Source organism: Nyctereutes procyonoides, unplaced genomic scaffold, assembly GCF_905146905.1.
Source record: "Nyctereutes procyonoides isolate TBG_1078 unplaced genomic scaffold, NYPRO_anot_genome, whole genome shotgun sequence".
In the NCBI taxonomy this organism is placed as follows: domain Eukaryota; kingdom Metazoa; phylum Chordata; class Mammalia; order Carnivora; family Canidae; genus Nyctereutes; species Nyctereutes procyonoides.
Window position 1 is genome coordinate 40,210,679 of NW_026575140.1, and position 144,179 is coordinate 40,354,857.

Below are 144,179 nucleotides of genomic sequence, written 5' to 3' on the forward strand. Positions count from 1 at the left end.
ATCCACAACTCAGCCTAATCTGAGGAGTTCATCCTACTGCTTACTATAAAACACTGCCTTAGTCAATCACAAGTGCAATTAACTACATAACTAAAAATCATGGTTTTAGAAGTGTCCAAATCTGATGTCTGTTCAAGCCTGTGTCAGAAACAGCAAAACCCCCTGCAGAGATCTCTCTGGTTTTCAAGAACCTGAGCTCTGGTTTTCCAGAACCTGAACTCTGGTTTTCCAGAACCAACAAACCTGCTCTGGTTTGTTGATGGATTTTCACTAGGCTCGGTAGGCAGACCTTCTCTCTGTTATGCTTTGTAAGAAAGAAATAACAGAGGCACAAAAAACTAACAAGCCGTGTGGGAAGTGTTACTTCTACCTCCTGACTGGCAAGATGTTTGGAAAAAACAATTCCAAAAAGAAGAGGAACAACCAGGAGAAAAAGAAGTCAATGTTTGCAAATGCAGAGGAAGAATTTTTCTATGAGAAGGCAATCCTAAAGTTCAGCACTTCATGCAGGAAAAGAGCGACACTTGTCTGGGAGGCAGGTGGTCCTTTTATGATGCCCCCACAAAGCCCCTGCGAAGCATAATGTTGATTCCAGGTGACAGGATGAACAAAATCATGGATGAACTGAAAGAGCATTTCTCTGTGCTACCCATTTCTTACGGACAGTAGTCAGTGGTTTTGTGTTTGTAAAATTACCAATAAACAGCTCAGATTTACTGAAACATTCACAACTTTATTCAGAATAAGGATAGAAATGGAAGGAATACTTCCAAACTCATTCTATGAGGCCAGCATTCCCTTGATCCCAAAACCAGACAAAGATCCCACCAAAAGGAAGAATTACAGACCAATATTCCTGATGAATATGTATGCAAAAACTCTTACCAAGATACTAGCCAATAGGATCCAACAGTGCATTAAGAGGATTATTCACCACTACCAAGTGGGGTTTACCCCTGGGATGCAAGGCTGGTTCACATTTGCAAAACAATCAATGTGATAGATCACATCAACAAAAGAAAAGATAAAAACCCTACAATCCTCTCAATAGATGCAGAGAAAGCATTTGACAAAATACAGCATCCATTCCTGATTAAAACTCCTCAAAGTGTAGGGATAGAGGGAACATTTCTCAATATCATAAAAGCTATCTATGAAAAGTCCACAGTGAATATCATTCTCAATGGGGAAAAACCAATGGGGAGAGCCTTTCCCCTAAGATCAGGAACACGACAAGGATGCCCACTCTCATCACTTTTGTTCAACATAGTACTGGAAGTCCTAGCCTCAGCAATCAGACAACAAAAATAATTAAAAGGCATTCAAATTGGCAAAGAAGTCAAACTCTCCTTTTTCGCACATGACATGATACTGTATATAGAAATCCCAAAAGACTCCACCCCAAAATTGATAAAATTTATATAGCAATTCAACAATGTGGCAGGATACAAAAAAAAAATCAATGCACAGAAATCAGTTGCATTTCTACAAACCAACAATGAGACTGAAGAAAGAGAAATTAAGGAATCAATCCCATTACAATTGCACCCCAAACCATAAGATACATAGAAATAAACCTAAAAGGTAAAGGATCTATACTCAGAAAACTACAGAACACTTATGAAAGAAATCAAGGAAGACACAAAGAGATGGAAAAACATTCCATATTCACGGATTGGAAGAATAAATATTGTGAAAATGTCTATGCTACCCAGGGCAATTTACATATTCAATGCAATCCCTATCAAAATACCATGGGCTTTCTTCACAGAGTTGAAATAAATAATCTTAAGATTTCTATAGAATTAGAAAAGAATCTGAATAGCCAGAGGAACGTTGAAAAAGAAAACCAAAGCTGGTGGCACCTCGATGCCTGACTTCAAGCTGTATTACAAAGCTGTGATCATCAAGACAGTGTGGTCCTGGCACAAAAACAGACACAAAGATCAATGGAACAGAATCAAGAACCCAGAAATGGGCCCTCAACTCTGTGGTCAACTTCTCTTTGACAAAGCAGGAAAGAATATCCACTGGAAGAAAGACAGTCTCTTTAATAAATAGCTTTGGGAAAATTAGACGGCCACATGCAGAAGAATGAAACTGGACAATTCTCTTAGACCATACATAAAGATAAACTCAAAACGATTGAAGGATCTAAATGTGAGACAAGAATCCATCAAAATCCTAGAGGAAACACAGGCAAGAACTTTTCTGAACTTGGCCACAACAACTTCTTGCTAGACACATCTATGAAGGCAAAGGAAACAAAAGCAAAAAATGAACAATTGAGACTTCATCAAGATAAAAAGCATCTGCACGGCAAAAGAAACAGTCAAGAAAACTAAAAGGAAATCTACAGAATGGGAAAAGATATTTGCAAATGTCATATATAAAGGCCTCGCCTAGTATACACGATCTACAAAAAAAAACTTATACTCAACAAACGAGAAACAAACAATCCAATCATAAAATGGGCAGAAGACATGAACAGACATTTCTCCAAAGAAGACCTACACTTGGCCAACAAGCATATGAAAAAATGCTCCACATCACTTGTCATCAGGGAAATACAAATCAAAACCACAATGAGATATCAGATATCACTTTATACTGGTGAGAATGGCTAAACTTAACAAGACAGAAAATGAAAAATGTTGGCAAGGATATGGAGAAAGGGGAACACTTTTGCACTGTTGGTGGGAATGCAAGCTGGTGCAGCCACTCTAGAAAAGAATATGGAATTTCTTCAGGAAGTTAAAAACAGAGCTACACTACAACCCAGCAGTTTCACTACTGGGTATTTACTCCAAAGATAGATATAGTGAAATGACAGAACACCTGCACCCCAATGTTCATAGCAGCAATGTCCATAATAGCCAAACTGTGGAAGGAGCCAAGATGTCCTTTGACAGATAAATGGATAAAGAAGATGTGGCATAGATAGATACACATATATATTGGAATATTACTCAGCCTAAAGAAAAGATGAATACCCACCATTTACAACAATGTGGATGGAACTGGAGGGTATTATGCTGAGTGAAATAAGTCAATGAGAGAAAGACAATTATATGGTGTTGCTGATATGTGGAATATAAGAAATAGTGAAAGGGACTATGGGAGAAACAGAGTAGGGAAAAATCAGAGAAGAGGACAAATCATGAGAGACTCCTAACTCTGGGAAACAAAGTATTGCAGAAGGGGAGGAATGTAGGGGGATGGGTAAATGGGTGACAGGCACTACAGAGGGCACTTGATGAGATGAACACTGGGTATTATACTATATGTTGGCAAACTGAATTTAAATAAAACGTTTTTTAAAATTCTATGCCAAGCAAAATATCCCCCAAAACAAAGGCAAAATAAACATAAATTCAGACCATCAAAAACAGGAAGAATTCATCAGCAGCATACCTGCAACACAAAATATAGTAAAGTAGTTTCTTCAAGCTACAGGAAAAGAATAGAAAATGGAAATTTGAATCTCTAAAAAGAAATGAACATACCGGGGATCCCTGGGTGGCTCAGCGGTTTAGCACCTGCCTTTGGCCCGGGGCGCGATCCTGGAGTCCTGGGATCGAGTCCCACGTCAGGCTCCCGGCATGGAGCCTGCTTCTCCCTCCTCCTGTGTCTCTGCCTCTCTCTCTCTATGTCTATAATAAATAAATAAATAAATAAATAAATAAATAAATAAATAAATCTTTAAAAAAAAAAGAAATGAACATACCTAGAAGGGGTAAATAGGAGAACACTTTTGTGTTTTCCTATTGTGTTTAAAAAAATATATCATTTCATTATAATATTAAAACCTAGAGTAAGATAAAGATTCATATTGCAAACTTTAGAAAAAGTATTAAGAGATATACTAAAGATTTTGAAGGCTATAGTGAAGATGACAGAGTAGGAGGATTCTAAGCCTACCTTGTTCCATGAGCATACTGAGAAAACAGCTACATGTATGCAACTATATCTGAAAAGCACCCGAAGACTGGCAGAACAGATGGTTAATCATCAAAGAAGAGGCCACATTGAAAAGGGAAGGAGGAGTAGAGGCACAGTTGAGAACCAAACCCGGGGCAAGACTAACCACAAACAGGAGGGACACTACAAACGAGAAGAGGATCAGGCTCTATACCAGGTACCTCTGGTAATGGGGACACATACAGGGAAGATGAATCCCTACAACATATGGTTTTGAAAAAGAGCAGGGCTTAACTTCAGGAGATCCAGGGTATAATAGGAAATGGAGTCCTCACCCTTAAAGAACAAGCATAATAAATAACTTGGCTCAAGACACAGCACAGAAGCAGCAGTTTGATAAGTGCCTGAGGTATACATGAAAGAGATTTATTGACTAATCTAGGACATGTGCTTGATAGGCAAGGATTTCCAGGTGATCTCTCCAGGAAGAAAAATGCTGGCAGATGCCATTTCCCTTCCACTTCCCCAGCCTAGACATTCAAACACTTGTGGGAGTCAGGTCTAACACTTTTTATCTACCTTGCTGGTACCACTACCCCATCTTCTTGTTATCCTGTAGACCCACTCCATTTAACCTGACTGCCTTGGTAGGCATCCCTCCCAAGCAGCATCTGCAGGGACATGTGGCAGGAACTAGTACTACTCCAAAAGGATTGTTGACCTGGGGTGAAGAGGAGATAACCCTATATACCAGAATACCCACAGTGTCAGCAGGCCAGCCTTCTAGTCGGCTGTGCAGGGAGCAAGTCCTGCCCACCAAAAGGCCATGGCAGCCTCATTGTCTCTCAACAGTACAGGGACAAACCCTACTGAGGCACCCACAGCAGGTAAAGCAGGTCACCACAGTTAGTTGGGCTGAAGGCAATCATGGCTTAGACACACCATTAGGGCACAAATAGCCCACACTACTTATGTGAGACACTTTTAGAACACTTTATTTTTGTGATCAGGGGGAACTGAAATACAAGGCACCACAAGACCTCTTCTATACAAGATCACTGCTTTCAAGATCAAGAGATGCAGCTGACCTACCTAATGCATTGAAACAAACATAGTGAGTTTGACAAAATGAGGAGACAGAGAACTATGCTCCAAATGAAAGAACAAGACAAAAATCACAGTAAAAGAGCAAAATAAAATGGAGATAAGCAATATACCTGATAAAAAATTCAAATTAATGGTCATAAAGATACTCAATGGATTCAAGAAAAGAATTAATGATCTCCATGATAATTTCAACAGAGATAGAAAATATAAAGAACCACCAGTCAAAGCTGAGGAATACAATAACTAAAATGAAAAATATACTAGGAGGAATCAACAGCGCATTAGAGGCTGCAGAAGTATGGATCAGCAACCTGAAAGACAGGGTAATAGAAAGCAACCAAGCTAAACAGTAAAAAGAAAAAAGAAAAAAATGAAAGTAAGTTAAGGGAACTCTGAGACATTATTAAGCCTAACAACCTTAACATTACAGATATCCCAGAAGGATGAATGAAAGAGAAGGGAACAGAAAATGTGAGGTAGTAACAGCTGAAAACTTCCTTAATCTGAGCAGGGAAATGGACATCCAGATCCAGAAACCGAGGTTTCTAAAAGGATGAACCCAAGGAGGTCCATGTCAAGACACATAATAATTAAAATGGCAAAGGTTATGATGAAAAATTTTAAAACCAGCAAAAGAAACATTACATACAAAAGAAGCCCCATAAATTTATCAGCTGACTATTTAGAAAACACTTTGACTATATTAAGTCACTCTTTTCTGGCTTGCAAAGTCCTATAAGGGAAACAAGACTACAACGAACATACTCTGCCTAATATTATCACTCAGAATAGATGGAGAGATCAAGAGTTCCACAGACAAAAAAAGTTAAGAGTTCATCACCACTAAACCACCCTTATAAGAAATGTTAAAGGGAATTCTTTAACTGGAAACAAAAGGCCATGACTAGGAGAAAATTAGGAAATAAGAAGTTTCACAGGTGAAAGCAAACATAATATAGGTAGTAATCTCTTCTAAAGCCAGTATGGAGGTTAAAATGAAAAAGTAAAATCAACTACATCTACAAAAATATTTTTTAGAAGGGATATACAAAGTAAGACCTAAAATATAAGTAAAACGACATACAAGTAAAACATAGAGGGGTAGTAAAAATTTAGTGCTTTTAGAATGTGTTCAAACTTAAATGACCATCATTTTAATAAATACTGCCATATATATAAGATGTTACATATAAACCGAATGGTGACTACAAATCAAAAATATATCAAAGGTACACAAAAAATAAGGAGAAAGAAAGCCAAGCATAACACTAAGAAAAGCCATCAAACCACTAGGGAAGAGAGCAAGAGAAGAAGGAACACAGAAGAATTACAAAAACAACCAGAAAACATTAACAAAATGTCAATAAGTACACACCCATTAATAATTACTTTAAATGTCAATGGACTAAATGCTCCAATCAAAAGAAATAGGGTGATAGAATGGAGAAAGAAAAAAAGCCCCATTTGCCACCTACAAGAAATTCACTTCAGACCTACAGACACAAATGGACTGAAAGTGAAGGGATGGAAATATATATTCCATGCAAATGGAAGCAACAACAGAAAGCTAGGACAGCAATACTTACAACAGACAAAATAGACTTTAAAACAAAAACTGTAGCAAGAGACAAAGAAAGGCATTACATAATGAGAAAGGGATCAATACAATGAGGATATAACAATTTTCAGTATCATTGCACCTAATGTAGGAGTACCTAAATATACAAAACAAATATTAATAGATATAAAACATGAAACTGAAAGGAATACAATAATAGGGATTTTATCACCCTACTTACATCAATGGACAGATCCATCCAGACAGATTTTCAACAAGCAAACAGTGGCTTTGAGTGACAGACCAGATGGCCCTAACAGATATGTACAGAACATTCCATCCCAAAATGGCAGAGTACACATTCTTTTCAAGTGTACATAGAACAGTCTCCAGGATAGATCATATGTTACACCACAAGTCTCAGTAAATTTAAGAAAACTGAAATCCTATCAAGCGTCTTAGCATCTTCTCCGACCACAACAGTATGAAACTAGAAATCAACTGCAAGAAAGAAACTGGAAAAAACACAGACACATGGAAGCTAAACAACATGATTCTAACAACCAATGGGTCAACCAAGATATCAAATAAGAAATAAAAAAATACATGAAGAGATATTAAAATTAAACAGTTCCAATCTTTCAGACACAGCAAAAGCAGTTCTAGGAGGGAAATTTTTAGCAATACAGGCTTATTTCAAGAGGCAAGAAAAATCACAATCAATCTAACATTATGCCTAAAGGAGCTAGAAAAAAAAACAAAGCTGAAAGGTAGTAGGGGAAAGGAAATAATAAAGATTAAGGCAGAAAAATGAAATAGAGACAAAAAAATAGAAAACATTAATTAAACCAAGAGTTGGTTCTTTGAAAAGATAGACAAAATTGATACACCTTTAGCCAAAGTCAAGAAAAATAGGATAACTCAAATACATAAAATAAGAATTAAAGGAGGAGACATAAATGATACCACAAAATATGAAGGATTGTAAGAAACTATTATGAACAATTAAATGCCAACACATTGGACAACCTAGAAGAAATGGATAAATTTCTAGAAACATACAGTCTTCCAAAGCTGAATCAAGAAGAAATGGAAAATTTGAACAGATCAATTACTAGTAAATAATATTAAATCAATAATTAATTAAAATAATTAATTCTCAAAGGTTCACGACATTGCTTTACAGCTGACTTCTACCAAACATTTATTTTTTTTTTTAAGATTTTTATTTATTTATCCAGGAGAGACACACAGAGAGAGAGAGAGAGGCAGAGGGAGAAGCAGGCTCCGTGCAGGATCTCCATGCAGGATCTCCTGATCTCCAGGATCAGGCCCTGGGCTGAAGGTGGCGCTAAACCGCTGAGCCACCCGGACTGCCCTCTACCAAACATTTAAAGAAAAGTTACTATCTATTCTTCTCAAAGTATTAAAAAATAAGGGACAAATTTGGAAGCCTTCCTTATTCTATGAGGCCAGCATTACCTGGATGATAAAACCAGACAAAGACACTATGAAAAGAGAAAATTACAGGCCAATACTTCTGATGAACATAGATGTAAAAAATCCTTAACAAAATATTAGCAAACCAAATTCAATAATCATTTTTAAAAATTATTCACCACAACCAAGTGGGATTTATTCCAGGGATGAAAGTATAGATCAATATTTGCAAACAATGTGATAAGTCACATTAACAAGATAAAAACCATATGATCATTTCAATAGATGCAGAAAAAGCACTTAGCAAAACGCAACATCCATTCATGATAAAAACTCTTAACAAAGTGGTTGCCTCATAATTAAGGCCATGTATGAAAAACTCATAGCTAACATCATACTCAATGGCAAAAAAAAAAAAGAAAGAAAGAAGAAAGAAAGAAAGAAAGAAAGAAAGAAAGAAAGAAAGAAAGAAAGAAAGAAAGTTGTCCTGTAAGATCAGGAATAAGGCAAGAATACCTACTCTCCCCACTTTTATTCAACACAGTATTGGAAGTACTAACTGCAGCAATTAGATGAGAAAAAGAAATAAAAGGCATCCTAATTGCTAAGGAAGAAGTAAAATTGTCACTACTTACAGATGGCATAATATATACAAGAAATCCTTCTTTTTTAAGATTTTATTTATTTATCCATGAGAGACTCAGAAAGAGAGAGGCAGAGACACAGACAGAGAGAGAAGCAGACTCTATGCAGGGAGCCCAATTCTGGACTCCATCCTGGGTCTCCAGGATCATGCCCTGGGCTGAAGGTGGCGCTAAACCGCTGAGCCACCTGGGCTGCCCAATATATATAAGAAATCCTATAGACTCCACCAAACGTACTATAAAATAAGTCACAGATGAGAAGCACAGGAGAGCACATACCACTAATAATATTGCTATAATGTTGTATGGTGATAATGACTACCTATCATGATGAGCACATTAAGTAATGTGTAGAATTGTTGAGTCAATATGTTGTTTACTCGTAACTAATATAAAACTACATGTTAATGAAACTTAAAAAAATACATCAAAGATGTAGAGCTAATTAAAACTCTCATACACACACAGGCAAAGCTAATTAATGTTCAAAATCAGGATAGTTTTGTTTTCTAACAAATAGAAAGGGCATAAGGGAAACTTTATGGTAATATTTCAATATAGTTCTGTTTCTTGTCTGCAAGTTTATTACATTGGTATGTTCACTTTGTGGTAACTGAGTAAGTTATGTGCTTAAAATATGTATAGTTTTCCATATTTATATATGTATGTAAATAAAGAAAATATAGAAAAAATGTATCTATATATATACATATGCACATATATATGTAGATGTGTATGTATATACATATGCAAAACACAACGAGGAGCCAAATAAGAGATTTTCTTAGAAGCTATCATAACTGTTGCACTGCCCAACTCTCATGAAAAAATTCACGTGTGGTCGTTCTTTCTGAATGGTGCCCCTTGGATTTGGACTAAACAAACTGATCTTATGTGAATGCTGTGAAAACTATCTTTTCTATAAGAATTGCATTTCAAAAACATTTAGTGGCCCTTTATACTTCAAAGAGCATCAAGCCCAAAGAATGTTAATCCCAACTACATTGAATTTGCAAGAAAAGTCAGCTTTCATTTAAAACAAATGCTTCAGGGATCCCTGGGTGGCCCAGCAGTTTGGCGCCTGCCTTTGGCCCAGGGCGCGAGCCTGGAGACCCGGGATCGAATCCCACATCGGGCTCCCGGTGCATGGAGCCTGCTTCTCTCTCTGCCTATGTCTCTGCCTCTCTCTCTCTGTGTGACTATCATAAATAAAATAAATAATAATAAATAAATAAATAAATAAATAAATAAATAAATAAATAAAATGCTTCAAAAGAACATTTATGAAATAATTTTATACTGAGTAAAAGGATTTCAGGGATAGAATTTTTTAATTAAAATATAGTTGACACACGTTACATTAGTTTCAGTTATACAACATAGTGGTTCGACAAGTCTGTATGTTATACTCAGAAGTATAGCTACCATCTGTGACCATACAATGCTATTTCAGTATCATTGACTATATTCCCTTTGCTATGCCTTTTGTCCTCATGACATACATGACATATGTCCTGCACCTCCCACTCCTCTTTTCCCATTTCACCTGCCCCCACCCCCACCTTTTCTCTGGCAACTTCCAGCTTTTTCAGTGTTTATGGGTCTGTTTCTATTTGGTTTATCAGATTCCATATATAAGTGAAATCATATGGTATTTGTCTTTCTGTGTCTGATTCATTTCACTTTGCATATTACCCTCTAGGTCCATCCATGTTGTTGCAAGTGGCAAGATCTCATTCTTCTTTATGGCTAATATTCCATTGTATATGTATATGCCACATCTTCATCTATTCATCTATCAATTGATACTTCAGTTACTTCCATATCTTAGTTATTACAGATAATGCAGCAATAAACCAAGGAGCATGTAGTTTTTGAATTAATGTTTTCATTTTCTTTGGGTACTTGTGATTTGCACATTATTCTCTTTTTTTTGATTTGCACATTAGTCTTATGAAGACTCATAATTGCATAGATTGCTACAATTGTTCAGATACTAATTAGGTCACAAGACTTTGTATAAGAAATAATGTATGTCTATCATAGGGACGCTTGGGTGGCTCAACGGTTGAGCATCTGCCTTTGGCTGAGGGTGTGATCCCAGGTCCTAGGATTAAGTCCTGCATCAGGGTCCCCATGGGGAGCCTGCTTCTCCCTCTGCCTGTATCTGCCTCTCCCTCTCTCTGTGTCTCTCATGAATAAATAAATAGAAAAAAAATCTTTTAAAAAAAGAAATAAGAAATAGTGTGTCTATCACAACCTTGTTTAAATACCACCTCCTCTGAGAAGCCTTGCTGGATTCCCTTGAGGCAGATATAATTATTTCTTAAAACATTCCTAGCATATTATGCATTCTTCCATTACAGCATATGTCCTAGTGAATAAATTTATCTCCTTTGCTAGACTACTTTTAGCCGTCTTTGTATGCTCAGTGCCTAGTACACAGTTTAACACATGGCAAGTGCTCAAAAAATACTTGAGGGTGAGAGGAGAGGATGAGGGGGTGGAGGGGACAAAAGAGAAAGTAAGGGAAAAAAGGTTTTCTTAATATTAGCAAATTAGGGAGAAAGTATTCTTGGGTCAGATGAAACAGTTGTTTGTCCAGCAAGCTTTAATTTGCATCCATTGTCATAAAGTAAATTAGAATCCTTCAAGGTCATTTCACAGTAATGACTGTAAATACTTTGAAAGTATTAACCCAGTGTTAGGCTGGTGCTTCATGTCCTGCTATGCCATATGAATCATTTTCTTTATGATCTGAGGACAGTAAAATATTTTATAAATATTATCTTACCAAATGAGTATGTGTAAAAATTGTCCTCGGGGCTTACAGTGACAAAAGAGTATGCACACCAACAAAATAAACATGCTTCCCCAACCCTCAGGCAACATTTTTCACTCCCTTCTCTGCCTCCAGAACACATTATTCACTCTAATATAGCAATCATGACATGATGGAATCTGTTTTATCTCCCCTGCCTAATTATATTGGAAGCTTCTTGAGGACAAAGACTGTGTCTTCATCTTTTTATCCCCAGTTCCCAACACCAGAACTGGTACATGGTAGGTATTCCATATTTATCTCTTCAATGATTAAATGAGAGAACATCCTATAATCCTTATATTTGAATAAATTTTAAATGTCCCATCATCCAAGCTATCCGATATCCAAACGTAGAGGCACTTCCAAAATAAGAAGTCAACAAAAGAGTTAACTCCAGACCGTGTGGTGGCAACAGCATAACCAGAAAGGCAGCGTAAGTATTTCTCAGTATTCTAGGAACACTCAACTCACCCAGTGGGAGGAAGGTGACTGCACGATCTCTAACAATATCTAGCAATAGTTTTATTTTCATGGAAACCTGGTAAGTTCAAGATGTTTAGAGACCTTTGACCTGAGAAGTACAAAAACCAAAGAGAAACAAAACAAAACAAAACAAAACAAAACAACAACAACAACAACCAGGATAAAGAAAAAAAAAATGCTTCCTAATTAAGCACAAACATAGGCTAGGTACCATGTTAGGTGTTCAGGATTCAATGTTGAAATAAGATATGCTCCATGGCTTGGCTCGCATATTATTTGGATCTGTGAATCTTAAGAATCTTCTGCTACAATCTCAAAATGTTCTCAGAGCAAGAAAAAAAAAACTTTAAAATTAACCACTGAGACTATAGCAATTTAATGTTCAATGTTGGCATTCATTTAACTTTAAAATCCCATAAAATGTACTCTTGATTTACCAATAGTTAAATAAAGGTCATATCATATTTTCACTTCCAAAAGGGTTTTTGGAAGAAGAATAAGAAACAAAGGGACAAAGCTGTTTCACCTTACACATACAATCACAAAACACAGAACAGAGCTTTGGCAGTTGGCAACACAAGTCTTGGACTAGGGTTTTGACAAAGGGATTAGATTGCAATCAAAGTAGTTATGTGGACAATTTCAGGGTGATGGAGGAGACATGGAATATTCTCATGAACTCATATGATAAAATCATCAGGAAAGGAGAGTAAAACATGTTCTATGTGGGAGACAGTTTAGGGAGCTCCGAAACAACCATGAAAAAAAATAAAATTTAAGTATGCCAATAAAGAAGGACACTTACACAACATAATTACAATCTGTAGATGAGTTTTGAAATTCTATATATTAGATCTTATTTGAATGTGCTGATTTTCAGTTAATCAAATGAATTTTTCCAGTAGCCCAAATTCTCCAAGATGTTATATTTTTAATTTGCTAGAATTTTTATTGGAACTAAATGAAAAATGAGACCCAAAGTTTTTCCTGTTTAGCAAAACAAACCTATTAACATCTCAGTTAATTAACAATTGGTCTATTTGCTCCTGTAGCAAATATGAATGCACTTGAAATGTTCAATCTTTACTATAGAAAGCACAATCTGGGATACAGATGAGTCTAATAGGGCTTGTCCTTTCAAAAATTTCCAATTATCATAAGGCATTATGTCTATATAAATGGGTAAAATAAGAGATAAAGTATTTCTCTATATTCTAAGAGAGGTCCACAGAAAATGCTATGGGATTTCAGGGGACAGAAACACTACAATCACGTAAAGCAAAAAATGCATCAGAATTATTGGGGGAAAATACAATGTCCTGTGTTGGCTTTTTTTTTTTTTTGTATTCTTTTTATTGGAGTTCGATTTGCCAACATATAGCATAACACCCAGTGCTCATCCCGTCAAGTGCCCCCCTCAGTGCCCATCAGCCAGTCACCCCATCCCCCCACCCACCTCCCTTTCCATCACCCCTTGTTCATTTCTCAGAGTTAGGAGTCTCTCATGTTCTGTCTCCCTCTCTGATATTTCCCACATTTTCTCTCCTTTCCCCTATATCCCTTTCACTATTTCTTATAGTCCCTGTATGAGTGAAACCATATAATGTTTGTCCTTCTCAGATTGACTTACTTCACTCAGTATAATACCCTCCAGTTCCATTCACGTTGAAGCAAATGGTGGGTATTCATCATTTCTAATGGCTGAGTAATATTCCATTGTATACATAGACCACATATTCTTTATCCATTCATCTGTCGATGGACACCGAGGCTCCTTCCACAGTTTGGCTATTGTGGACATTGCTGCTGTAAACATTGGATTGCAAGTGTCTCAGCGTTTCACTGTATGTGTATCTTTGGGGTAAATCCCCAGCAGTGCAATTGCTGGGTCATAGGGTAGCTCTATTTTTAACTCTTTGAGGAACCTCCACACAGTTTTCCAGAGAGGCTGTACCAGTTCACATTCCTACTGACAGTGCAAGAGGGTTCCTCTTTCTCCACATCCTCTCCAAAATTTGTTGTTTCCCTCTTGTTAATTTTCCCCATTCTCACTGGTGTGAGGTGGTATCTCACTGTGGTTTTGATTTCTATTTCTCTGATGGCAAGTGATGTGGAGCATTTTCTCATGTGCTTGTTGCCATGTCTATGTCTTTTTTGGTGAAATATCTGTTTGTGTCTTTTGCCCATTTCACGATTGGATTGTTTCTTTGCTGTTGAGTTTAATAAGTTCTTTATAGATCTTGGATATTAGCCCTTTATCTGATATGTCATTTGCAAATATCTTCTCCCATTCTGTATGTTTTTGAGTTTTGTTGACTGTTTTTTTGCTTTGCAGATTTTTATCTTGATTAAGTCCCAATAGTTCACTTTTGCTATTTTTTCCCTTGCCTTCATGGATGTACCTTGCAAGAAGTTGCTGTGGCCAAGTTCAAAAAGGGTGTTGCCTGCGTTCTCATCTAGGATTTTGATGGATTTTTGTCTCACATTTAGATCCTTCATCCATTTTGAGTTTATCTTTGTTTCTGGTGTAAGAGAATGGTCTAGTTTCATTCTTCTGCACGTGGCTGTCCAATTTTCCCAGCTCCATTTATTGAAGAGACTGTCCTTTATCCAGTGGACAGTCTTTCCTGCTTTCTTGAATATTAGTTGACCATAGAGTTGAGGGCCCATTTCTGGGTTCTCTATTCTGTTCCATTGATCTTTGTGTCTGCTTTTGTGCCAGATTCTGTCTTGATGGTTACAGTTTTGTAGTACAGCTTAAAATCTGGCATTGTGATGTCTGGTTTTCTTTTTCAGTGTTCCCCTTGCTATTCAGGGTCTTTTCTGATTCCACACAAATCTTAAGATTATTTATTCCAACTCTGTGAAGAAAGCCCATGGTATTTTGATAGGGATTGCATTGAATGTGTAAATTGCCCTGGGTAGCATAGACATTTTCACAATATTAATTCTTCCAAACCATGAGCATGGAATGTTTTTCTATCTCTTTGTGTCTTCCTTGATTTCTTTCATAAGTGTTCTGTAGTTTTCTGAGTATAGATCCTTACCTTTTAGGTTTATTTCTATGTATCTTATGGATTTGGGTGCAATTATAAATAGGATTGATTCCTTAATTTCTCTTTCTTTAGTCTCATTGTTAGTGCATAGAAATGCCACTGATTTCTGGGAACTGACCTTTTTTTTTTTTTTTATGTATCCTGCCACATTGTTGAATTGCTGTATAAAGTCTATAATTTTGGGGTGGAGTCTTTTGGTATTTGTATCACAGTATCATGTCATCTGCAAAAAAGGAGAGTTTGACTTCTTCTTTGCCAATTTGAATGTCTTTTTATTTCTTTTTGTTGCCTGATTGCTGAGGCAAGGACTTCTAGTACTATGTTGAATAGCAGTGGTGAGAGCAGATATCCCTGTAACGTTCCTGACCTTAGGGGAAAGGCTCTCAGTTTTTCCCCATTGAGAATGATGTTTGTTGTGGGCTTTTCATAGATGGCTTTTAAGATGCTGAGGAATGTTCCCTCTATCCCTACACTCTGATGAGTTTTGATCAGGAATGGATGCTATAATTGTCAAATGGTTTCTCTGCATCTATTGAGAAGATCATATGGTTCTTGTTTTTTCTTTTGTTTATATGATCTATCATGTTGATTGTTGTACAAGTGTTAAACCAGCCTTGCATCCTGGAGATAAATCCCACTTGGTCATGATGAATAATCTTTTTTTTTAATTTTTTTCTAATTTTTATTTATTTATGATAGTCACATAGAATGAGAGAGAGAGAGGCAGAGACACAGGCAGAGGGAGAAGCAGGCTCCATGCACCGGGAGCCCGACGTGGGATTCGATCCCGGGTCTCCAGGATCGCGCCCTGGGCCAAAGGCAGGCGCTAAACCGCTGCGCCACCCAGGGATCTGGGTGAATAATCTTAATGTACTTTTGGATCCTATTGCTAGTATCTTATTGAGAATTTTTGCATTTGTGTTCATCGGGGATATTAGTCTATAACTCTCCTTTTTGGTGGGATCTTTGGTTTTGGAAAAAGGTGATGATGGCCTCATAAAGGGAGTTTGAAAGTGCTCCATCACTTTCTATTTTTTGGAACAGCTTAAGTAGAATAGGTATTGTTTCTTCTTTAAATGTTTGATAGAATTCCCCTGGGAAGCCATCTGGCCCTGGACTTTTGTGTCTTGGGAGGTTTTTGATGACTGCTTCAATTTCTTCCCTGGTTATTGGCCTGTTCCGGTTTTCTATTTCTTCCTGTCCCAGTTTTGGTAGTTTGTGGTTTCCCAGAAATGCATCCATTTCTTCTAGATTGCCTAATTTATTGGTGTATAGCTTCTCATAATAAGTTTTTAAAATCGTTTGTATTTCCTTGGTATTGGTTGTGATCTGTCCTCTTTCATTCATGATTTTATTAATTTGAGTCTTTTCTCTTTTCTTTTTAATAAGGCCAGCTCAGGGCTTATCTAGTTTATTAATTCTTTCAAAGAACGAACTCCTGGCTTCTACAGTTCTTCTGGTCTCTACTTCCTTGAGTTCTGCTCGAATCTTTATTAACTCTCTTCTTCTGCTTAGGTTTTACTTGCTGTACTTTCTCCAGTTCCTTTAGGTGCAAGGTTAGCTTGTGTATTTGAATTTTTTCCAATTTTTGAGGGATGCTTGCATTGCGATGTATTTTTCTCTTGGGACTGCTTTTGCTATATCCCAAAGATTTTGAATGGTTGTATCTTCATTCTCATTAGTTTCCATGGATCTTTTAAATTCTTCTCTAATTTCCTGGTTGATCCATTCATCTTTTGGCAGGAAGCTCTTTAACCTCCACATGTTTGAATTTCTTCCAAATGTCTTCTTGTGATTGAGTTCTAGTTTCAAAGTATTGTGGTCTGAAAATATGCAGGTGACAATCCCAATCTTTTGGTACCAGTTCAGACCTGATTTGTGACCCAGTATGTGGTCTATTCTGGAGAAAGTTCCATGAGCACTTGAGAAAAATGTGTATTCAGTTGCATTCAGATCCAAAGTTCTGTAAAAATCTGTGAAATCCATCTGGTCCAGTGTATCATTTAAAGCTCTTGTTTCTTTGGTGATATTGTGCCTCGAATATCTGTCATTTGCAGAAGGTGCTGTGCTGAAGTCTCCTACTATTAGCATATTATTATCTAAGTATGTCTTTACTTTGGTTATTAATTGATATACTTGGCAGCTCCCACATTAGGGGCATAAATGTTCATGATTATTAGGTACTCTTGTTGGATAGACCCTTTAAATATGATATAGTGTCCCTCTTCATCTCTTACTACAGTCTTTGGGATTAACTTTAATTTATCTGATATGAGGATTGCTACCCCCGCTTTCTTTTAAGAACCATTTGAATGGTAAATGGTTCTCTACTCCTTCATTTTTCAGGCTGGAGGTATCCTTACATCTAAAATATGTCTCTTGTAGACAGCAAATAGATGAGTCTTGCTTTTGTATCCAGTCCAAAACCTTGCGTCTTTTGACGGGATCATTTAGCCTAATCACGTTCAGAGTAACTATTGAGGGATATTAATTTAGTGTCAGTCCCTGTTTTTGTGGATTATTTCTTTGGGCTTCCTCTTTCTTTTATAGTGTCCTCCTTGGGATCCCTGGGTGGCGCAGCGGTTTAGCGCCTGCCTTTGGCCCAGGGCGCGATCCTGGAGACCCAGGATCGAATCCCACGTCGGGCTCCCGGGGCATGGAGCCTGCTTCTCCCTCTGCCTGTGTCTCTGCCTCTCTCTCTCTCTCTCTCTCTCTGTGTGTGACTATCATAAATAAATAAAAAAAATTAAAAAAAAAGAACTGTTTTATAGTGTCCTCCTTAATATTTCTTGCAGAGCTGGTTTGGTGGTCACATACCCTTTCAGTTTCTGCCTACCTTGGAAGCACTTTCTCTCTCCTTATAGTTTGAATGACAGCTTTGCTGGATAGAGTATTCTTGGCTGCATGTTCTTCTCATTTAGGACCCTGAATATATCCTGCCAGCCCTTTCTGGCCTGCTAGGTCTCTGCGGAGAGGTCTGCTGTTAATCTAATATTTCTCCCCATACAAGTAAGGGATCTCTTGTCTCTTGCTGCTTTAAGGATTTTCTCTTTATCTTTGGAATTTGCAAGTTTCACTATTAAATGTTGAGGTGTTGAACAGTTTATTGATTTTGGGGCGGGGATCTCTCTATCTCCTAGATCTGAATGCCTGTTTTCCTCCCCAATGTAGGGAAGTTCTCAGCTATGATTTGCTCAATATGCTTTCTGGCATTCTGTCCCTCTCAGCGCTCTCTGGAACCCCAATTATATGTAGATTTTTCCTTCTGAGGCTATCATTTATTTCCCTTAACCTTTCCTCATGGTCTTTTAACTGTTTTTCTCTTTTTTCCTCAGCCTCCTTCCTTGCCATCAACTTGTCTTCTATGTTGCTCAGTCTTTCTTCTACCTCATTAACCCTCGAATTTAGGACCTCCAGAAGTTTGGATTGCATCACATTTAATTGATTTTTAATTTTGGCCTGATTAGATCTAAATTCTGCAGTCATGAAGTCTCTTGAATCCTTTATGCTTTTTTCCAGAGTCACTAGTACCTTTATAATTGTGCTTTTGAATTGGCTTTCTGACATCGAGTTGTAATCCATATTCTGTAACTCTGTGGCAGAGTACTGTTTCTGATTCTTTCTTTTGTGATGAGCTCTTCCTTCTAATCATTTGCTCAGTGCAGAGTGGCTGTATGAGCGGGATGAGTCAAGAATATCAACTACTACCTAAGTAAATTCACCCTAGACGATTCTGATGAGGTCAGAGACCAGTAAATGAAAACAAAGACTGGAACAAATAAAACAGAAGGAACACTAAAGTGAAAAACAAATTTTAAAACAAAGTAGGAAAAATAAAAGGCCAAGAATCAAAGAAGAAAAAAGAAGAAGAAAAAAAAGCGGACTGGGAGATTGTGGTGGTGTCAAAGTTGTATTGGAGGGTGAATGTAGTTTACCTGATGGGTCCTAGAGGGTGATCCTCTTGGTTCTGAGTATATTGAGTTCTGTATGTTAGAAGATGCTCAGTTTCAAATTTCTATAAACTAGAAATACTTGTAGAGGGCCCCAACATTGACTACCAAAACATAAATGTGATAAAAGAGGAGGGCATAATGGGAATGAAGAATCTCACAAAATGAACCAACACGATATACCACTTGGTTCTGGGTATACGCTGGTCCTGTTTTAGAAGATACTAACTTCCTCAATTGTAGGACAAAATGAGGCAGAGAAAACAAAAACACAAAATAATAAAAACATATCTCATATATCTCCACAAAATGAGTTGAGTATGTTGAAGGGAATCTAGAAGTGGAAAATTATCTAAGACCTATAATTGTAGAAGTATGAAAGTCAAAAAGGAAGAAATTTAAAAATGAAGAGGTGGTAAAACATTGTAGTTAAGGTGGGAAAAGAGAAACAATATTGGAAATTTATAGTCTGATGTAAAAACGAGTTGTACTGGAAAAGGAAAAATAGAAAAGAGGGAATCCTCTGGTTCTGTATACTGTAAATCCCTCAACTTCTCCTGGAGCTTTTCAGTGCTGCATGGTCAAGAGCTTGCTCTTCCCCTGTCCTTCCAGCTGGTCTTCTGTGGAAGGGCTGCTGTGCTTATTCTCACGTGTGTGCACCTGAGGGAGCTGCCCTGCCCCTCACTGGGTGCTGGGCTCAGTAGGAGCTGTTGACCCCGTGAGGCCCCTGTTCCCTGGCGGCCCTGCTCCTCCCAGGCACAGGGTGACACAAGGAGGAACAACCACACTGGTGGTGGCCAGGTCTCCAGCTCTGGAGCCTATCCTGCAGTAACTTACACAGTCTCCCAGTCCACACTGGCCTAGGTGCTCCCAGGACGGTGGGGGCACAGATCTGCAAAGCTTGGGGCATCTGGCAGCAGGAGAGTCCTCGCTGTCTTGTGCCCTCCCCGCCTCTGCCTGTCCCGGGGGGACCACAGGATCCTGGGCTGTGTCCCCCAGCACCCTGGGATCCGGGGCCTGTACTGCTGGAATTGCGCTCCTGGGGTCGCAGCTCCCAAAGGCAGCAGGGCACAGCCCCCTTGGTGCAGAGCTGCCACCTGAGCTGCTCCCGAGGCCCCACCGGACTTGCGCTCCAGCCCTTTACCGAGATCCGCCACAGTGTGCAGTGCACTCTCCCCCAGGGCACACTTCCTCTGTTAGTGACCCTGCTGAATCTGGGGGCTCCACTGCTCTTCCTGTGGTTCTGCCCGAGTTCCCTGCTGAGCTCCATTCTGTCTGGGAAGAATCCAGTGTGGATTTTTAAAGTTCCCACTTCTTGGGCCTGGGCTTTCCTGTCCGGGGGCTCTCCCCGCCCCCCCCCTCCCTTAGCCCGGCCCCTCTCCCACTTGGTTCTTCTTTATTTTTTTCCGCCTTCCTAGAGGAAAGAGAGAAGCGAAAACTCTTCTCTCTATAGTATTTCGGCTGTTCTATTTTTAAATCTCAGGTCGAATTCATAGGTGTTCAGGATGGTTTGAAATTTATCCAAGTAAGTTGGGGGGGCAGGTGAGGTGAGGACCCCTGCTCTTCTGCCATCTTGCCCTGCCCCCCAATGTCCTATTTAATGATTCTCTATAGAACAGGAACAGTAATGCCTACTCTGCAGATGTGCCATACAGATAAGAGCGCACATATGCAAAAAGTCCCAAATATCAAGCATGTAACTGATACCCAATAAATGAAATAAAACATTATCAAACTTTTTGAGGGTTCACTGCCAGTTTTTATTCAGACCCTTACTAAGAATCTTTAGAAATATTATTCTACACTTTATCCTCAGGAAAAAGTTTGCTGATAACTGTTTTATCAATACTAAGCTTAGAGTGCCCCAGTCTCATCCTTCTTACACCATTTCTTACTCTACCATTCCTAAGTGGAGATCAGGAGTTCATTCAAATGCTTCAGCGACCAGGTGGGTCGTGTATTATGTGAAACAATCTGGAATAAAACAAAAAGTAGTGGGGATCTGGGCAAATTGGAGAGCAATTGTCTCTTCTAAAAGCACTCAATTTTAAGTTCCAAAAATTTAAACTGCTATGCCTTAAAGATTCAGAGAAATTCCCCTCAAGATTTCTGGCTGTATTTTACAAAATTAACAAGCTAATCCTAAAATTCATATAGAAATCAAGGGATCTTGTTAGATAGCCATAACAGCTTTCAAAGAGAAGAACAAGGCTAGGGAATTACATTTCTTGATATCAAAACTAACTACAAAGCAACAACAGTATGGTACTGGCATAAGAATATCATACAGAACAATGAAATAGAGCTGAGAGTAAACCCTCCTATTTATGGTCAATTGACTTTTGACAACGGTGTTAAGACAATTTAATGTGGAAAGGTATTGGAGCAATTAAATATCCATATGCTAAAGAATGGATTTGACCCTTACCTCAAGCTATGTACATTAACTCAAAATGTGTCCTAGATCTAAATTCAAGAACTAGAAGTATAGACAAAATCTTAGAAGAAAATGAGTAAATTTTTGTGACCTTGTATAAGTATTATATAGATATGGCATCAAAAGCTCCAAGGATATAAGATAAAAATAATGACTTTGTCAATATTAAAGACTGTTATGCTTCAAAAGATACCACCATGAAAGTGAAAAAGACAAGTTACAGATTGGGAGAAAATATTTGCAAAGCATATATCTGAAAAGGGACTTGAATCCAGAAAAAAGGAAACTCTTTCACCTCCATAAAGAAAACAAACTAATTTTAAAATGTACAAAAAAATTCAGCTCTTCACCTAATATGTGAATGCCTAATAAACCCATGAAAAGATGCCCAATATCATTAGGAATTAAGGAAATACATATTAAACCCACGAGTTATTACTTCATGCCCACTAGAATGGCCATAGTCAGAAATAGACAGAAGCAAGTGTTAATGTGAATGTGGGTAAATTGGCAATTTGAATGTTAAATAATACAACCACTTTGGAAAATAGTTTGCCAATTTAAGGGGTTTAGCATAGGTTTACCATATGATCTAGTAATTCTACTCCTTGACATCTATGCAAGGAAAATGAAACATAAGTCCTCTCAAACTTGCATATAGGTAACAGTTCATAGTAATATTATTCATAATAGAAAAAAAGGGGGAAACAACCCAATATCCATCAACCAGGCAATGGATAAACAAAATGTAGTATATCCATTGGACAGAATACTATTTGGTAATTAAAAGAAACCAAGTACTGACATCTTCTACAACATGAATAAACCTCAAAAACTATATGCCTACAAAAAGGCTACGTATCATATGATTACATTTATAGGAAAGTCCAGAAAGAGTGAAATTATAGAGACAGAAGATTTGTGGTTGCCTGGGGTAGAGTGTGGGGAAAAAGGAGTGACTGCAAACAGACACTAGTATTTTTTGTGATGGATGATATAAATGTTCTCAAGTTAGAGTGCAAAACTGGTGTCAAGACTCTCTAAATAAAGTTCAGTAAATAGTACAGTTAAAATGAGTTAATTTTAGGATATATAAAATATATATCAGTTAAAGTTGTTTAAAAGAAAAAAAAATACCATATTGGCCAAAGGCTTTAGTCTCCATTCTCCCTTCATGTACCCATCTTGGAACTCCTGAGTTACAAAAGGTTGAATGTAAAATATGCTGAATCCTAGATTCTCCCTAGGAATAAATAATAACACATACTGTTGTTATTTCTATTGGTTCAGAAATAGCATCTAAAACAAAGTGTACCAATGGCCAAAGCTGAACAGCTGAACAATTAGGTGCCAGTTTGGTCTGTAAGTGCAAAGAATGCATGACAGACAAGTAAGTGTTAGAAAGCAGTTGATGATGGAGATGAGGTTTATTTTAGGAGGAATTGGAAATCAGATTTCCAGGAAACCATAAACCAGATTTGGAATCTTAATTTCAACTATTTCTAACAAACTATATTGAAGGTCATCCTTATTGCTGCACTGGTGCTTTCTATGACATTATCTGCAGAAGCGCAGGCTCTGGTCACAAACACCATAAAGACACTTCCTACACTCTGCATAGCTATCTCTGTACCTCAAACTCCAAACTGCCCCACTACACAGGAACACACATGATTAAAGACACCCCAAGAGTAGGGGCCATATGTTGTTAATTTCAGTGCATGATGCAGGTTCAAATATCTTTGCCCTTAAAGCTAAGAACAGGAAGCCACGAGAACTTTCTTAACAGAATCGAGTATTTCAGACAGAAACTAGTTTCTTTTGAAGCTTGAACATACACTCTATATGGGAACTTCAGGGGTCATGTTTTTCCTTGGACCCTCAGTTTCCACCTCCCTGTCATGTGGATAATGACACTGTCTCCTAGGGTTTTGGAGAGATCCAAATGGCAAGTCTTAGGTCAATCACTTGGCACTTGGTGCTTAATAACTGATGGCTATTTTTTTCCTGAAATTTAGGACCAAGCCAGGGCCTCTCTGAGTCAGTTACCCTGGAGCTTTATCATTTCAGCATGCCCTATGCTCTAGGGTGTTCCTGCAGACCAAGTAGGCTGGGCAGGGTCTTAAAAGGAATTCCTATAGAATATTCCAGGTATACTAGTCAGCTTGGGCTCCCTAATAACAAAATGCCATAGCCTAGGAAGCTTAAACAATAGAAATTGATTTTCTCACAGGTCTGGAAGCTAGAAATCAGAGATAGAGTGCCAACGTGGCTTGGTTCTGGTGAAGATCTCCTGGCTTACATATGACAGACATCTGTGTCATTACACAATAGAGAGAGATCTGTCTCCCATTCTCTTCTTATAAAGCCATAGTCCCGGCAGAATAGTGTCCCACCCACATGTAACTTTACCTTTTAATGACCATTTCTCCACGTACTGCCACACTGTGGGGTTAGGGTGTCAACATATGAATTTGGAAAGGACACAGTTTAGTCTTATAGCACCAGGGAAGGCTTATTTAACCACAGAGTATGGGCACAGAGGTGCTATACCTGGTATCAAATTAAAGACCCTGCTTATCTTGCTTTTACCCATCACCATTCCTTTACCAGGTTGTTGGGTTTTCTTCCTCCACTGATAAAGCATTTCAGAAAACACAAAATTTGACCACGAAATAATCATATTGGCACCCAATGAGACCTGAGAATTCCCAGAATTCATTCTTAACGTTCAAACTCAACATTCAAATTCATCCTGAATGCTGTTTTTCCTGCATACGGCAGGATTTCTTGCTTTCTCCCTCTATGCTCAGACACTTGTTGGCTCCTTTCATTGGACCCAATGATGGATTCATGTTAAACCAAAAAAGTTTGACTACTGTAACCTGGAATTCTTCCTGCTGCTACTTCCCCATGCATACTCTTTTCTTTTTGAAAGATTGTTTATTTATTCATGAGAGACAGAGAGAGAGACAGAGGCAGAGACACAGGCAGAGGGAGAAGCAGGCTCCATGCAAGGAGCCTGACACAGGACTTGATCCCAGGACTCCAGGAATCACGCCCTGGGTGGAGGGTGCTAAACTGCTGAGCTACCCAGGGATCTACCCCACCCCTTCCACCCCATGCATACTCTTAAGTAGCAGGCAGAGACTACCTTACATAGATAACACTGAAGGCCCTATAAGGGAAGAATGCCAGGGACTTAATGCTTGTGTCCCCCAAAATGCATATGCTAGAACCCTAATCTCCATGTGGTGATGTTGGGAGGTGGCACCTTTGGAAGGTGATTTAGTTTTATTAAGTGGAGCCCTCATGAATGGGATTAGTACCCTTATATAAGAAGAGGCTTGAGAGGTGGCTGTTGATAAGCGGCCAAGTTTATGGTATTTTGTTATAGCAGCCCAAGTTGATGGGATAAGGAGCCTTTGACAAAGAACCAAGATTAAGTGTGAGAGTTGATACTCCTCTGCAGTAGTAGTCAAAATCTTATAGGCATAGGGTAGGGGAAGATGAAGGCACAACCCAGGGTCAGTCATTGTACACTACATATAGGCACTTTATTTAAGTTTATCTTCTTAACCAACTACCATCTGTTCTCTTATTTATCAATACAATACCCTTCTCATCAGTCTTTCAAATTCTAGCTCTTTTTCAACTTAACTCTCATAGCAGTGATTTCACTAAAGTATTTATTTATTCTGAAAACTATCATTTTATAATTGAGTTTTCATGGTAGATTTGTTAAGAGCTCGGGTTTGGCGCTTGATAGACCTGGAATTATACCCCAGATACTCACCAGATATTTCTTGGAAAAATTATTTAACCTCCCAGAAACTTATGTGCACAATAGAGTTAATCACATGTCTCTCATAGGGCAGTGTAAAAATTAAACAAGAAATTATGTTGAGTGCTTATTTCATATCCTGACTCAATACAATGTAACTTTTAATAGTATTAGGATAAGTGACTTGTTAAGGGTCACTGATACCAGAGAGGAGTAGGACCTTCTGTGTCCCATTGTAGCCTTCCACGCTACTCCTCTTTCCTATAACTAACACATCTCTTGCATTCTAGGGTAAGAGATGAAATGGTCTAGCAAAGAACTTTTTGTACTTTTGCACTTGAGTTGTGCTTGAGGTCAGTGGAATGGATAAACATAAGCATAAACACAGAGCTCTAATCTTGTCATCATCATTTGCTTGCTCTGTCCCCCTGTCCTACTCTCAGTATTCGGTTCTTTTCCGAACCGAACCGAAAGATTGACTAAGAGTATGCTAAGTTCCTTTAACATTGCAGGTGCTTCAAAATATTGGTTGCTTATATTTTGCCTCTTTATTTGATAATGCCATAAGAGACACCACAGCTCAAATCACCCTGCTTCATGACTATTTGTCCCTTCCTTGTATAGAGTACTCTCATGTTCCCTCTGCCTGCCACTCTCGAATCTAAACCTACTTTGATAGAATAGTCAATAGTTAAGAGCAATTTAGAGTATGAATAACATTTAGTTGGTTCTTGGCCCATTGATCTCATTCTCATCCTTTCCTAGTGAGCTAGAACGGGGCTTTGAAGTGCTCTCCACCCAATTTCCAGTTGCCATTACCAATAGATCACAGCCAAGAAATAAGCTGAATCTTATTTGGCTAATTCCAAGTTGGTACTTCATCCATCCCAAGTGTATACACTTTTAAGACATTTCACAAGTCATGTGTGAAGGTAGCAGGGGATTACCAGCAGTGGTAGAGAGATGGGGGAAAGTGACCAGGAAGATTTCTGGCACAATGAACTTACTCTGGCAGACAACTGCAAATGGTTCACTGATGGATAGACAGAAGGAATCTGGATTTTCAAAAACAATCAAAACTCTAACAAAAGCAAATCCCACAATATCTCAGAACATCTGCACGGACAAGATCAGTGGAATGGATACTGACAGATCCAAAAGAGAATCATTATTACACTCAATATTCAGAACACTCAATCTACTCTCCGAGGGTCATCACTGTCAAAATTGTGTTGTTAAAACTGAAGCTGCTATTATTTCACCTGCCTCACCTACTGGAGCTGAAAGGAACTTTAGATAAGTTATCACTTAACTACAAGAAAGAGGTCATAAATATGTCAATTAATTTCTCGGATTTGAAATGGATCTTAGAAGCCAAACTGAAATCTAACCATCTCCCCAATCTTGCACTTACTGCATACATCATTTCTATAGCTGAGAAAATATTCCATTTCTTCTGCAGACTTTAATAGGGAGCTCAGTTCTCTAATAAGAAGGAAGCACAACTCAAGTGCAAAATATAGCTATTATTTGGGTCATCCAAAATCTGCAGGAAGACAAAAAGCACTGAATTAAAAGGTTGACCTTGGGCAAGTTACTAGAATTTCCCAAGCCTTAGTTTTCATTCTAAATTTAAGATGTTTGAGTACTCACCTCCTGGGCCTGTGAAGTTTAGATATGATCATATGTATGTCATAATATAATGTTTGACATTATAATTTCTCATAATGTTAGCAATTATCTTCACTATTACTAAAGTTTACTTTCCATGTATATATATATATATATATGTATATGTATAAACACACAAGTCTCATATATATACATATATATACATATATATGTGAGACTTGAAAAGAATAAAATGAAGGTTTACAATGTACTTTAAAAATTTCCCAACTAAAAGCAACAGTGATTTATTCATAAATATTTTTACAATATTTTCTCCCCTTGACAGGTTATAAAACTTAGATCCAAATGGTCAGCCCCTCTGTTGTGTATGTGTATGTATTTTAATTGCTATAAAAATTAAAATAGCTGCTGCTTATTGATCCCCTACTTTGTACTGGGATTTGTCACACGTTACCTAATCCAATGCTCACAATAACTCCACGAAGTGCACAATTCAGAAGAGGAGTCTGAGGTTTAGGAAGTTAAGTAACTTACATAAGGTCAACCAGCCAGGTCTCTGGCCCTCACGCTCCCTATCTGCACTAATGTCTTTTGTATTTATTCCTAAAAAGTGCTCTTGGTTTAAGAAACAAGAGCCAGGCTCTCAGAGACTAGAAATGAAATTGTACTGGCGTTTCAATGCCTGCAGCCTGTAGTGATTCTGAGTAAGATTGCAAACTTCATGGAGAATTGGTAGCCTCAGGAAGAAACTGTCAATCTCAATTAAGACATCACGGTGTCAGATGAGGAAGGTACTTCCACGAAGCCTATTGTTGAATGAGTGTCAGGTGAAGGCAGTACTAATTACTGCACAATCCAAATATGTCTGTTTCCTACTCCTCTCAAAGTAAGGTCACCAAGTTATTATGGCATGGTGGTTTGCACTATTTTGGATTCCGCCAAGTGGCAGGTGGCCTGACAAACATGCAACTCAGCATGTTTTGTTGGGTCCCCACAGCTGTGCTGCCAATCAGTTCGGGAGGGCTGCAAGTTAATGCTAATTAGCTTCTGTTGATCTGCATATTCCAACAGCCTCCCAGGATTCCCATTTTGATATGCAAGATTGCCAGTTGGGTATGTGATTGAATTAAGAAGCAAAAAAGATTTTATCTTTCCACACAGGGATTTGTGGGTTTCAATTCCCAGCAGAGGCTGTTACCCTTCTGGTTCATAGTTGGCAGCTCTGGCCCCCAGCATGGGAGCATGGGCTCCAGGCTACAGGGTGCTGCCGCCCTGCTTATGAAAACAAAAATCCTGCCCTAACCTCCTAGCCCTATTAGTAGTAAACATTCTTTCCATCTGGTCTGTGAACTGGCACTGGCAATTTAGATGGGCAAGGAATCTATAGTTTTCTTTTCCATTTGGTTCAAATCTGTTTAGTGCAAATCACCTACACACAAATACGTTAGTAATGAAGAATTATTTCTTGTGGCATGCAAAGAGCACTAATTCCAAATGGTCACTTCCAAACCTATTGGCTCTCATGGGATAAACTGCTTTACCTTTCTGGACGTCAGTTTCTTCAAATGCAATGTTAGGAGGTTGTGCTAGAGTCCATTAAAGGAAAGAAGGTAAATGACAAAGAGCAAAATGTTTGACACGTGTTAACCCTTGGATATTGTAGTATACTTTTGAAATCAATTTTTTAAAATTAACTATCCAGTAGGCACTCTGTATCAGCACAATGCATATGAATACAGGTTTAAATATAAATAAGATTATTCATTTCCCTCCAGTAGTATATAGTAAAAAGACAATTACAATGGGAAATAAAATCCCTTCCAACAAGTCTCCTACAATTCTATTTTTCCCTTTCTTTCTGCTATGATTACAAGGGAACACCCCAATTTTCTGGCTCTACCACTTAATAGTGTTGTTTTCCTGGGTGTGTTGCTTAACTTCTCTGGGTCCAGGTTTCTCTTTCTGTAAAAATAACGCACACCACATAATATTGAGTCACTTACATGAAATATTGCTTATTAAAGCTACTGACACATAGTAGATATTCTGTAAATAGTATTTTCCTTCTGTTTCTCCTTGCCATGGATATTATCAGAATCACATGAGTTCAATAAATTCTGGAGTGAAGGACAAAGGTAGAAGAAAAAGAGGCGGAAGGATTTTAGCCATGGTAGGAAAGGAACTCAGCAGGAAACTGCACTATAAGGGCTGATGTATTTAGATTTTGCACCTGTATTTCATCAGGGCAATGAAAATATGATCTCACTGGGTAAACATTACAAAAACAATTTTCAAAAGTTTAACTTGGCTGCAGCCTTAGAAAGTTCTGCTTCCCTGAAGTGATTAAACAATATTTCTTGGAAAACATTTGCTAAATATAATTGTGAGAGAATTTTCTTTTCCTTTTTCTTATTGTTGGATTTAGGAGGCCCAGTTGGATTTTTGTAGGAAAAGTTACGAACATGACTGCTATATTTCTATCACATTTTGTATATTTTCATATGTGTGTGTATATATAAATATGTATGTCTCCATTTCTCTATGTATATGCATATAACGCATGTGGGATTGTATCTATATGTAGTATATGCATATAAATGTTCATCCATATACAAATTTTAGAATTGAGTACATGCATACACATATACATGTGTTTTATAATATGGCATCTATATTTATCATTCATTTAGGTATTGTAGTGGTTAAGAGCATAGATTCTGAAATCAGACTTTCAGAATTTGAATCCTAGCTTTATCATTTATTGCTATATGACAGTAGGCAAGTAATTTAATCTGCACATCTCAGATATTACTTAAATAATATCTTAGGATATCTGTGAAATGGAGATAATAATTCTATCTACTGCAAAGAGTAATTGTGAAGATTAAATGACACACACATGAAAGTGCTTAAAAATAAACTTGATATTGCTATTGTTAGGACTATTACTATTATTGTGTTATTTTTCATTCATTCAGATTACTTTGATTTTAAGATTTTTTTGTTTTAAACTTCCAGTGGAAATTTTTTAAAGTAATATCAGAGCTTTTCTATTTTTAAGTGGTAGGTATTTTAATTAAATTTTAAAGCACATCATTCCTTTGTTGTGGGAAGAATCATCTGGATATATGTATTTAGCTATATACCCCACCTCACCACCATCCCCCTTCTTGGAGAAAATAGTGAAATAACCTTGAATGCATATGTTTTAGACTAAAAGGATCAATGTGCTATTTGGCAATGCAAATTGAATGTATGTTATAGCAAAGCTATTTCTTTGCATACTTTGTTGCTTGAGAGAAAAGAAAGATTTCTTTATTAAATAGTTTAGGCTGCAAATTATTGCTTGTTTTGACCAAGATACATATGCCTGTCATTGATCAAAGAGATTAGTAATAGAGATTCCATGATTGTAAGGGGAAAAATGCAGGCCCAGTATTTAATTCAAGCTGGAAGAGAAACTGGATAGAGAGCTATCTGGGCTTGGCACAACTCAGACTGGACTGGATTTGAATCTCAGCTCCATCTCTTCCTAGTGTTGTGACCTTAGGCAAGTGTGAAGTCAGAAGTAAATAACAGCCTTTCAAATGATGTTGGATTGTTGCCCTCCTGTGTCACTGTCTTGTGGCCATAGAGCCAAACAGTACCCTTTCCAGTGAAAGGTGAAGCTTCTCATCAACAATGTGGGCATTTTCACAATCATCCTGGGAAGAACTTAATCCTTGGGCTGAAAAGAGGACAGAAGAAAGAAAAGTACCTATTTTGTGGCTCTCATTTTGTTTCTTTAAGCAATCCATTTAACTATGGAACTAATATTTACTAAACCCCTAGGTCAGATTAGAATGCTAGGAAAGGCTGTATAGGACATGGTGTCTACTCTTAAAATACTCATAATTAAATGAGAGATTTGTGAATAAATAAAAGCCATAAATAAAGTCTGATAGATGCTACGTAGAGTGCAAAAAAATAAAAATAAAAAATCTGTGGACACAGAGGAGGAAGAAATGATTAGTTCTCTCCAGGGATGCAAAGCATCTAAAGTGAGGTGAAGATTGAGCTATCTCTTAAAGAAAGGGTAGGAATAGGACAAATAGAAGAGAGAGAGGTTTCAAGCAAAAGGAACATTCAAAGCCATTGTGCTTTAAAATAATATAGCAAATTCAGGGAATGTTCATAGTTCAGTATTCTTAAATCTTAGGAAGTGAAGAAAAGAGTAATCTGAGACTTTAGGCCTGAAGAGATTATTAGCCCCACTTTGATGGCCTATGTATTATTACATGCTCAACTATGTGATTTATTTTTCCTAAGGGCAATACGAAACCATCAAAAGGTTATAAGCATCTGAGAGACATATTTATATTTTCATTTTGGTGCATTCCTGCAGGTATATGAAGAATAAACATGAAAAGGTAAAGAATAGAAGCAGGAAATTATTCAAGGGGGCATTATAGGAATGGGGACATAGAACAATCAGGGTTAGAATTTACGGAATACAAAGGGACATTTAAAAAGATCTTTAGAGGGACACCTGGGTGGCTCAGTGGTTGAGTGTCTGCTTCTGCTCAGGGTGTGATCCCGGGGTCCTGGGATTGAGTCCCGCACTGGGGTCCCCACAGGGAGCCTGCTTCTCCCTCTGCCTGTGTTTCTGTCTCTCTCTTTGTGTCTCTCATGAATAAATAAATAAATATAATATTTTAAAAATAATAAGTAACAAAAAGATCTTTAGAGATAACCATCTCTAAGAGTTGAACATTGGTTCATGGAAGGAAGGAGTCAAGGTGATTCCAGGTTTTTTGTATGGAGAAGATTAATATTGAAATACACATTGAACACCTCCTCCAGGGTGAGGAGGGAAGAAAATATGTATTTTGTTCTGAAAATTCTAAGAGTGAGATGCTTAGGGGACACTCAGATTGATAGACAAGTTTGGATATACAGATTTAGAGCAAAGGGCCAGGTAGAAATTTAGAAATAATTAGCTTAGAAATGACAGTTATGAGAAAAGACATGATAATCAGAAAATTCCTTTCATGTGAAAGGAGAGTACTAACACAAACATGGAAGTAACCACCAAAGAATGACAACATTTATGACAAAAGATACCTATCATCTCAGTGACATTGATCTTTCAATACACCAAACAAAGCCCTAAACTTGCTAAAAGACTGAATTGGGCTTTTCCAGAAGTTGTTTACTTTCTCTATCAAGATGAAATGAACTAAATCTAAAAGATGTGGCAATTGAACCAACAGCGAAAAAATATTAAGAATTAAAAATTTGCTAACCACTGCTTTGAATGACATCTCACCTTTTCTCTAACGCAGTAAGGGATGATGGGCCACTTCACTTTTCTTTTAAAATAATTAAGCATCCAAAATACTGGATCAATCATACAAGAAAATAGTAGTCCATGTCTAACATTACTACAATAAAAAGATACTTTAAAAAAAAAAAAGGATACGTTAAAAGGCCCCATTTATTTATACAGTAGTAACAAGGAATACAATCAATCTTTTGGTTGCTGTTGGTTGGGGGATTTTTTTTTAAGCTCATGAATGAAAGGTCTCCAAATGATGTGGGTCCTGTGGTTTTTCTCAGACAGTTTAATAAATATGAAAGAACTGAGACTAATTGAAAGAATAGCTTAGTAGGAAATTTGGAGGGAAAAAACTTTAGGAGATTTCTTAAGAATCAAAGACAAGTCTAATGAATTGGGTGGAGTTGATAGAGCCCTGAAGTTTATTCTCCTCTGTATGAAGGAAATGATCTCAGAGTGATAATACAAATGGTATTTGTATGATTCATGAAACTTTTTTTTTAGTTAATTATAAATGGATTTCATAGCCCCTTAGATTCAGAAAGCACAGTACATTTCAGTAATTTATTTATTCTCTGGGAAGGGATTTTATGAATGTTTGAAAAAAGGTTTGGTTTAAGATAAATTAAAAGCAAGGAGTTCTTTTCTTTAAAAAGTCATGACAGGTATGATAAATTTTTTTATTCTCTGGAATTTGAGCTCTGGTCTATGCTGTCACCAGCTGAGTTTCATTTTGGTCACAGCTTTCCACCTCTTTACCTCCAAAAACCCAACATTTCCTAAACCCATCCAGGTAACATGTTGTTGAAGCTACCTGGAATGTCTTCTCTTCTCTCTTGGTAAATTACTAATTATTCAAGACCTACCCACAATTTTATATCCTGTGAAATCATCTCCAATTTATTCCATTTGTCCTTCTTCTGTTCCTCAATACCTTGATCATATTCCTATATGAACATCTATTAGTTTCACTACAATTATCAGCTACGCATACATCTTTATAGCTGAACTAGGCCTTGCTCTGTGCCTAGCACATGGCACACATTCGGTAGATACTTCTTGTTATGATGACATGATTATTACTACTACTTCATCATTACCCATATGTATATGTATATCTGTGTCTAACTACAATTTAGACAATGAACTCAGAGATATGGTCTCTCTTGAATCTCAAGATACACACAAGACTGTAAGGACAACTACTTTTAATCCCATTTTTCAGATGAGAAAGGTTAAGACACACTCCAAACTCTTATCCAGTATTCCATGGGAAATAAGTGGGGAGAAATCAATCTCTTCTGCAGATATTAGTTCTAATATACTATATTCAATTAAGTGGAATTTTCAGAACCATATGCTTATAAGTTTATTCCTTAGAGCTTTTATTTAGACCTCAGGTGAACAAAAATGAATTAACATACCCCTAGGTTTATCACAGTCATCATCAATTCATGGAGTGAACTAATGAACTAATCATACTAATTTATGTGTCTGTTTGTGTTAATATGACTAATAACCATGAATCTACCACTTAGTCCTGCACTAAAATAGTTACTAACTAAATCAACATGCTCCTCCTTCCTGATCTTGCCAACCTCTGATTTATTATCCAACCACAAATTATCGTTAGTTTTAATTTTATGCTTATCACTCCTTTGGCTTGTGTTCACAATTAGTTTAATTTTGGTTTTTTCCTCATTTCTTAACTTTGTATTAAAATTGTAAAAAAAAAATTTTACAAATAAAATTATGTTGTATGTAGTTTTCTGGAGCTTGATTTTAATTTAACATTACTAGCATTTATCCATCCTATTTTGTTTAGTTGTGCTCTTAATTTTCACTGCTGAATATTTTATGAATATACTACAATTTACTTAACTATTGTACTATTCACAGAAATTCGGGTTATTTCTAGGGTCAACATTTTTTTTTTAATATATACCTGGAAGTAGAATTGCTGGGTTGTAAGTTACATAAATATATTTCACTTTATAGGAAAATGCCAAGTTGCTCTTACAAAGGGATTATAATAATTTATAAAACTACCTACAAGGTATGAGAAATATCAATGATCCACATTGATAATTCAGTATTTGTTGCTATTGCAGTAATTGTTAGGCTTTTAATATTTTGTTAAGTAAATGTGAAAAGGTATCTCATTATGGTGTTGATTTACATTTCCCCAATTGCTAATCATATTGAGAGTATCCTCATACATTGGCCGTATTTCTTTTTATCTATAGAACTTCCTCATGTATTTGTGATACAAATCCTTTCTTATATGGATCATAAGTATCTTCATGTGGTTTGTATCTCATCCTTTGGCTTTCCTGGTAGATGCTGCTTTTGTTTTGCTTTTTCTTATTTAAATTCAATTTACTAACATATAGCACATCATTAGTTTCAGATGTAATTTTCAGTAATTCATCAATTGCCTACAACGCCCGGTGCTCATCACATCATGTGTCCTCCTTAATGCCCATCACCCAGTTACTCTGTTCTCCCCACCCACCTCTCTTTCAGCAACCCTCAATTTGTTTCCCAGAGTTAAGATTCTCTCATGGTTTGTTGTCCTCTCTGATTTTTCCCCATTCAGTTTCCCTTCCCTCCCTTATGATCCCTTGCACTATTTCTTATATTCTGCATATGAGTGAAACAATATGACAATAGCCTTTCTCCAACTAACTTATTTTACTTAGTATAATACCCTGCAGTTCCATTCACATCGATGTATATGGTAGGTATTCATACTTTCTGGTAGCTGAGTAATATTCCATTGTATGTATGTATACCACCTCTTCTTTATCCATTCATCTCTCAAAGGACATCTTGGCTCCTTCCAAGTTTGGCTATTGTGGACATTGCTGCTATGAACTTTGGGGTGCAGGTATCCCATCATTTCACTATATCTGTATCTTGGGGTAAATACCCAGTGGTGAAATTGCTGGATCATTAGGGTAGCTCTATTTTTAACTTCTTGAGGAACCTCTGCACTGTTTTTCCAGAGTGGCTGCACCAGTTCACATTCCCACCAACAGTGCAAGAGGGTTCCCCTTTCTCCACAACCTCACCAACACTTGTTGTTTCCTGTCTTGTCAATTTTAGCCATTCTCACTGGTGTGAGGTATCTCATGGTTTTGATTTGTATTTCCCTGATGCCAAATGATGTGTGGTATTTTTTCATGTGTCTGTTGACCATTTGTATGTCTTCTTTGGAGGAATATCTGTTCATGTCTTCTGCCCATTTTTTGACTGTATTATTTATTTACTTTTTTAGGTGTTGAGTTTGATAAGTTCTTTATAGATCTTGTACACTAGACCTTATCTGATATGTCATTTGCAAATATCTTTTCCCATTTCATAGTCGTCCTTTAGTTTTGTTGACATTTCCTTTGCTGTGTGGAAGCTTTTAATCTTGATGAAGTCCCAATAGTTCATTTTTGCTTTTATTTCCCTTGCCTTTGGAAATGTGTCTAGCAAGAAGTTCCTGCAGCTTAGATCAAAGAGGTTGCAGCCTTGGGGATCCCTGGGTGGCTCAGCAGTTTAGCGCCTGCTTTCAGCCCAGGGCGTGATTCTGGAGTCCCGGGATCGAGTCCCGCATCAGGCTCCCTGCATGGAGCCTGCTTCTCCCTCTGCCTGTGTCTCTGCCTTTCTCTTTCCCTCTCTCTCTCTTTCTCATGAATAAATAAATAAAATCTTAAAAAAAAAAGGTTGCAGCTGTGTTTTCTTTCAGGATTTTGATGGATTCCCATCTCACATTTAGGTCTTTCATCCATTCTGAGTTTATCTTTGTGCATGGTGTAAGAAAATGGTCCAGGTTCATTCTTCTATGTGTGGCTGTCCAATTTTCCCAGCACCATTTGTTGAAGAGACTGTCTTTTTTCCCACTGGATATTCCTGCCTGCTTTGTCTAAGGTTGGTTGACCATAGAGTTGTGAGTCCATTTCTGGATTCTCTATTCTGTTCCAGTAATCTATGTGTCTGTTTTTGTGCCAGTACCATGCTGTTCTGATAATCACAGCTTTCTAATATATCTTGAAGTCAGGCATTGTGATGCACCCAGCTTTTTCCCCCCAACATTCCTTCGGCTATTCAGAGCAGAAATCAATGAAGTAGAAACCAGAAGAACAATAGAAAAAGTCAATGAAACTAGGAGGTGGTTCTTTGAAAGAATTAATAAGATTGATAAACCTCTAGTCAGACTTATCAAAAAGAAAAGAGAAAGGACTCAAATTAATAAAATCATGAATAAAAGGGGAGAGATCACGACCAATACCAAGGAAATACAAACGATTTTAAGAACATATTATGAGCAACTATATGCCAACTAATTAGGAAATCTGGGAGAAATGGATGCATTCCTGGAAACATAAACTACCAAAAGGGAAATAGGAAGAAATGGAAAACCTGAACAGATCAATAACCAGTAAGGAAGTTGAAGCAGTCATCAAAACTCTCCCAAGAAACCAGAGTCCAGGGCTTGATGGCTTCCCAGGGTAATTCTTTCAAACATTTATTTATTTATTTATTTAAATATTTTTTTAAATTTTTATTTATTTATGATAGACACACACACACACACACACACACACACACAGAGAGAGAGAGAGACAGAGACAGAGGCACAGGCAGAGAGAGAAGCAGGCTCCATGCACCGGGAGCCCGACATGGGATTCGATCCCGGGTCTCCAGGATCGCGCCCTGGGCCAAAGGCAGGCGCCAAACCGCTGCGCCACCCAGGGATCCCCTTTCAAACATTTAAAGAAAAAATAATACCTATTCCACTGAAGCTGTTTCAAAAAAAAAAATGTAGATACTGTTTCCAATGAATGTTTACTGGTGATAGTTTACTAACTATATCCTTCAAAAAAATGTGATTGGCCAATGGATCTCCCTCACCCAAAGTCAGGGGATCAGCCTGAAGCCAATAACTAATAACAGATACAAGAGGCTCATTCCCTTACTTCAAGGCTTGCTCCACAGTACAATCATGCTCCAGAGTTTCCCATGGTATTAGGGCAAGGCTAGACTAGAACTGAAACCACATATTCACTCAGCCACATCCCCTCCCTATACTGCTTTCCTTATTTCTCTACAGGCACTTTTAGATGCCCTCAATAAAGTACCTGCACAAAATTCTCTATCATAGGATAGGAAAATTATCCTATGCTCCTAGGATATTCAACTTAAGATACTTTGAGATATCTTCTGATGAGCACTTCTTAATTTTAATGTAGTCAAATATGTATCATTCTTTCATGAATTTCTCTTCTTAAAAAGTCTATTACTAAATCTCATATTTCTGCAGTCAGTTATCATTACCTATATTTCCTGTAAATATTTTTAAATTTTGCTTTTCACATTTAAGTTTTCAATGGTTCTGGAATTGATTTTTGTATATAGCATGAAGTGGGGATCAAATGGTTTACAATATGTGAATAACCATTTTGTCCAGGTTAACTTATTAGATTCCTTCCTTTCCTTACCATGTGTCTTTTTAGAAAACTGATGACTTATTCCACATCTATTCAATATATTTTAAAATACTTTTTATATATTAAAGGTCTTATTTAGTTTTGAGGTTACAAACATAAAATTATATAGCATCCCACCCATCCCTGCTATCAAGAAGCATACAATATGGTGGGAAAAGCAGAAAACTCCTCAAGGGTAAACAGATTAAGACCTATCAGTAGGAGTCAGCAAAGACTTTTAGACGCAGTGAAACTGAAAGAAAGATTTTCTAGGTGCAAAAGGTGGATTATTCGTTGTGTTTCCAAACAGAGAAAACATTTTTTATAAAAATACAAATTGCCAACCAGCATAGAATACTTTAGAATGCTTGCAATTCTATTTGGCACAAAAAGTGTGAGAGCAGAAAAAAATTAAGAAGTGGACAGGGGTCTATTTACAAAGGCCTTTTTTGACAATGTACCTTGATTGCTACCTTGTATCTCCCATTATTACATCCCCCTTCTCTTTGCAGATGGCTTTTACTCTTGCCACTGGTTGGAGAGAATAATGTGACTCAGGCTTAGCCATAGTAGTCTAGTCCTAGTAGTTTAGTCCTTTTGACACAGAATTTAGCCGAGGAGTGAGCCTGTTATGCAAACCACTCTAATTGTAATCCTCTGATGGGATTAGTATATAGCTGTTGATAGAAACCCTTTCTGTTAAAGTTGCTAATCTGGGGCTGAGAATAGTCATGTTCCCTAACACATGGAGAACATCTAAATGCAGTAGAAAATAAAGCCTACATTCACCAATAAGAAGAAGAGGAGAGACAGAAGAGGAAATTCACAGAGAAATTTTGGATAGCATTATAATCCCAGTTCCATTACTTGAGGAATGGTCTCCAATAGATCTTTCCTCAATTCTATTAGCTACCCAGATTTCTTAAGAATATAAAATCCATTATCCTGTATTAAAATGGATATTGACATTGGGTCTGATATTATTAAGTGAGAGAGAATTAACTAAAATAGGCAATATTTATTCCTGATAACAACAGAGGGCCATCAAAAGGCTATTTTTAGGGGGAGTATCATGATTTGCCTAAAACAAAGTTTCCTGTGGCCACAAGGTAAAAGGTAGGTTACAGTGGGGAAAAAAAAATCAAGTAGAAACAAAAGCAAAAATGGAAAAGGAAATGAATACAGAAAAGGTCTATATCTACTTGGTTATGCCTAGCACTAGGACTACACGTCTACTCTTTAAGTAGGCAAACTCAAATATTTGTGTCAAGTGGCTTAATACCATTTTTTAAGGATTCTTGTAAAAATGTTGACTTATAATTTTATTATTGAGAAAAAAACTATTAAAAACTTGTATTTCTGTTCTAAATTATTGGAGATTATAAAAGATTCAGAGATTAAAAAAAAAACTTAAGAAAATTAAGATCACCCCGAGCCCCAACAATTAAAGAAAAAATAGTTTATGGTCTTATCCTTCAGGCTCATAAAATGTAGAAGCATTGGTTTACAAAATATCATTTAATTTGTTCCATTTTAACCAAATATTAGGCCCTGAATAATTTCTCATATAAAATATATCTTGAATATTCAATTGCTACATTTAATAGCATGTATAGATGTATTACATTACTTAACCAACAGTATTTTTTTGATACTTTGGTTGCTTCCAATTTTTATAATTTTAAAGAATGCTGCCATAAGCATCCAACATATAGATCTTTTTCTGCATTTTATATTTTGGGTTGGATAAATTCCTAATGGAATTACTGAGACAGAGGTTATATACATTTTTAAGACTCTTTCCACAAGAGAACTTTGCAAATTAGACTATATGTTTTATTTCAGCAGAATATGACAAGTCTGAAGTGACAGATGATCCCAATTCCCAGAATTTCACTGCACTTAGAGGTGCAGGGCAATCAGATTCAGCTGCTCTTCTACATTTGGGGCATAATGTGATGGACTGATTTCTGTTCTCCCTCTACAGTGTCTTTGACTAATATAAATTCTTCAGTTTCTTTCCATAGGAATAAAATATTCCAAGAAGCACAGAACTTGGGATTTGGAAGCTCAGCTGAATTTGTCCGTTTCTTTGAGGGCAAAGTAGAATGTGGAGTAGTTCCCTTCCTTAACAAAGGAAATGGATTTTACAGATTTAAGAACTTCTGTTGAGAATTAACTATGCCAAGAAGCTCACATCTATGATCTCATTTAAGCCCTCCCAACAATATTTGGGAGGTGTATAAGAAAACATGAGTAGTATAGAAAGCATTCAGGTTTTATAATCAGCCTAACTTTAAACTTGGAAGGTGAATCCAGGTTTCATCAACTGCTTGTTATTTGAATTATCTTCTGCATATTATTAATTTCCCTGAGTCAAAGACACTTTATAAAATCATGGGGATATGAATAAATATACCCTACAGGGTGGGTATTCTAATTAAATGAGAAAATGCAGGTAAAGCAATCTGCAGAGTGTCTATCTCTTAGTCTGAAACTCTCTGAAATCAAAGCATGAAGCATGCACATGATTTTTTCTGGAGGTGATCTTCAGGAAGAGTGAAGGTCCAGGAAGGAAATCAGGGAAGAGGGGAAAACTAGTACACGGATGTTATTCAGTTGGTCACCAGCACAGAAGACTGGCACTCGAGCTTCCTTCCCTGGAGTGTTATGAAAGTATCTTAGAACGCTTTACTGAAAGAAAAAAGTGAGCAGTATCTATTCATCAGAAACCATCCTCCACTAGTCAAGGACAGTTCTAGGTCATGCATTTTCAAGTTGTGTATGCTGTTCAGCAAGTTCCTGCAGCCACCAAAGAAATTTTCAGCAAGATAAATAAGGGACAAGGTGCATCTGGTTGCTACTGCACAAAGCTAGTCAGAACCAGTCACTCCAGCAGCAGCTGGGCAAAAGAAGGAGCCCACAAGGTTTTTTAGGGACACACAAGAGGAGTCTGCATGTTTCCTACTGCTATATAACACATAACCACCAACTTAGTGGCTAAAAACAACACAAATTTATTACTTTACAGTGCTGGAGACCAGAATTCAAAAATAACTCTTACCTAGCTAAAAGACAGTGTCTGCAGAACTGCATGCCTACCAGTGCCTCTAAGAATTCCACCTCTTGCTTTTGCCAGCTTCTAGAAGCTCTCCTACAAGGAGGCTTGGGTTTACATTGGCCCCACCTGATAATGCATGGTACCATTCCCATGTAAAGATCATTAATCACATCTGCCAAGTCCCTTTTGCTATTTAAGGTAACATCTTCACAGTTTCATGGATCAAGACATAGACATTTTTGGTATGTCTTTGTTCTGTCTACCCCAGTGTCCGGTATAGGAATCTTAAAAATGTGTATTAGGGTTTTTTTTCTTTTGCTGATCACAAGAATTTCCATCTCCCTCCACTCCACCTGTCACAAATTCTGATGAAATCACATAGGTAGTAAGTGGATAGGCAAAGCCACAAATTCCTATTAGCTGGTTGCAAATTCAGTGATTTGGGAGTCTTGGCAGTCCACTGGGGGATGTGGTAAAGGAAGGTGTTGGGGGTGCTGCTACTAGCACAAGAGCTGATGTGATTCAGGGCTGAGTGAGAATAAGCCAATGATAATGAGGAAAAAGTTCACCAAAAATGCCAGAATGGAAGCATCAACAATTTCAGACTCTATTTCAACTGTGGTTAAGCTAAATTGCTTTCAGTTTGCAGGAAATGGAGACTTACTATATTTAAGTTGCCAAAAACAGATAACTTTGACGAAAATATAAAGTTGTTGAATCTAAAACAGATCATCATTCCTCTGAAATCTTGAATAAATACTAAATGAGAAACACTATTTAGCATGACTTCTTAACAGGACAAAATTTTGCTCAGATTTTCAGTGAGAACATTCAAATAGAAGATACAGGTGAGAAAAGAAGACATAGGTGAAATTACAATTGCTCCAATCTGAATATTTATACCAAATATGTGAATTAAAAAAGTAAATAAAAACAAACATCTACATAACCACCATCTAACTTGAGAAAACAAAACAAAACACAGTGCCATAATGTGGTACACAGTTACACAATGTCTTGAGAATTCCTTTGCTTCTTTCTGATCACATTCCTTTCTCTACTCCCTAATAGTGATCACTATCCCGAACTGTGTGTTTATTATTCCTTTTCCTTCCTTGATAGTTTTTTTTTCAAATTGTCCATATATTCCTAAATGATATATTGTTAATATTTCATATAAATGGGATCATGTAGTATGAGTTCTTTTGTTATTCAATCATAGTGAGACAGATAGCTTTAGCTGATTCAATATTTTACACCTGTGTATTAATTAATTGCATAGCTAAACCACAATTTGTTTATCCACTCTCCTGTCAATGGAGTTGTTTCCTCTGTGGTGATATTTGCTTCTCTTGTTTTGTTTTTGTTTCTCTCGTCTATTACAAAGTAATGAATATGTTTTGTACTTCACTCTTCATGCACATGTCTAAGAAATTCTCTAAAGTATAATTCTAAGAGAGGAATTTCTTTTTTTTAATAAATTAATTTTTATTGGTGTTCAATTTACCAACATACAGAATAACACCCAGTGCTCAAGTGTCCCCCTCAGTGCCCGTCAACCATTCACCCCCACCTCCCGCCCTCCTCCCCCTCCACCACCCTAGTTCGTTTCCCAGAGTTAGGAGTCTTTATGTTCTGTGTCCCTTTCTGATATTTCCCACACATTTCTTCTCCCTTCCCTTATATTCCCCTTCACTATTATTCATATTCCCCAAATGAGTGAGAACATACACTGTTTGTCCTTCTCCGATTGACTTACTTCACTCAGCATAATACCCTCCAGTTCCATCCACGTTGAAGCAAATGGTGGGTATTTGTCGTTTCTAATGGCTGAGTAATATTCCATTGTATACATAAACCACATCTTCTTTATCCATTCATCTTTCTATGGGCACCGAGGCTCCTTCCACAGTTTGGCTATCATGGACATGGCTGCTAGAAACATCGGGGTGCAGGTGTCCCGGCGTTTCATTGCATCTGAATCTTTGGGGTAAATCCCTAACAGTGCAATTGCTGGGTCATAGGGCAGGTCTATTTTTAACTCTTTGAGGAACCTCCACACAGTTTTCCAGAGTGGCTGCACCAGTTCACATTCCCACCAACAGTGTAAGAGTGTTCCCTTTTCTCCGCATAAGAGAGGAATTTCTTGTTTGTAAGGTAGACATATCTTCAAATTAGGAAGGAATTCTAAATTGTTTTCCAAATACATTGCAAAATGTAGAGTTAGCGACAGTCATGTGAGTTGTTTTGTTTTATATTCTTACCAAAACTTGATATTGGCAGACTTTGAAATTTTTGCCATTCTAGCAAATACAAAATAGTATATACAATATAGTTACAGATATAAAACTTACTTTTATCGTAGTCCTCTTGTGGCTTGTTTGTAAAATCTTCCCCTACCCCAAGGTCACATAGATATTCTCCTACAATAATTCTAAAACTTTGATGGTTCTTTTTCAAATTTGAGCCTTTAACTATGATAGTATTTTTTTAGACAGATAGATAGAAATCCAACTTAATTTTTTCCAGTATAAATATTATTTTATCCAGTATCATTAAATAGTCTCTTCTTTACCCGATTATTTGTATGGCATGTTTTGTTACATGTTCCATTTGTAGATGTCTGTGAGTTTGTTTCTATTTCTATTATAATTTTATTGATCTATTTGTCCCCAAACTAATACTACACTTTTAATTATTAGTGCTTTACATAACGATCTTGATGTCTAATAGGTCATGTCCCTCATTTTCTGCTGCTTTTCCCCTGTCAGAGGTATTTTGGCTTTCCTATATATGCCTCCTATACACAAATTTTAGAGTCAATTTAGAATTTTAGAATAAATTTGTTAGGTTGCACAAAAGCCTCAGTAAGATTTAACAGGAGTAGACAAATCTGAGAAAACTTGATAGTTTAAAATTTCTTGCATCCTATAGATGTACAATGTCAGCACAAAGAGACGTTAGAAAAGAGGCACCCTCTGCTACCATGTAATTCCTCTGCTGTTATGTAAACCTTCCTTCTGCAACACTCGTGGACAGAGTGCATAAAGGTATATGCTTAGGTATAAGCATTCCTTATAGAACTAGAACACTGGGAGAGCATTATGGAATAGTTTAATCCAACCTGCAAAAAAAGTTAGTCATCACCTAGTCAGTTCCTTAGACCCTCTATGCCTATCCTAAATGACCTGGTAAATGCCAACAGGGGAACAATTATTACACTTAATCCTCATAACAATCCTTGATACATATTACTGTAGCCTCTTTTTGGTGAGGAAACTGAGACTCAGAAAGGATAATTATTACATTCGAAACTTCACTTCTGAATTGCACTGTCTGATGAATGTCTGATGAAAAGTTATTGTTAGTGAAGTTACACAAGAAATATAAATCTAACAAATAGAATTTCTTGCCTCACAGTAATAAGTAGAGATTTGTGGATGAGGAAAGAGCCCCTCTGTTGAGATGAGACAATGCATAACATCCATGGGAGTTTAATGCTGGAGATTAGAGAGGATGGCCTCTGAACTCAGGTGGGCCGGCATTAGTGTCCCAGACTTAGGGACTTGTTGCAAATTCCTTTTCTTTTTCTTTTGGCTTCTTTTTGACATGATTTAGATTTAAAGAAAATGTATAAGAATGATACAAAGAATTCCCCTATACCTTTTCCCAGAGTCCTTCTTAAGTGTTAACCCATCTCCACATTTGTTTTATCATTCACATACGTACACACACATTGTTTTTCTGAACCATTTGAAAGTAAGTTACGGCCATGATGGCTGTTAATAATTCAGTGTGCATTTTCTAAAAACAAGGACATTTTATTGCATAACTAGAACAATTACAAAATCAGAAAATTAACATTGATCTAATTCTATTATCTAACCTTCAGGTTGCATTCAATACTTTTCCACTTACCCCTATCTTGTCCTTCATATCTAAGAAAATCTCAAATCTCCTGTTGCATTCAGTCTTTGTCTTTCATGACATTGACAATTTTTAAAAGAATAAGACAGACATATTTTAGAATGTTTCTCATTTTTCAGTTTCAGGTTATACATTTTTGACAGGAATATCCCAGAGGTGATGTTATGTCCTTCTCAGCACATGAGGTCAGAAAGAACATATTCTTTGTCCAAATGACTTTGGTAATTTGTTAGGATGAAATCTCTGGGTTCTTCCAGTTTTAAAATACTATTATTTTCATTTTTAATCAATAATTATCTATGGGACAAAACTTTTGGATCTAAGTAAGTATCTTAATCTCATTAATGTTTTAACCATTAGTTTTATCATCTTATGATTCTTCCCTTAGCAATAAATATGATGATCCTTGCCAACTGGTGGTTTTTTTAATTTCATTGTTCTTTATTAAGTATTACATGGCCTTTGACCCAAGAAAGAACTTTTGCTTCTTCCTCATTTGCTTATCTTTATCATCTGTATATCTGTATAGAGTCAATGTGGCAAGTTCCTAACCTTCATGAACCTCAGGTTTTCCTCCATAAGAGAGCAATGATAATATTTACCATCTATATTTGCTATATAGATTGAATAAGTTGATATATATAAAGTTCTCAAAATCATAAGCATCCAATAAATTGGAACTATTTATTTTAGCAATAATAATAACAATTGTCTGACTATTTTAATATCACTGACAAGATTGAGATGCCATTTTTTTTAGTACTTTTTGACTTTGGACAATTCATTTAATCTCTCTTGATCTCATTTTTCTCACTTATAAAACAAAGAAGTTCAGTTAAACAGTCTCTAAAGTCAACTGCAGTTCTAGTGTAAGAAACCAAGATTCTTAAATTCATTTTCTTCCACTACACCATCAAATACTCTGTACTAACTTTGCAATATGAATATTTTCCATAATTCCTAGTGTCCTTCCAAAATTCAAAGAATATATATTTTATCTCTGAATAAACAGTTTGAGTATTCCATTTAATCATACTTTATATTTTACTAATATTAGTTGGTCACAGCTATTTTCCAGCTATGCTGATGATTTTTGACAAAATGTGAAATACTAAGGACAGATGGCTTGCAGCTCCAACTGTTGGGGTTTATTTTCCTCTGCCAACAAGGTCTGTGATCCTTCAATGGACTGTGGCCTCAGACCACATGATGGCTCTGATTTGCATATTAGAGGAGGAGGAATTCAAACTTTTAAAATTTCTTTTGAAAACATATAAGTCACATAAAGAAGTGTACCAGTATATAGCTTAGAATTTTCTTATAGGTAGACTTGTACGAGTCCTTACACATTGTAGAAATGAAGGATATATTAATGGAAACCTAGTAAGTAGATTAATCCCATTCTTAAACATTTCCCATAGGAAAGATTGTCTGGGAGGGTAGGAGGGCCCAGGACTTGAATTCTGAATATAATATTCTGAACTTAAATCTTAGTTCTTACTAGTCCTGTAAACCATGCCAAGTTACTTAAGTTCTCTACATTTAAATTCCTTCTTATGTCAAGCTATAATAACATGACACATTTTCCTAGAGATATTTTGAGACATAAGTCAGTTCCGGTGAAAGCACCTAGTACATGATGGGTGCTTAATAAGTATTTAGTAAGTAAGAAAGAAAATAACTTCTGGAATAAATAAGGTTCAGAATGGCCAGAACCACCACCTTTAGCCTTTTCTACTATTTCAGCAAATGAACTTGGGAAGTTGGGAAGTACTGTCTTCCAGTTTGGGCATCTGAGGACTCTAGGAAATGAGTCCTTAATGACAGACCTAGTACAGGAGCCAGACTGGATGCAGCATAATCATCTGAGGGGTACTCAGTCATGAGTGTTGCCTCATCTTGAAGAATGTAAATCTTATAGAAGGGCCAAGATACTTTAAGTACTTCCCAAATGAATTTGATGTTTTGGAGCCCCTGACCTAAAATTAAGAACAATGAAGAGCATACCAAGTGAGCCATCAAATCATGGAGTAAGAACCAGGACTGGAGGCACCAAATGAGCTACCAGGAGCACAACATTGATGTTGAATACTGGTACTTAATACCTAATACTTACAAGTATTTAGATATTTCACTGTACAGGAGTATAGGCTCTGAAATCAAATTATCTTGGTTCATATCTGGATCCTACCACTTCCCAGCTATGTGACCTTGGCTCAGTACATAACATCCTTGAGTCTACTTCCATATCTCTAAAATGAAAGCTTTTGTAAAGTTTAAATGAGATCATCTGGTGAAGCACCTAATACAGTGCTGGCAGAGAGTAACCACCAAATGAATGTTAATTGTTTAACTATCCTGAGTTCATCATATGCTTTGAACAAGTGTCTTTATACATGCTGTTTCCCATGCTTGAAAAGCCTTTTCCACATTCCTCTGCTTGGTAGATTTCTTCTCATCTAAGATTTAAGATCCCACATCAAAATGCCATTCTCTTTTCTCTGTATGTTCGTCTCTGTCAGTGAAATCCTTCATGTCATGCGAATCTTTTTGTTATCAGAAAAATATCCTGATTATTGCCTACCAAGTCCTAATTAATCTCCCCTTTCCTGTCTTCTTTCACACAGATCAAGCTTACTTGTCTGAATTGACTTTAGAGATATAGTTCTTAGTTATGTTTGTGCCCTTATTTCCCTATTATTTTCTCTCTAAATACTCTCGTTGGGTGAACTCTTGCTTTCTCTTTTCTCCAGCTCTACATGTTGATGATGCCAAAATCTACTTCTCAAATTCATACTATTCGCCTAAGCCTAAAACCCATATAGCAAATATCCTTCCCCAAAATAGCCTCCTGGATGTCTTGAAAACACTCCAAATTCAACATGTACAAAACCAAGTTAACTCTCACCTAAAGTTTTTCAATCATCTCTTTTGTGCCACTCTGGAAAATAGTTTGGGGATCACTAAAAATATCAAACATAGAGTTATCATACAATCTAGCAATTATAATGCTAGGTATATTCCCCCAAAAAGTTAAAACATAGTTCTGCACAAAATTGGTACATTAATATTCATAGATCATTATTTGGAATACCCAAAAAGTAGAAGCAACCCTAGTATCCACCAATTGATGAGTGAGTAAACAAAATGTGGTGTATCTATACAATAGAATATTACTCAGCCATAAAAGTGAATGAAATACTGACACATGGTATAATATAGATGAACTTTGAAAAGGTGATGCTAAATGAAAGAAGCAGACAGAAATTATATGGTCCATTTATATGAAATTTCCAGAATATTCAAATCCATCAAGACAGAAATAGATTAATGGTTGCCAGGGAATGGGATAGAAGGAGACGGGAAATAATCTCTAATGGGTATGAAGTTTCTTTTGGGGTAATGAAAACATTCTAAAGTAGATAGGGTGATGGTTACACAACTCTGTGAATATATCAAAAACCACTGAATTTTGTAGTTTAAAAGGATGAATTTTGTTACATGAATTGTATCTCAATTTCAAAATAAAACATCTTTTCCTATGATCCTTTTTTCAATGTATGACACCATCACTCCATCACAATCACATTCACTAACCTTGAAAATGTAACATCTTTGGCTTCCTGTCATCCCCAACACATAAAAAATGTCAAAATATTTCCAGTTTTCTCTTTAAATAATCTCTCTGAGCCATTATCTCCAAGTAAGGGATCATCTTGAATATATGCATAAGGTAGAAATATTAATTCTCAATTTTTCATGGTGCTTTATAGTTGACAAAGCTCTATTCTTCATCTTATTATCAAATGAACCCTGTAACAATGAAAAAAAAAAACAAATAATTAAGTGATTTACCAAAGTTATATAAGTTGGTTTTAAACCCAAGACGTTTGATCCAGAGTCCAACATTTCTTTTGCAGCATGTATTGTGCACCTTGTATGGACATACATACAATCACTGGAAAATATCTGCAGTAGGGACAATTCATTCTCTCCAATTGTAAAGGAAGGAAGGCAAAGGTTAAAGACATACGGACAACCTCTCATTTATAGCTGCTAAGGGGAGAGAACAATCATCACTTGAAGGTCGCCTCACCTCTCCCTGCTGGAGAAGTGGAATTCAAATGCCAGTCCGTAGACAAACAGAGAGCAGCAAGCCTTGATAATTACCACCTGATAATTGGATTTTCTAAATTATATATTTGTTATGCAGAATGAATTTTAAATAAATTAACCATCAATACTTTAAATTAGAGGTTCTCGATATGAGATTATTTTGCCCCTCCACCCCCAGGGACATTTGACAGTCCTGGAGATTTTTGTCAGAACTAGGTAGAAGTTGGCAGGTGCTATGAGAAGTCAGTCAATAGAAGTCAAGGATACTGCTAAACTTCTTACAATGTACATGACAGCTCCCCAAACAAAGAATTATCCAGTACAAATGTCAATAGTGCTGAAGCAAACAAAACAAAACAAAACAAAATGGGGTGGGGGAGATACCTGGGTGGCTCAGCAGTTAAGCATCTGTCTTTGGTCAGGGTGTGATCCTGGAGTCCCAGTATCGAGTCCCACATCGGGCTCCCTGCATGGAGCACGCTTCTCCCTCTGCCTGTGTCTCTGCCTCTCTCTCTCTCTCTCTCTCTCTCTCTTTGTGTCTCTCATGAGTAAATAAATAAAATCTTTTTTAAAAAAATAGTGCTGAGGCTGAAAGAACCTGCTTTAATTTTTTTTTAAGATTTTTATTTATTTATTCATGAGACACACACACACACACAGAGGCAGAGACATAGGCAGAGGGAGAAGCAGGCTCCACACAGGGAGCCCAATGGGGGACTCCATCCCGGGACTCCAGTATTATACCCTGGGCCAAAGGCAGGCCCTAAACCACTGAGCCACCCAGGGATCCTGAGAACCCACTTTAAATGTATTTTTAGTTACTAAGGATTGCAAGCTATATTCCCAACTGGCAGATCTCTGTTGTTTGGATGTAAAGGACTCACACCAAAACAGTTCATGGCCCAAGATTCTCAGGCTTTGCTTAAAATAAACAGTTCTTGTGGATTCAATTCAGTTGACCTAAAACTTTAATGTTTACCTACTGTATTCAAAGCACTAGGCTATGCACAATTGGGAAATATGGAAATAATTATAACATGCTCCATACCTTTCAGGAACTTCTAATTTATTAAATGTGCCAACTTCCTAAAGAACAAGGACAATGCATTCTCAGTACCTATCAGAATTTTTCAAAATTTTCCCCAAATTGTCTCAAGTTCCATACCCAACTTCACTTCCTCCTTTTGTTCAAAGACTTTGACTTATACCTGGCAGAGAAAATTGAGTCCCTCTGAATGAACCAATTTAGTCTTTGCTTCCTCTCTTCTATATTTGTATCCAATTTTCCCTCCATCTTTCAAGTCTCAGAGAAGGGGCATCCCTCATGTTCTCCAAGTCCAACTCCTCTGTTCCATTTTTCTTTTTAGTCCCCTCACCCAACTGCATCATCTTTTAAGAACATACTTGATTAATAAACGTATATCTAACTTACATAAAATACATGATTCAGTGATCAGAACATAGGAAGTGTCCAATGAAGTAGCTCTTATATTCCCTCTCTAGTTCAAGTCTTTCTGATCTCGAAACATAATATATTCTTAATCTATACCCATCTTTATTTTTTTCCTTCTCCTTGGAACCAACTTGTCTCTGTTCCCACGTTCTTATTTCCCCCTAACTTAACATTTTGAAACCTGATTCTGCCTCTACTACTCACTGAAATTGCTCTTGAAGATGATTACCTCCGTATTGCAAAATTCCAAAGACCACTGGTTCTTGAACTCGTTAAAGGATGTGCCCTTTCCTACAAAAATGACCATATATATACATATACAAAAAGTTTTCATAACATTTTCAAAGAACTGACTGATACATCCATTGACCTCTAGTCAAAGGGCATTGCATTTAACAGAAATTAGTTCTCACTGGAGAACTCTTGCATTTAACACTGTTTTCTCTGGATACCGGGGGCCAGAGAGAAGAAGAGATTTTACCATAACTTTTTGAACACTTATTCCATGCCAGAGCTATGTAAGATAAGCACAGAGAGATAACAGAATAAGATCTATATCCTTAAGAAACTTGAATTAAGTACTGTTTGGGGAAAGAAAAAATAGCTTTGAGATTTCAAACCTGGGTGCCTGGGAATATGGTGTTGGGATTTATTTAAAAAGGAAATCAGGTGGGCAGCCCGGGTGGCTCAGCACCGCCTTCAGCCTGGGGCGTGAGCTTGGGGACCCAGGTCGAGTCTCACGTCAGGCTCCCTGCATGGAGCCTGCTTCTCCCTCTGCCTGTGTCTCTGCCTCTCTGTGTGTGTGTGTCTCTCATGAATAAATGAATAAAATCTTTAAAAAGGGGGGAGGAGGGAAACCAATAGAGGTTATTTATGCTTACCAGTAAACCACCAACGTAAACAAAAAAAAAAGAGCCAAGGAAACAAAGTGATCTGGGAATTCAAGCACTTAAGTTTGGCCTTAGACACATTGTGATTGAGGAGTAAAGAAAGATATCCAGATGGAGAAATGGGGGGTGGCGGGGGATGGAGTTCTAGCCCTCATAATGGAGATTTTGGCCTACTAAGGAGAATCTGAAGCTCAAATTTGACTTGAATCAAGGATCAAACTAAGTAAGGTTTCAAAGGTCTTATTCTTTAGATAACCTTCCATAGAGAGATCTTTAAAAATCAGTATTTGGGTAAGAATTTTAAAATTTAAGCAGTGGATAAAGTCAATGGTCATTGGATTCAGATAGATGTGATGTTTGAGACCTTGAGCAAATATGTAAATTTACTAAGTGCTAATGTCTTCATCTGCAAAATCATCATCATCATAATAATAATAACATAATGTAATAATAATAATAATAACTAACTTACTATGTTGAAGAATATTTAGTGAATTGTACTGTCTTATATACAATAGATGGCCCTTAATTAAATCATGTGATTAAATTATATGACATCATTATTATTTTTACTATTGGAATTTTATTTTAATTAAGTGCTCATTTATAAAGTCTTGAAGACTTTTAAATCAACTTTTTTGTTATTGTTTTATCCCATCCATATTCAAGAAAAAGAGCCAAGAAGGTATATTTCATAAATTATAACTTCCTGGCATCAGTTCCTTGAATGTTCTGTACCTTCATCCATCTATAGGATGATGGTAACTTACTTACATACAGATTTATGAACCTAAGGCTCTTAGAGTTTTTCAGTTACAAAAAAAGTTGGAATGAATGAAGACAATTGAGTCATTAATTTATTAATTCATTTATTCATTGAATGCACATTGAATATATTCTATATGCCAGGCACTGTGATAGGTATTGACAATAAGGAATAGAAAAGGGGCAGCCCGGGTGGCTCAGTGGTTTAGCACCACCCTCAGCCCAGGGTCTGATCCTGGAGACCCAGGATCGAGTCCCATGTCGGGCTCCCTGCATGGAGCCTGCTTCTCCCTCTGGCTGTGTCTCTGCCTCTCTCTCTCTCTCTCTCTCTCTCTGTGTGTGTGTGTGTCTCTCATGAATAAATAAATAAATAATATTTTTAAAAAGACTATATCTATATAAAGATTATAGACTTATAAGGACATTTAAAAAATGATTTCACTAATTTACAATTCTAAACTGTGATAAGTACCAGAGATGAAAAGAAGAGCAAGTTAGGAAATAATGTGGTAGGGAATCTGATCTATTTGGACATCCAAAGAAAGCCTCCTTGGAGAAGTGATATTTGAACTGAAGAGTCAATTGAGTGATTGTCAGGGGATGGGGCACAGTGAAGAGTTTTCTAAGCAGAGGAAACAGCATATGTCAGGACTCTACAGAAGAAGGGTAGAATGTAACTTAGAGAAAGAGAAAGAGGGAAAATCAAGTTCTATTAGCAGATGTGTCAGCAATAGAGGAACACTACTTAGATCTCCATTTAAAGAACTTCCTCTGAGAAGTATGGTTGATTGTCAGCCTCTAGACAACACACTTTGGATCAAAGTGTTCATACTGAGACAAGGTTTTTGCCAAGTTGCTTTCAACCAGTGACTAAGCACAGTGTAGGTGCTAGAGCTTTGTCATTCCCACTTGACACCTCGAATAGGCAATCTTTGCTTAGAGATTTCTCATTAGCCTGGTCAACGATTTCTCAAAATTGCACTGTAGTCTGAAACTCTTTCCACTTATTAACCTTCTTCTTTCCCTTTATCTTGTGGTTACTTCTGTTCCCTTACCCTAACCATTCACACACTTTAGAGCAATCCCAAATGTACCATTTTCATCTTAGAATGGACTACTCCTGTCCCCATTTGACTTAAAATTGGTGGCTCTGACACAATCCAGCCCATAATGGGTAGTTCCCATTGCATGTTCTTTTGGTGACCCATCAGCAAGCCTTCTGTTTCTTCTAGGACCCAGTAACCCACAGGAAACTACTTCTCCAAAGGCATATAATTTTCCCTTGCAGATGACATGGCCATATCCAGAATCTCAGGGACCTATGGTGCGATTCTCCCAATAGGGTTTACCATAAACTCAATACTACATCTTTCCCACCACTGACTCTTGAAATTCTGTAGGAAAAATAAAATAAAATAAAATAAAATAAAATAAAATAAAATAAAATAATAAAATAAAATTCTGTAGGGTCTGCACAAGCAGCAGGGTTGCTTGCACTGCAGTCTGGACCTCAAAAATGACCTCAAGGCCACCAAGAATATACTGAGGAGAAGGGGTATTGACATCACTCAAAACTGCAATAGTGGCCCACTAGGCAGGCCAAAACTGACACTAAGAGAGTGGTCTCAGAACTGGGGTCCTTAATAGCCGTGGACATGATGGAGCCCCTATTTCTTTAGGTGATAACATTTAAACACCAGAAGCCAGGTCCACTGTGACCTGGGCACTCTCCTCCACGAGGATATCTTTCCAGGTCCCACACTGGTAAAGTGATCAGCAATTATGTTGAAACTTTGTGCCAAGAATTATCTATCCCCAAATTCCACTCAGGATGGGGTTTTCCTTGCTAGTTGGTCAGTGCATGAGCCAGTTCCCAAACCTTTTTTCTCAAATCACTTTCGACACCACCTTTTTTACAGTTTAGGTCTTCTGAAAAGCAGAAAACAAAATGGACTTGATGAACAAGGTGTTTATTGGGGGAAATGTGCAGCTGAATTATAGCTATAGTCAGAGGTGGGTGGACTTGAAAATAAGCAGAAGGGGAAAATCTTTACTCAGGTTTAAGCAGTGAACCTGTTTCTCCACATTATGTAGAAGGAAAATTGGCCTAAAGTTAGAAGACATACAGTGTCCTAGACAATAATTAATCATCTAACCAGATCATAGGAACCTTAATGAAAAAACCTGGACGATTAAAGACGGGAACATCTGGGATAGAGCCTTGTGAATGGACATATGTGAGAAACCACAGAGTATGAAAAGTTTTGCATTACACATTAATGCACCCCAGGAAGCATCCATCATGGAAGAGACATTGAAGAACAAAGAGACAAAATGACTCAGCCAGTTGACATAAACCAGCCTTTATAATCATCCATTCCAGAACTGTTATGATGGACATGTGAATGGAGCAGCCACAGAGGCAGAAATAGGTGTAATGCATGAGCCAAACATCTGGATTCCACCTTATTGAAACTGATCTAGCTTCTATTAATTCTGAATGCTTAATCCAACCAGCCATTTCATAGCAAGTTAACTACACTGTGTCCCTTCCATCCTAGATGGACAAGTAGTTCATCTTCAGAGTGATATATCTATTCTCTAGTAGATTTTCTTGCTTACCAAACTTCAGCCAGCACTAAAATTCAAGGATTTATGGAATGTCAATTAGACCTTGTGAATTACACAATCATGAAACATCAATCAGATTAGCATCTGACAAGGGACCCACTTCAAAGTGAAACAGGTGCAGTAGCAAGACCATGACTAGAATTCAGTGGTTGCATAGGGACAGAAAGCAACCATAATACTTTTAAGTGAATTTGTTTATATTAATTACCCATAGCATTTACATAGATTTGAATGGAATCACATATCTATGTGTATAGCAGGCTGCAAATTCAGGTAAGAATTGATGTGTTAGTTTGAAATCCACATAAGAAGACCAGCAAGCTGGAAATTGTCAGGATTTCTGTGTTGCAGTTTTGAAACAAAATTCCTTCTTGAGGGCAGCCCAGGTGGCTCAGCAGCTTAGCACTGCCTTCAGCCCAGGGCCTGATCCTGGAGACCCAGGATCGAGTCCCACGTCGAGCTCCCTGCATGGAGCCTGCTTCTCCCTCTGCCTGTGTCTCTGCCTCTCTCTCTCTCTCTCTCTCTCTCTCTGTCTCTCTCTCTGTGTCTCTCATGAATAAATAAATAAAATCTTAAAAAAAAATTCCTTCTTCAACTTCTGTCTCTGCTTTTGAATTTTACTATAAGCAAGAAGGAGAATCCACCCAGTACCTTAAATACTTTTCTTAGAAGATCCCTAGCTAGATATCCAAATTCATCACTTATAAGTTCTACTTTCCACACAGTAGAACAGAAGTCATCACATCCTCTGCCACTTTATAATAAAAACCACCTTTTCTCCAGTTCCCAATGTTTTTCATTTCTGAGACCTCACTAGAAACAACTTTCACATTCATATTTCTACCAATAATCTCTTCAAGGTAATTGAACCCTTTTCCACCAAGTGCCTCAAAACTCTCCCATCTTTTGCCTATTACCAATTCCAAATCCACATTTTTGGGTATTTGTTACTGCAGCACCCCACTTCCTGTTACCAAAAATTATATTAATTTCTTAGGGCTGCTGTAACAAAGTATCAAAAAATTTGTGGCTTAAAACAATAGAAATTTATTGTCTCACAGTTCTGGAAGCTCCAAATTCAAAATCAAGGTGTCCTACTCTCTCTCATCAAGGGCCATACTCTCTCTGATGGCTTTAGGACAGAATACCTCCCTGCCTCTTCTAGCTTCTGGAATTTGCTGGCAATCCTTGGTGTCCAGAGACTTTTATATGCACCATTCCCACCTGGCTATCTTCTCTCTCTGTGTCTTCACGTTGTTTTCCCTCTGGGAGGGTCTGTTCCTGTGTCTAAATATCTCTTTTTTGTAAGGACATTAGTCACATTGGATCAGGGCCCACCCTAATAATCTCATTTTAACTTGACTACTTGTCTAAAGACCCTATTCCCAAGTAAGATCACATTGCAAGATGATAGTGGTTAGAACTTCAATACACTGTTTTTTGGCGGGAAATAATCTAATCCATAACACTATGTGAAAACAGTTATTCAGGCTAAAAATAATGTTCAAGTTTATTTGGACAGTCAAACCCTTGAGAGGCCACTCATTATTCTAAGTCCTACAAGTTGAAAGAATTACTAACTTTAGCCCAATCTCTTTCATTTTACAAGTAAAAGAAATGAAGTCAGAAATCAAACCCATATCTTTTGATTTAAAATCCAGCCCAATTGTATTATATGATCCTACTCCATCCTTTGCCTAAGCCATTTAAATATAAGAGATTCTAAAAAGGCTTGTTTTTTAAGTAATCAGAATACTTGGGTAACAAAATGTATCATTTCCCAGAGATTTAAAAATCTTTGATTGGATGCAAATACTTTTAATCACCTAAATGGAAAATATAGTGCTTTGGAGTTATATCATTCATGTTTGGCTAAATTGTAGAAGGCCCAAAATCTTACTGGCTTGCAAAAATAAAGATGTATTCTTCCCTCACATTACCTGTTCATCATGGGTCAGGTCTGGCTCTGTTCTGCTTTATCTTCATGCCATTACTCAGAGTGAGGAGCAACCCCTCTTGGGGGCATGCAGAAATGAAAGGGAGGCCCAAGCACAGAGCATCTTCCTAAGACTGAACCTAGACCAGGAAAAAGGGAACCCTCTCTACTCCTCATTCATCATTTTACACACACCAAGTAACAAACAACAATATATATCACTGAGGATGATAAAAAGGCATAAACAAAGAACATTGCCCTGTAACACATGTCACAAGAAGAGCTGAAAAGTAAGGATGGAGTATGTACCTTGAGAAACCACCACTTCACCCCATCCCAGCACCACAGCTTCCATCTTAAGCACATGGCATTTTTAGGAAAAAGGTTGTGATGCTTTAAGGTAACCATAGCAACAACAAAGCCCAAGACTCACTCAACTCTTAGCTAGATTTCTCTCAAATCTTCACATCATTGGCCTGATAAGATGTGTGCCATTTCTAGGAGCAAAGTAGTATTTACTTGTCTCTATTATTTTTCATGAGACGTATTGCATTCATTAAAAAAAATTACAAAGAAAATAACCTATTGACAGGAGAAAAAAAAATTTAACAGTATCACAATCAGAAAGGACCCAGGTATTGGACTTTAAAATGACAAGGGTTAATATGTTTAAAAAATAAGTGAAAAAGTTAGAAAATATATGAGCATTATTGGGAAATTTCAACAGAAAGATGAAAATCATAAAGGGCAAATGGCACCAGGAGAAATAAAAAATGACTGCACTGGAGATGAAGAATTCCTTTGTTGGGCTTATTAAATTTAACACAGCCAAGGAAAAAATCAGTGAATTTGAAGACAGATCAATTAGAATTTATCCAGGTTGAAACACAAAAAGAAAAAAGTGAAAACAAACATATAAAACACATGTCAATGAATATAAAACCAGAACAAGACATTGTATGACATTATCAATCTAGCATATATATAATTAGAGTCCTACAAAGAGAAGGAAGACAGAGATAATAATGCAAGAAAAAAGATAGTTGAGGGAATAAAGGCCAAGAATTTTGAAAAAAAATAATAATAATAACAAACAACCTCAAACCACAGGTCCAAGAAACTCAAAGAACCGTAAACAGGATAAAAATGAAATACCTCATTTTGCTTATCCTCTCAATGACCCTATGAGGTAGTGAAAGTAAATGTCCATATGTTTGTAGATGAGGAAAGATTAAGTGTTTTGTCCCCATTCACATGAATTTTCAAGGAGACAGAATTCTGAAGGTTACCAATGACTTCTTTTCTCCATCTGCTATTTTGTTGAATTTGTTTACCACCTCTCCTACATAATTGCCATGCAGTTGTGGGGATTTAATCTCATTTTTTCCTCTTTTAAATGAGTCTAAGAACATGGGTTGTTTTCAGACACTATATTTAGAGAACCTATCACCAAACTTGGCATAATTCTGCATAGTTTCTATGACTTCAGGCTGTGGGGACCATCTGTGAATCTACTCTCTCAGAGTTATGGGCAGGAGGTGAGTATGGGTTTCTTCTACTCTTAGATCCCTGTATTAATCTGAAGGTTCTATAGTTTCTGTTCCTTATCGTGGCTGGAGGACACAAGGATACAGGACAGCCTTCTATGGTGACTAACATTTGTTTTCTGCATGTTTTAAATGCTCTCTTCTTCCCTAAGAGGATCATATTCATCTAGTGAATTTGTTCCCTGGGGGCTGGGATGAGGAAGAAGGGTTAGAGCAAAATCCTTCTGCCTCATTTTTTTCTCCTAAATATTTCTCTGTTACATCTAAATTGCTGTTTTCTAAAACAGCAACAATATTTTTACTTATTATTTTGCTTCTCATTTTCTCCACTGAAAGCCTACCTTTGAAGCAATATTTGTTTCTTGACTCTCAGCCTGAATGGGAAAATGTCACAAAGTTAAACAGATATACCCAAGAAAAGGGAGAGAAAAAGGCACATCAATTTATCATATTACATACAGTCACTATCATCACTGTTCTGATTACCATTATTAGAGAATCACAATTAGTTTAATAAACAAAGACTTTTTTTTTATTATTCCTAAGTGCATTCCATCCCCTTTGTATACATTAAAGCCAATTAACGCATGCCAGGGTCATTCTGGCAATCATCTAGCAAACTTCTAAATTATGTATAAGATGTCTTCTGTATCCTTCCAGCTCCCAGATCCTGCCTCTTAACTAGTAGGTATTCATATCTCTTAGCTTTGGTTTCTCTGGATGGATTCTGAGAGTTTTTACCTCTGATCCATTGATTCTTCCCCTCCTGATTGTCTCAACTAACACATTCCACACTTGTTCTGTCTCCAGGGACCCAAAGTTCAACACAGATTCTTCCCAGTGAACATGCAGGCTCTTTTCAAGATTGAATGATAAAAACATTGCAGGGACGCCTGGGTGGCTCAGCAGTTGAGCATATGCCTTCGGCTCAGGGCATGATCCTGGGATCCAGGTTTGAGTCCCACACCAGGCTCCTTGCAGGAAGCTTGCTTCTCCCTCTGCTTCTCCCTCTGCCTGTGTCTCTGCCTCTCTCTCTGATGAATAAATAAATGAAATCTTTAAAAAATGCAAAGAAACAAAGCTTCAATGAGCTCCCACCAAAGTTTCTTTCTCTCTTAAAAAAAAAAAGTCTGCTCCAAAGTATGCAAACATTTATTGTGAAACATATTTTCCCGTTCTGTATAAAAGAATATAAACACGTTGGCTGACATATGGGCCCATGTGTTCCTTCACCAAGGTGTGATGAGACTCAGAGCAGCATATGCGCCAGGTGATAGAGAGCTTGCCACAGTGTGGGTGGGAGCGCTGCTGTCTTGTAAAGCAGGTGCACAAAACCCCATGTGAATAGAAGGCCCTGTGAAGTGAAATTGTGGTTACTCAGACCCACAGCTCTAACATGGGACTATTAGGTTCAGATTCAACTGTTTATTTAGTGCCTTCAATGTGAACTTAGTGGACTTTAGGACTTATAAAGTCACAAAAATCACCCCACAGCGAAATTATACCTACACCAGTTGAGAACTTGAAGAAATTTGATGAACTTTCTATAGTGGTTGTTCTCAAATTTTAGCGTCAGAAGAATCACCTGGAAGATGGTTACAACACAGATTGCTGGGCACAACGTCCCGGCCTCCCTCCAAGTTTCTGAGTCAGCAGCTCTGGGATGAGGCTGTATAATATGCACTTCTAACATATTTCCAGGCGCTGCTGCTGCTGGTCCAGGAACCAGACTTTGAAAACCACGTTTCCAACATGTAGTGCATAGTGCTGAGGTCTTAAACCCTGATAGACTGAATTATGAAACATTGGTGCTATTAGTCAAAGCCACGAAAGCTAAGTCAGTCATCATGCTCAAGAGGCAGAGAGGGGCAGAAAATGGGACACCATGCTAATGAAGTCGCAATGGTGCTAAGAATGTGGAATCAAGTCTAGGGCTGAGGTGATTGCCACAGGCACACCCAGACTCCCCACCACCAGGTTTAAATCGCTGCCAGAAATGGGGTATTAGGTAGGTCCATCAGACTTTAAAAGTACATAATTAGAGTGGTCAGGATAAGATACCAGTTTTTGACTTTTAATGTTTCATTCTCACTGTTCCTATATCTTACTGTAAACTTAGATTACGTCAGAAGACAAGAATTCCAAACAGAAGTATTGAGTGTGTGCGTCCTAATAATAGGTGAGACTCCTTTCAACTCATATATTAAAGTTCTTCTAAGTATAGGCACCTCATTGGCTACAGGGAGAGAGATGAGTTCAGGACAAAAGGTAACTGCCTTTGACTTTAAAGATCTAATAATCTAGAAATGTACCTGCCTCAAATCAGACTGTTACATGTGGCAGGCACAGAGGGAGAAGGGATTAATTAATTCTAATTTGAGAGAAGCAGCATCAGAGAAGCCTTCATGGAAGAGATGGTGTGTAAGTGCACCTGAGAGCTGAATAGGAATTTTACTGCAGAGACATTTGAAGGATTGTTTTTGTTTAATATATGGAAGGAAAATAATTCCCTCTTCTAGTCAGGGAATAATATTCTACCTTAGATTCATTTCCATTCATACAACAGGAAAATATTTTTTTTTAATTTTAAAAGACTTCCAAAATGAAGGTAAAAATATAGAGGAAAGGGCAAATGGAACAAACACATTTACAAAGGCAAAAAGTCTTTCTCTGTAGAAAACATTTTGTTTTATTCTAATCTCTTTCTTGCTTACAACCCTCATAGGAGCCTTTCATTTAGAGCTGTCGAATTTCCAGAATTCCACTGTGTATTTGCACAAACTTCTTAGAGTCAGAGTGTAAAACAAAGAAAGGTTTGTACCTTAGAGGCTTCCTTTCTCATTCCACAGACAGTATACTGGTTGCAAGAATTAGCTGCTAGTATTAATAGTAGTAGAATGTAATAATCTTATTGTGGATTGCTTTATAGTCTCCACTAATGGACTTGTGTTAATCTTCCAGGGCTGTCATAACCAAAATACCACACATTTGGTTACATAAACAACAGAAATTTGTTTCTCAGTGTTCTGATACAGGTTGGTTTCTGGCGAGAACTCTCTTCCTGACATGCAGACAACAGCTCTGTCCTCACATGGCCTTTTCTCTGTGCAGAGAGAAAGTCTCTGGTGTCTCTTCTTCTTCTTATAAGGACACTAACCCTATCAGATTAGGGCCCTGCACTTATGATCTCATTTAACATTAAGTACCTCCTTAAAGATCTATCTTTAAATACAGTCACATTAGGGGTTAATGCTTCAATACATGAATTTTGGGAGAACACAATTTAGCCTATAAAAGGATTGTAAACTCCTCAGGCCAGATACTTATTTAGCCTATTTTGTTTCCCCCTGTACTTCCACCCTGTTTCCTGGTACACATAGGTCATTTGAGTTGAATGAAATTCACGTTTACTCCCAGTGAATTAACCCAACAACATGATGGTATGGTCAGGAGAAATATTACTATTACTCCAAATTCATACATGAATAACCATGGCTCATAGTCAGTATATAGTATATGCTAATCACTGTTCTAAACTCTGCATGAATTAACAAATATTATTCTCATTTTAGGAATGAAGAATTGAAGCCCAGAGGAGGTTAAATAATTGTCCATGGTGATGTCTATTAAATGGCAGAACCAATATCCAAACCCCAATAGCCTGGCTCCAGAGCTCATGGTCTTTTTTTTGTTTATTTTAAGATTTTATGTATTTATTCATGAGAGACATAGAGAGAGAAGCAGAGGGACAAGCAGGCTCTCTGTGGGGAGCCTGATGTGGGACTCGATCCCAAGACCCTTGGATCATGACCTGAGCCAGAAGGAGATGCTCAACCACTGAGTCACCCAGGTGCCCCAGAGCTCATGGTCTTAAACACTAGGCTACATGTTTTACCCTGAGGGCCACAGAAATCTTAAGACTTGTTCACAATTTCTTATTTTTCACTTGTATTGGTTTCCTAGGTTTGCCATAATGAGTTACAACAGATTTGGTGACTTAAAACTACAGAAATGTATTCTCTCCCTTTTTTTGTTTTTGTTTTTTGTTTTTTGCTGTATGATCCCATTTTATTTTCTTTTTAAAATATTTTTTCTATATTTTTTATTGGAGTTTGATTTGCCAACATATAGTATAACACCCAGGGCTCATGTATTCTCTCACAGTTCTACAAGGCAGAAGTAAAAAAATCAAGATGTTGGCTGGGCCACACTCCCTCCCAAGGCTCCAGGGGAGAATCTGATCCTTGCCTTTTCAGCTTCCAGGCACTCCTTGGCTTGTGGCTGTATCACTCAAATCTTTGCCTCCATCCTTACATGGCCTTCTCCCCTCTCTGTCTCTTCCATGGGTACCTCTTGTAAGGATACTTGTCATTATATTTAGGGCCCACATGGATAACTCAGGTAATCTCATTCCAAAATCCTTAATTACCTATGCACAAGCACTTTTTTTTTTTCAAATAAGGTCACATTCATAGGTTCTAATGGTTTAGGATGAGGACATATCTTTTGGGAAGCCACCATTCAGCCCACTATGGCACCAACAGTAGGCAGTGATCCAGTATTTGGGGTACCATCAGTACCTGCTTTGCCTAGCACTTCTTTCCTAGAAACTTTTCCTCTTGCCTCTTCCCAGTCTCATTCAAATGTGTACCATGGTTCCTACTATGTAAAGTATGCCAAACCCTTGGCCACAGTTAGTTGACCCATGGTGCATACTAACTCAAAACAATCTGAGATGTACCTGCTTTAAGAAGTTTGGCTTGGGGTCAAGAGAGGAAAGCAACAGAATCTGATTTTTTAAAAATTTGGTTGCTCTCGACAGCTACATTTTTCAGCAAAACAGAGACCAAAGAGAGGAAAGCAAGCTGCCAGGAACATAGCATTTACAAGTCAGCATTCAGGGGCACCTGGGTGGATCAGTGGTTGAGCATCTGCCTTTGGCTCATCGTGATCCCAGGATTGAGTCCCGCATCGGGATCCCCACAGGGAGTCTGCTTCACCCTCTGCCTATGTCTCTGACTTTCTCCGTGTGTCTCTCATGAATAAATAAATAAATAAAATCTTAAAAGAAAAAAAAAAGAGTCAGCATTGAGACTGAGAGCAAGCACCTTAGTCACTTTGGGGTCAAAATGGCTCACCTTGATCCTGCCCCTGTTTCCCAGCAGGAGCACCAGAGAATTAGAGGAAACCATTGCAAAGAGAGAAAGAAGGGAGGAGAAAGAGAACATAAACAGACTTGTACAGAAAAGCAGCATGTAAGGCAGAGTCCTGGTGACATTCAAGCCACTGGTTTTAGTTTTCTTGAGCCTTAGTATGATTTCTGTAATTTGGTTCTATGAGTTGTTCCAGTGAACATATATATTTTTACTTCAACTTAATCAGGTTTGGGTTTCTATATTTGCAGACAAAAGAATTCAACCAAAAAAGCCTGGAGTCTTTTAACTTCTGATCCTAACTTTCTCATTATTTTCCAAGAGAAGATTGTAGCTGAAAGAGGATGGTGGTTCCTGTGAGGCTGTAGCACCTATGAAAGTAGAAGCCTAGGTCACTGCACTGATGTGGTGAACCAAGTTATCTCTTGTTAGACATGAAACTCTCTCCCTTGCTTAGCTTTTTCAGAAAATATATGCCTCTTGTCCTTTCAGCATGAAGACATGAAGACCAGTAGATGCTTTAATTGATGATTTAAGAAAACCTCTATTAATATTAACAATTATACTGCACCATAAGGAGGTAATTAAATATATTTGGCTATTGCACCCCATACAAAGTGGCCCAGAATGCCGTGCTTTTTATTGCTCTGCTGCTGCTGTTCATGGTCTTTCTTCTTTTCTCATCTATAGCTTTGAGTATACCTACTGCTTCTAATATGCCATTTTCACTATTTTAGATAATCAAAGGGGAGAAAAATTAATGTAGACTAATTAACATTTCAGGTTTTTAAACTTATAATCCAAATTATTTCAATTTCTTCTGCAAACTCTTGACCTCAGTCTGACCTCGAAGGACCCCTTTCTTGCATCACAAAGAAAATAAGATATCCTAAATTGGCCACCATACACGCCTTTTCCTCCTCGTAGAGTAGACACTTTAGTGGAGAAAGAAAAGAAATTATAGAGCGGTACCTCGGTGGCTCACTGGTTGAGCATCTGTCTTTGGCTCAGGTCATGATCCCAGGGTCCTGGGATTGAGTCCCATATCAGGCTCTCCTTAGGGAGCCTGCTTCTCCCTCTGCCTATGTCTCTGCTTCTCTCTGTGTGTCTCTCATGAATAAATAAGTAAAATCTTAAAAAAAAAAAAAAAGAAAGAAAGAAAAGAAATTATAGAAATTATTGAATGGAGCTAATTTTTTTTTGGCTCATTTTCTAGTTTGCTTACACAGTAAATGGGTTCACCTTCTGTCTATGGGCACCATCATTTTTGAAGTAATAACAATAATTCCCATTTGTTGACTGCCTACCCTGGCCCAGGACTTTTACATAGCCTACCACATTTAATCCTTACCACCCTCTTATTTAAAGATTAACAGCTCCACTTTATAAGTGAGTAAACCCAGGTTTAGAGAGAATGAGTACGTTGAGTGACCAATGTCATAGACCTAGAGAGTGGTAAAGTCACGGTAGGTGACCTAGAGCTTTTGTTCTTTCCATGGCACCAGGCAGGGTGAGAGTGGGTCTGCACTTTGTAAGCACTGAGCCTGTACTCCAAAGGAAAAGATAGGGGAGCCTTGGGATCTGTAGTGTTCTTGGGCAGTTCAAATGATTTGTTATCTGCCTGCATTTGTTTCAGAGTAGCAAAGTAATCTATCCTACTCAAAAGCAGCTGAGAATTCCTTTTCTGCTCCAAAGCCAGACCAGCACTAAGTTGGTCTGATATATATTAAGTTAATAAATTTTTCCCTCTTTTCCTGCTGTACTTTTTCGTGCATTTTTCTTCATTTGCTAAATTTTTAATGTATTTTCATTTTTAAAACGTTTCCATAAGGTTAGTGGCTTCTTATTTCCCCTGGGCTCTTCTATTCCCCCAAATTGTTCATCACATGAGCTAGTGGAAAGAATCTGTAATGGAGGCACAGGAGACTGGGTCTCATTTTGGCCCTCCCCAGACTGTGAGACTATGGGCAAGTCCCTTCCATTCTCTGAGCCTCAGCATCCTTGTTCATAGGGAAGAATTAGGTTTCAGACACTAAGCTCCTTGCCAGCTGATCCCTTTGCCAGTTCTGCTGCATAGCAACCTGCACTACCTTCTCTGTTTTGAGCAAATGTGCATAAACACTACTTTCCTCATAGTTCTCTTCCCCAAAGTAAAAACCTTCCATAAGCTATCTTTCCCATGTGTGAAAGGAGGGGTTAGTTTATTCTTCATATTCCCAGAATCTCTCCACATCATTGTTTAACAGTCATTAATTTAATTATCAATTAACTTAACTAATGTGATAAAAACTAGAGATTCAAAGATGAGCAAGCCATTCAACATATCCTCGGGTACTCAGAGAGGCAAATTGGGAAAATACAGAGAAGGGAACCTCTCGCATCATGGCAGATCCTACCGCTAAGGAAATGCTCCCACAAGAGATAATGAGGCTAAATCTTTAAAGCAATGGGTCTCTATGAGCAGTCGGCAGTCAGACAGACCTAAGATCAATCATACAGAACCAGTAGCTGTATGACCTTGAACAAGTTATTTTACCTCTCTTTTCTTCATCTGTAAAATGAGAATAACAACACTAAATTCATAGAATCATTAGGAAGAGCAAATAAGGGACGCCTGGTGGCTCAGTGGTTGAGCGTCTGCCTTCGGCTCAGGGCGTGATCCCGGGGTCCCAGAACTGAGTCCTGCATCGGGCTCCTTGCATGGAGCCTGCTTCTCCTATCTTTGCCTCTCTCTCTGCCTCTCTCTGTGTCTCTCATGAATAAATAAATAAAATCTTTTTTAAAAAAAGGAAGAGCAAATAATGTTTATTCACTAGAAACATGGAAGTGCATACTATGTGTCAGGAGCTATGCTAGATTCTAAGAATATGTGAAGGAAATTTTATGTTAAATATGTTAAGAAAATTTTTAAATTATAAATATATGTTAAGTATGTTAAGAAAATGTTTAAATTATATATATATATATATATATATATATATATATAATAAAAAATACCAGACACCAGCCTAAGCACTCTGAGTATATTAATTCAGTTAATATACACTGTGTATGCTTATTAGGTAGGCATTATTATTACCTATTATTATTGCTCTTTTAGAAAATAGTACACTAGTGCAAAAAGAATAAGTGATTAACACAAGCTGACGGAACCAGTAAGTGGCAGATCCTGAATTCTGACCTAGGCAGGCAGACTCCAGAGTCTATTCCCCTAACCACTGTATCACTTGCCCCTACCAACCTAATCACAGTGCTCTATTATCTCTACATGCTCCTGTGGGATTTGTAAATTCAGTAAGCCCTTGCAAAGCTGTCAGTACAGTGGGAAACACAATCAAACCATCATGAAGTATAAAGTCATCACTGGGCTCTAGAGTGGACTTAGGACCAATCCCTGTCTGTTAAGAGCATCATCCTATCCCATAGAGATTGGTTCAGTGATGTACACATGACCCAAACTGGCCCTGGAACTTCTGCAGAAATTAATCAGTAAAGCTCTTTACCAGTAGGGTTGCTGAAATGGTAGTATATAAACTGGATGCCGCCGGTGGCAGTGCTAACAGGAGGCAGACGCCAACAGAAAAAGAGGCAGAGCCATGAAGCCCTGACAACGACCATCCCTGTATCATGAGTCATCAAAAGCTCTGTCTTGTTTAGGCCAGTTTGGCTTTGGGTTTCTATTACTTGCAACCAAGAGTCCCAGCTAGCACACTAAGAAAAGGATATGTAAAGTGCTTTACACACAGTACCACTACTCACCTGGTAGTTGTGTGTACAGTTATTTTTGAAGAATAAGTAGAAGTTAATTAAGTAGAGAAGGAAAAAGTGTGCTCAGCAGAGTGGCTGGTGTGTACAAAAGCACAAGAGAGCATGGCCTATTGAGAAAGGCTAAATATCTACATCACCCAACTATAACATCCAGACTTCATCTGCTTATTGTTATGTGTTGACCTCCAGAGAACTCATCTTGATTTGAAAACTTTAGTATCAGGCATAGAATTTTCCACTTCATTTCATTCTCTGTTCTGAAAATATTGAAGTGACTACACAAAGATATCCTAACTTAGTATTTCTGCTATACCTGCAAGGAATTGGCTGAAACTGTCAGATTGCTGACCTCCATGCAGTAGGTCTTTAAGATCAGCAAAAGTATCCTTTTTATCTTTAATCTCACTAAGGGTCTTCATAACCCTGGTCTAGCATATTCTAGAGCCCAGTCCCTTCTGATCAGTCTGTCCCTCTTCAGGTAATCATTACAAGATTATTATCCATATTTCATGATAAATAAACAAAGCCTTAGAAAGATGACACAGTTGATATTGGGGCTAGGCTGTGGTGGTTCTGGAACTTGAACCAAGTATATCTGATTCCCAAGCCCATACTCTTTGCATTATGCAGCCTTTAGTTAACACTTTTGTTCCAACTGAAACATGAGACTTGACATTAATACTTTTTATCTCCCATTACCTTATGTGATGTCACAGAGATCATTTATATTCATACTCAAACTCCCATAAAGGCTTAAAGGACTGTGTCATGCCTCTGCACAGAACACAGATACCACAGCATCAGCTCCAGTCAGCCACTGGGAAAGACTATGATGAGAGATAATATACTACAATGAGATAAATTTCTCTTGTCAATACTGGCTGCTGACTGTGGTGGGACATCTTGACTGGAATCACTAGGAGTGTTCCTTGCTGGAGGCATGAATTCTACTCAGTGTATTATATAAGTCATCTAGGTAATAGTGATAACCTTATTGTATAATTCATTCTCTATATCTACTGCTTTTTGTCTGCTTCTTCTATAATTTAATGAGAAGGTTTATTTAAAATTTCCCACCACAGGGTAGGAGGATGGTGAAATAGGTGATGTGTATTAAAAAGCACACTTATTATAATGAACACAGAGTAATGGATAGCTGTGTTGAATCATTATATTGTATATCTGGAACTAATATAACACTGCATGTTAATAATTATGGAATTACATTTTAAAATATAACAATTAAAACAAATTAAAAGTAAAATTAAATTAAATTAAATTTCCCACTGTAATTCTAGATTGACTACTTCTTTTATTCCCATTAGTTTCTGGTTCATATGTTTTTTTCAAGGCTACGTTATCAGATATATACAAATTTAGAATTGTGACATCTTACTGGTAGATTTACCCTACCCCTTTATACAGTTGTAAAAATCTCTGTTTATCTATCAATATGCTTTGCCTTGTAACCTGCTTTGTCTGATATTAGTATACCTATACTATCATTCTAACAATAAACATTTGCATGATACATCTTCTTCCATACTTTTAACTCTAAACTTTGGCATAAATAATCTCAGGTTTGTTTGAAAATGTTTTAATTTCCCCTTTATTTTAGAAGAATATTTTCATGTGATTATAATCTTTTAATAAATTTATTTTTATTGGTGTTCAATTTGCCAACATATAGAATAACACCCAGTGCTCATCCCGTCCAGTGCCCACCTCAGTGCCCATCACCCAGTCACCCCCATCCCCTGCCCACCTCCCCTTCCACCACCCCTAGTTCGTTTCCCAGAGTTTGGAGTCTCTCATGTTCTGTCTCCCTTTCTGATATTTCCCACTCATTTTATCTCCTTTCCCCTTTATTCCCTTTCACTATTCTTTATATTCCCCAAATGAATTAGACCATATAATATTTGTCCTTCTCTGGTTGACTTATTTCACTCAGCATAATACCCTCCAGTTCCATCCACGTCGAAGCAAATGGTGGGTATTTGTCGTTTCTTATGGCTGAGTAATATTCCATTGTATACATAAACCACATTTTCTTTATCCATTCGACATGTGATTATAATTCTACATTGGCAATTATTTTCTCTTAACACTATATAGATGGCTCCCTATAACCTAGTTTCCATTAGCTAATTTTCACCTAACTGATCAGGATACTCAGCACAGTTCTAATCAAAATTACAACAGGCTTCTTTTGTAGAAATCAGAAAGCTTATTTCAATATTGATGTGGTATTAAAAAGGAGCTAGTATAGCCAAAACAACTCTGAAAATGAACAAAGTTGGAGAACTCGAACTATCTGATTTCAAGACTTACTCCAAAGTTTCAGTATTCAAGACGGTTTTGTATTGGTTGAAAGACTAGCATATATATCAAGGTAACAGAATAATGAATACAGATATATATCTACACATAATGGTCAATAGATTTCTGACAAAGATATCATGGCAATTCAATAAGAAAAGGAAAGTCATTTCAATAAATGATGCTAAATCAACTAGGCACCCATAAAGAAGTAAATATCAGCAGCATTATCAACAATAGCCAAATTATGGAAAAAGCCCAAATGCCTGTCAATTGATATATGGATAAAGGGGTGGGATATGTATACAATGGAATATTACTCAGCCATAAAAAATAATGAAATATTGCCATTTGCAATGACATTAATGGAGCTAGAGAATATTATGCTAAGCAAAATAAGTCAGTCAGAGAAAGACAAATACCATATGATTTCATTCATATGTGGAATTTAAGAAACAAAGCAGATGAACTTGGGGGGGGGGGAAGTGAGAGGCAGACCAGAAAATGAACTCTTAAGTATAGAGAACAAACTGAGGTTTACTGGAAGGGAGGTGTGCAGGGGGATGTGTTAAATGAATGAAGGGTATTAAGGAGGGCACTTGTGATGAGCACTGGGTATTATATGTAAGTGGTGAATCACTAAATTCTGCACCTCAGACTAATATTACATTGTATGTTAACTAGCTGGAATTTAAATGAATACTTGAAAAAAGGAAGTAAACATTAACTCTTACTCCGTATACACAATGTACTCAAAGCAGACCATAGAATTAAATGCAAAACTAAGACCATAAAACTTCTAAAGCATAAAAGAAAAATTTTCAACCCTGGGGCAAGGCAAAGTTTTCTTAGAATATAAATAACATGAGCCAAAAACACAAGAAATGATAAATTGTACTTCATTAAAATTTAAAAGTTTTGCTCTTTAAAATACCTCATTAAGAAAACCAAAAGGCAAGTCACAAACTGTGATAAAATATTTGGAACACATATATCAAAGAACTACCAAGAATGTGTAATGAATTCTTACAAATTGTAATAAGACAAACATCCCATTAAGAAAATGGACAGAGATTTAAATAGGCACTTTGTGAACAAAGATATATTAATTGTCAGTAGACATTTAAACACATTCTCAACATCATTAAGTGCCTAGGATAGCCAAACCAAAACTATATAAAATACTACAAACCCATTCGGGAGACTAAAAATTTTTCATAAACCTAACCCAATCAAGTGTTGGTGCTATAGTAGAATGGATAAAAATTCTATTTCACTGTTCTTGGGAACAGAAAATGGTACAACAACTTTAGAAAACAGAGCATTTCTTAAATCTTTATACATAGACTGACCTTAGAAGGCAACTATTCTCCTGCTAGGTATTTACCCAAGAGAATTAAAAACATATGCGCACACAAAGTCTTTTACACAAAGGTTCATAGCAGCTTTATTTGTGACACATGAGAGCAAAAAACAGTCCCGGTGTCCATGGCCAGGTGCCTGGCTTAACAAGCAGTGGCATATTCATGCAGTGAAGGACTACTCATCAACTAAAACAAATTAACTATTTACACAAGTAAATGCATGAATGACTATCAAAATTCCAATACTGAGTAAAAGAAGCCAGGCAAAAAAAGAGTATGAGTATATTGTTCCATCCGTATAAAAATTTTTTAAGTATCTAAACTAATTTGTAGTGACAGAAAACAAATCAGTTGTTGCCTGGGGATGGGGTAGAGGGATAATTGGATTACAAAGGACACAAAGAATTTGTAGGAATGACAGAAATGTTTCGAATCTTTATTGTGGTGGTTTTTTCACTGGTTAAAAATGTATGTTAAAACTGATCTAATTGTACATTTTAAATATGAGCAATAGAGTGTACCTCAATTATACCTCAATATTTTTTTAAATCAGCCATCAATCTTATTGTTTCTTTGAGAGTAATATGTATTTTTTTTTTTGTCTGACTATAAAGATTTTTTCTTTGGATTTTCAGCAGTTTGCTATGAAATGTACATGCAACATTTACCAAAATTCTCTGTATTAACACATCTTGAGACTTAGAGTTTTCTTCAATTTCTGTGGCTTGATGCCCTTCGTAAGTTTTGAACAATTCTTAGCCCATGATTCTGCAAACATTCTTTTTCTTCTACCTTCTCCCCCTTTCCTATTAGGTATTGACTTACGCATAAATAAGGGACCTTTCCTTCATGTTCTATATCCCTTTAGGCTCTTTTGTACATTTTCTATTCTTTTCTCTGTGTTTTTTCACCTTTTTTTACTAACTTTTCTTCCAGTTAAATACTCTCTCTTCTTTTGTATCAAAGCTGCTATAAAACCTACTAATCTCTTAATTTCAATATTTAAATTTTTCACTGTAAACTTTCTACTTATTTTTACAAACTTGATCCTCTGATAAAATTTTCCATCTTAGAAATCTGAAGGGATTTTATATTCTGCAAGATGCCTGTTTTAGATCAGGCTGCTATAATAGAATACAGTAGACCAGGTGGTTTAACCAACAGAAATCTATTTCTCACACTTCTAGAGGCTGGGAAGTTGAAGATCAAAATTATGACAGATTCAATTCTTGGTGAAGGCTGTATTCTTGACTTGCAGATGACTGCCTTCTCCCTGTATCTTCATAAGGTGGACAAAGGAAGCTCTGCTGTCTCTTCTGCTCCTTATAAGGGCATTATTCCCACCATGGGAGTGCCATCCTCATTACTCATCTAAACCTAAGTACCTCCCAAAGGTTCCACCTATGATTACCATCACATTGGGGGTTAGGGCAACATATAATTCTTAGGGAGAGGGATCCCTGGGTGGCGCAGCGGTTTGGCGCCTGCCTTCGGCCCAGGGCGCGATCCTGGAGACCCGGGATCGAATCACATGTCGGGCTCCCGGTGCATGGAGCCTGCTTCTCCCTCTGCCTGTGTCTCTGTCTCTCTCTCTCTGTGTGTGTGTCTCTCATCAATAAATAAATAAAATCTTAAAAAAAATTAAAAAAATAATTCTTAGGGAGATACAAACATTCAGTCCAATGCCTTTTGCAGATAATTTTATTATCATAGGACTGTTTTATTACTGTGAGCTTAATTCATTCCAAGTGCAATGAATCACAGTATCTATAACTGAGCTTGCTTTCTGATTGCTGATTCCACAGTGCAGTTCTCTGGAAAATGTTGTACGGATATGTGTTTTTCTTCTGACAAAAATGATGAACCATATTCCAGACAAAAATTATTTTCACTATTTTACATACCCTCAAATTCCTTCATTTTACTGGATCAGCAGGCTCATTTACATTTTTTAATCCAGTGTTTTATTGAAATATCATATAGGGTGAAATAGTAATCTAAGAATTAGGAGGTATGGATTTCTAGTCTCAACTCTGCCCCTTACTAGCTTTGTGACCTGAAGCAATGCTATGGGCCTCTGTGTTCACATTTCTCAAATGGGAACAATGACATTACTTATCTTTTCCCTTCCTGTCCTACAAGAGTATTTTTAGGATACAGGGGACAAAGGATGTAAAGGTGCTTTGTAAAATCTAATGTGCACAAAATAACTATTCAATAAATTTTTTGAATGAATACCAAGTAACATGCTCCGATGTAATAAACAACATAACCTTAGAAAAATCCAGGGATCCAGGATCTGAACAAAGATACATGACTCCAAAGCCAGTGATCTCAGCCTCTGTATGAGGCAATTCTATGAGACAGGATGTGGTACTTTTCCAGATAAATGCTACAGAGAATATGTGGCAACCGATCTGATGTGGATTTATAATAAATTGAAAATAACCTAAGCAAACAGCTACAAATATATTATTTTTATTAAATTTACTTTATTCAAGCATCCCCTGCTCTTTTAATTCACTTCCATTATTACTGACCTTTTCTCCTGCTCTCTTTTACACTCTAGCTTTGCCTATCAACCTGAAAACATGACTCTGGACTCTCTTACTTCCAATCTAAAGTCCCTTTTTGGAGTATAAATCACATCGCTTTCAACAGAATCAGGTTCTTTTTATGAAAACAGGAATTATATGAGAGAAGAAAAAGATAAGGAGCAAGAAAAGGAAAGAGGGTAGAAAGTGAATCTGGCAAAACTTTACTACTGGCAGATTTTCTCCAGTGAAGTCAGGCCAACTCCCTACTGCCAATTCAGGTATCCCATTTGCATATCAAGACAGGTGGGAGGAAGTAGATGAAGGTGGAAACGAGAGGGAACGTTTGCAAATGTAAGAGAAATAGGTTTGCTCAGAAATGACTGATCACAAAGGTTAAAAACCAATGTATGAAGATGTATCTATTTCTGTGATTCAAAGATTTATCTGCAGCTAATAATATAAACATTTTGAATCTGAGTATGCCACAGGGGGACTGTGCTCACTCCTGCTTCTCACAGCCCCCAACAAACCTGATCAACCTTCATCCTAACCATGTTCCCTCATTTACCTTGATCCCTGAGGCACATGAGTTTGTGATATCTTTAGATTCAGGTGAAACCCACACATTTTATTTTCTTTTGAAGTTACTGCTTTTGTAATTTGAATAGGATCATATTTCCTGTCTTGGCTCTGTTCCCTCCAACATACAGGCAAATTAATGTTACAATAACTCTTTTATAATAATAAATCACTAACTATAGACGCCTTACTTTGTCATTGATCTAAGCTGAATATTAAAGTCAACCATTGTAATTTAGATGCTAGCTTTTGAGAGTGGATATAAAAAAGCTCTTCAAAATCCTGATTAGGCACCCCTGACTTTCTTTGTGGTCCAAGTGGTTATCAGTCTGTTGTGCAACTATACACCTGTATCTATGTTGCGGTTACTAATCTTGCTATGAAGTCATGATGGGTGCATTTCACGCTCCACAGGCTACATAATAGCTTTTATCTGTTCTAAACAAATATCTGATTGTGTCCAGTCCAGTGGGTTTTTTTAAAGATGAAATCCTCTAGGCACAAAGTCTCTTTCTTAAAAAGTCTCAATATATATGTATATATATATTCATATGATAAAGTTTACATGACCTAACTTTGTGTACATGAAGAGGGAGTCTCTTTTCCTTGCATTGACTTTGTGTTCAGCATTCCCAAGATAAGGTAGATGGTTATCTATTAGGATGAGAGACTCATGTTCTAGAGCAGCCCCAGGCAGGCTACTACTGTGCGGTGCTGAATAGCAGCTGCCTTTGTTGTTGGGAATAAAAGAGAAAATGACCTCGATAGGATTGTGGAGTCAGAAGCAGAGATAGAAGGCTTCAGGTTTTTGTGGGATTCTTAGAAGAACTTCCAGTCCTTTTGGATATAATACACCGAGAGATGAGAGGGGAGGGGCACTTGGAGGTGCCATTCAGGAAAATCCATTTTGCCAAACACATAAAAACATTCCGTGTGTGCATTCTAAAGGAAATGGAAGCCATATGTTTCTGATTCATTTACATGTAATCCATCAAAATATTATTTTGTAGGAGATATTTAATGTCCAAGAAACCTGCCAAGCCTTCTTATAAACAATTTTTTTCCAAAGGACCAGCTGCATTAAGGCAGCTGTATAAGAAGTTATCCTTGAAAAATGGAACTGGTTTCAAAGTCTTAAGCACATTTTCAACTTCCCAAGGGCGGCTTGGCATGAGAGAAATGGCTCAGGCTTTCGAGTTGAACAGAGTCAGATTTAAAGTCTGTTTTACTTCTTAATAACCATCACAAAAACATATTTCTATGTATTTATTTGTTTATTTAGACTGTAACTTGTGCCAGGAAGAAGACGCAATATTGAATTAGGGATACAATATTCGACACATAGAATAAACAATACCCTTCTTTCTCGATGTAGTTAACGAACCTATATTTTCTTATTCTGAGAAATGGAGCTAGTAATGTTCATCCTAAAAGATCTTCAAGAAAATTGCTCAGCATGTAACCAATGCCCGGCATGCAAAATTCACTCAACAAAAGAAGTTATCTTTCATATTCAACCTCTCCATTTGAAGCCACTTTCCCCTTCAATCTGTCTGCACACACACACCCTCACACAAGGTCCCTGATCCTTTAATACCCACCAAGACCACAATCATTGGGCTATCTCACATTTGTTTGGCTTATTATCTGCTAGGTCAAAGGGGCTCCTTTCTCAGAAGTGCAAAACAGTATGCTATACACTAGAATTAAATGACAGTTTGTGTTGAGGACAGTTTTTTGTTTGTTTGTTTTTTAAGCATGAACTGTAGAGTCAGGATAATTTTTTTTTATTGAAGTTTGATTTGCCAACATATAGTATAACACCCAGTGCTCATCCCGTCCAGTGCCCCCCTCAGTACCCATCACCCAGTCCCGCCATCCCCCCACCCACCTCCCCTTCCACTACCCCTTGTTTGTTTCCCAGAGTTAGGAGTCTCTCATGTTCTGTCTCCCTCTCTGATATTTCTCACTCATTTTCTCTCCTTTCCCCTTTATTCCCTTTCAATATTTCTTATATTCCCCATATGATGTTTGTCCTTCTCGGATTGACTTATTTCACTCAGCATAATACCCTCCAGTTCCATCCATGTTGGAGCAAATGGTGGATATTAGTTCTTTCTAATGGCTGAGGAATATTCCATTGTGTATACAGACCATATCTTCTTTATCCATGCATCTTTCGATAGACACTGAGGCTCTTTCCACAGTTTGGCTATTGTGGACATTGCTGCTATAAATATTGGGGTGCAGGTGTCCTGGCATTTCATTGCATCTGTATCTTTGGGGTAAATACCCAGCAGTGCAATTGCAAAGCCAGGGGCATCAAAATGTCAGATTTTAAGTTGTACTACAAAGCTGTGATCATCAAGACAGTGTGGTACTGGCACAAAAAAAGACACATAGATCAATGAAACAGAATAGAGAACTCAGAAATGGGCCCTCAACTCTATGGTCAACTAATATTCGACAAAGCAGGAAAGAATATCCACTAGAAAAAGGACAGTCTCTTCAATAAATGGTGCTGGGAAAATTGGACAGCCATGTGCAGAACAATGAAACTAGACCATTCTCTTATACCAGACAGAAAGATAAACTCAAAATGGATGAAAGATCTAAATGTGAGACAAGATTCCATCAAAATCCTAGAAGAGAACACAGGCAACACCCTTTTTGAACTCGCCCACAGTAACATTTTGCAAGATACATCTATGCAGGCAAAGGAAACAAAAGCAAAAGTGAACTATTGGGACTTAATCAGGATAAAAAGCTCCTGCACAGCAAAAGAAACAGTCAACAAAACTAAAAGAGTCAGATAAATTGAATTGAATTTTGGATTTGTCATTCGTGACCTTTTTATCCTGACCACATTTCTGAGCTTCAGTTTCTACATCTGTAAAATGGAATTAAAATGACCTAATGTGCACAGTTGCTAGGACAAATTAAATGGGATAATATATCGATAGTGCCTAGCCCAATAATGGCAGATATTACTTCCTTAAAAGTAAATTAAAAGGCTTCATTTCCAGGGTTTAATGCTCAAAGCCACAATATTGCAATCTTCTTGGTAGATCATTACCTGTTTAACCGTTGAACTGTAAGCAACCTGATAAATTCATTAGCTCCAACCAGGAAACACACATCGAGGCTCTTAAAGATGTCCGAGGTTAAATATCTATAACAAGAATGCAAATACATGATATGTTACTTTCTACTCCTCCTTAGTATTTCCACTGCAGACATGATTAATCAATCACAGAAAATATTTCTGGTAAGCACACGCAGCCTCAAAATTCTTTTCACAGTATTTCACACAGCCACTACAAATCATGTAGAGCTGGCAAGTAAGGTACCCCATCTGTATTCCTGATGTCATTCATCAAACAGTTTGCATGATCCACTCTCTTGAAACTTCAAGTCTATTCACAAACATTTACTTAGGTCTTACTGTGTGCCTGGTTATGGAGTTAAACAGGTAAGTAAGCTATGACCCTGTCCATCAAGTGTACTACAAGGCAAAATAAATAATTGCTAAATAGAGATAATGAATTGCTACAGAGAAGAGGAGCATTGAAGAAATCAAAGAAAAGATTTACTTCTTCTTATTTGTTCACTTTGTCTTGAGTTCCTAGAGCAGAGCCAGCAAGTTGTACAGATCAGAGTCTGTTAAGCAGATGAATGAGAATGAATTTGCTGAGAGCCTACTGTGCTCATTTGATATTTGTTTATTTTGAGAACATTGCATGCTAACTGGGAAAGTTGGAGGATATCAAAAGGAAAGAGCATTTGAGCTGGATTTTGAAGGATAAGATGCTTTTGCCAGAGAGAAGGAAGACATTCCAAGCAGAAGAAATGACCTAAACAAATACAAACAAGTATGAAAATTCACAGCCTAAGGATGCTTTATATTTTTACAGATTTGGAATAAATGCCTAGTCCAGGCCACCTCCTAAACTTGAACAGACATAAAAATAACAATGCCTGTGGCCATGTGGAGTAGAGAGCTACGTCAAAGGAAGGTAGTGAAAGACGTTTGAGACAGACTGCTATTTGTTGTTTTTTTGGACTTTACTAATGCTATTTTTCCCAGCAGCCACTGCTGCCTGCTTGATCATTAGCACTCGAACATCTTGTTTGTTTCCACCAGACGGAAGTAATATACAATTATGCAAATTATCGTAACTCCAAGTATGGAATCACAGGCCAGTCAATAATGTTGATGCATTATGAAAGGGCAGCTCCTCCTGGAAGAAATAACACGAGGAGCCGATCATAAGCAAACATTTTGAAGCCTGCAGAGGACTGGTCCCTGCAGCGTAATCTATTATCATATTTCCACATAATTAGTTTGTTTTCCACTTGAAATAAGAAAACGATTCGACATTGCCCTTCCCTGCCTCAGGATGGAAGAGCATCCACTAGAATTCTCCGGCAAAGGTTCGCATGGTGCATAATTAGTAAGAATTAATCTGTGGAAATTAAAGTTTGGAATATTGTAGAACTCATGAATAGTGCATAGGACAGTGGGTGGAGGAAGAGATGAGCAGCACCTCCGTGGTAGGCAATCACAGATGACTGCCGGCAATCTGTTTTTTAATCAGTGCTGTGCAAGCCAGAGGGTTGAATACGGCTACAGGCTGTGGAGAAATGCTGTCAAATTTGTACAGGCAGGATAGAGAAACGTTTCCAAAGATGCCTATCTCTGTGTTCATTTTCAGTAGATTTTACTTGGAAGAGATGCCCTGGAATCAGAGGGTTTTTTTTTTTCCTCCAATTAATGTCGATGGCATTAACTAATTTATTTCTTATGGCTGGCCTATGTTCTCAACTTTATTATACCCATTGTACTGATGGGAAAACTGGAACTTAAAGAGATACAGTGATTGGCTGAAGCCACCAGGTTTTAAGGGCAAGTGCAGAGTTCAAAAGGCAAGTCTATCTGATGAGAACCTAAGTTTATGCGTGAGCAACACAAAGGCAGGAATCAAACCGATGTAGTTCCAAATTTTAATCCGTCCAGGTATCAGTTTCCTCTGTTGAAGTGTATATGAAGAAGGTATAGAGTTTATATAGCTGTCTGAGGCTACATGAAATGGTGTGTTTAAGTCCTTCTAACAGTATCTGGCACATAGAAGGACACAACGAATTATATTTATATCAAAATGCTACAAATGATTTCTTGAAGAGTACTCTGACACTAATAGTATAGGCATCTCATCATGCCTGGGGAATAATCCCCTCAGATGACTTCAGGATCAACCTATAACTCCCTTTCTCCTACAGCCCTATGATGGCAATTTTCCCAAGCATCTGCTTACCTGAAAATAAATTTAAATGGAAAATTTGCAAGTGATCAGGGTTAATGTCTCTAATTATTAAGTGACTGGAAAAATGGGACAGCAGGAACACACAGCAGGGGAGCATTTTTTTAGAAGTAGAAAGCAAAGATATTTTTTGTAGATTATAGAGTGGTTTTATTTTCCGTGGCGGGAGCATATTTTAGCAATAGTTGCTTATGATTACTAGAACAATATGGTCACCAGAGTTGAAAATACAATAAGGGTAAAAGAAAGAGAGCATGTTTTCAAAGGAACAAATAGTTTTTCTTCCCCCCCCATATACAAATGTAAAACTTATTATAGAAGAAAACTACATCAAAGCAGAAAGAAAAAGAAAGAAAGAAAGAAAGAAAGAAAGAAAGAAAGAAAGAACCTCACCATAACCTTAAAGATCTTCCCTGTTAACGTTTTTGACATTTTGGGTGTTTTCTTCCAATTTTTTTTTTCCGGGCATATTTTTCCATAATTGTTGTCATATTCTATTTGCAATTTAAATCTTCATTTTCACTTAAAGCGGTAAAATAAGCATTTTTACAAAGGTTCTAAAAGCATGAGAACTTTTTAAAAATGCAACCTTAAGACATAATCAATATACAGAATATTAATTGCTTTCAAAACAAGGAATTACTTTCAGATTCAAAGATCACCTTTTGTTTCTTTATCCAAGAGAGTGGTTTCCAATCCAAATGCACATTTGCCTCTCAGGCATCTGTTGGGTTTGGAAGAGGTTTCCAGATTGAGTTGAGAAATGGTCATTACAGTTAAGCTGCAACTTCAATCTTGAAAATGAATGAATGGATCCAGTCCAGTCCTTTGGCTGGAACCCAGTCTTTAAAATCCAGCAGAACAATGAGTATGTGGCTTCGCAGCCAGCTGGTATCAGACTTGGGCAGGGAGAGTGTCAAAATATTAGTGACTTTTTTACATTTGTCAAAGCTGAGGCCAATACAAGAAATGCAGACAGCTTGCAAATGTGGGTTGCGCACCAAAGGGTTTTTGTATGTGTGTTTTTTTTTCAATCCTGCCCACCGGATGTCAACATTTCCTTCCTTTCTGACTACATCTCCGGCAAAGACGGAGTGAAATATCTTTTACTTTGAATATGACGACCACGATAGATTTATCATCAACGCATCAACTACTAATTTATTACACTGGGGCAATGTACTCCGCTGGAATAAAGGGGCCATCAGCATTTCCATGGCAATCCTTCCTTTTCTTTCCTCGGTTTATAACTCATCTGCTTACTCCGTTGTTCCTGAACCTGGCAGGCAGGGTCTCAGTGGGAGAATAAATATATTTATACAAAATGTTTAAGAGAGGCTGCCCACATTGAGTTAGAAAAATAAGCATATGCTAGTGCTGTCTGGCACTCTCTTTGCAATTCCTGTATCTCTCCAAAAGGAGAAAAAAAAAAAAACTACAACCGAACATTTTTATTTTATTTAAAAAAAAAAAAAAACATAGCTGGCAGCCAACTTACAATATGGGCTTGATGGCTTGGATCTCTCTCTCTCTCTCTCGATCTCTCTCTCTTTCTCCCCCTCTCTATCATTTTCTTTGCCTTTTTCAAGAAAAACTATATAGGAGAACAATCTCATTGCTTCCAGAATAAAATAAAATCAATTATTCACAGGCATCGGCAACAGAGGTGCCCCTTTCTCTATTCTTCTTCCATGTTCCTGTGATACAAGTGGGCTGTTTTAACTTCACATGACCAGTTCATGTTCTGTATACCTGGTGAGAAACAGAGGCAAGACTGACACCTCTGAATCTGTACCATTTCCTTCCATCACCTGTGAACTGTGGAGATTAGGCACACAATCTAGGGATTTTATTCTTGTGTATTGAGTATCCCTGTGTCTGGCACCTAATATTCATTTTTATAGCTGCCTGACACCTTTCCTCCCTTTACTGCATCAGGTGATATTTATCCTTATGGAAGTGGAAGAAGAGAAAGACAACAACAAAGACGTGGCAACAGAGCCCATGGAACCACTAATAGTGATAATAGGAAATAACAAATAACATTTCTACAATATTTACAGCTCTGAGGCACTTGTATGATCATTAGGTCATTCAAGCTTCCCAGCATCTTAGTGAACTAGTTGTTATTCTAATTACCCCATTTTGCTGATGAGAAAACTGAAGCTCTGAAACACTAAGCAATTTGCCAAAAGATACTGTATTTTGAATGACTAACCAGACACTAGAAAAACAATGATAATGGTGACATTTGACAGCGTTAGACTTTACCTAAGCCTTGTGCTCCTGCACAAACAGTACAGACAGAAATACAACGGCCAAGAAATCCCCTTGGCCCCCTTTTAGGTTCCTCCAAATCTCTTTTTAATTAAAAAAAAAAGATTTTATTTATTTGAGGAAGAGTGCGAGAGAGTGTGCATGAGCGGGGTGAGGGGCAGAGAGAGAAGCAGACTCACACTGAGCAGGGAGTCTGATGTGGGGGCTTGATCCTAGGACCCCCGGATCATGACCTGAGCCCCAGGCAGATGCTTAACCGACTAAGCCAGCCAGGTGCCCCTATGTCCCCCAAAATCTCTTAATGCAAAGAATCACCCTTCCCCACAACACCCACCTCTGACTCAGAGATGACCCTTCTGTTTACCTTTGACAAGACCAGATTCAGACCCTCCAAATTCCTGTCTTTGTCTGATAGATGATTAGCTTAACTATTTCTTTCCACTGACCAGTCTGGACAAAACGATTGTAACTTGACATGAGCAAACTTTACACAGGGTTCCCTCCTTCCCCAAGTTCTCTGAACTTCAGCTCACCATGGAACTTGCAACAGCCCCTCCTAATGGCCCTGCTGAGATGTACACTCAGTCCTATAAAAAAACTTTTCTGTCTGAGAAGCTTGCAGATCTACGGTCAAAACATTCACTCTGTTGCAACAGTCTCAATTTCCTTGTTGCAATATTCTTTTGGAATAAAGCCTCTTCTTTAGTTAGGTCCAGATTTGTTTTTTATTTGACATGTTAGTGATAATATTAATGATTGTTAACATATGTGTAGTACTTAGAATTAAACATTCACAAGAATCTTAATCTGTATTTGTAAAAACAACAGGGCTATATATATATATTTTTAAATGCTTCTCTCTTAATTATCTCTTCAAGATGATTCCTCTTCATCAATAGGACAATTATCGCCCCATTCAAAAAAATAAAGCCCATGAAGACTAGAAATAAAGCAATTTATCCAATTTCACAGAACCTAGTAAGTGGACGTAAAGTGGGCGATTCTGGACAAAAACACAAGCCTTCTTTTTCTGAGTCCACTCTTCCTTGGCCTACATGAAAACAAGCAGGCTGGGCTTATACTAATTTGAAAAAGACCAATCCTTTATGCACTGATGATAAAGGTGATGCACCTTAAGCTGTAGGGCTCATCACTCACACAACTCATTTCCAAAACCTAATCTTGATTCAAAGTTTCTTTTTCTTTTCCTTAGAGAGTGTCCTCTCAACTGTATAATCGTCAAGTCTCATAAAACCCTGGAGACTAACGCCAATATGTTGTATTTTGAGGAATATACTCATATGATGCTACTCTCACAAAACCACTCCTTGCAGTCAGTATAATGCCAGAATTCCCACAAAGACCATTTTCTATTAAGGCACTCTTTCCCAAAGTATGTCCTATGTGGTGTGAATTTTATGAGACATTAACAGGTAACTCACAAAAAGAGAACTGGCAGTCAAACAAAAGAGAATAATTAAGTTAGAAAAAGTAACATTTTTGCTTTTTGTCTTTTTTTTTTTTAATCTGCAGGACTCCTCAGAGCCTTTAATAGGCTAACCAATAGCGATTCCCTATAATTCTTTTTTCTTTTATTATTTTTAAGTATGATTGATATATAATGTTACATTAGTTTTAGGAGTACAACACAGTAATTTAACAAGTTTATATGTTATGTTATGCTTACCCCAAATATGGCTTCCAGAATTCTCTTTTAATGGAACATCTCCTTACATTAATATTCCTAAAGACAGCTTTAAGAAAGACTGGATTAGGGGCACCTGGGTGGCTTAGTGGTTGAGCATCAGCCTTAGGCTCAGGTCATGATCCTGTATCATGCTCCCTGCAGGGTGCCTGCTTCTCCTTCTGCCTATGTCTCTGCCTCCCTCTCTGTGTCTCTCATGAATAAATAAATAAAATCTTTAAAAAAAAAAACAGAAAATCCGGATTAAGGAATCGATCTTCAGGGAACCTGTTTTAAAGGAAATATGCAATGTAGGAACAATAAAAAAAAGCAAGTAAAAGTCTTTCATACTTTAAGATAAATAAATTAGTCTGGTAAATTTTTAGGCAATGCAACAGAACACTAAAAAAAAAGGTCAATTTGGATAGATAGTCAGTGAGGATCATGAACCCTTGGTAAGTAGCCTACATGGAAACTCGAAGTGCATAGAAGCATTTTGTCTGTAACAAGAAAGAAGCCCAAGAAGACACAGGGTATTGGAAAGACAGAGACCCTCCTCAAAGAGGTGGAAGCTAACAGACATTGACCTCACCTACTACAATACAACAACTAGTATGTGTACAACATTTTCTAGTTAAAACACTTATTTTTTGAATTCTCATTTTCTTCCTTTTCATCAAGCAGCTATGGTTTAAGAAAAGAGCAATGGATAGAAGTCTAAAAGATATGATTCTGAATATTAGCGCTTCTTCATCCAGGTGTGTAAAACTGGGCAGACACATTACCTCCCTGAGACTGAGTTTTTCCACTTGAACGAGGAGACAATAATAACCACCTCAAAAGATAGTGGCAATTTATTGAGATGCTGCCTGTGAGAGTACAATTTGAAACTAACCTATAGTTAGTGCCTATAGGGCACCCTATAGGGCACTAAAAATACATATGTCAGATTGGAACTATAACCTGGGGAGGCAGATATTTTATAACTTCCATATTATTGACGAGGAAACAGAGGCTCAGAGAAATTAAATTCCTTTTTCAATATTACCCAGCTGGAGGGCAAATGAGCAAAGGCTCAAAATCTGGACTACTGATTTTGAATCTTGGCTTCTTTCAACATGCCATGTGTTTCTTTTTATAAGTTTGCCTTGGGTCACTCTTTAAAAGCGTCATGAAGTAGCTACAAGGTGCCTGAGGATATAGTCTGTATCTCCTCAGAGAAAGGATCAAAACCAGCTATCCAGTGGTTTAGAGACCTTCAAGGCAAAGCCCAAACTCTTAGCATCTTATGAAAGATGCTAAGAAAAAGAAACACATCCCACAGTCTGGCTTCTATGTACCTGTCCAGATGTTCTTCTTGACACTTTGTCAGCTCATACTTTGAGCTCAAATCATACTAAACTTGCATTTCCCAGAATACACCTACTGCTTTATAGTCCCCCAGCTTTGTTCATGCTGCATAAACCTCCTTCTTTCCTCTCCATCACTTTTCACCATGACAATTATTAATTGTCATTATTCAATCAAGACGATGTCTCCTGTAAGCTTTCTCAACCCTCTTAGGTCAGGCTGAAGGCATTTCCTCCCTGCTTACAGACCAGCCTGCCCAAACTTCTACCCTAGCACTGATCACACTGAAGCCTAGGTTTTGGTTTAGATGTTTCCTCATCTACATAACTGTTTCTTTGGAAATTTTGTTGTAAGAAATAGAAGTCTACTCAGATTCTCTTAAGGCCTCACTGAAACCCAAAAACAAATCTGAATAATCAGGAAGTCAGGAGAGAGGAATTCCCAGGGACCAGAGCAGCAGGAATTCATGGACATTCGTTCTACCATATATACAACTCAGAGGCCAACTCCTTCAGTGTTTGTTCCTCCAATTCAAACATTTAAGAAAGAGAAACTTCCTCCATTGGATCAGGTGTCTACCCATAGACTTATAGCTATGTCCACTAGAGAAGATAAGTCATTATTATACCTGGCCTACGCGTTCTTTAGGGATGTGAAATATTTTTGAGTGTGCAGGTAGGACAGGGACCTTGATCATGTAAACTAGAAACAGAGAGCTCTTCAATAATAGGGACAGTAACTTAACCACCTTTATATTCCCACAGGCTAACATAGTGAGAGAATATTGTGGACACCCTATAAATATAAATAATGAGAGAGATGATTTTTACCATTTAGAAAGCTGCAGCCCTCTTTGAGTCCAGCCCTTCCCCCCCATCCCTGCCCCAAATAGATGAGACCTTGGGTTACAAGAGATTAATTTCATTTGGCCATCAGGCAGGATTGCTCACTCAGCAATTTTTAAATGCAAATCCAATTGTGGATTGCTCACAAGGTAATTTTGCCTTATTTTCTTCTTTTTTTTAAAGAAATTGACTAGGATGCCATTACAAAAGATAATGACTGCAACCAGTTATATTAAAATGTCAGATATAAAGTAGAAGTAATTATCTGTCCGTCAAGAAAATCTTGATGTATGGAGCCAAAAGCCTATTATATAGTCCATTCATCAACATTTATTCAATACCCACTGTGTACACAATATTGTACTAAATGCATAGGAAGCTTTCAAAGAAAGGTGAAGATCAGTTTCTGCTCCGAGAAAGAATATAGCAAGTTGGCTAGAATAGAATGTGACTACAGAACAGATTATAGCTAATGAATTCACACTATACTATATAGTATGCCTCACTAAGTATTTAAAAGAATAGGAAGATTTAGTCTGAAAAAGACTAAATAAGAAGAAAAAATAGTATTATTAAGAAGAAAAATAGTATTATTTTAAGAAATATTAATTGAGAACAATGCACTACACATTGTGCTGGCACTTGGGATACTCTTATGGACTTTGCATTCTATTGAAGAAAATTGGATAATAAGCGAATAAACATGATAATTTCATTTAGATAAGAGTTATGTGAGAAATAGAACAAGATTATTCAATAAAAGTGATACATTGCTTGTAAGTAGTTTCTTTAGTTACGGTAGGCAGGAATGGCTTCTCTGAGCTGAATCTCACATGATAAGGAGGAACTAGACATAAAAAAGCATCCAGGCTCAAGAATAACAAGGATAAAACTCCTGGGAAATGAATGCATTCAGCATTCAAGAACCAGAAGAAAGACTCATGAAGCTGTCTTGAATGACAGAGGAGAAAAGTGATACAGATGGATTTTGGCAATAGCCAAAACACATCGAGTTTGCAGGGCTCAATAAGAAGTCCGCGTTGCCTTTTTAAATATAATGAAACATCATCGAGGGCTTTAAGCAGGAAAGTGGCTTGACATAATTTTAGGAAGATTACTAGAAGTGTCTTGGAGAGAAAAGATTATAGTTGCCGGGTCTCAAAAATCGAGTCAGAGAAAAAAGTCTGGAGCTCTTACAGTGGCCCAGGTGAGAGATGATGTTGTCTTGACCTAGTGTGGCATTAGAAAGGATAGAAGTAGACAGAATCAGGATATATTTTGGGCTTAGCAATGAGGGGTTGGGAAAAAAGGAATCACGGAAACATTTTAGAATGTGAACTTAAGCAACCGAATAGGTGGTACCATTAACTGTGATGGAGATGACTTTGGTGAAAACACCAAAAGTTTATGATGGGGCAGGTGAAATTTGAGATGCCAAGTGGAAATAACAAGTAGAAAGTGAAATAAATATGTCTGCAGCTCAGAGAAAGGTCAAGATCAAGTTATTGACATATGTATGATATGTAAAGCCATGAGAATGATAATTTTCTTCAAGTGCTTGTGGAAAGATAAAGTGATTTATTTGTAGTTGTTTATGGCAATGATACCCAGACATTGACTACTTGATAAAACATTTTGAAATTATAAATGTCCTGGTATCATCCTGAGTATTTCTGACTCTGTAGGTCCAGGATTTCTATTCATGGTGCAATAAACTATGTGTATTTTTAAAAATTAATCTCCTCTAGATTGGAAATCACTGCTTTAAAGGCAGAGTCAAGATAAGTTAATATCCTCTGGTGCTTCAGTGAGGATTGGAGGATTTTAGAATCTTTATTAATAGTAGAGTGCTTGAACTAAAATATGGTTTGGTTTCTCCAGCTTAAAACACACCATTTCGGCTATTAGGTTGCAATTTTTCATGGCCACCCCATAATATCCTGTCATTCCTTTTATATACATCTTCTATGGTTGACATGATGGATTTATACAAGGGTCCTAATGCAAGAGTCAGCAAACTTCTCCTAAAGAATCAGAGAGTAAACATTTTAGGCTTTGCTAGCTATATAGTATCTGTCTCAACTATTCAACTACTGCACTTGTAGTGAAAAAACAACCACAGACAATATGTAAATGAATGGGCTTGACTGTATTCCAGTAAAACTTTATTTTAAAAAATCAGGAAGTGGACAGGATTTGGCCTGTGGGTCTCAATTTGCCAACTCCTGATCTAATGTATGTGAAGTGCAAGAAAGATCTCTAGTTGCCTTTGTACACAGTTGATGGTGAAAGCCTGGGTTTATCTGGACTTTTTCAATGCTCTTAGATAGGTGCTATATTTTATAAAATTTTGGCAGCATGAAATCAAAAAAATAAGATTAGATAGCCAACTTTTAATTAAGAGTGAAGGGTGCATTTTCTCTCTTTGTTGCATATGATAGGCTATAGATTGCTACTGCTTTAGGAAAAAGTTGGAAACTGTGAAGTGGCATATTACTAGACATACTACTCTTAGTTACATAGTTTAGGCAAGTTACTTAGCTTTTTTTTTAAAAAAAAAAGATTTTATTTATTTATTCACGAGAGAGACAGAGAAAAAGAGAGAGAGAGAGAGAGAGAGAAAGAGAGGCAGAGATACAGGCAGAGGGAGAAGCAGGCTCCTCGCAAATTTGCCCAATGTGGGACTGATCCCCAGACCCAGGACTACACCCTGAGCCAAAGGCAGATGCTCAACCACTGAACTACCAAGGCGTCCCAGTTACTTAGCTTCATAAGTCCAAGTTCTTCTTCCATAAAGTAGGGACATATCTTATTGGCTTAGTGTGATGATCAAATTATATAATAAATGAAAGACAGCCGAGTTTCTAATGGAGCAAACACTAAAGTAATAACGAGATGTAGATAAGGTCATAAGTAGGGATCTTGGCATATGAGTAAACATAACAGTATGGGAATAAAAACACAGGTGAATGGTGAAACCCTGAGCCCCTGGCTACTGGAAGTATTCAAGTAAAGACAATCATTTTTTAAAATTGTATATTTGATAAAAAGGAACAGGCTGGACTAGGAAAGGCCCTGAGTTTCTGATTTTACATTTGCAAACTAAGGACAAAGCCAGGATGCATAGGGACCACTTAATACTTTCATTTAATGTTTCCTGTCAGGGCTGGATAAAATATTTTGCATTTTAAGGAGGGATCACACTACAGTGAAGGAAGCATGGTCTTTGGCACCAGAGTGAATTTGAAATTCCAGCTCTGCTATTCTGTTTGACATTAGGCTTCATCTCATTTATTCAAAGGGGATCATAAAAAAAAAGGGGGGGATCATAATCCCTAAAATGATTAAATTAGTACACACACACACACACACACACCTACACCCACACACTGGTTACTGGCACACAGTAGACAATGTTACTTCCCTTCCCAGCATTGTATTTTTATCATGAGTATCCCTTATTCATTCCATGTATCACCCCAAATAAGGTTCCTACCTAAAATTTCTCCCTTAATCCTCCCATTTTCTTAATCAGGAGCAAAATAAAGTTTCTATCAAGTGCTCACTGACATTACCCTGGCATCTGAACTATTGGATATGACATACAAAAGAACTTTAATGTGTAGACATGCTAATCAGAAGGGAAATGTCAAATCTGCATACATTTCAAGTGACCCAACAATATTTACCTTCCAGCTAAGTCTCCTATTTTTCTGACAATTGCCTCATTGAGGAAGTGACTCATTCAGCATACCAAACCCAATTCCATAAGAGAACTGTACCTCAGATTGGTTCGAGAGCATCAAAAAGATGAATGTCAGTGCCTTGCAGTTCATAACAAGCCTAATTTGATTTGACAAATGATGTTGATTTTGAAGGGGTCACTAACCATTAGAACTGCTGAGGACAAAGCGTGCCTTGAAGGTGGATCAAAATTGAATGTTTAAACAGTTTGTTATGCAAATTTGCTTTCCACCTGTCAGGAGTGGGTAAAGGATCAGGACAGAGAGTTGCTGGTAAGGCCATCCGCGGGATGGATGACCACCTGGCACAGTCCTTGGTGGCCGCACAGAGCAGGCTTTGCAAAACATGGCCAGTTGGTCTGCCATTCTCATTTAACCAAGTGGAGGGTCAGGTAACCCCATTTCCACGAGAAGACTCAAGATGCTTCACCTTTCCATCCCAAAGCCCCTTCTCCACCCCATCAAAGAAGGTAAGAGTAAATCAAACTCAAATCAAGCTTCACCAGGACTGAAGATTCACCACTCCCCACTAGTGAATAATCAACGTCTCCAAGAGATAAATGGATCCTCTGGAAGACGAAATTGATGTCCTCAAGGATGCCAGCCTTTCGAAGTGACAAGGCCTCCTTCTTGTTTCTCACGCCCATGGGAAGGCCTTCCTCTTGATAACCACCTGCTCTCCATTTTAACTGAAGACTTATTTTGTTTTTCAGTCAACGTACCTTTAAGGAAGTCTGTGCCCTCATTGATGGCCCAAACAGTGACTGCAACTTGGTATTTGTTCCCTGGCTGCTGGCATCACAGCCCCATTTCCTCCCTGTACTCAGTGCCACAGGAGGCCAACTATCTACCTCTTTCTGTTTGAGTTTTTTCAAACATCACCACCGAGATGGAAAGGATGTACCCTGCTTGTTCTCTCACCTGGCTGGAGCCTGAACTGAAGTAGGTTTCCACACATCGGGCAGAAGTACAGAAATCATAACATCCCTGTGCAGTTCCACTGCCCCCTAATATCTGCAGCAGTGGAAGTGTTACAGGTGTTAATATCTCACTCATCATATTATGTTCCCTACACTCGATTTATGATTATCAAATTGGTCATGGAGGGCTTTGTGAGCCATGGTAAGAACATTTGCACCATCTTAAGTGAGGCAAGAAGCCTGGGGAGAATTCTGAGCAGTTTCTTATTTTACAACTTATGGACAACAATATGCCCACAGAGGGCCTTCATGAAATAATGTATGTATAAAGCACATAGCCCAAGACCTGTTACATAATTGGTACATAATAAATGTTAGCTACCACCATTATGAACATTAAATTCATAGCTTCTTTACCTTGGCCTTTGCATTATGTTTTATTTCATTTCTCTTTCTTTGGGTGGAAGGGAGAGTACATAATAAATCGAAAGGATGCCCTTGCTCTTATAAAACTGATATATACTTATGAATAGTCTAACAAAAACCTAACAGTTCCAGACGACACATGCTTTTAGCAACTGAACCAAAGCCAGTGTCCTTGTTTTTAATATCTTCATGGCGGGAACTAAAAGAACATTCTGTGACTAAAGCAAAGTTAAAGCCGGGCATGATTGGCCTTTGCCCATTAATTCAATCAACAAATATATATGGAATACTTCTATAAAGTACAGTGGCTTTGAACCTAAAAGCCCTGGTTCAAATGTCAGCTCTGTTGTTTATTTAATGTGTGACTGTGAGCTTGTTACCCAATTTCTGCAAGTCTATTTCCTCATCTTCAAAATACTTTAGAAGGGACTCTTTTGTAGGGTTTAAAAAGATGAGACAAAAGAACATAGTATCTCTTGGTGGAAGAGGTCATAGAATAATTTTTTTAAGTGTCCATTACATAGACACCTATCATCTTTCTAAGTGAACAAGTTGTTAAATCAGAATAATTTGGTTTAAAGTTTACCACCCTAGAAAATTTAATTTCAACAATTGAGTACCTATTAGTAAAAGCACTCTACTAAGCCATGAGAAAGATATAAACCTAAATAAAGTCTGGCTTAGATAGGGCTCTTTAGGACAATGTCTTAGCCCAACAAAGCATGCTGGGAAACACATGAAAAAGAAACACCAGGTTATGACCAGGGCTCCAAAGCAGATATATAAACCAACCCATTCCACAAGTTCCTGTCTTGTTTACCTTCATTGTTATTAACCCTTACAATAATTTTCTAAAGTAGGGATTCCTGGGTGGCTCAGCAGTTTAGTGCCCACCTTCAGCCCTGGGTGTGATCCTGGAGTCCCAGGATCGAGTCCCGCATAAGGCTCTCTTCATGGAGCCTGCTTCTCCCTCTACCTGTGTCTCTGCCTCTCTCTCTCTCTCTCTCTCTCTCTCTCTCTGTCTGTCTCTCATGAATAAATAAATAAAATCTTAAAAATAATAATTTTGTAAAGTAAATAATATTATTATTTCTCTTTTACAGATGAGAAATGGAGGTAGAGTATGGTGACGGCACTTATCCAACATTTTCCAAATGGTAAGTGGTCAGGATGAGTTCTTATTTTACTTAATACTGAAAATATTTATACAGTACCTACTCTGAGTCAGATATTTTCCTAGGGGCTGGGGCTACAACAGGGGGCAAAATGCTCCTGACCTTGTAGAGCTTACATTTAAGATCTGAACCTAGATCTGACCTTTCTAAAACCTCAGTCTTCCTACCAAACACAATGCCTTCTTTCATTGCATTGGTGCTATCTGGAAAAATGAACCTGACCCCAATTCAGTGAGTTATGATGTTCCCATTAGGCCATTTTCATTCCCTTTATGTTTTAATCAGAACACTTGCTTAAATTAAAATATAGCTTAGTCATGCATATGATCTTTTTCCCCCAATATTTTTTTTCATGAGGCTGTCAGTTTTGCAAACTGGCTTGATTTACATAGATATTTGATCCAGAAATAAATTGAATTAACAATTTAAAATGCAGAGCAGAAACGACTGCCAGTGTGCTAATAGCTCCATTTTCCTGATTAAGAGGGCTTTCTCTAAGATGGCATAAAGAACAGAGCCCTCTTTGGACTAAAATTCATTTGGACAATGGTCTTAGAAGAGATAGAGTCTAGGAGAATGCTGTCTTGTCTGAGGAAGAGACATCTACCCCAACTCCTGCTGCCAGGCTAATTTTCAAAAATATTACTTTGTGCAGGTACTTGGTCATAAGCTTTTGTGGTTTTCTATGCCTGCAGAATAAAAATAGCAAACCCCTAACATTGTCATTCAAAGTCGTAAATTTTTCTGTAGCTTCTTTAGTCCTATTCCTCTCCCTGTCACTTTTCTAAGTCCTGGGAGACAGCATATTGGAGTTTGGACCCCATTCTACTACACAGCAAAAGTGTTACCGTAGCCAAGTCATTTTACTTCTCAGAGTTTCTGTTTCATCTTTATCTATTCTTTAAAGGGAGACAGTGAAATTCATCCTCCCCTTCTCTTAGATTTGAAGAAAGGTTCAACTGAGCAAAAGATTTTGGACACTGTAAAGCACAATACACAAACCACCTTGATATTGATCTTCGTTCCACTCATAGTGACAACTCTTCTTCCCACGCATGCTCTCTTCTCCCTGTCTATCTAAATAAGAGCTGCCTTTCTTCAGAAGCTTGATTCTCAGAGAACTCAGCTCTTCTACCTATCCTAGCCCTCAGGAATCCTCTCCCCTATTGCTATTGCCATAGTTTTGTTCACTTGGCACTTGGTCTTTGCTGCCTTTACGCTGCCATTCTTCGGCACTTCACCAATTAGTCTGTAAACCCTGATAAGGGATATATCGAATTTTGTACTAACTTGTGTTCATGCATAACACTATAATTCAGATTCAACTAAGCTTTATTGAATGCCTACGATGTGCCTGCTCTGTGTCAAGGACAATCGTAAGTGCTTGCCCATTTGCGGTTTCATTTATTCCTCATAAGGTAGATCTTACTATTATTCACATTTTACACAATGGAGAGGAGGATTCAGAGGAATTAACTCTTTATTGTTCCACATCTCGCAGCTAGTAAGTAGCAGAGCTGAAAACTGGTTCTGGGACAGATTTCGAAGCCCATGTTCTTTCCACTAAATTATGCTGTCTCCTTTATTAAGTGTCGGCTGATGCCCATCCTAATCGTGATGATGGTAGGTAACTGGGGCATCAAATGGGGTCTCTAGTAGCTCAGAGCACTAACCATCTGGACCTGATTATAATTGACCATACGGATTCATAGCTGACTATTCAACCTATAAATATATGTTTCTCTGGCTTTTATTTTTTACATAGGTTAAACACATAAAAAGCCAAGGAAATGATATGGAATAAAATGTATAATTCAAAACTTAAATGACCTTCTTATTATCATTATAATTTTAGTTACTTTTAACTCCTTGTGCCTTAGTTTCCTCATATGAATAATGAAAATATCCATAACCAACCTCAGAGGGTAGTGCAAAGATCAAATGAGATGTATAAACTGAAGCCTCTCTTCAAGTAGTTTTTGTAACAATATAGGCATACCTCAGAGATAATGCAGGTTCAGTTCCAGACACTGCAATAAAGCAAATCTCTCAATAAAATAAGTCAAATCAATCTCCCAGCGCATATGAAAGTTATGTTTACACTATACAGTAGTCCATCAAGTGTGCAATAGCACTATGTCTTTAAAAATAATGTATATACCTTAACTTAAAAATATATTACTGCCAAAAAATGTTAACCATCTTCTGAGCTTTTATTTTTTTTTCTTCTGAGCTTTTATGAGTCATGATTACTAATTACAGCACACCATAACAATTATAATAGTAATAAAAAACTATTAAATATTTCAAGAATTACCCAAATATGGCACAGACATGTGAAGTGAGCAAATGCCGTTGGAAAAACAGTGCCGACAGACTTGCCCTAGGCAAGGTTGCCACAAACCTTCAACTTGTAAAAAACAAAAAACAAAAAACAAAAAACCATACACAATATCTGTGAAGCATAATAAAATGAGCTATGCCTGGAGTGGGGAATGAGTAGGAATAGTAACCAGTCATAGGTAGTTAATTCTAATTTATCACTTGGGCCAGTACCAGGCAAATATTCCCTTTGTAAAATCTCTAAGAGAATAACCTAGGCAATAGAAGAAGACACAGGAATTTGTATGGAGATAAAAATGGTTAAAACTACTTATGAAATAAAAGTAAACTCTTAATAGAAATCTTTAAGGATCTTTAAAACCTGCACTCTAGGATGCTTTCTGTTACTAAATGATTTATAGCATAGGTTTATATGTTGTCAAGGAGGCTCAAGAGGCCACTTTTGAATGGGTTGGTGTGAAATTTACTTACACATCTAATACTTCTAAGTACATATCCATACATAATTACAGAATGGGGTGAGGGAGTCGGGGTATGTTGGTCAGCTCAAGCTGCTGTAACAGAATATCACAGACTATGTGGCTTAAATAACAGAAAATTATTGTTCATAGCTCTGAAGTCTAGAAGTCCAACTCCAAAGTGCCAGCTGATTCGGTTCCTGGTGAGGTCCCCATTCCTGGTGAGAGTCCAGTTCCTGGTTATCAGTCTTCTTGCTACGGTTTCATGTGGCTGACAAGATACTAGCTTTCTGATCTTTTCCTATAAGGATACTAATACCATCAGGAAGACTTTACCATTCTGACCTCATCTAAACCCAATTACTTCCCAAAGTTCCCACCTCCATCTCATTGGAAGTTCAAATTTCAACATATGAATTTGGAAGGGATACATACATTCAGTCCATAGCATAGGCAAGATGAAATCATAAAGATGAGTGGTATCTTCTTTTCTGTCATCAGAGTAACTTATATTTCAATGGTGTGGCCATCTGTGTGTCCAGAAAGACAAGAAAAGGAGCCCAATGGAAGCATTCTGATTAGAGACACAATATGGGACCAGTAGGAAGAAATGTTTCCATTATAAATACATGAATAAATTGGTACATAATATATTTACCTGACTAAATTTTTTACAGTAAGACATTTATTTTTAAAAAGAAGGAATTCTTACATAAAATTCTAATATGTAAAGAGTAGGAGTGTAGTAAATCCAGTTTAAATGGTGATACAGAGACCAAATTTGCTTACTTGGCCTCTGTATTCATCTGCTAGGGCTGCCACAGTAGAATATCATAGACTGGGTAGCTTAAATAACAGAAAATTATTTTCTTCTAATTCTGGCCCAAGATGAGAGTGTCAGCAGGGTTAGTCTGTGGTTAGATTCTCTCCTTCACTTCCATATGATTACATTCTCACAGCATCTTCACATGGACTCTCCTTTGTGCCAGTATGCTTCTGGTACCTCTTCTTCTTTCTATAAGGACCCAGGCCTAGAGAATTAGAGCCCATCTTTATGACCTTATTTAACCTTAATTACCTCCTTCCTGGCCCTATCTCCAAATACAGTAACATTGGAAGTCAGAGCTTTGACATGAATTTTGGAGGGTTACAATTCAATCCATATCAGCCTCCTCCTTGCCTCTCACATGGCCTATAAGGCATTTTTGAAAAACCAAATATAAGAATCCATGGGAAACAATACAGAAGTCACACTAGTCCACATCCTCAATGGATCGCCTATATCACCCAAACCTTCTGAAATCTCACAATGTGTTGATCAGTATTTATCATTGGCTTATGCCTCTTTTTACTAGGACTAAAGCAACAATAAAAAGAGAGTAGTTTAGACAAAGAGATCTGATTGATATGAGATCACTTACTTACCAAAATATACCTACTTCAAGGGACATTTTCTCTGGACATGGTCAGCTTGACCAGGTCCACACAGGTCTTTAGATTCTATGATGTTGAACTTTTCCATGCTGTCTACAGTAGTCAACAAATGTCCTGTGTACATACAAAAAGGTATAGATGAGACTTTATTTCACCTTCCTTTCTAGAAGTTTAGGTGAAACCTCTTGATTGGCTGGGGCAAAAAAAATACAAATATCCTGACTTATATTTTGTATCACCCATTAAAATCAGATCCTATAGAGGAAAGATGCTCAGTCTTGGTGAAATGTCTACAAGTGTACACAAAATACTTCTTTCCTCTCTTACACACACACACACACACACACACACATAAACACCAACACACACAGCTGGAGTTTAAGGCAATATCCTACACATCTAGGAGTGAACAAACTAGTTAATGAGGAATTCTCTAAGGAGACCACTTAGCTCGTTTTTGTCCACTCTGACCATGATAATTTTGACTATAATATTCAGTTATTCTCTACTTATGCATAATAATACCTGAAGATTATTTTTCCCAGTTTTTACTAGGACACCAAAAATAATTGTTATGGAAGAGAGTAAGAGCACCATAGGGAGAAAGCACAACATGAATAATGGCAAATAAGCAGGAAACATAGAATATATACAAAGAACAAATATTAACTTTGACAGAATTAAGAATGAAAAAGAGGAATAGTGGTAAAAAAAAAACTGTTTTGGAAAGAATGACTAATCAGTTGACAAAGAGTCTGTGACTGGAATAAGTAGTTTGACTATTTTCTTTAAGCACCAAACAATAATGGAAGGTTTCTGAACAAAGATTACATATTCAGAACTTTGCTATGGGAAATTAACATGGTGGGCATGTGTGAAATTAATTAAAGGAAAGAGAATTGGAGAAATTATTTAAAACTCTAATAGGAAATGTGACGTGACAGTCAAAACAGAAGCAGCAAAGTGTCAGTAGAAACCTAAAATTTGTAAAAATTAACATTAAAATTTTTTCACCTATTCATAACAAACCTACAAGGTCTCTGGTACCAAGAATTTCTCATTTTGTTGAGGCATTAACCTGAATCATATGCTGTATAAGACAGACGTGTAGAAATGAGTCCCTCAATGTATTAAATGAGTCGAGCTAAATGCCCAGTAACCATTCCTCAGTCCAATGTACTCCACTTCCTCATATACACAGAGGCAATGGGCAGTTAGTAGATTGGCTCAGTAATGATGCAAAGCGAAGCACACTGACTTCCACTTAACTGGATTAGGAATATCAGGGGCTGAAAATTAAAAAAAAAAAAAATATGCCCAATCATAGACTGCTTCACACAAAGGCAAAAAAAAACCAAAGGCTGCTACTGGATAATTCCAGAACTGAACCTCCTAAGTGCCCCATTCTTAACATCTTTTCCTAAACAATCTCCATGAACATACAACATTATACCCCCTGAAGTAAGGCCTTTGTGAAAATATGAATTCCATCTCAAGGGTTGGAGACCATTCACCAAAATGATGCTAACAGGAGCCTTTCCCATGAAGCACTTGAACTGAAGTCTCCATAGGGATAAGGTCACATTAGGGTATTATTTTATCAACATAGCCCATGGCACTATATCACAGAAGGTAATCCCAACTAATTAGGGATGGAGTCATTAGTCACATTAAGAAATAGTTGGCTAGATGCACATATAAATAAAGAGAGCACATTTGAATCTAGTGCCCAGTGTAACTTGAAGCAAGTGGTTTTGTCAAATGTCATTAATGAAACAGGAATATTGGAGACCTAGTTCTATATCTGTTGATTTATCTTTTTCTATCCCTTAACTTTCATTCCTCATGTCTGTATGTCTTAGATATAGCTCTTGAGTTTTTATCTTGAGTTTGTTAATATAGCTATCCTCATAAACTTTGCCTTGCAGAGTATAGTTCATTTACATTTACCATAATGATGGATTATCTGAATTTATTCCTACAACATTACTGTGTACTTTCTCTTTGACCTGGATTTTTATTATGTTTCTTTTTCTTTTTTTAAATCTATGTTTAGAGTAATCATTCTTCTCATTTTTTGTTCTACTATATATCATATTTAACATACATACTTAATTTACCCAAGTCCTACATTATGCTCTTTCTTATTTGCACATGATATTGTTGCCATGTTTTTTCATTTTGCATTATTTTATTTTAACCACACTAAAATATTCTTGTTTTACAAATCAATATTTATTAATGTGGCTATCTATTTTATTATTTATCATTGCACATTACATCTTAAACTTTGATACAAGATAACTTCTGTCTCCTTGAAGTTCATAATTTGGAATTTTTCATAATAAGAATCTGTTAGTAACCTCAAATTTTGTTTGAAAATAACTTTACTTCATTTTTATTATTGAAAGTTAGCTTCATTGGTTATATAATTCTGAGTTGACAAGTATTTTCCCATGGCATATGAAGATATTATTCCACATCTTCTAGTTTCCAATGTTGCTGTTCAGAAGTCAGATGACAGACTAATTGGTATCGCTTTGTAGGTGATCTGTCTTTTATTCTCAAGCTATTTTAATGCTATTGTCTCAGTTTTTAATGCTGAGCAACTTTGCTGTGATATAAATTTCACTCCAGTTTCACCATCATGTGTCTAGGTGTAGATTTTTTATTTATCCTGTTTGAAATTAATTAGGTTTCGTGAATTTAAGGAGTTTTGTCATTTTTAAGTTCTGGAAAATTCTTAGCCATAATTTCTTCAAATATTTCCCCTTCTTATTCTCTCTCTCTCTTTCTCTGATAACATGTTTGTTAGATCTCCTCACTCTATCCATATATTTTCTTTCCCTACTCACATTTTTAAAAATTTATTTGTCTCTTAATGCTTCAGATATATAATCTAACATGTTAATTCTCTGCTCAGCTATGTCCCATTTGTTGTAAAAGTTCTACTGAGTCATTATCTCAAATATTACATTTTTCAAATCAGGTTCAAGATGCCTATGTAGGAAGACTCTAAATTCACCTCATCCATAGAACACACCAAATTGTATCTATTTACGGAACAATTCCTTTTGAAGAACTGAGGACTGACTGAACAACTACCGAACAAAGACAGAGAGAACAGTCAGAGAGCAACAAGAGAAACAGAGACACAGTATGCTATTATCAGCATTTGGGAGGGATAATACTAAGGCCAAAAACAGATTTCTCTGTCCTTGGACACAGGAAAAATACCTGTGGTTTAAAAGAGCAGCTAGCATATAAACTAGCATATGCAACTAGCATATAGTGACGAGCATATAAAAGAAAGAACAATAGCATATAAAATAGACCAAATGGCAGAGGACCTGTGGGAAAGCTCTACAGGTCAGAGGAACTATAGAACTACATGGTTTACACTTCTACCCTACCTTGGAAGCCTGGACCAGAGCAGGGTCTGGACACCATGGCAGGAAAGTCCAGTCATTTTGAAAGGCTTCCTACTTCAGTGAGTCTACAGCTGCTCTGTGGTGCTAAGACAGAAAATAAACTGCATTTTTCTTTTACATTTTTACTGATTTATTTTATTTATTACTTTTTAAATTTTGTCTTTTTTTGTTTTTTTCTTTTCCTTCTTATTCTCTTTTTCTCTTCTTTTTCCTTTTCTTTTGTTTTTTTTTTCCTTCTCTTATTATTTTATTTTTTCTCTTGTTAAAATGTATCTTTAAATGTATTCTCCCTGTAAAAAGCCATGGTTTAAAAGAGTAACTAACATATACAGCCAAAGTTCCAGCCAGCCAGTATACAGAGTCACCAAGCATATACAATCTACATAAGGGGTCACTATATACAAGACCACTCCTTCAACTTTAGTAGTGGCAATTTCATCTAACCCATAGAAGCACATAAAAGAAAGCAAAATGGGGAGGAAGAGAAATATGCTCTAAAAGAAAGAACAAGGAAAAAAAGCCCCGGTAAAAAAATTAAACAGAGATAAGCAATGCACCTGATAAAGAATTTGAAGTAATGATTGTAAAGATACTCACTGGGTTAGAGAAAAGAATGGAAGAACTCAGTGAGACCTTCAATAAAGAGATAGAAAATGTTGAAAAGAACTAATAAGAGAGAAATACAATAACTGAAATTAAAAAATACACTAGAGGGAGTCAACAGTAGATTAGCAGAAGCAGAATGGATCATCAATCTGGAAGGCAAGATAATGGAAAACACCCAAGCTGAACAGCAAAAAAGGAAAATGATTTTTAAAAATGAGGATATATTAAGAGATCCCTTAGATAACATCAAGTGAACAAACATTCACATTATAGGAGTCTCCAAAGAGAAAGAGAAAGGTGTAGAAAATCTATTAGAAGAAATGACAATTAAAAATTTCCATAACCTAGGGAAGGAAATAAGAAGGAAAATAGACATCTCAGCCCAAGAAGCCCAGAAAGTTCCAACCAAGATGAACCCACAGAGGTCCACACCATGCGCAGTACATAATAATTAAAATGTCAAAGGTTAAAGATAAAGAAAGAATCCTAAAAGCAACAAGAGAAATAAATAGTTACCTGCAACGGAAAACCTGTAAGACTATCTGTTGATGTTTCAGCAGAAACTTTGTGGGCCAGAAGCAAGTGGCATGATATGTTCAAAGTACTGAAAAGAAAAAAAAAAAAAAAAACTACAGTCAAGAATACTCTACCTGGAAAGGTTATCATTTAGATTTGACGGAGAGATAGAGTTTCCCAGACAAACAAAGGAGTTTATTACCACTAACCCAGCCTTACAAGAAGTGTTAAAGGGACTTTTTTTTTTAAGTGAAAAAGACATGGCCATAATTAGACATAAGAAAAATATAAAATAAAAGATGTAAAATATTATAACATACATAAAATATGGAGAAGGCAGTAAAAAATATGGAGTAAAACGGGGAAAAGAAAAACACTTTTTTCTTTTTCTATTTTTTGTTTTTTTAAGAATGTTTTTGAACTTAAATGACCATCAAATTAATATGGACTGCTATTTATTTAGAATGATATATATAAATCTTATGGTAACTACAAACCCCAAAAACCTATAATAAATACACAAAAAATAAAGAGAAAGAAAGCCAAACAAAACACTATGATATTCAACAATCATGAAGAAAGAGAAGAAAGGCAAAAAGAACTACAGAAACAACCAGAAAATAAATTTTTAAAATGGCAAAAAAAAGTACATACTTATCAATAATTGCTTTAAATGCAAGGGGCCTAAATCTTGAATCAAAAACCTAAGTGGCAGTATGGACTAAAAACCTTTAATCTATTAAAAAAAAAAGTTGGTGGGGGGGACACCTGGGTGGCTCAGTATTGAGTGTCTGCCTTCAGCTCAGGGTGTGATCCTGGGATTCAGGATCAAGTCCCACATCGGGCTCTTTGCAGGGAGCCTGCTTCTCCCTCCACTTATAACCCTGTCTCTGTCTCTCTCTCTCCCTGTGTGTGTCTCTCATGAATAAATAAATCTTTAAAAAATCAAAACCTTTAAAAAAGCAAAAAATAATTCATCCATATGCTGCCTATAAGAGACTCACTTCAAACCTAAAGACACATACAGACTGAAGGTAAAAGAATGGAAAAACACTCACCATGCAAATGGAAGTGAAGAAAAAGGTAAGTTGCAATACTTATATCAGACAAAATAACCTTTAAAACAAAGACTGTAACAAGAGACAAAGAAGGGCATTACATAATGATAAAGGGATCAATCCAATAAAAGGATATAACAGTGGTAAATATGCACCCAATACTGGACAACCTAATACATAAAGCAAATATTAACAGACATAAAGAGAGAAATTGATGGCAATACAATGATAGTAGGGGACTTTGACACTTCATTTGCATCAATGGATAGGTCATCCAGACAGAAAATCAATAAGGAAACAATGTCTGGATGACAAAGTGGACCAGATGGACATAACAGATAATTACAGAACATTCCAACCATACACATTCTTTTCAAGTGCACATGGAACATTCTCCAGGATAGATCACATTAGGCCATTAAACAAGTTTCAGTAAATTTACGAAGATTGAAATCAGATCATGCACCTTTTCCGAACACAAGAGTTTGAAGCTAGAAATTAATCATGAGGAAAAAAAAAACCTGGAAAAAATACAAACTCATGGAGACTATACCTGATAATAAACAACCACTAAGTCAATGAAGCAATCAAATAAAAATAAAAAAAATACGTGGAGACAAATGAAACTGAAAACATAATGGTCAAAATCTTCGGGACATAGCAAACACAGTTTTAAGAGGGAAGTATAGCACAATACAGGGCTATCTCAAGAAACAAGAAAAACTGAAATAAACTATCTAACCTCATCCCTAAAGGAACTAGAAAAAGAATGAAAAAGCCCAAGGTGAGTAGAAGAAAGGGAATAACGAAGATCAGAAAAAAGCTAAATAATGTAGAGACAAAAGAAAAAAATCAGTGAAACCAAGAGCTAGTTCTTTGAAAAGATAAACAAAATTAACAGACTCATCAGGAAAAAAGAGAAAGGATCCAAATAATTAAAATCAGAAATGAGAAGAAAAGTAACGACTGGTATCTCAGAAATACAAAGAATATAAGAGAATACTATGAAAAACTGTATGTCAACAAACTGGACAACCTAGAAAAAATGGATAAATTCCTAGAAATGTACAATTTCCAAAAATTAACCAGGAAGAAATAGAAAATTGGAATAGACCAACTACAAGTAACAAAATTGAATTGGTAATAAAAAAAATTACCAAAAAATAAGTCCCAGACCAGATGGATTCACAAGTGAATCCTACCAGACACTTATATAGGAAGAGGTAATATCTATTCTCCTTAAGCTATTCCAAAAAATAGAATAGAAAGCAAAGCTCCCAAATATATTCTATGAGGCCAGAATTCTACTGATATCAAAACCTGGTACCCTGATACAAAACCCCTACAAAAAGAAAGAAAAGAAAAGAAAAGAAAAGAAAAGAAAAGAAAAGAAAAGAAAAGAAAAGAAAAGAAAAGAAAAGAAAGAAAAAGAAAAAGAAAGAAAGAAAGAAAGAAAGAAAGAAAGAAAGAAAGAAAAAGTCAATATCCCTGATGAATATAGATGCAAAAACCCTCAACCCTCAAAAACTCCATGTATCAAACCACATACAGCAACACATTAAAAAGATCATTCACCATGATCAGGTGGGATTTATTCCTGGGATGCAAGGATGGTTCAATATACACAAATCTGTCAACATCATAAAATGCATCAACAAAACAAAAGATAAAAGTATTTGATCATCTCAAGATGCAGAAAAAGCATTTGACAAAATTTGACATCCACTCATGATAAAAACTTCTACAAAACTGGTTAGAGAGAACATACCTCAACAGAATAAAGGCAATATATGAAAAACCAACAGCTAACATCACCTTCAATGGTGAAAACTGAAGTTTCCCTCTAAGGTCAAGAACAAGACAAGGATGTTTAATCTCAGCACTTTCATTCAACATAGTACTAAAAGTCCTAGCCACAGCAATCAGACAAGTAAAAGAAATGAGGCATCCATACTGGTAAAAAAAAAAAAAAAAAGTTAAATTGTCACTATTCACAGATGACATCATTCTATAGATAGCAAATCCTAACGATTCCACCAAAAAAAATCACTAGAAGTAATAAACAGTTCAATAAAGAGGCAAGACAAAAAATTAATACCCAGAAATCAATAATGTTTCTATACACTAACAAGAAAGTCATAGAAAAGAAATTTAAAAACAATACCATTTACAACTACACTAAAAAGAATAAAATACCTAGGAATGAACTCAGCCAAAGAGGTGAAAGATCTGTACTCAGAAAACTATGAAAGAAGTAAAAACATGACACAAACAGAAAGTTATTCCATGCCCATGGATGGAAGAATCACTATTGTCAAAATGTCCATATTACCCAAAGCAATCTATAGATTCAATGCAGTCCCTACCAAAATACCAATAGTATTTTTCATAATTGTTCATAAATGCTCATTAGAACAAATGATACTAAAATTTGTATGGAACCACAGAAGACCCCAAATAGCCAAAACAATCCTGAGAAAGAAGAACAAACTGGAGGTATCATAATTCCAGATTTCAAGATAATACTACAAATCCATAGTAATCAGAACAGTATAGGACTGGCACACATAGATCAATGGAACAGGATAGAGACCTCAGAAATAAACCCACACTTATATGATTAATTAATCTATGCCAGAGAAGTAAAGAATATACCATAGAGGAAAGACAGTCTTTTCAGTAAATGGTGCTGGGAAAATTAGACAGCCACATGTAAAAGAATGAAACTGGATCACTTTCTAACACCATACACAAAAAGTAAACTAAGATGAATTAAATACCTAAATGTAAGACCTGGAACCATAAAAATTCTAAAATAGAGCACATTCAGTAATTTCTCTGACATTGGCCATAGCAATATTTTTCTAGATATGTCTCCTAGAGCAGGATAAAAAAGCAAAAATAAACTATTGGGACTACATCAAAATAAAAAGCTTTTGCATAGCAAAGGAAACCATTGAGAAGCCAAAATACAGCCTATGAATGGGAGAAGATATTTGCAAATGACATATCCAACAGGGGCTAATAGCCAATATATATAAAGAACTTGTACAACTCAACACCAAAAAAAGAAAATCCAATTAAAAAATGAACTGACTGGATTAAACATTTTTCCAAAAAAGACATGCAGATGGCTAATGGACACATGAAAGGATGTTCAACATCACTAATAATCAGGGAAATGTAAATCAAAACCACAATGAGATATCACCTCATGCCTATTAGAATGGCTAAAATCAAGAAGACGAGAAGCAAGTGTTGATGAGCGTATAGAAAAAAAGGAACTTAATGCACTGTTGGTGGGGATATAAATTGGTATAACTACTGTAGAAAAGAGTATGGAGGTCCCTCAAAAAATTAAAAATAGAAATGCCATATGATCCAATAATTCTACTATTGAGTATGTACCTAGGAAAAATGAAAGCACTAGTCAGAAAGATATATGTACCCCTATGTACAGTAGGGGTACATACTACTATGTAGTATGCAGTATTGCAGTATTATTTAGGATAGACAAGACATGGAAGCAACCTAAATGCCCATCAATAGATGAATAGATAAGGAAAATGTGGTATATGTATACAATGAAATATTACACAGCCATAAAAAGGATGAGATTGTGCCATTAGAAACAATGTGGATGAATCTAGAGGGTTTTTTATGCTAATTTGCTAATTATGCAATTTACGCTATTTTTTGAAATAAGTCATACTGGAAAGACAAATACTATATATGATTCCACTCAGATATGGAATCTGAAAAAGTGAATAAACAAACAAAAAGCAGAATCAGGACTATAAATACAGAGAACAAACTTGCCAGAGAGGTGGGTGTTGTGGGGCTGGGAAAAATGCGTAAAGGAGAGATAGATAAAGGCCTTCAATTAGGAATGAAAAAGTCACAGGAATAAAAAGCAGAGCATAAGAAATATAGCCAATGATATTGTAATAGTGACATAATGAGACAGATGGTAGCTATGCTTACGGTGAACATAGCATAACATGTACACCATGTACACTAAGTTGTACACCTGAAAGTAATGTAATATTGTGTGTCAATTATACTCAAAAACCAACCAACAGACAACTGTTGAAGAATATTATAGAATTATTATAGAATTATTCTTCATTATACCATTGATGTTGGACTTGATTGTGACTTGTCTACCCAATAGAAGGCAAACAGACATGACCATCCTTGAGCATGACTTTAAATGTTCTTTCATTACTTATTTTGGTCTCTTGCACTATTATAATCCACCATAAGAAAAGCATATCCCAGATGGCTACTGCACTTTTTGCCTGAGTCCCAGAATTAGAAACACATGGAATATACCTGAAGCCAACCTTCATCTTGAAGTCAGCCAGGCCCATCATGATCATTCCACAAAAACAAAGCTGTCATATCTCCACCTACAAATCCCTAGCAAGAAATTAATTTTATTTTTATCATTGAAGTTGAAGTGATTTGTTATATAGACTTATATAAAAGTTGTGTGTACATTTAGTTTATATTTTTTTGAAGTTTTTAAAAGATTTATTTATTTATTATTTGAGAGTGATAAAGCAAGCAGGGGGAGAAACAAAAGGAGAGGGAGAGAGAATTTCAAGCAGGAACCCCCCCGCCCCGAGTACAGAACCTGATGCAGTGTTTGATTTCAAGATTCTGAGATCACGACCTGAGCTGAAACCAAGAGTTGGATGCTTACCAACCGAACTACCCAGCTACCCCATATTTAGTTTATATTCTGACTGATAATTCCAATATCTGAAATTTGGGGGATTGAATATAATTTTTTCATCTGTAGTTTCTGCTGGCTCTTACCCATGGTGTACATTTTCTTTTGTGTTTTATAATTCTTAACTTCTAATCTTTATTTTTTTACCTTTAAGTGTTCATTGAGGTTTAGTTTGAGGATTTCTGCAGAGTAGTTAGTTATAATTGTCTCTGCCAGGAATTTTGGATACTATAAATCTAGAACTCTTAACTCTCAAATTGACATTTTTTAACAAACCATCCAGTGTCAATTTTGGCTACAAATTTTAATGATAATTATTTTGTAGTAAAATCTTAGGATAGGTTGTTTTCCTCTCCAATAAACACAAGACTAAAACAAACACTTTTCCCTGCTGTCTATTGAGGTTAGGGCATTAGGACTTAACCAAAGGATACACTGAGAGGAATCTTCAGTTATAAGAAAAGGAAGGAGGATGTATTGTATTAAAGTTCCTAGGCCAGAGGCTTGATCTCTTGCTCATGGTGCCTTTCAATGCAAATTAAGGTCGTCAGTGTTCATCAAATACCTCCAGAGCAAAAGCAGTATGCACTGCTATGTTTATCTTTCTGGGTTCCCTATTTTCACATTGCTTTAGGCCTCCTTTCTTCCTTGCAAATTAGTTTATTTTGAAAGACTCACATAAAATCTAGAACTTTTAGATTTTTTTTTTTTTTTTTTGCAGGAGGGTCAGTTAGTTTATCTGCCATATAACTGGAAATGGACTTTTCTATCTGTGTTGTCTTTCATCAGTTTGTTGAAATATTCTATCTGCTGATGACCTCTCCACAGTTCTGAGTGTAATTCATTCAGTAATTCCTACAAATATCAGTTAAGTGCCCATCCAGTACCAGGCACGCTTCTAGGTTCTGAGGAAACCTAATAAACTGAATAAATTGTTATCCTGGTGGAATTATTGTTTTTTTATTTAATTCTTTACTATAATTTTATTAAAGCAAAAAAAAGAAATATGTAGCCAATCAGCCGATATTAACTAAAGTTCTCCTAAATACTATTCAGTTTCTACCTCTTTTATTGAGCTTAATATATTCTGTATGGTACGTTATTTATGTACTTGTTATATACTCATGAAATATTTCATCATATGAATGAAAGCACTTTGTTAATATTGATGAGCTAAGACAATGATGGGTATCATTAGTATTTCTGTTGTTACCAATTTATAAACTCAGTGGAGGCAAGTAGTATATCAAAATTATCATATAAAATAATGCATCACACTTAGCAAATATTAGAGCATATTTTTCAATAGGTCCCACTGGCAAGGGGAGGTAAGACAGAAAATCTGATGTTCCATTATATCTTAGAGCCAGAAAGGACCAGAGCAGAGACTGAGTAAAATGATATTAGTTTACAGAGATAAACTGATACACATAAAATGCCAAGCCCAGAGAGTTGAAATTACTTGCTTAAGGTCTCATAGATATTTAATAACACAATAGGGGATGATATTTACTTTGGAATATATAGGTGCAATGGAGAGAGAAAGTGGTCTAGTTTCATGAAGTATTTTTATATTGATTATATTGAAGTCTTTTTAATTTTTTCCAGTATTTTGTCTATAAATGTTTTTAAATTTTCAATGTAAGTGATCTCACCATCTGCAAATAGTGGCAGTTTAATTTCCAGTTTTTGTGATCTTACTATGCTTTCCTTTATCTGTTATACTGCTTGGAACTTGAGTACAAATCCCTTAATTAAAAAAGGGGGTGCCCAGGTGACTCAGTTGGTAAAGTGTTGGACCCTTGCTTTTGTCTCAGGTCATGATCTTATGGATCGTGGGACAGAGTACCACACTCAGCTCTGCGCTGAGAAGGGAGTCTGCTTGGGATTCTCTCTCCCTCACCCTCTGCCCCTCCCCTACTTGTGTGCATGCTATCTCTCTCTCTCTCTCTCTCTCTCTCTCTCTCTCCTCCCTCTCTCTCTCAAATACATAACCTTAAAAAAATTAGTTCATGGGCACCTGGGTGGCACAGTCAGTTATGCATCTGCCTTCAGCCCAGGTAATGATCTCAGAGTCCTGGGATCAAGCCATGCATCACACTCCCTGCTCAGTAGGAGCCTGCTTCTCCCTCTCCCTCTGCCCATCTCCCCTGCTGTGTGCTCGCTCTCTCTCAAATAAATAAATAAAATTAAAAAAAAATAAGTTCATGATTAGTATTATTGATTTTCAATACTATTGCTAGTAACTAATATTACTGTAATAACAAACACCTTATGTTCCAGGCACTATTCTCTGTCCTCACATCACTGCTATCACTCTCTTCTTTCTACAGATAAGGAAATGGAGGAGATACAGAGAATTTAAGTAAATTCTAAATATACAATTAGTAAGGACAAATAGAGGTAAATGTGGACATTTTGCTTTTAGAATATACATTCCATTTTTTTAGAGTATCTATTCCTGATCTTGATATCCATTTGATTTCTTCACTTAATTCTAAAATTTCCATGGCTTAAAGAAATCTAACCTATTAGGCCAAATATTATAATACACTACACAACCTTTTATATTGTCTTTTCATCTTGTACCAAGTCTCATAAAGACTAGAGATTGTTGCTTCATCAGTGACTTCATAACTTAAAAGAGGTTCTAAGATTCTAGTGTAACCCAAAACTTATATTTAAGTTCTACTTTCATGCCCACCTGGTAGCTAAGCCTTAATGAGATTTTGTAGTTTTCAATTCTTAATATACTTAAAAACCTTTAAATATGAGAATCCAGACTTAACCCTCCAAATCTGTCATGTACACTAAGTGATACTTTTCCAGTAGAATTTCTCCATTACAGAGAGGATCTACTATATTTTATTGGCGTATTTACACATCTGTTTCTGTGACAATGATCTTCTAGGGCATGGATTATATATTTTTATCTTTGTATCCTCAGTGCCCAGCAGAATGCCTAGCATACAACTAGCATACAGCAGGTGGTATATGAATTATAAAAGGTGACAACCCATTGGATATGTATAATTATCTCTATTTGGTAGATGATGAAAGGAAATTTACAAGAATCAATGTGATCTCCAAAGTTACAAAATTTGTCAGTAACAGAATCAGAATTTAATTTCAAATTTTTGATCCAAAACCACAATCTTCCCATTAAGCCACACAATGTATAGAAAAAACCATACTGTGTATTTTTACAGCTAGACCATGACTTAAAATCATGTGGCTTCCTGTGTTATTTTCATAAAAAAATAAAAGTTTAATAAAATAGAATGGAAATACTAAACCTTATGTCAAATTTATAAACTGATCTCTAAAAACAGTTTATTTTATAAATATAGTAACATATGTCAGAAAACCATCCCAGGCTTCTTTCCTATGAGAAAAGTCCCTATTTTTTTTTTCTCAAAAATGACATCTTTTGCCAACTCTGAATTCCAGAAAGTGTTAATGAAAAGCTGTGCAAAAAATTTTTTTCAAGTTCATACTTGCATGAGAAAATCATGGAGGACTGGAAATGTGCCAGAGTATCAAAAACAGGCTAAACTTGGTATAATTTTAAGAGAGTAAATAAGAAAATTCCAAGAAATTGAGATTTTAAGTATGACTTTATCCCTGGCAAGAAAGATAGTCCTAAACAGATTTCTTGGTAAAGCAAGGAGATCATATGGAGCCACCTTGACCTCACTGGGAAGAGATTCTACGAAGAAAAATCTCAGGACAATGCCATAAAGTTAATGTAACATTTAACATGATCTCTGACAAGTCACAGAATGTCACAGAAGTGTCAGTAACAAAGTCTAAAACCACATAACAAAATCTCTCATAATACCCTCATTGATGACAAGATGAGGCTGTTAGAATTAGCTATAATATTGAACAACAGTTGGTAGAGCAACTATAATTATTGTTAACTCCCTGATGCCATAGCCACTAGGTCATTGGACCTTATTTCCCTGGACATGAAGAGAGACAAGGATGAGGGGGAAGAGGGTTTTTTTTTTTAACCTTTTTTTTTAAGATTTTATTATTTTTTTAAAATTTTTATTTATTATTATTTATGATAGTCACAGAGAGAAAGAGAGAGAGGCAGAGACACAGGCAGAGGGAGAAGCAGGCTCCATGCACCGGGAGCCCGACGTGGGACTCGATCCCGGGTCTCCAGGATCACGCCCTGGGCCAAAGGCAGGCGCCAAACCGCTGCGCCACCCAGGGATCCCGATTTTATTTATTTATTAATGAGACACAGGAGGCAGAGACATAGGCAAAGGGAGAAGCAGACTCCATGCAGGGAGCCTGATGTGGGGACTCGATCCCAGAACCCCGGGATCAAGTTCTTAGCCAAAGGCAGATGCTCAACCACCTAGGAGTCCCGAGGGAGAACAGTTTTTTAAAATAACAAAAATGTGGAATGAAACTAGCTGAACCAGGGACCACATTCAAACTGAGGTTTGCTAATTTAGTGCCGTTCTAGGTCAAATGTCAAGAATCAAAGAAATATTATTTTTGAGGACTGTGCAATTTCGGAAGCACAGAGTGAAGAAGGTAGAAGATTCCCACAGTTATGAGTCCTTCCAGAAATCCCACGCAGAAGTACAGCAAAAGAGGCAAGGAAGATACATTCTCTTCCCTCTGAACACAAGATTGCTGCAGGATTAAACAGAAAGCCAGCTCTCCTAACAAAACAAACACAGTGTTAATAAGGTCACCAATCATCTCCATAGTGCTAAAGTTTCCATCCTTCTTGGCCTATCAGCAGCAGCACTCCACATGTTCCTAGAGCCCTTGTTGGTGTCCTGGACAGCAGCCTATTTGGCACTCTTTGTCCTTGTCTTAATATTGGAGTGGCCCAGGAACCAGCCCTTCATTGTCTTCTTTATCTGCACTTGCTCCCTTAGGGAACTCATCCAGTCTCATGGTTTGAAATGCCACCAATATTCTGACATCTCAAATTATCTCTAACCTAGACCTCTCTCTCTCGAAGTCTCAGACATCCAACTATTTACTCAATATGTCCATTTGGATGTCTAGTAGACATCTCAAAATTAATATGTCCCAAACTGAACTCTGTTTCCCTCTGAAACTTGCCCCATCCACAGTTTTCCCATCTCAGCTTCCAGCAAACTACTCCTTTCAGTTGCTGAGACCAAATTCCTTGGATTCATCCTTAGCACATCTCTTTCTCTCATGAAGCACCCAATCTGCCAGGAAGTCCTGTTAGATCTATTATCAAAATACACTCTGAATCTGGATAGTTCTTATAACTGCTATCATCCCAGGCCAAAGCACCAAAAATTTCTCCCTGAACTCTTTTCTAAAAAATTTATTTATCTTTCAATGGACACTGAGGCTCCTTCCACAGTTTGGCTATTGTGGACATTGCTGCTATAAACATCGGGGTGCAGGTGTCCCGGCGTTTCATTGCATCTGCATCTTTGGGGTAAATCCCCAGCAGTGCAATTGCTGGGTTGTAGGGCAGGTCTATTTTTAACTCTTTGAGGAACATAGCCAAACTGTGGAAGAAGCCTCGGTGTCCATCGAAAGATGAATGGATAAAGATGTGGTCTGTGTATACACTGGAATATTACTCAGCCATTAGAAATGACAAATACCCACCATTTGCTTCAACATGGATGGAACTGGAGGGTATTATGCTGAGTGAAATAAGTCAATTGGAGAAGGACAAACATTATATGGTCTCATTCATTTGGGGAATATAAATAATAGTGAAAGGGAATAGAAGGGAAGGGAGAAGAAATGGGTAGGAAATATCAGAAAGGGAGACAGAACTCCTAACTCTGGGAAACAAACTAGGGGTAGTGGAAGGGGAGGAGAGCGGGCGTTGGGGGTCAATGTGTGACAGGCACTGAGGGGGGCACTTGACGGGATGAGCACTGGGTGTTATTCTGTATGTTGGCAAATTGAACACCAATAAAAAATAAATTTATTATTAAAAAATAAAATACAATTTATTTAAATTCAATTTAGTTAAATATAGTTTATTACTAGTTTCAGTGGTAGAATTTAGTGATTCATTAGTTGCATATAACACCTGGTACTCATTACATCAAGTGCCCTCCTTAGTGCCCATCACCCAATTATCCCATCCCCCATCCACCTCCCCTCCAGCAGCCCTCAGTTTGTCTCCTACAGTTAAGAGTCTCTTATGTTTTGCCTCCCTCTCTATTTTTATCTTATTCTATTTTCCCCTGAACTCTTACTACAACTTTCTAGTAGGTCTTCATGAACCTAGTCTCACTTCCCTGTAGTACGTTCTTGGTACAAGTGATCATTTTAAAACTTCAGTCAGATCATTTCATTCCAATGTTCAAAAAACCTTGATAGCCATTTCACTCAGGGTAAAAGCCAAAGTCTTTCAACACCTATTAAGCCCACTGCAACCTAGTCCAACATTAATTTTGTGTTCTCCTACTGCTCTCCCATCACCAATTCTGCTCCTTGCTGTTAATCAGAGATGCCAGACTCATTCTCACCTCAGAAGCTTTCTCTATTCCTTCTCCCTGGTGTTCTTACTTCAATATCCACCTAATTCAGTTTGTCCCCTGTCAAGATTTTACTCAAGTCTCACCTCCTCACTGAGGCCCCTACTTAATACAACAATCTGTCTATCCACCCCATGAAACTCTCATCTCTCCTACACTTCTAATTTGCTTTTTTCCATAGTAATTAGGACTTTGTAAGAAACTACCTAATATACTTGTTGATTGGTTTTAGTGTTTGTTATCTATTTCTCTCTGCTGGAACAATAGTTTCATGAAAACAGCGGTTGTTTTTTGTTTTTTTTTTTTTGTTTGTTTTTTGTCTATTTTCTCATTGGTGTACTCCAAACATTTAGAAGAATGCCTAGAATGTAGTCAATGGTTAACAAAAACTTGCTGAAGCAATGCAGTCTAAAACCCTCCCCACTTGCAAGGCTTGTCCCCATATCCTAGGCTTATGGTAATAAGAGCTCTGCATCCTCCTGTTAGGCCAGAGAAACTCCTGATATTGAAGAAATCCTAGAAAAAAGACCAGGACCTGGGAATAAGGGAATTCTGGACCAAATGATAGCAGAGAGCATCAGAAAATCCCTTTAACCCTTTGGCCAGGAAGTGCTAGTCCTCTCTACATCTCCAGGTGATCACTGGAAGAGTATTGATATGATGGCTGGTTGGTTCTTCCTTGGTTTGAGGGTCAGGGAACCCTACTTTTGCAAGTAATTAATATCCTTTTCCACTAACTGGTTTAGAATTAAGACCCAATCAGATTTGACAATATAAAAGAGGGATTATTTGTAGATTGGGGACAGCCTATCTCCATTCAGCTCCACTCCCATGAAAAATGCGCACTTGCATAAGATAGTCTAAAAAAAAAAATCTGTCATGGCCACCTACTGTTTTCTTATTGAATTTTATCCCTATAAACCTATGACTTCTCCTGGTTTCTTCTCCCCACATTGGTTATATTTCCAGCTGCTTCTCTTTTAGATGCCCTTTGGGCATTGTCCCTTTTCCCTTTGGAATCAAACTTCCTTCTCTATTTTCTTAGGTAGCCTCAAACACTACCAAGGAGTACCACACCATTCCTAAACCATACAGGTTATTTGAAAATCTGCCTTGTGATATTTGTTTCATATCCATCCCCAGCTGAACGAGAATAGGAATTTGACAACTGAAAAGGAATAGTCCAGTGATTTCTGCTGTCTTCTTTATTTGGTCTGATTCTGTTCAACACATTCCCTTAAGGACTTGACTAATTACTTAATCACATGCTTATAAAATTTGCAAGTGACAAGCAGTTGGTAAAAATAACTAAAGTCTTAGCTCTAAGAAGGGCCCAAAATAAACAATGTAATGAATGGGTCAAAATGTATCAAGTGACAATTGATTGAGATATTTAGGCCAATATCTCGCCCATAGTAGGTACTCTACAAATGTTTGCAGAGCTAGTAAATGAATAAGTTAATCAATACAGACTTTTATACTGAGGTTATAAAAGTCAATTTCACAGGTCCAGAATGAGGAATGAGCTAGAATAAGAGCATTTTGTGTGAAAATAGATTTATAGGTTTATTGGATGACAAATTCCATAAGAGTCAATTCTGTGAGAAAATAGGGCCATTGCTGATAAATGAACACCTACAACTATTATGTTGATTTGTGGGATTCACATTCTTCAACTGATATTGACAAATTTGAGTGATACCTGAGAAAAATGACTGTGATTCTGGAAGTTTGCATATTGATTTATTCATTCATTATAACCTTGAGTACTTCCTCTGTGAAAAGCCTTGGGCTAATAATTAAGGATACAGGATGTTCATATATACAATGGCTGAAAAACTGAATATATTACTTATTATTTTGCCATTATTAATTAATATCATAATAGAGTACTATGGCATTATCCTAATAATACATATATATGAAAAATATAGCATAACATAGTGTTATTATTATGATAAATACAATGATATATAACAAGGTCATCTTATTATATGTCATATTATTAATATGGAAGTATTTCACTTGTCTCTATGTTATTGATCAATAGTAGTAGCATTAGATGCATAATAAATCCTTTCTATATGCAAATATTTTACATATCAGAATTACAATGGAAGCTAGAATGTAATTTCTTTTCTTTTTAGAATAATTTCTATGAGATCAAGGATCCATTACATATGATTTCCAGTTAAATAAAAACTTTAAAATATTTGAAAAATAATTTAAATACAAAATCCTCCCCAAATTGTGCAATTTTCCCCAGTCATAATTATTTTCTTCACACCTTATTTGATGGTAATTCCCCTTTGGAATAGAACTTCTTTTTCTTTTTTCCCTAAAGGGTTCAGTATACTTTATTGAAACAAACCTGTCCTTTCCTAGTAATATGTTCTTAGCTTATATAATATTTACTCAAATTATTCACATATAGTAACAACTCTAATTGGTATAAATTATTTGGTAACTAACACAAGTGACTCTTTGAAAACATAGAACTCCCTGATCAGATCAGAAGTACATGGAATACTAGAATACTGCCAGCTGGCCAGAAGCATTCTGTAGATATCAATCATAAAATTTTGTAGAGAGGAAGAAGAGCAGCATTTAATCTTGCAAGTTGGTTAACCTAGCCAATGGGTTAAGAGGAAGCTGGTTAAGATAATTCAAATTGAACACTAAACCAATTTTCCTATAGCTTCCAGAGTTCCTTCTCTAAAAACACAGGCAAATATTTCAGTATCCTCCTTAAAGTCCTTTAATGGTCCTAGTATAAAACCCAGCTCCACAGACAAAATGATATTTGAGAGATGAAATTTAACATATCCCAGAATGATTCCCTTCAGGTTATTTTTTATTGACTTCTGAATAGCTTATGTGAAAAAAAAATTAATTATGGAAGTAACTGGAGCCTAGGTGATGTTTCCTGCTCCAAGGAGCATTTAGATTTTTTGCCTCTGGGAGTGGCTAGGGGCACTAGCAATGAAACTCCACCTCAGGCATTTACAGTGATTGAGTCTCTGGAGACCCAGACTATTTTTGGTTCTCCATCCCACCTTGATTGGAGGCCTTTGGGTTCCCAATTCAAAGCATGAGTGATTTACAGGAGCTCCCCATCCATGATAGGCCTTGGACGTCATACCCCAATCTCTCAGCTGCCTCCACCTGAACCGGCAGATGTTTCTGGATGACAAGAGGCTCTAGCTGCCAGATTCACCTTTCTGGGTGTCTTTCTCCCAAATCTGACCCTGTGATTCTTCACTGGATTGACAAAGTTTCTATTTCTTCAAAAGATGTTATTTAATATTTTATCCCATAAAGTGTTTTTGCATTACTTATTCCTATATTATTGAAGTCATCCCACTTTTAATTCTTTGTAAATAAAAAAGAATGGGCCAGAAGACCAAACTACTGTATTTGTTTCTCACCGAATAATTGTATTACTTTAGGCAACTTTCTCATAAACTCAGTTTCTATAAATAAGGATAAGAATTTTGTCTCCTCACATTATAAGTTTATGTGCAGTTCATTGAGATATTGGATAGAAAAGCACTGTAAATAGTAAAGTACTAATTAATATATAATTACATTAATATTTGCTCCCAGACTAATGTGTGTAAGAGTATGTGTGCATGCACTTTTGTCAACTGTTACCTAAGAATGAAGAGTAGAAATTGGTTATGAGACAGTGTGCCAATTAATTTATTCTATATCAATGTCAATTTTTTCATTCATACATATATTTAACATTTTTGCATGCCTACTCTGTCCTGGGTCTGATGCTAAGCAGTGTTGACACACCAATGACACAGAACAATGCCTAGATTCAACAAACTTCTAAAGGGCTTTCTGAAGGTGTTTTAACTTATATAAACTCTCCATGGTCAGACCCTATGTGATACAGTCTCCCGTCATGCTTAGCACCCTGTTATGATTAAATTTCATGGCTCTTATTATAATTAAACTTTTATTTCTATTGTCTATTATTTGTTGAATGCTATGTCTACTACTAAATTGCAATGCCATGAGGGTCACCACAATGTCCACATTATAACCTATAAATTATTGTTAAAGATATGAAAGGAATTAATAAATGATTAATTGTATGAAGGTTAGGAGATCTGATGGGGTGTGGTAAGAGATAAAGCTGGAAAGGTAAATGGAGCTCAGTTTGTGAAGAGCTTGGAAATACCATGCTAAGATTTTGTACTCCAAACAGTGAGAAGCTGTAGGAAACAGAAATAATAGCATATACAAAGGCAGTAAGATGTAGATGTTCATCCCTGAATAGAAGAACAGTAAGTCATTCTATTTGGTTGAAGATAGCATGGTGTTACCTCAGGTCATTGACTCAGAGAAGGGCAACCAGAATCACCTAGTTGCTTTTTATGACACATTTCATTCCCCAATCTGGAGAACTGCTTTGCATCTTCCTGAATTTATAAGATACTCTTTAAGGGAAGCACAATGGCACTGATTGGGACCAAATCTCTGGGTGAGTTCCATCTCCTAAGCCAAACCTGGGAGGCAGGAGCACTGCAGCAATGAAATATACTGATTACAACTCTCTTGAGATTGTCAAGGACATTTTAGGATCATCAATGCAAATATGAACATTGATTACAAAAATCTCACATGGGGTCACAGAGAGAAAACCCACAGGAAGAGCTGGAGCACATGAATAGAAATCAACTGTTCCTCACCTCCCCCACTCATCCCCCACATGGCTGACTGTCCCATTGTAGTATCTCAGAGGGTGGTATGGTATTTGCTCATTCATCCAGTAGATGTTTGCTAAACACCTACAAGGTGTCAATGTACTGGCTAAGCAATACTCCAGGGATATAAGGTAGAGGAGATGGCCAGTAGTTCACAGTCTATTTGGGGAAAACATCAAAGACCAGGTATTTAAATTGTGATAAGTGCTACTGGTAACCACATTAACAACAAAATGTGAACCTATAACTATGGTGTCTATTGTGGCAGCAGTTTCATAAAAAATCTGAGAGGAAAAATGTCTCAACTTATACATCAAACATAAGTCCAAATTCACGTAGTCAGAGGGAAATGCATTGGTCCCACTTTTTAGATGCAAGAAACAAAGGCTCATACTATAGAGGATAGTTTACTGTCATTGCTATTATTGTTACTATTATCAATAACAATAGTAATTAGACCCAACACTTTGAGTATATATTATGTTCCAGGGATTGTTTCAGTCATATTGCACATATCTTTAATCCCTCTAATCACTGTTTGAAGTAGGGATTATTATTACCCCCATTTTACAGATGAAGAAACAGATGTAAAGTTATGAAGGTTCTACATGATTGCACAACTCATAACTGAAATAGAGAGAATTTGGATTCGGTTCACTGGTCTTGAAGCTCCTGTTGTTGTCTCGGTCAAAAAATAAGAGGTAACCCCTGTTTCTGCCTTCTCATGTCACAAACTCCACTTAAGATGGGACAAAGAGCCAAAAATAACCTGGCTCTCAGGAGACTCAATCACTGTAAAGGCTTGGGATGTAATTTCATTGCTATTGCCAACTGCCTATAGCTAAGAAATAGTCATATCTATAAAGGGATTTGTAATGAAGTACAAATCCTCCTATATTTTACTCCTTATGCATTAAAACAGTCTGGTCAACACCATATCTCCAAGTAGGGGATTCCCTACACTTAGAAAGGGTCCTGATGATAGAAAAACAAAAGGAATGATACATATCAATGACAGGGATGAAAAACATTCCAGGCACAGAAAGACATTTGCAAAGCACAGGAGCAATAGAATAGATGTTTCAAGAAAATGCAGGTAGTTGCTATGAACAGCATGAAGAATAAAAGGTTGGGGGGGGAGTATGAGAAGAAAATACAAAGGCAGCAAGTTCAGATCATGAAGGCCTCATGCATCACTATGAAGTCACAGGATTTATATGTAGGGAAATGAGGTATGACATATTAATCAGAGGAGAGGTATAATCATATTCGCCATTAGAAAGATACCACTGGATCTAGAGAAAGAAGGCAAGGAAAATACCACCATCATCCAAGGCATACCCACATAATCCATTGTGTCCAAATGGAGACCTATTTAAAAGTGAAAGGAAATGACACCAGGAAATAGGCAATTTATGGTCACCATACTTCAAGTAAACAGAAGGGCAAGAGGAAAAGATTGAGAGGAGAAAAATAAATTATTTGCTGAACAGTTTCACTAACCAATGACCTAGACTTTTCAAATATATTATTATCTTATTTAATTTTTATGAGAAACAGGTTCATTGAGGTTAAATCAGTTGTCCAGGATCTCAGTGGTAGGAAACCAAGGAACTCAGATTCCAATCCAGTCCTGTCAGACTCAAATGCATGACCTCTATTCAATCTCTTGCCCCATCTCTCCCCACATTTACAAGAAAATTGCCTACCTGCTGTAAACTAGCATGATGATTAAAAACATGATCGTGGAAGCAAACAAGTCTAGGTTTGAACACTGGCTAAAACCACTAACTAGCCAAGTGAGCTAAAACAACTTCTTGGCTCTCTAAGTTTTAGTTCCTTCTTCTGTAAAATAGGAATCCTAATAACATCTACTTCAAGTTTTGTAGTGAAAATTAAATGAAACAGAGCATAAAAAGATCTTAGCACAGTGCCTGGTATACCACTGTTCAATACATGGTAGCTTTTAGGTTACTGATACTTAATACATTAACTGAAGAAAAATAAAGGATCAGTGACTAAAACAAGTGTGAAGTTTCCTTAACTGAGGCTGAGGCTATTTTAATTTGGATTGTTATGGAACATTAGAGCAAGGCCAAGTGATCTCATGGAAGGACCTTTGAATCCAGTGAGGTATGGGAGGGTCAGCCTGGGGAAAGCCAAAGAGGAGAAATGAGGTCGAGGCCCACACACACTACTTTACCTCAGAATAGTAGGCCAATAGATCATGTCTGGAGGATTAAGCCAATTTCTACAGCTTTTGAAGAAATAGTTGAAAATGGAATTCAAGAAGAAAGACTATGGTGGTAAGAGGATGGGGAAATGGATGCCAGAACTGGAACTTTCTTAGCCAAAGGAGAAAAGACTGATATGAACATCTGCTCACCATTTATAATATTCTCTATGGGAAATGAAGTTAAAGATCTCAAAGAGCTAACTTTTAGGGTTTTTCAAAACAAGCTTTGTAAGTTAGATTCCATCTATTCTTCTATTTTCCTATTTGTTGTGAGTCTATACCCACTGGTTCATTGATCATTTTCTAAGAAATGTTTCTGCGCCAGGTAGCAAGTTTGGCATTCTGGAACATAAAAAAGATGAATCAGAAACACAACCTACCCTCACATAAGGTATCAGTCTAGTGATAGAAATGAAATGTACCCAGAAGAATGTGAAATTCAATGCGGAAAGTGCTAAGTTCTATAAAAGCAGAACAGGGTAAACATTAAGAAATTTAGAAGAAAACAGAGATTACTCTCACCTAAAGGGAACCAAGGAAGGCCTCATGAGGCATTGGCCATTGAGGTGGGCCTTGATAAGTAGGTGGTTGAAGATGAGCTGACTCCACAACCAGAGACTTTGGGAAGAAGAAACAAGGCAATGTGTGGACTTAAGTTAATCTTGGGATGGTTGCACAAATAAAGGCCTTTGGCTTCCTATAGCCAACATAAACGAAGCAACCACCTTTCCTGACCTGCACCTGGGATTGGCTGTCACTAAGACATTATAAGCAGGTTTTTCAGTGATGGTTTAGTGCCCTTTCATTCTCTGTGAAAATCTTAAAGAGACATGGAAGACAGACAAGATCATTAGCAAACTACGCACCATCAACAACTGCTTTCAAATATTGTTAACCTATTCCCAAAGCCACTTTCAGCTCAGAGCAGTGTCTAGGGAAACTAACATATCCCTCTGGCAAATGGTCCAAAAGGTTTCTCTTACATTTCTTTCTGAGCCTGCCTAGCTGAGGTTTCATAATCTAAGTACTGTTCACTAAAACTCTTCAAATTCAGAAGCTGGCTTATTAGCAGTGTGTCATTATTGGTGTTAAGGAAAACACTAGCTCTTTAAATTACTTCATAGTTTTCAGATTTATTATCTTTTTTAGCTTGCTGAGCAATCCTAGAGGTTAAGAAGACAGGGGCTATTATTCTTCTTATTTTAATGGAAGAAGTAATTGAAACCCAGAGAACTTAGCCACTTGCCAGGAATCACACAGCTAATATGGACACAACAGGGCATGACTTTCCGTTTTCAAATTCTCAATCCTATGTCATCAAGCCTGTTTGGGAGACAGATAAGACTATAGTCTGAGGTATTTACACTACTACCTGCATTAACTGTTCACTGCATTAATGAAAAACACCAAATAGGAAAGCCTGAGGTTTAGGAAAAAGTGGAAAAGAGTAATATTCTTACTCTTTTCTCACTTCTCACTCTTCCCCAAGCAAGACAAATTCCAGAATCGGTGGTTTTGAAGGGAGCTCTCCTGGCTATACATTATCAGTTACCCATCTTTTAATGTGGCCAGTGTTCTGGACTCTATGACAGACCTTAAACCATTCAGCCAGATTTAATTTAATGGTTAGGCTCTTTCAAATGACAAAAATAAACACACACACACACATTATATTCATAAGTTTTTTGTTTGTTTAAGGATGCACAGAGAAATAAGTTTCCACTGCTGCAGATCCCAGCCCCCAGGTAGATGGAATCTTGCTCAAGAACTGGGAGGCCATTCTAGTGACCAGCCTTTGCTGCTACTGCATCAGCAGCTAACATCAACAGTACTCTCTGATGTCCACTATTCCCATGACTTAACCATTCTTTTTTTTTTTCTTTTTAAGATTCTATTTATTTATTCATGAGACACACAGAGAGAGAGGCAGAGACACAGGAAGAGGGAGAAGCAGGCTCCATGCAGGGAGCCGGATGTGGGACTTGATCCTGGGACTCCAGGATCATGCCCTAGGCCAAAGGCAGGCACCAAACCACTGAGCCACCCAGGTGTCCCAACTTAACTGTTCTTCTCCTGATGCCACCAACAAATTCCTGGCTGGTTTCCTTCCTTATTTACTCAGTTTGGTACTCATGTCTTCTATCACCCCAAACATCCAGTAACTTCCATCCTGTATATGCTTTATGGCTTCTGTCCTCATTGTTAATCGTTATCTTTTCCTCTATGTATCCTAGTCAAGTTCACTGAAGTCAGGTCTAATTGGTTCATTTGGTGATTAACAAGGCTGTTGAACAGATCTATTATGCTAGTCCTTTAACTGCCCTTGAGCCAGGTATCCACCCCTGGCTAAGTCACCTGTAACCAATCTGCTGGAATAACAGGTGCAAGTGTCCTACAAGGAAGTAGTGCATCATAAACTCCTGTCCAACAACATTTAGAGAGTAGAGAATGTCTGACTTATGAATAGTATATTTACATGGAGCCTAGGGGAAAATAGGTCAGGAGAGTAAAACAGTGGGGAAATCCTAACACTTTGAAGATATGATATCCAGCTTTAAGCTGTTCTGCCCTGTTCCACTGTCGAACTTCCAGGGCAGTCATAAAGGAACATAACATAAATGAGAAGTCTCAACCACCTTCAAGACAAAGCTAATGGTTTTGGTGAAAGAGAAAACAATGCATTATGTGTTCTTTGCATGAATGGCATGGGGTACCAAGGAAGAAAGAGGCTATAGAAACAGACATGGCTTCTACTCCTATTCAGGCAGGTACCTGTTTGGGAAACCTTAGATAAGCTGTAATTTATTTATATTGGCAATGAGGATATAATACTTAATTTACATGTCAGATGTGAGGATAAATGAGAGAATATATGTAAAATCACCAGCATAGAGTAAACACGCAGAAAACGGTACTTAATAGTCTATGTCTACCACTCATAAAGGAATGAAAGACCTCCTTAACACTTTCCTGCCTAATATATGATAAGTACTTGATAAGGATGGAACCTCTTTTGGTATTTGTATTTATTTGTATAAATTAATGGGTTATTTTGAATAATTTGCCGTGAGTTTTTTGAGTGAGTGTATGTATGAACACAGTGAAGACTCTGGAGCCCCTTGGAGACAATACAAACGTATGGGGGGAGAAACAAATTCTGAGAGCACCTTTTACCACTTTTTTTAAAAAACATATTCTCAGTCCAGAAGTAACACTTGTACATTCTGAAAATATGTTGACAAAATAGAAGAGTAAAAAGAGAAGAATTACTCTCTCAAAAGAAAACATCTGTTATTAGTGAAATATATTTCATCATCCCTTTTCTACCTTCCAAGCTCAGTTGTGTTTTATATAGTTTCTTTTGTCACTTACTGGCTTTTAAAATTATACCATGCATTTTATGTCATATAAGTTCATCATAGTGAATAATATTTAATGTCTGTGTAATAACCCAGGAAGTGGATGTGTGTTGATTTATTCAAACTTTCTCTCTAGCCAATGAACAGTTAGGTTCTTTTTCCTTTTATTTTTTGTTGTTTTTTTTTTAAATTTTGTTTTGGCCATTATAAACAGTGCTGCAATACAAAATAATTGGATACAACTTTGTCTACATCGTTGGTTATTTAATGAGACTACTTTGTGGATTGAATACATCTCCTTAGGGATTAAAAGTATACATTCCACCATATCTACGATGCTCATTTTATAGTTCATAACTTTCCTTGCAAAGAGACTGGGGTTCTAGGCAACTCCAGTGATTCTTCTTCTGCTTCCCTGAACCTTCTACCTAATGAGATCACACAGACAGAAAACAAATCTGCTCCTGCTTCCATACGACAGCCTCTGAGATATTTGAGGACAATTCTTAACATCCTGAGACTTGAGAAAATGCCTCAAACTGTGACTATTTTTCAGGAAAATACAAGTTTATAACAAATGATTCTAAACTTTTTATAGTAAAGTTACAAGTTTGAGCATTGGGATTCCCAGGAAAAATAATAAGAGTTATGTCCAACACTTTTCACTACTGCCTCTATCATAGTTCCTCTGTGGACTAAAGAACACTCTATTCCCTATGGAATAGCTAACATTTGACTGCATCTTATGTGCATTGTTCTCAATAATGTTATTAAGTTTATATACAACTGCTCTTCCACAGAGTTAAATCCACTTGTTTCAAAAATGAATATAGGGAGAAGAAAATCCATATTCATTAAACACAAATAAGTTATGCTATGTATTCATTTTCTACTGCTGTGATAACAAACTATCACAATCTTAGTGCTTAGAACAATTAAAAAAGAAAAAAAGAACAACATAAATTTATTATCTTACATTTCTATAGATACGACTCTGGTGCTGATCTCAGTGGCCTAAAAAAAAAACCTCAAAGTGTCAACACAGCTGCATTCCATTGCTTCACTGGAGCACGGGCAGAGGGCACTATAAAACCCTAGAAATATCTTCCAGAAATAGTAGAAGTGCAAGAAGGAAGGAGAATCACCTGATGACTTTAAGGTTATCACACTGTAACTCCCACCCCTCCACATCCCATTGGCCAAAGCAAATCATATGATACACTCAAAGCCAAAGACAGGATTTTCCTGCTTTAGGAGCAACTGGAGTCACAAGGTACAAGTCGAGGATACAGGAAGAGGTAAGAAAATTGGAGCCAATAATTCTACCTCCCATAGCATCATTACTCACATTTTACAGATAAAGAAATTGTGATACAGAGAAGCTGGCTGACTTGTCCAAGGTCACAAAACTCAAATATAGACTTGACTTTAAAACTCATTCTCCATTGTTTTATACCACAAGGCCTCAAGATATATTCTCTGAACCATTTCCTTCCAAATAAAGGAGTTTATAAATTGGCATCTAAAAATTCCTTTTGCAAACAGTCGTCAGAAATTTCATTTTGCTCTTCTGCCTCCTGTTTCACTTTATCAGCCTAAATTTATAACATGGGCAGGAGCATGAAGATAAAATTGGCTCTGAAAATGAGAAAATGGATTTTCTTGCCATGCCTTTGCATTACAAATGGTCCCAGTCCACGGCAATCATGGCTGCACCTGGAACAGTGCACAGGCCCCATGAATAATCCATGTTCCTTACACACGCTCCTCCCTGCAGTGCTGATTCAGCAACCACTCTCCGACTCTGCAAGGCAGCCGCAGCATGGAGGTCAGGTGAAGTGTAAGAATGCAACCACGCTCTGAACATTTGGTTGCATCTTGAAGGCAAACAAGAGACTTAAAAAGCTAATTAGAGTTTATCCAGACGGCTTTCTTAGAACATTCTGTCACCTTCAGGATTAAACTAGACTTCTTTAATTTAGGAGAGCTGAGTTGAGACTCAAAATTCTGCATTTCTAATGACTTCCCTGGTAATAGCTGTTAGTTCAGGGCCACACTTTGGGCAGCAAAGATCTAAGGCAGGAGTCTGCAAATTGCAGCGCACCCCTAAATGGTTCATGAGATAATGGTCTTTACATTAAAAAAAATTTTTATTAGGTCTTAATGTTTTCAAATGGTTGGGGGAAATCACAGAAGGATAATATTTCATGACATTTGAAAACTATATGAAATTCCCATTTCAGTGTCTGTGAGTAAAGTTTTACTAGAATACACACACACAAATCTAGATTTCTTCATGTGGCACACAGGAGCTTTCGTGATTTCACCATTTCCTATCTGCCCATTCATCCTCCCCTTCTCTGACCTTCAACTTGATCCTTTTACCACCTCCCTTAGCCTCAGTGCTAGCTAATCCTAAGTATTTGTACTTTCCCAAATGCAAAATATTATCTACAACCCTTTGAATTATTGATCTCTTTTCCTAGAAAACTTTTTCTCTCCTTTTCTCACTTATCTAAATTGAATTCCTTCTTTCAGAAGTAGCTCACAGGTCACACTTTTGCAGGAAGCCTTTCCTAATCTCACCCTCTCTCTGGCACCCAGCCTACTTGGAGTTAGAGGCTTCTAGAAAACATTTTGTGCTTTGGCTAGATCACTTATCGATCTCTATTAGAATCACTTCTTACTGTCAATCTCAAAAACATTGACCTCTTTGACACTAACAGTGTTTCAGTTGTGAATGCACATGGTGTTCAGCACTGGGCCAAGCAGTCATCAAATGTTTGCAGGGAAGAAAAATTAAGAAGGGAAGGAAAAGAAAATATAGAAAAGGAAGAAGGGAATGAAGGTACGGAAATATAGAAAAGGAAGAAGGGAATGAAGGTACGGAAAATGGAAAGGGAAAGAAGGAAAGGGGGGTGAAGGAAAGAAGGACTGAAATAGAAAAGGAGAAAAACAGATCCTGTATGAGAAAGTATTTTGTAAATGGCACATGGCCACATAACTAGAAGGAGCCTCATTCATTTTCACCTGGAAAATGCTGATGCGCATGGCTTGCTATTCTCAGGGTAATGTTGTTCCCTTAAATCCTTCTACCAGGGCAGTTCAGACCCACTAAAATTCTTTGTAAATTCAAGCAGGAGAACTTTTTAAAGTGTGAAGCTGCTTAGCCATTTCCTCAGTGTGCTACACTGCGATCAATAACCAATCCAGATGACAAATTAATGTTAAATACAGTTTGAAGAATGGCAAGAAAAAAACATAGCAGGAGAAGATTAGCAAAGAGCCTCACCAGAACTGTGGCCTCACAGAAGGAGTGATGACCCTGCTGTGATTCTGCGGGTCAGAGGCAAAAGTGCTAAAAGACAGGCTGTGTAGGTTGGTTTGGAGATTACTGATCAGTCATCGGGCAGGTGGGAGGGCCCTCCAGAAATGGAGTTCTCAGCTGTGCTATAGATATTGGACTCTCAAATCAACCAGAACAAGAGTTTCCAGGTAATAGTTTCAAAAATGCCCATTGCTTTGTTTTTGCTGCAACACCACAACTGACTGATGTAATTTGCTTGATGGTTTTGAGGCTGCCTTTACATTCTAATAATTACACTTTCGAAATTGCACCTGAGGCATTACCATACCTGATAAGGCTTCTAATTGATGTTTTAATATAATTACTTGGGGGCAGCCCAGGTGGCTCAGCGGTTTAGCGCTGCCTTCAGTCCAGGGCATGATCCTGGAGACCAGGGATCGAGTCCCAAGTTGAGTTCCCTGCATGGAGCCTGCTTCTCCCTCTGCCTGTCTCTCTCTCTCTCTCTCTCTCATGAGTAAATAAATGAAAACTTTATATATATATATATGTATATATATAATTACTCAGAAAACACATCCTTGGAAAGAATAGTTTGAATAGAAGATACATCAGATATGTTCTGGGATCATCATTCTTTGAGTCATTATAAGTGCTTCTTCTACCCACCCCCCCAAAAAGTCAACAACTCTATGGTATTACAGCTTCAAAGGTCTGCTAAAATTCTGGAAGTTTTGCTCTTAAAAAAAATAAAAGGAAGGAAGAGAAGGGAGGGAGCAAGGAAGGAAGGCCCTTATCTTCTAGCTGAAGAGGGGATATACAGCTGCTGTGATTTAGGGTTGACAAGGTCCTGACCCTAGCACTGACTTTAAAACAGTATTTGGATTTGAGTAAAAACAGCAATGAACTTAGAGCAACTTGTTAGCTAAAACTCTCTGACCCTTAACATTTTTCGTGTGAAAGAGGGACAATAACTTATTCTCAGTGGACTGTTGGAAGGGTCTGAGGAGATTCGATGGCTAAAAAGCAAAGCAGAAACTAATCTATTGTGTATGGCTGAGGAGTTACAGGCTAAAATTATAATTGTGGGCTAGAATTAGTCAAACAGAGCAGGCACAGCGTCCTGGCTGCCATAACAAAACATCATAGCTTGGGTGGCTTACAGAACAGAAATCTGTTTTCTCATGGTTCTGAAGACAGGAAGTGCCTGATCAAGGTCAGGCAGGGTTCGGTTTCTAAAGAGAGTTCTCTTCGCTTTCAGATCACCTCTCTGCCCTCAAGGGGCTTTCCTCTGAGCACGGACAGAGAGACCTCTCTGGTGTCACTCTTCTTCTTCTTATGAGGACACCAGTCCTATCAAGTTAGGGTCCAACCCTAATAACCTTATTTAAATTTTGTCATTTCCTCACAAGCCCTGTCTCCCAAATAGTCGCACCAATGGCTAAGGCCTCAACATATGAATTTTAGTAGGGACACAAACATTTAGTCCATAACACACACAATGCCAAAGGGCCCTTCTTCAAAACTATCTTATTTCACCATTTACAGAAATCAGACATGGCTTTGGATTCCATCGACCATGTTTTGGACTGGTTCAAAATGTCCACCTTCCAAAGAAGTCTTCTCTACTCCCCTCCAGTACTAATCCTATCTCCTTCTCACACCTATTAGAACTGTCTTCTTCAATAGCACTTAGCTCATTATGACTTGTCTGTTTCTCTTGGGAAGAATGGAGGTTCCTCTGGGTCAGGAACATATCTTCCTCTCAATTTTACATAACCAGATTATTGGGGATTCTCAATAAGGTGTAAGAAAAGCACGAATATATTTTAACTTTTTGCCATTAACACCACCACATTCTGATAAATCAACCTTCCCAACTTCTTTACAACCTCTTCGGCAGGTTTTATAATATCTAGTTATTTTTCATGACTGAAATATATTTTAAAACTTTATTCTCAAAAGTGATTTAAAGCTCCTATCTTCCCTTTCCCCAGCTAGGCCTTGGGCTGTGATTCTGGCTTACCAAAGTAGGAGGTCAGAGATGAAGCTGAGTGGGCTGGGCTATGAGATCTATTCAGGACATAAAATGCTCAACTCCAGGGAGCAAGTTGCATACAATCTACCATATGACCCATTCTACTAATTGTCCAGTACACAATCTGCACAACCATAGAAGGATGCCCTGAATACATAGTCTTCCATAGCATCTTCTGAATCTAATTATTCCAGGGTTTGATAAGGACCCAAGAAGAATAGAGAAAATAGGGGTAATCGTGTATAACTGATCGCATTATCAGGAAAAGGAAGCCATCTTTAATTGTACTCTGATTTTGTCTAGTTTATCCTCCCCTAATGGTTTCCAGAAATAATAATAACAATAACTATAATTATAATGATATATAATGCTTCTTGAGCATTCATTACCATACTTCATAAATTCTAAAATATATTCTTTCATTACCCAATATTTCTGAAATAGCAATGTGATTTATAATTGATGATGTATCATGGTTTAATTATAAGCATTGTTTTCTCTCTTAGTGGTACATAAAATAATGATGACTCTAACAGTTGATGGTCTCTGAAAATTGATAAAATACAGAATGCACAAGACAGTTCTAAGAATTCTACATGTACTAATATAGTAATACTATGAGATCTGTTATGATTTAACTGATGAGAGAGCTGTGATAAGGAGGTTAAGTAAACTATCCACAGCTACAGCTAGTAGGTGGCAGATATAGTGAATGTTATGGAGATGAGATATATCTTGGGCTTTCTTGGAAAGGTGTCTGGTTTTCTCTTCACCTTTTCCAATCTTGAAGAACCCCTCAGAGAGAAACAATCATGTCTCGTTAGCCACAACCAATAGTACATTCCCTAAATGTCCTCTTTTGGTGGATGTCACCATGTTTGGCAGTCTCCTGGCCAGCTCGGTAGCTCCTGCCATCTTTCTACCTTTTGGGCTCCTTCACATGGAACACTGTGGGATGCGGAGGTCTTCTCTTTCATTGTCCTTAGTACTAAACAACTATTTTTCTATTCCCTATCGGATAACCTTATAGTCTTTCCTTGGCTTCTTAGTTCATTTTGCTCCAGCAAGGACCCTACATCCAAGAAACACTGTAAAGAAAACCAGAGCTGGGGGCATCACAATGCCGGATTTCAAGTTGTACTACAAAGCTGTGATCATCAACACAGTGTGGTACTGGCACAAAACCAGAGAAAGAAAGAAAGAGAAAGAAAGAAAGAAAGAAAGAAAGAAAGAAAGAAAGAAAGAAAGAGAGAGAGAGAGAGAGAGAGAGAGAGAGAGAGAGAGAGAAAGAAAGAAAGAAAGAAAGAAAGAAAGAAAGAAAGAAAGAAAGAAAGAAGAAACTCCATAAAGAAAAAGAGAGCATTCTCTAGACCAATTAAACCTGTCACCTTCCAGGTTCACTCATCAAGCTCTCCCAAAAACTTTCTCATTGGGTTCCCCAGACAACATCCAAATAAGGCTAAAGGCTCTTCAGCTCAATAAGTCCATTCATCCAGGGAGCAAAATGCCAGTCTCCACATCTTATAACTACTCCAGTCTCTGCAAGTAACTTACAACTACTTCTCACTCCTACCCCCACTCCTAGCTTTCAGATAAAAGGGCACTTCTTCTAAAGAAGTATTGTATTTTGCATACAACTGAAAACACTATGCTCTCTTACATGGACTTGAGAAGAGGAGGGTTATGATTGTGACAGAGCCAATTTTGACAGCTCTTAGTAAGACTAGGCATGGTGGCCTCTAACCCTCTAACCCTCCTGTGGCCGCATCTTTGGATTTGGTGTGGTATTCGTGCTAAGGTCATGCTTCCTCTGAGCCGTTCTCAGACAATGACTGGGCATAGTAGGAAAAGGCTAAGAGGTGGGGGGCCATTAATGCCCCAAACAGTATTTCTCAAATGGGCAACTGTTTCTTGGCAGCTCCCTATCAGCCTTGCCAAATCATTTTCAGGAGTGCTCTAGTCTGAGCATCTTCTGACTCAGTCCTTCTGTTTTCTCCATTAACAGGTTAGACTTCAATTATGGCCTGAAAGCTCTTCCTGCCTACTTCTGCTCCCTTCCCACTTAGATTTCGCAAGCATCTCCCCCAATAAACTCTCTTACACATCTAGTTATCTAATCCTCAGAGAACCTACCCTAACTGCCTGGTAGCGTAGGAAGTATACAATTATCTTAAGATTACACAGGCTTTTTTCCTATAAAATATAATTTTATACTGAGAAGAATAAGATGTGTCTCTATTTTACGATTTGACATAGACAACAACTACCTTCTTGAAACTCCTCCTTCAGGTTCTGAGACTACATAGACCTGTAGAAAATTATGAGTAAGCGTTCAGACCTTCTAAATCCAACCCATTCAGGATTTCTGGTCTGTAAAATGAAGAAAAATATTCCAACCATGGTTTCCCAACCCCCCCCATTAAGCAGTTGCAGTTTACCTCTAGTCATATTTGTGGTTTCCTGGGGATGCAGGGCTCTTCCTCACCTCCTTGCCTGTGCACTTGCTGCTCCCAATCCTGCAATTGCTCCTTGTCTTCCCCTCTTCCCCAACTCACCCCACCCAAGAGTCAGCTGAACAACTTCATCACTTTAAAGCCCTTAGCAAATCCCTAGCACAAGCACCCCTTTTGTATCCACTGTCCCTTACTCTGAACATAGCTGTTACAAATTTACAATGTCTCTTTATATGGATTCCAAAACCATGAGCTCTTTGGAGGCAGGCGTTGTGCATAACTTTTCTCAGATTCCCAATACCTAGTACAGTGCCTGCTACATGCTAAGCACTCAGTAAGTGTTTTTTGTTGCTGCTTCTATGGCTGCTGCAATATTTAGTGAATGAATAGTCTGCCCTAGATGCTGGATCTAACAAGTTATATGACCTTAAAGGAGTCTCACAACAACTCTGAGCCTCCTTTTTTTTTTTTCTGTAAAGAAGAGATAAAATTAATGACTACTTTTCTGAAAGTACTAAGATCACTAATGCAAATGAAATGGATGTATATCTGTCTTTTTTTTTTTTACTGACCCTCTCCAGCTGAGTACTAACATCCTCCTTTTTAAAACTCCACTCTGTTCTCTTTCCCTTTTTTATTTCCTAACTTTCTTAATTCCATCACAGTTGCTGAGTCACCCAAGTCAAGCTGAAAAACTGGGTATATTCTTTGAGTCAGCCCTCTCCCATATCTGCCATTTCCAATCAATTATCTGCTACATCCTGTCCATTTTGCCTTCTAGATATTTCCTTTATTTTCTCATTGACTCCGGCCTATTTTAAGCAACCATCACCCTTTGGGTTATTACAATATCATATCAGCAAATAACTCATCTTTCTGCTTCTGGCCCTAACCCTCTCCAATCCATTCTCTATGCCAATGTCATGAATCTGACCATGTCATTCTGCCACTGAAAATGCTTCATGGCTCTCTGCTGCATAATAGTGGCTAACATTAACTGAATCCCCACTACCTGCTTAACAAAACAATCGTGAGGCAGATATTGTTATTATTCCAGTTATGAAAAAGAGGAAATTGAAGCAAAGACGGGGTAACAACTTAATAAGTTACCAACATTTGAACGGATTTGAAGGTTCTCAACAGAAGTCTATGTACCTATACGATACCGTCCCTACTTGACTTGACAGCCTTGCCTTACACTTCCTGTTTTATAGTAGTAAACTGCTTTTCTGCATATTTTAAGTTGTATTTTGATTCAGTCTTTATTTATGCTATTTTTGTGACTGAGATTCACTTTCCAGGCAAGCCCTCTTCCCTTTTGCTAGCTAACTCCTCTGATCCCCAAGAGAATTAATTTTTTCTACTCAGTGCTCTGACATTCCCATTAAATATATTTGTCATTGTATTTACTATGATAGATATATATAGACAGATAAAGATAGCTGTATAGACATATATGTAAATTTATATACCCTTATCCTAATATACAGTAATAATAATTATGATAATAACAGTACTAATAACACTATACTGCTAGTAATAATTTATCAAAGGAATAGATGATATAACACCCAAGAAGTATGCATGAGTTAACTCCCAGTGGTGCTAACATTAACCAATGAAATCAAGGAAATTGGACCAAGCCAAGCAAATAAAATCTCTTTCCTTCTCATTTCTTTTGGGATTTTCTGAGACCTGGAATCTTTGTGTATCCTGACTAGAAATATTTCATGAGGCAAGTGGATGCAACTCCTAAAAGATCTAGGGTCCATATTTGTGGCATTTATGAAGCAATGGATAACACATCACCTTGTCTTGCTTCCCAACTTCCAGAATACAGAATATACATTAAATTAAGTATGTGGTACTATGTCTGCAACAGCTACAGTACACAGGTCAGGCATCAAGAAGTGGATGTTTAGGTATGGCTCCTCTCATTTCCAAAGACCCATTTACAGCATTATAACTCCTACCACCCCCCCAACTTTGTTCTTGGGGATGGGGAGCATACCCACGAAGGAAGTCAATAACTGTTTCAGTGAACTGGATTGTGACCTGGCTACTTTGGGCACATCTTGCTAGTGAACCAATTAGGCAAAGAAGTCACTACATGGTGAGGGCAGCAGGGAAGACTGTAGGTTGAACTCAAGAGACTCATTGAAAGGTCTTCAAATATTTCCATGCCAAGTAATAATTTCTGATGGGCAATGACAGCAACCACAACCCAACAAGAGTTAGGCAACTAAGGGCTCATTTCAATCAGGGCTGAAGGTCTGTGTTACTCTACCAGGCAACTAACCATACTAGCTGAAAAACTGGGCAAAGATGAGGAAAATCTAGAATGATAGAGGGTGAAGATATATTTCTCAAGACCAACCCCTAGTGAACACTTATCACATGCCAGAATTTGCCACATCTTTTATTTCATTTAGTGCTCCAAACTGACTAGTGATACAAGATCATTATCATACATCTATTCTATAGATAATAAAGCAGAAACCAAGAGAAATAGAATAGAGTCTCAGAATGACATATCCTTACCTTGAAGTTAGAAAATAATATTAATTATTTAACATATCTAATCTTTTAAATGGTACCAATTAACAGTAAATGCTCTGATTTTCTTAAGGGGTCATTGCCAAGGTGAAAAGTACACTTTTCTATAGGTGCCATTTTCCACAGATTGATGAGAAAATTCAGATTCAAAATATAACTTTTAAATAGGACTATGTAGCACCGTGTCACTGTCCTACAAACTGTATAGTACACACAGTTGAATCAGTCTCTGAGTCAACCGCCTGCTCCATTTATACTACATTGTACCGTGGATCTCAGGCAAAGGTGGGGAGGAGATTTCAGGTATCCTCATTCTAGTCCACGGTGTTCCCACCACATACTTACAGAGTAAACCATGAAAACCATCTCTTAAACGCCTGTGTTCCCTAGTACCTTTCAAAGAAGGGAGAGCAAATGAAAGCATTGGTCTGCCAATGTGAACACAAAGTTTCCCATATTAATAAAGAACCTGGGGCACTTGATAATCCTCCAACTTCTTTTATTTCTGTTGATGGTTAGTTTGTAAGGTTAATTACATATGCTAGATAAAAGAGAAAGATGTATGTGAAGATGACACTGAGATGTCTTCTTTCAATGCAAAAAAAGCACTTGTTAAGAGTAAGGTCAAAGGAAGAACACATGATAACAGTTAACAACACAATAATATCAACAACAACAAAAACTCCATTTTGTAAACGCAGGGCTCAAGTTAGGAACATAAAATAGAACTCTGCATAAGAGGTATACATTTAAGCTCATGTCCAGATTCTTGTGCTTCTAAACAAACTTTCATTCCCTAAGAGTATCATGGAAGGTTGAACATTGATTGAAGGAACACGCTCTTTAAACATAAAACATGTGATGTAATATTTACATAGTTGAGTCTTAGGATGTCTCATCAAAGGATAGTGTTGAGAGGGGAATGGAACTTAGGAAACCTTTGTATCTTCTGTAGGTTTCATTGGCCCATATAGGTGTACAGTTAGAATTCTAAAAAGTAAAGCAGCTTGAATAAACCACAGGGGTTAGATTTCCCAAAGAGGTTATGTCACATTTGGCTAAAGCACACGGTATGGGAAGTATACCTGGAAATGCTGCTTTTGCTAAAAAAAAAAAAAAAAAAAAAACAAGAGCACTTTGAATGCTTGGTGGGCATTTGTGAATGTTCAGTAGGGCTAAGAGGGATTAATTAATATTTTTGACAAATGAAATAGCATGATGTGAAATATGCTTTAGAAAATTTAATCTTGCCACAGTGTGTAGGGGGGATTGGAGTGAAATATGAAAATAAATTGAACAGTAGAGAGGCTATACTATAGTATAGGCTCATTTATTTTATTCTCAATTCTCTCTCTGTTATGAAAACTTAAGAGTTGCCAAGTAAGAGACCTCCAAATAAAAAAGTAGGTATCCTCATTCCCAGAAGATCTAATGGTAAAAGGAAAAGGTTTTAAAAAAAATCTAGATAACAGCATTTCTGGGAAGAGAAGGCAGAAATCTAGACCTCTGTGACAAAGATTGCTGGATGTCACCCAATAAATATTTCTCCCTACTTTCATTGTAAACCCTAATATTTCTTGAGATGGCAATGAACCCAGCTAAAAGACTGCATGTCCTAGCCTTCTTACAACTAAACATGGTAACGTTTAAAAGATCTAAGTCATTAAAAGTAAGTAGAAAGCAAAAAATTGAGCTTTTTTTTTTTTCTGTCTTGTTTCTTCCTGCTACCAACCTGGAATGTAGATGTGACTTTGTTCCAGCAGCCATATTGGGCAATGAGGTGACCTTGAGAATGAAAGCAATATGTTAACAGTAGTGAAATAGAAAATGGTCCCAAATATTTTTTTTCCACAAAAGACAAACTCCTCTCTTATTTAAGTCATTATTGTTTAGTATTTTCTATTATGTACAGCAAAACCCAACCCTACCTGACTCTGCAACTTTTCAAAGATAAACCTTGGGAACTGGTCTAAATACTAGAAGACCATCCCTGTTAAATAATCCTAGAGATATTATCTAACCTAACCTCCCACCTCTTACATGGCTTCAGCTATGAAATCTGCTCTATATAGCCTCCCCCGAGACATTGTTTTCAATTCTGTTTTCTAAAAATCTCAACAACACAGCCCTTCTTTCCATCCCAACCACCATTATCTTAATTCATTTCTTCATCTTCTCTGTGCTAAACTACTTCCAAACTTGTTTCTCTGTCACTAGTTTTACCAACCCTTCACACACACACACACACACACACACACACACACACTCATTGCCTACTGCCTTAGTCAAGTCTGGGTGCTACAGCAAAATACCACAGACTTGGTGACTTATAAACAACAAACATGTATTTCTCTCTATTCTACAGGCTGGGAAGTCAAGATTAAACATCAGCAAATTCAATATCTGGTGAAGACCACTTTCTGGTTTCATAGATGGAACTTTTCCTGTGTTCTACATGGTGGGAGGGGCAAAGAATCTCTCTTTGATAAAGTCACTAATCCCATTCATGATGTCTCCACTTTGGTGACCTAAGCACTTCTCAAAGGCCACATTTCCTACTATCATGACTTTGGTGGGTAGGATTTCAGCATATTAATTTGGGGGGGAACACAAATATTCTATCTATAGCACCTACCCTTTTTCCACACTGCCGACAGGTGTCATGTCTAAATCCAAATCCAAGCACATCATTTCCTTACTTAAAATCTTTCAAAGGCCCCAGATTGTCTGGTAGTGACCTTTTCTTCTTCACCCTTATCTCTTCATAATACACTCCATATACTCCATTTCCCATCAGCATAAAGTCCTGAATGTACCACATTGCTTCATGCTCCTTGTCTCTCCACTGGAATGCTCTTCCATCTCTCACCCACCTAACTTGTTCTTATCTGTATTTAAAAACTACAGTGGGTATCAATGGCAGTAGTTAACAATCATTTGGTCTCAGAATCAGAGTATACTCTAAAATATTATTGAGGACCACAAAATTATTTGCTAATATTAATAATTCTATTAATATTTATCATTTAGAAGTTTAAAGTAACAATAATTTTCAATACATATTAATTTATAAACAAAAATATATGGTAACATATATAAAATGTTTTATGAAAAATGACTATATTTTCAAAAAACATAGTGAGAAGAGTAGTAGTGTTTTACATTTCTATAAATTTCTCTGTTGTCTGGCTTAATAGAATACTTTTCTGGCTTAAAAAAGATTTCATATTTGTATCTGCATTCAATCTATTTTGATATGTTTTTGGCTGAAGTATATGAAGTAAATTTAGAGAATTTTGTGGATATTATTCTTTGAATCTGTGCAAAACTCAGTAAGTGGTGACTTAAAGGATAACTTCAAGGTAGAGTCTGAAACCTATTAATGAGGTCTTCATACTTCGTTATATTAAAATCTATTGGTCAACATTGAATGGGGCTTTTACCCATGGACTTTGTAGCATCAACACATGGGTCATTTGGAAAATACTGGTTTAGCTATTGGATCGTCCAAATGTTGATATATTGACCCTATAATAAAAAATTACTTTGTTACTATCATCACAAATCTCATCAGAAAAGTCATTATAAGGAACTATCAAGTTCAAGGTGCTGGTTACAGGTTTTCAAAAATTTTTATTTTTATTTGAAAGTTCAAATTTTATCATCAGCAACAAGTATTTTTAGTTGTCTTTCTTGAAATAACAACAGGCTTACTTTGTTCATAAATAAGCCTGCCAAACACCCAAATCTGAAGAGCCATACCTTTTCTATAAGTTATTTTTTCCAAATAAATATTATGTTCCATGAGTAAAGGAAGCTAGTTCAGTTTGCAACTCAAACAACTGTGCAATGACTTTTCCTCAAGGCAGCTTTTTTACTTCAGCATGCACTCAAATAACTATGGCATAACTAATCTGGCATATAATAAATAAATAATGAAAGTCATGTAAATAGGGTTAATATTCAATAAAATTAATAGCTTTACTGTTTATTTAGGGACATTCTTAAATTAGACTGGCATTTTTAGCTGTGAATGCAAGGTGCTAACAAGCACAATGACAGTTTGATGCCACTGTTTTGATTCATGCTAAGTTACCAGCAATTTTACCTATGGCTGCTTTTTAACATTAGCTCAAATGTCAACACAATAAACAAAGAAAAGGCAAATCGTATCTTAGGATTATTAAGAAAATAGTTTTGGCCTCATGGACCCCTAAAAGGACTTTGAGACCCATGAACAGTACTTTGAGAGTCACCTATGGAATCTTTGAATCAGTAACCTGATCCTACCTCCCTTCTTTTGGGAACTGCCTCTTCCAACTCCTTGACTACAGCTTCTATGGAAGCTGCCTATTTCTAAATATTCCTTGTCCCATACTACATCTAATTGGTCTGGAAGTGAACCAATATATTTTTTTCCCCAGAAATTTTGGCCTCAGAATTTTGGCATGTGGACCATTCATTGGAGCAGCTTTTCAGTGAAGCTATCAACTATAAAACTTTGCAAGTGTCAGTTCCCATACTTCCTGAGACAAACACCAAGAGACAGAGACTGCCAGGCTTCAGCAAGAGTGAGGCAGAGATGAGAGGTGAAGAGACATCTTGTTAATATTCAGATAAAAGTTGTAATTTTTCCTTGTGCCTGGCCACATAACTTTCCTTGATTACTATAAACACCATGATGTCTCTACAATAAAGGCCCTTTGAGATTAAATCATTTATATAGGTTTTCTATCACTAGCAAAAGCATCTGGCAAAAAAAAAAAAAAAAAAAAAAATCTGCTCAAGGACTCCTGATCTGTGAAGCTGCCCTGACTCTACCCTCTGAGAGGAACTGATAGCTCCCACCTTAGATCCCACATTAGACTCAGGTCTGGCACAGCATCTGTCTTGCTACAGTCTCATTGTGATGCTCTCTCCCTTGGGTGTTTGACCTGATACACTACAAGTTCCTGGAAAGCAACGAAAGTGGAGGACTTTTTTTTTTTTTTTAATTCAAATCTTAGCAAATTAAGTACATAAGTGGATAAGTAGAGATGGGTGACAGGGAGAGAAAGAATGAAGGCAGGGGGAAACATTGACATCTAAAATCTTGTTCCAGTCCTTTCTGGCTAAGTCATTTCATCTTTTTGTGCCTCCAGCCACCCACCTGCAAAACCCCTGCACCCTTGGGCTGAGGCTGGATTAGGTGAGACACTTGGAATGATTTCACTAAGTAAAGGTTTCCTAAGTTAAGAAACTCCATCCCTGCTGACTCAGTTATAGAAATCATATCTTTAGATGGTTCCTCTAAGAATCACAATAAAGTTTATAACACTTTGCATTTTGTAAATTGGAAGCATCCAAAGAGACCTCACCCACTTACTCCCATTCCTGAATAATTATTCAGGAAACTTAAAAATGAAGTCCTCCAAACCACTAAGTAGAACTTACCCAAATATAAATCTTAAAATTTTTTGATAAATCTTTTAATTGCCATTTCCTTGCCTATTAAACAGGAAAAACATCATCCTCTAAGGTTAAATGAGATGGTCTTTGTTGAATAATGTACTCAGGTGTCTAGTATGGGGTAAACAAAGTCCATTATTTTACAGGATTTTTTCTTCTCTCACTCAACTTCAGGTTTCCTTTAGGAAGTTCAAATTGAAATAACATTTATCAATGAGCTAATGCAAGCTGAGAGAAGTCAGAGGATTGGCATAATTTCACACAGCTAGTCATCACTGCTTCTAGAAACTCAACACAGCTTTCTGACTCCAAATCCTGCTCTTTCCGCCCTTTTGGTTTCTCTCACTCAAGCAAAGAGCCTGAGGATTTTTAGTTCAAATAAAAGACAAGTATTTTATTTCATCTTGGGGTATTTAGGCAAGTAACTTTTGTAAAAAAAAAAAATTAAGCTGAAAGATGATAAGGGCATTAAATACATTACACTATGATTACAAATAATGACAGGCAGATTGGAAAGAGGAGGACGTGAATTTCAGTCACTGCCCTGACACTTCCTAGTTTGGTGAGTTAGGCAAGCCAGTTAAGCAAAACGTACAGTAATTACATCACCTGTAAAGTGAAAGAATTTGTTCTTGTCCCGCAGGGAAAGAGAACAAACCTGTTTTCTGAGGACCTACCCACATACTTTTCAAGGATTTTCTCACTTAACTCTGCTCATCTGCTCAATTGTTGTTGGTATGGTTTTTTTATTTCTTTTGAGAAGGAATCCTGGATCTAAAAAATTCATTTAATTTGCCCAAGGTTGCAGGATTAATCTCTGTGATTCCCACCACCATAGACTGTTCTATATGCCTTAAAAAATAGTCATGAGATTAAATAGGATAAGAGATGAGAAAGAACAGGTCACATTGTCCAAAATCTAGTTCTGTTGGTGAAAGCAGAAGAATGATCCCTGAACATCAATTCAGGAAACCTGAGTTTTAAGCTCTTATTTCACTGCTTACTATCTGTGCAGTCTTGACAGCTTTGCTTTACTTCTCTGGACCTCATTTTTCTCACCAGTAAAATGGAGCACATGAAATCACAGGCCTAGAGGCTTGCCCTACAGAGCAGTGAGGAGGTCCCAGCAAGATCACAATTGTAAAAACGCTTTGTGCTCCATACAAATGTATGTTATTATTATTATTATTATTGCTATTACCATTATTATTACACCGTGTTCTTTGGGCAAGACATTTATGTTAAACTGACACAGCACATAATTGGAGTGCTCAAGTTAAATAAATGAAGTCAGCTGTCTGACTCCTTTAAGATAAATGATGTTATTACAACATAATTGTATAACCCCATATAGCTTACAGCAGCAAAAGGATGTGTATTTCACATGCCCTCCTATAATTACATCCCCATTATAATTTTGCAGTTAGTTGCGATGAGCTCTGGTCATGAAAACATGCCAATTTTGTATGGGATTGAAGTCTGCCTAATTTTAGCAAATTGAGAGTCACACAAAAGAAAAGAGATAAATACTATGTTGTTATTTTTCATTAGAGAATTGCTATATTAAGAGGCTGCGATCCAGCTGTGTTTGTTTAAATAAAAGTGTGATTTGAATACCTCCTACAGCTAATGTTCCTGCCAATGAATAAAAGATAAAAATGCAGCTCTCCTCTCGTTGGATGGGAGTCTCTGCATTCTAGCTGACTTGGAGATTTATTGTTCCACATAAGGAAGTTGAAAGCGTGGAGGGCAGACCACACGCAGGGGCCTTTTGTGTATTGTTTCAAGCCATACCACTAATAGATTTCTTCCACCGAGGCTCTGAGCAATTCAGCTGTGCTCAAATGCTCCACTTAACTGTGAAAAAAATAATAATAAAATAGTAATTATGCCTAAATAGCAAATGCAGCCCAGCTCAATGCTACGAGGAAGAAAGTAAACAGGAACAGATACCATTCAGAGAAGGAATGCTGTATGTGTCATTGTGATAAGGAATTTAAGCCTCCTTTATTTCTTCCAAACAGACCCTCTCACTTCTAGCCAAGTGCCTCTCTGTCCACGGTGTCCCCAGGAACCAGCAATTTTCTCCTGAAATTCACAGCCCTGAGAAGCTGGCCAGCCCAGATTGAAAGACATGAGATGATATCCAAGCTACAGCTGCAGTGTAGTGCAATTCTGAAGCATCTAGAGTGTTCTAGGAGTCTGGCACACCAGGATATGGACTGAATTAAAATCTCTGCCCCCAGGTAGATCAGCCTAATAATGGATATAAGGTACATAGTCCTCATTCTCCAAATCCTTAATTGTGATTTTTTTTAAATGTCATTTTATGGACATTGCTCTTGACCATTCAACCCTTGTCCCCATTGCCTTCTGACATAACCATGTTAGACTCCTTACATGCATAAACACACACACACACACACACACACACACACACAGATACACATCTTTTACCTCCAGTTCTTTTCAGGTGCTACCCATGCCCACTGCCTGACCTCCTTCCCTTCTGCACTCACCAAGTGAACTTATCTTCAGGATTGAATTCAAGCATCACCTCCCCCAAGTCTTCCTTATACCACTCACATGGATGCTATAAGTGCAGTGGGGAAGCACTTCCCCTCTATGGCTCACATCTCACACTAATCCCCACCTAAGGAGGGCTGGATGGAAGAGACCTGCCCTCCTCAGGTGGGCCCTATCTCCATTCTTGGGTGAGGGAAGCACATCACCTCCCTTTTTCCCCCTCTTCCCTCCCACCAGTCCTCACCAACTACCAGAATCACAGCCATCATGAGCCATTATGATAGGAATGCAACTTTCAGATGTGTTGAGCTAGAGAAAAAATAAAGAATGAGAGCTGTATTGAAAAATTTTGTTTACTTACTTGACCCTCTATGAAGTCTTGGAGGAGGAACCATGTCTCTGCATCTCTGTATCCCCAAGGCCTATAAGAGTGACTAGAACTTTACAGGTATATAGTAAGTGATGGATGGATGGATGGATGGGGAAGTAGATGAACATAAGAAAGAAGGTTACTAGGGACACACAGAAAGTGAAAATACAATGCAGCAAGAACCAAAATAAGGGACAGCTCATTTAGACCTGGAAAAAAAATTGGCCTTCTGAAGAAAGTGACCACTGAGCTAAGATATAAAAGATTTGTGATTAGGAACTGGGTATTCCAGGCAGAAGGCACAGCAAACATGACTAGCCAACAAATACGCCGGAACTTCTCACTATCCAAACAGAATAGTCACACTATCCAGAGTGTGGATATGTTACTTTAGACATAAAACCTTTGAAAGGCTACACACTGTTCCAATAATAACCAATTTCTGCATCCTTTAGAAACAGTCTTCAAGATCTACCTACATAGGCACTAAAGAAAATCTATCTCAGATGGCTTAGAGGGTTTTTTTTAACCCAAATCTGGAATACCTAAGCTTAATTTCCCACCTCACTGTTCCTTCGAAGGTTGAATATATATGATTCACACACACAGCATGTGCTCAATATATTGAATGAAGTCAGTGAACTAACAAAACTCAAAATTGCCACCACTGGGGACAATAAAAATGTCACATCACTTCATCATAGTCACCAGTTCATAGTGAAGAAGAATTGCCTGATGAAAAAAAAAGAAAAAGAAAAAAGCACACTACTTATTGACTGTTTAACCCTGTGTATATTATATAACCCAGCTAAGCTTCAATTTCCTCTCTTATAAAATGACGTTAACAGCAGTTGCTTCATAAAGCTATTGTTAAGATCAAATGAGACAAATGTTAGGTTAAACCATATAAAATTACTATTTTCTGGTGAAAGATCAGCAATTTCATGTGATACAACCTAACAGAACAGTGATTAGATTATAATAAATGCTCAATTTATGTTAAGAATAAATACTGTGTATACATGAGAAATGCAAGTTTAAACCTTAGTTATATCATTTAATAGCAGTTAATGAGTAAGTCAGTTAATGAATAAATCACTTGTTCAAGTCACAGTTTCATTATCTATAAAATGGAGTTGATGACACTTGCCTCGTAGGTATGCCATGAAAATAAAAGAAATTCAAAATATTGAATATAAAGAGGTCACTCAACCAACAAAAGCCTGTATGATTGCAAAAGACCAAGATCTATGAAAAGGCTACAGGATTCCAAAAAAAAAAAAAAAAAATGACAGGAGGAAAGTTTATTCAAGAGCAGTTCACAGCCATAGGTACTCTGGCTTTAGGCTGAGATATTCTTATTGAAATCCTATGACATCCACATAATTCTAAAGACCCAGTATGTTGGAATTGACTTAGTTAAGGCCAAATAGAGAACTTTGGGGCACTTGCCAGAAGTCACCGACCCTTGAAGGCTCTGGAATGTCAGGGAGCCTGGTTTATACTGTCTGAGTCAATTTAAATAACCAGCATGCCTGAAGTCTAAAAAATCTATTCAAACAGTAATGTTCATGATCAAATTAAAACTACATGTTTTTTTTTTTTCCCCTAGGGATATGGCATGGGGATCAAAACTAGATGTGAAATACTCAGAGGGATCTGATTAACAGCAGGAGTTTCTGACTAGAAAAATATAAAGAATGTACTCATTCATACCATCAGAAATTATTATTTTTGTTGTGAGAAATAATAAACTAAGTTATGACAACATGCAAAAGTAGTGGGCGGACATGGTTTTTATCAGATGTATAACACTAATAGCCACCCAATAAAGTAATTATTTTAGTTACATTTTGGAATATCTGAGAAGTAGTATATAAGAATTGTAAGGGGATACTGTTCATGGGGTATACACAGAGGAGTGCTTTACCGGTGTCCTGAATGTGTGCCTGGGGACCTCAATCTCACACACAAAGTTTAGAGGGCACATCTTAATGTGGTGCTGAAAATAATCACCAAACCTCAAAAGGTTTCTTCACTTAGAATTTGGATCAGGGATGATGTGAGGAGTTCTCAGGGGGATTTCTTGGAGCTTGTCCTTTTAAAAAAAGGAAAAGAAAAGAAAAGAAAAATAGAGACATTCTGAACTACACTGTGAGGCATTCAAATGGGAAGAGCGAAGAGAAACCAAGACTTAAACGTCAGCTGGCCTTGCATATTCCACACCACACAATAGTAGAGGGTGGGGATCTAGGAGTAAAGGCCTTGGGGTCATTTATATCTGGTCTGAGTGCCAGTTCTGCTACCTATGACCTTGGACATATTTTAACATTTAATTTCTTTATCTGCTAAGGATAATCTACCGCATGGGAAGTAATAGCACAGAACCACATTAATACGCACATGCAAGTTTGCTCAGCTCCTCAAGGAAGATTTCGAGCTGCAATAGGACAAACGTCCTTGCACAAAGGCCCTTCATGTGGTGTTGGCCACCCAGATTCCTTTCCTCTAAAGCTCTATAGTGGGCCTGGGGGAGGCAAAGGGTGCTGTGTGGGTGGCATCTGAGATTTTGAGGTAAAGGTGCTGGCTGGGAACTGAGGAGACAGAGCGTTGAGTTAGAGTGGTGTCTGCTTGGGATGTGCTGAGGCCCTGGCCTGG

The 144,179-nt window shown here is 37.2% G+C and overlaps 1 long non-coding RNA gene across 1 annotated transcript; it reads right to left on the reverse strand.

Moving 5' to 3' along the window:
* Window positions 1–48,027: 48,027 nt before the first annotated feature.
* LOC129497574 (uncharacterized) lies at window positions 48,028–95,748 on the reverse strand. Its single transcript, XR_008661963.1, has 4 exons — window positions 95,644–95,748; window positions 94,654–94,748; window positions 76,753–76,848; window positions 48,028–48,431 (listed from the first exon to the last, which is right to left on the reverse strand). It is a non-coding gene; the product is annotated as an uncharacterized LOC129497574 (long non-coding RNA).
* Window positions 95,749–144,179: the final 48,431 nt, after the last annotated feature.